At 61.8% G+C, this 132295-nt stretch overlaps 39 protein-coding genes and 1 pseudogene across 39 annotated transcripts, besides 1 other annotated feature; all 40 read right to left on the bottom strand.

Moving 5' to 3' along the window:
- Positions 1–687: 687 nt before the first annotated feature.
- Positions 688–3465, bottom strand: LMJF_23_1570 (neutral sphingomyelinase activation associated factor-like protein; the record flags this gene model as incomplete). Its single annotated transcript, XM_001683465.1, has 1 exon — positions 688–3465. One exon carries the CDS (start codon positions 3463–3465, stop codon positions 688–690), a length of 2778 nt encoding a protein of 925 aa, XP_001683517.1.
- A 1108-nt stretch (positions 3466–4573) lies between these two features.
- On the bottom strand, positions 4574–5593 carry LMJF_23_1560 (conserved hypothetical protein; the record flags this gene model as incomplete). The annotated part of the gene is made up of 1 exon (XM_001683464.1): positions 4574–5593. The coding sequence occupies one exon, from the start codon at positions 5591–5593 to the stop codon at positions 4574–4576; it is 1020 nt and encodes a 339-aa protein (XP_001683516.1).
- A 3816-nt stretch (positions 5594–9409) lies between these two features.
- LMJF_23_1550 (conserved hypothetical protein) lies at positions 9410–11794 on the bottom strand (the record flags this gene model as incomplete). Its single annotated transcript, XM_001683463.1, has 1 exon — positions 9410–11794. One exon carries the CDS (start codon positions 11792–11794, stop codon positions 9410–9412), a length of 2385 nt encoding a protein of 794 aa, XP_001683515.1.
- A 947-nt stretch (positions 11795–12741) lies between these two features.
- LMJF_23_1540 (conserved hypothetical protein) lies at positions 12742–15639 on the bottom strand (the record flags this gene model as incomplete). The annotated part of the gene is made up of 1 exon (XM_001683462.1): positions 12742–15639. One exon carries the CDS (start codon positions 15637–15639, stop codon positions 12742–12744), a length of 2898 nt encoding a protein of 965 aa, XP_001683514.1.
- Positions 15640–16651: 1012 nt separating this feature from the next.
- On the bottom strand, positions 16652–18607 carry LMJF_23_1530 (conserved hypothetical protein; the record flags this gene model as incomplete). The annotated part of the gene is made up of 1 exon (XM_001683461.1): positions 16652–18607. The coding sequence occupies one exon, from the start codon at positions 18605–18607 to the stop codon at positions 16652–16654; it is 1956 nt and encodes a 651-aa protein (XP_001683513.1).
- Positions 18608–21846: 3239 nt separating this feature from the next.
- LMJF_23_1520 (putative protoheme IX farnesyltransferase) lies at positions 21847–23148 on the bottom strand (the record flags this gene model as incomplete). Its single annotated transcript, XM_001683460.1, has 1 exon — positions 21847–23148. The coding sequence occupies one exon, from the start codon at positions 23146–23148 to the stop codon at positions 21847–21849; it is 1302 nt and encodes a 433-aa protein (XP_001683512.1).
- A 1373-nt stretch (positions 23149–24521) lies between these two features.
- Positions 24522–26849, bottom strand: LMJF_23_1510 (putative vacuolar proton translocating ATPase subunit A; the record flags this gene model as incomplete). Its single annotated transcript, XM_001683459.1, has 1 exon — positions 24522–26849. The coding sequence occupies one exon, from the start codon at positions 26847–26849 to the stop codon at positions 24522–24524; it is 2328 nt and encodes a 775-aa protein (XP_001683511.1).
- Positions 26850–27808: 959 nt separating this feature from the next.
- On the bottom strand, positions 27809–29215 carry LMJF_23_1500 (conserved hypothetical protein; the record flags this gene model as incomplete). Its single annotated transcript, XM_001683458.1, has 1 exon — positions 27809–29215. One exon carries the CDS (start codon positions 29213–29215, stop codon positions 27809–27811), a length of 1407 nt encoding a protein of 468 aa, XP_001683510.1.
- Positions 29216–31955: 2740 nt separating this feature from the next.
- On the bottom strand, positions 31956–32873 carry LMJF_23_1490 (hypothetical protein; the record flags this gene model as incomplete). Its single annotated transcript, XM_001683457.1, has 1 exon — positions 31956–32873. The coding sequence occupies one exon, from the start codon at positions 32871–32873 to the stop codon at positions 31956–31958; it is 918 nt and encodes a 305-aa protein (XP_001683509.1).
- A 1475-nt stretch (positions 32874–34348) lies between these two features.
- On the bottom strand, positions 34349–35086 carry LMJF_23_1480 (putative alanine racemase; the record flags this gene model as incomplete). The annotated part of the gene is made up of 1 exon (XM_001683456.1): positions 34349–35086. One exon carries the CDS (start codon positions 35084–35086, stop codon positions 34349–34351), a length of 738 nt encoding a protein of 245 aa, XP_001683508.1.
- A 724-nt stretch (positions 35087–35810) lies between these two features.
- LMJF_23_1470 (conserved hypothetical protein) lies at positions 35811–36473 on the bottom strand (the record flags this gene model as incomplete). The annotated part of the gene is made up of 1 exon (XM_001683455.1): positions 35811–36473. One exon carries the CDS (start codon positions 36471–36473, stop codon positions 35811–35813), a length of 663 nt encoding a protein of 220 aa, XP_001683507.1.
- Positions 36474–37521: 1048 nt separating this feature from the next.
- LMJF_23_1460 (conserved hypothetical protein) lies at positions 37522–39093 on the bottom strand (the record flags this gene model as incomplete). Its single annotated transcript, XM_001683454.1, has 1 exon — positions 37522–39093. One exon carries the CDS (start codon positions 39091–39093, stop codon positions 37522–37524), a length of 1572 nt encoding a protein of 523 aa, XP_001683506.1.
- A 4215-nt stretch (positions 39094–43308) lies between these two features.
- On the bottom strand, positions 43309–44781 carry LMJF_23_1450 (conserved hypothetical protein; the record flags this gene model as incomplete). Its single annotated transcript, XM_001683453.1, has 1 exon — positions 43309–44781. One exon carries the CDS (start codon positions 44779–44781, stop codon positions 43309–43311), a length of 1473 nt encoding a protein of 490 aa, XP_001683505.1.
- Positions 44782–45451: 670 nt separating this feature from the next.
- Positions 45452–45961, bottom strand: LMJF_23_1445 (conserved hypothetical protein; the record flags this gene model as incomplete). Its single annotated transcript, XM_001683452.1, has 1 exon — positions 45452–45961. The coding sequence occupies one exon, from the start codon at positions 45959–45961 to the stop codon at positions 45452–45454; it is 510 nt and encodes a 169-aa protein (XP_001683504.1).
- Positions 45962–50019: 4058 nt separating this feature from the next.
- LMJF_23_1440 (hypothetical protein) lies at positions 50020–50631 on the bottom strand (the record flags this gene model as incomplete). The annotated part of the gene is made up of 1 exon (XM_001683451.1): positions 50020–50631. The coding sequence occupies one exon, from the start codon at positions 50629–50631 to the stop codon at positions 50020–50022; it is 612 nt and encodes a 203-aa protein (XP_001683503.1).
- Positions 50632–53113: 2482 nt separating this feature from the next.
- On the bottom strand, positions 53114–53971 carry LMJF_23_1770 (putative Csl4p homologue; the record flags this gene model as incomplete). The annotated part of the gene is made up of 1 exon (XM_001683450.1): positions 53114–53971. The coding sequence occupies one exon, from the start codon at positions 53969–53971 to the stop codon at positions 53114–53116; it is 858 nt and encodes a 285-aa protein (XP_001683502.1).
- A 1533-nt stretch (positions 53972–55504) lies between these two features.
- Positions 55505–58060, bottom strand: LMJF_23_1760 (conserved hypothetical protein; the record flags this gene model as incomplete). Its single annotated transcript, XM_001683449.1, has 1 exon — positions 55505–58060. The coding sequence occupies one exon, from the start codon at positions 58058–58060 to the stop codon at positions 55505–55507; it is 2556 nt and encodes an 851-aa protein (XP_001683501.1).
- Positions 58061–59429: 1369 nt separating this feature from the next.
- Positions 59430–60446, bottom strand: LMJF_23_1750 (putative Qb-SNARE protein; the record flags this gene model as incomplete). The annotated part of the gene is made up of 1 exon (XM_001683448.1): positions 59430–60446. One exon carries the CDS (start codon positions 60444–60446, stop codon positions 59430–59432), a length of 1017 nt encoding a protein of 338 aa, XP_001683500.1.
- A 1062-nt stretch (positions 60447–61508) lies between these two features.
- Positions 61509–62261, bottom strand: LMJF_23_1740 (putative Qb-SNARE protein; the record flags this gene model as incomplete). Its single annotated transcript, XM_001683447.1, has 1 exon — positions 61509–62261. One exon carries the CDS (start codon positions 62259–62261, stop codon positions 61509–61511), a length of 753 nt encoding a protein of 250 aa, XP_001683499.1.
- Positions 62262–63047: 786 nt separating this feature from the next.
- On the bottom strand, positions 63048–64271 carry LMJF_23_1730 (conserved hypothetical protein; the record flags this gene model as incomplete). Its single annotated transcript, XM_001683446.1, has 1 exon — positions 63048–64271. One exon carries the CDS (start codon positions 64269–64271, stop codon positions 63048–63050), a length of 1224 nt encoding a protein of 407 aa, XP_001683498.1.
- A 1409-nt stretch (positions 64272–65680) lies between these two features.
- Positions 65681–66097, bottom strand: LMJF_23_1720 (conserved hypothetical protein; the record flags this gene model as incomplete). Its single annotated transcript, XM_001683445.1, has 1 exon — positions 65681–66097. One exon carries the CDS (start codon positions 66095–66097, stop codon positions 65681–65683), a length of 417 nt encoding a protein of 138 aa, XP_001683497.1.
- Positions 66098–66807: 710 nt separating this feature from the next.
- LMJF_23_1715 (conserved hypothetical protein) lies at positions 66808–67200 on the bottom strand (the record flags this gene model as incomplete). Its single annotated transcript, XM_001683444.1, has 1 exon — positions 66808–67200. One exon carries the CDS (start codon positions 67198–67200, stop codon positions 66808–66810), a length of 393 nt encoding a protein of 130 aa, XP_001683496.1.
- An 827-nt stretch (positions 67201–68027) lies between these two features.
- Positions 68028–70067, bottom strand: LMJF_23_1710 (conserved hypothetical protein; the record flags this gene model as incomplete). Its single annotated transcript, XM_001683443.1, has 1 exon — positions 68028–70067. One exon carries the CDS (start codon positions 70065–70067, stop codon positions 68028–68030), a length of 2040 nt encoding a protein of 679 aa, XP_001683495.1.
- A 787-nt stretch (positions 70068–70854) lies between these two features.
- Positions 70855–71730, bottom strand: LMJF_23_1700 (conserved hypothetical protein; the record flags this gene model as incomplete). Its single annotated transcript, XM_001683442.1, has 1 exon — positions 70855–71730. One exon carries the CDS (start codon positions 71728–71730, stop codon positions 70855–70857), a length of 876 nt encoding a protein of 291 aa, XP_001683494.1.
- Positions 71731–72697: 967 nt separating this feature from the next.
- LMJF_23_1690 (hypothetical protein) lies at positions 72698–73555 on the bottom strand (the record flags this gene model as incomplete). The annotated part of the gene is made up of 1 exon (XM_001683441.1): positions 72698–73555. One exon carries the CDS (start codon positions 73553–73555, stop codon positions 72698–72700), a length of 858 nt encoding a protein of 285 aa, XP_001683493.1.
- Positions 73556–75148: 1593 nt separating this feature from the next.
- Positions 75149–79846, bottom strand: LMJF_23_1680 (conserved hypothetical protein; the record flags this gene model as incomplete). Its single annotated transcript, XM_001683440.1, has 1 exon — positions 75149–79846. One exon carries the CDS (start codon positions 79844–79846, stop codon positions 75149–75151), a length of 4698 nt encoding a protein of 1565 aa, XP_001683492.1.
- Positions 79847–81963: 2117 nt separating this feature from the next.
- LMJF_23_1670 (hypothetical protein) lies at positions 81964–83874 on the bottom strand (the record flags this gene model as incomplete). The annotated part of the gene is made up of 1 exon (XM_001683439.1): positions 81964–83874. The coding sequence occupies one exon, from the start codon at positions 83872–83874 to the stop codon at positions 81964–81966; it is 1911 nt and encodes a 636-aa protein (XP_001683491.1).
- Positions 83875–86025: 2151 nt separating this feature from the next.
- Positions 86026–87378, bottom strand: LMJF_23_1430 (DHHC zinc finger domain-like protein; the record flags this gene model as incomplete). The annotated part of the gene is made up of 1 exon (XM_001683438.1): positions 86026–87378. One exon carries the CDS (start codon positions 87376–87378, stop codon positions 86026–86028), a length of 1353 nt encoding a protein of 450 aa, XP_001683490.1.
- Positions 87379–88467: 1089 nt separating this feature from the next.
- On the bottom strand, positions 88468–89433 carry LMJF_23_1420 (conserved hypothetical protein; the record flags this gene model as incomplete). The annotated part of the gene is made up of 1 exon (XM_001683437.1): positions 88468–89433. One exon carries the CDS (start codon positions 89431–89433, stop codon positions 88468–88470), a length of 966 nt encoding a protein of 321 aa, XP_001683489.1.
- Positions 89434–91879: 2446 nt separating this feature from the next.
- On the bottom strand, positions 91880–92623 carry LMJF_23_1410 (conserved hypothetical protein; the record flags this gene model as incomplete). The annotated part of the gene is made up of 1 exon (XM_001683436.1): positions 91880–92623. The coding sequence occupies one exon, from the start codon at positions 92621–92623 to the stop codon at positions 91880–91882; it is 744 nt and encodes a 247-aa protein (XP_001683488.1).
- A 1771-nt stretch (positions 92624–94394) lies between these two features.
- LMJF_23_1405 lies at positions 94395–95389 on the bottom strand (annotated as a pseudogene).
- Positions 94395–95389: a sequence feature.
- Positions 95390–96260: 871 nt separating this feature from the next.
- Positions 96261–96902, bottom strand: LMJF_23_1400 (putative Ran-binding protein; the record flags this gene model as incomplete). Its single annotated transcript, XM_001683434.1, has 1 exon — positions 96261–96902. The coding sequence occupies one exon, from the start codon at positions 96900–96902 to the stop codon at positions 96261–96263; it is 642 nt and encodes a 213-aa protein (XP_001683486.1).
- A 676-nt stretch (positions 96903–97578) lies between these two features.
- Positions 97579–98076, bottom strand: LMJF_23_1390 (conserved hypothetical protein; the record flags this gene model as incomplete). The annotated part of the gene is made up of 1 exon (XM_001683433.1): positions 97579–98076. One exon carries the CDS (start codon positions 98074–98076, stop codon positions 97579–97581), a length of 498 nt encoding a protein of 165 aa, XP_001683485.1.
- Positions 98077–98882: 806 nt separating this feature from the next.
- On the bottom strand, positions 98883–104528 carry LMJF_23_1380 (putative DNA polymerase theta; the record flags this gene model as incomplete). Its single annotated transcript, XM_001683432.1, has 1 exon — positions 98883–104528. The coding sequence occupies one exon, from the start codon at positions 104526–104528 to the stop codon at positions 98883–98885; it is 5646 nt and encodes a 1881-aa protein (XP_001683484.1).
- Positions 104529–108854: 4326 nt separating this feature from the next.
- Positions 108855–110054, bottom strand: LMJF_23_1370 (mitochondrial carrier protein-like protein; the record flags this gene model as incomplete). The annotated part of the gene is made up of 1 exon (XM_001683431.1): positions 108855–110054. The coding sequence occupies one exon, from the start codon at positions 110052–110054 to the stop codon at positions 108855–108857; it is 1200 nt and encodes a 399-aa protein (XP_001683483.1).
- A 2640-nt stretch (positions 110055–112694) lies between these two features.
- LMJF_23_1360 (conserved hypothetical protein) lies at positions 112695–113942 on the bottom strand (the record flags this gene model as incomplete). The annotated part of the gene is made up of 1 exon (XM_001683430.1): positions 112695–113942. The coding sequence occupies one exon, from the start codon at positions 113940–113942 to the stop codon at positions 112695–112697; it is 1248 nt and encodes a 415-aa protein (XP_001683482.1).
- A 1120-nt stretch (positions 113943–115062) lies between these two features.
- LMJF_23_1350 (acetyltransferase-like protein) lies at positions 115063–117177 on the bottom strand (the record flags this gene model as incomplete). The annotated part of the gene is made up of 1 exon (XM_001683429.1): positions 115063–117177. One exon carries the CDS (start codon positions 117175–117177, stop codon positions 115063–115065), a length of 2115 nt encoding a protein of 704 aa, XP_001683481.1.
- An 881-nt stretch (positions 117178–118058) lies between these two features.
- Positions 118059–120140, bottom strand: LMJF_23_1340 (conserved hypothetical protein; the record flags this gene model as incomplete). Its single annotated transcript, XM_001683428.1, has 1 exon — positions 118059–120140. One exon carries the CDS (start codon positions 120138–120140, stop codon positions 118059–118061), a length of 2082 nt encoding a protein of 693 aa, XP_001683480.1.
- An 870-nt stretch (positions 120141–121010) lies between these two features.
- LMJF_23_1330 (putative DNA polymerase zeta catalytic subunit) lies at positions 121011–130301 on the bottom strand (the record flags this gene model as incomplete). The annotated part of the gene is made up of 1 exon (XM_001683427.1): positions 121011–130301. The coding sequence occupies one exon, from the start codon at positions 130299–130301 to the stop codon at positions 121011–121013; it is 9291 nt and encodes a 3096-aa protein (XP_001683479.1).
- A 1207-nt stretch (positions 130302–131508) lies between these two features.
- Positions 131509–132078, bottom strand: LMJF_23_1320 (conserved hypothetical protein; the record flags this gene model as incomplete). The annotated part of the gene is made up of 1 exon (XM_001683426.1): positions 131509–132078. The coding sequence occupies one exon, from the start codon at positions 132076–132078 to the stop codon at positions 131509–131511; it is 570 nt and encodes a 189-aa protein (XP_001683478.1).
- Between the last annotated feature and the right edge of the window lie 217 nt (positions 132079–132295).

Here is a 132295-nt window from a genome sequence, read left to right as displayed (position 1 = left end):
CCTCGGAGTAACACTCAGGCTTTTCTGCCACAGTAGGCAGTGTGAGGGGCTGATGTGAGGCTCGTTCCAGTCACGCTGGCACTCTGTCCATCGCGTGGATAGCACCAGGGTGTTCACTGTCGCTGACCGCTCCGACTCAGCGCCGTCCAGAACCTGGACGCAGACATAAGCAGCGATACAGAGCTAAGACCCCCTCACGTCTCAGGCATATTACCCTGTCATCAGGAAAAGTGCTGCGGCATTGGCAGGGATAGACGGGCTTCTTGACTCGAAGAGAGTGCAGGGGTTCAGCGAACGCGGAAACCACGCTGAGGTGTCCCACACCATCAGAGGATCAGTCACAGAAGAGGATTGCAATAAAATGGTCACCTTTGTTTCGGCGGCTCACTGCATAGAGGGTGAGAGACGCGTGCGAAACAGCGCAAGATTCTGTGTGCTGCATCTGTCATGAGAGACCGACTCACACAAAGCACGCCCAGAGAAGCCAGGCAGCTGCATTGTTTGGTTTTTTTTGCTGTTGTTGTGGAAGAAACGCTCTTGTTCGATGGGCCTCTAATGCAGGCTGCGGAAGAGAGAAGTGCCCCACTGCAGGAACAAAGAGCCCAAGGCGCAATCGCAAAAACGCGACGAGCGGCGGACAAGGTCGAAAGGCTGGAGACGCCGTCGTGTCTCACTACAGGAGGTGCCTCACCCTGTCAGCTGAGCCGTCAGTGCGGCCATCGTAAGGACGAGTGACGGCTCACAATCGACAAGGGCGGTGCCCACGAAAGCGATGAGGTTGCCGGCGGACGAGAGGCGCAGAGACCGCAGCCGGCTGCACGGCAGCGGCACGGCGCGTTCCCCACTGTGCAGCAGCTGGAACACCTCAAGGGCTCCATTGTCTATGTGTATGCAGAGCGGGTAGAGCTGGTAGGCCAGCTGAGGGCAGGTGATGATAGATGCAGCAGTGGTGGAAATACGCCTCAGCGGGAGGCCTCCAAGATCATAGAGAGTGGCCTCCTCGAGAAAGAACACCCAGAAGCGTGTGAGCCGATCTGCGGGCATGATGTGCAGCACCGCTGATGGAGCAGGCACCTGTTGAAGCATGCACTCGCAACACGTGCCTCCGCGACAAACAAAGACCTCCAACTGCTCGGTGGCGGCGACAACGGTGTCGCCATCCGCCGAGGTGCCGATGCACGCGACCCGCGAGGAGGCCTCGCACGCAAATGAGAGCGGCGACTCAAACAGTAACGGCGATGTGCCGCGCTGCAGTGCCCAACCCGAGAGTTGTGCGTTGGAGTCTGCAAGAACGACCAGCTGTGATGCGAAACAAGCGTGGAGGACAGGTGCAGGCGTCACCTCAGCGGTAAAGTGCGCCACAGCGTGCGAGGTGAGCGACAGAACGTAACAACTTGTAGTCTCTGTGAAAACGAACATGTGGCCGTCGTGAAAAGCAGTGGCAGTGATGAGGCCATCAAAGTCGGGGAAGGAGCGAATGCGCTTGCCCGTCGCAACGTCGAATAGCGTCGCCGTGCGCTGATCACTGCCAACGACAAGCAGCACTGCCGTCGGTGAGGCAGGTGGATCGACATGACTGTGGCCAAGTGTGACGAAACGAGCTGACCGACAAGATAGCGAAGTGGTAGAAATGACGGTGAGAACTGCTGCGTGTGTGGGCAGACCATGCGCGTCTTCGTCGTCTGCGTCCGCCGAGTCGGCCACGGTGTCCGTCGCATCCTCAATGAACTGCAGCGCCTCCATCATGCTCAAGAGGCGCTGCTGATTGGCAGACTTGGTCACGCACCCGCACGCTTCTAAGGCTTCTGCCGTGCACGCAAGGGTGTGCACGATCCTCGCGCGTGGCGGATGCATGTCGGCGAAGAGTTGAATCGGCACATTCCCGAACTCTCTGGCGTATTCGCAGGATGAGAGGTGGAGTCCAGGCACGCTCAACTGCCTGTCACACTGCGGGTACGAGAAGGGGTGAAATAAGTTATCAGCCACACACGCATGCTCGCCAGTCTGCGCAGTGCCAAAGACGAGGTCAATCCATAAGTGGAGAGACGCGGAGACGATATCGCTCTCGAGGGCTGCGCGATGTTGACGTACAAAGTCCTCACTGCTAGCCGCCCAGGGAGGCAGCTTAACATACGCGGCCACGGGAGACCCGTCGGTATGCAAACCGAGAGGAAGGAGAGGGGGCCCGCACAGCGCCACGAAGCCTTCGTCGAAGAACTGCGGAATGAGCTCGCGGAAGTTGCTCGAGTTTGTCGTGACGCTGTTCCAAAGCTGTGGAATAGACTCCATGATGCGCTCCGGCACATCGAGCGTACCGCCCTGAAGACTTAGCTGAAACTCAGGGTGAGGGCGCACTAGGTAGTAGGCGACGATAGCAGCGGAGGAGTAGTGCGTCGAGTACAAGTATGCCGTCTCCTCTGCTTCTCGCAAGAACTCAGCCCGCTCCCGGAGGAGGGCCAGCCGCGACGGGGACAGGGCACCTATCGGCTTCGACAGGTCGCGGAAGGTCGACGGCTGAGAAAGGTCCAGCGCAGATGAGGTGTAGTCGGCGAGTACCCAAGGAAAGACGGGGTACTGAAAGACGTCGTTTGTGCACCGCGACGCCCACTTGTTCAGGTGCAGAAGGTACTCGTAGCTGGACATGAAGTGGTTCCTCCACGCTTCCGAAACGGCCTGGATGGACACATGGTAGGGTAGAATGCCGAGGCGCTCGGCAAGCAGGTGCGCAGCCTCATCCCTTTCGGGAGGGTTGTGGAAGATAAGCGACAGCGCAGGAGTCGCTGCAGGTGAGTCGGACGTGTACAGGTCGAGCCCCACAGCCTGAAAGATGATCCACCGAGCAAAGGTGTGCCGGCACTGGCGACGGTCCAGCCTTACTTCCCCGTGCACCGACAAAGGGAAGAGCGGCTCAAAGACAAGGTCGGCATCGCCGATGTAGAGAACGCCTCTCTGCTCCCGCATCGGCACCTGACGCCGCGCACAGAAGCTGACAACAGAGGAGGCACTCTGCAAAGCAACCTCGCGGCGTGACAGGATGTCCTCGATGCGATGCCGAGTAAAGAGGCTGCGGAGGGACTCCGCGACCCACTCAGACGTGCGTGGAAAGTGAAACACCCACGTCTCCTTGTTCGGGTATGGCCTGCAGATGCCGGGAACCGAGTGCTTGCTGGTTGGCGGCGTGACCACCTCGCGGTGCTGTGCGTTCCTGCACGTGAACGTTACAGAAATGTGCTCATTGCAGAGGTGCACAGCGGCATCCGCCACTCTTGACAGTGGGAAAATAACGACGTTCGGGCCGCCGTCATCAAAAAACAAATGGTCCGACGCCAAGGACAGTACGCCTTCCGTGACAGTGCCCAGAAGCGACCTCCACCTAGAGGCGGGCCGCACACACTCGTCCTCGCCGAGAAACCACTCCTTGTCCGTGAGCCAGTAGAGCGTCAAACGAGAGCGCCGGCGACGCATCGCGCACGGGGCTTCTGTTCAGGTGTAGGGTGTATGTAGAGGTGTATGTAGGTCTGTTACCTCGGACGAGGTGATCAAGTCATCGTGCGGAGGACAGCGGCAGCAAAGAGGACCTCTCTGCTCGGTCCCACCCCCGTGCCACCGTCGACGTGCGAAGTAGCGGTTGCGAAGAATGGAGCAGCCCAACGGCCCCCCTCTTATGCCAGCCTCAGCAAGAAAAGGCGCGCAGCTGGCACTTGCTGAGCGGCTCTGCTGAAGCGCGTGGCGGTAGCGACGTGGTCGATCAGATGTAAAGGAGGTAGGGTTGTGCCGCGTTTTTGTAGTTGTTTGCAAGGAAATGGAGAAGCGCAAGGGAAGTAGGCGAGCGTGAGAGAAGGCAGGGTGCACGGAAACAACAAGAAGGCGGGTGGGCAAGGCGGACGCAGAGAGCAGCTGAGGGGCCGTGAGTGGCGGAGTGCAGCGGAGAAGAGGACGAGGCAGTGGGCATCCACAAGCAGCGAAACGAAGTCAGCCAAGTGACGTGCAGCTGCGCTTGGTGGCCAACCCCGAGCAGCACGCTCCGTGAACGGGCACAGCCTCACTAGTGTTGCTGTGCCCTCGGCGCCCCCTTGGAGGCACTGTCTCCAATCTGCGGGCTTGCGTGCTGTGGGGGTGCTCCAGTGCACGTCTTTGGGGGATGCGCAGTCGCCACCCAAAGTGCGAGGACGTCGTCGCGCTCGGCAGTTGAGCACCTTGAGAGATGGAGAGAGCAGGTGATGAGAGTAGCAGAGGACATACACAAAAGGCAAGATAGTAAGGAGTCCGTCGTGGACAACAATGGCAGAGTGCCAGCAAGCAAGTTGTGGAAAAGAGAGAAAGAAGCGTGCTAAACGTAGGTGCGGGGAGCACTGGCGATAAGGCATGCAAGTACTGGTCAGTGTGCCGACAGCGCAGCAAGCGGCCAGAGGTGCTATCCGTCGACAGAGCACAAAAAAAAAAATCAAACAAGGCAAACGATACGCTAGAAGATGCTCCGTGTACAAGAGGTGATAGGCACTGAGAAGAAGATCACCTCCGCTATCTCACCGAAGTGTCTGAACCCCCCTCCTCTTTTTGGTCCCTTGCGCTTCTATGAACGACTGGGCACAGCGCACGTGTCCACTTCCAGCTGTTGCGAGTTGTAGAATTGTGTGCGTGAGTGACGTGCACACTCCATCACAGGGCCGCGGAACTCCATGTCTAGATCCACCGCAATCCAAAGCAGCGGCTGCAAGGCTTGTGCTTGTGGGGTGTCGCAGCAGGGAATGTTGCTGTGGAGGAGCGGGCGCATTAGCTCCATTGATTTATGATGGCGCCAGCGTGTGTGGTAGAAGATATACGATATTGTCATGCTTTTGATGAGGGTCATGCGTGGGATCTCGGCGACCAGCTCCTGTTGGCGTGTGTAGGGAAGCTGCGAGATGTGCACCACTCTCAGCATGTCGACGCAGTTGACGAGGTGAGGCGCTGCGCTGGAGCGCACGCGCAGACCTACTGCGGCCGCCGCCGTCGCCTCGACCCACTCAAACGATGTGTAGCGGAACTGTGCGGCGATAGTGGTCAGCGAGCTGCCGATGGAGTGCTCGTACGCCTCCTTGGTGAGGAGGTTGCGGTGCACAAGGTCAGCGTCAACGAGAAACGGATTGTTCGTCTCTTGAGCGTTGAACACCGTCACTTCCTCCGCCACCGTCACGCTGCCAGCGCAGTCGGTGGCGCACAGCAAGTGCTGATGAGACGATGGGGAGTCACTGCGCACAAATGCCGCATCAAAGCACTCCGATAGGGAGGCCGGGCGCCATCGCATGGCAGCTCCGCTGCACTCCAGTAAGGAGCACGAGCCCGGCGGTGTGCAGGGCGGCGGGTACAAGCCGAAGACCTCGCGCTTTCTCGAGAGCGGCAGCGAGCTGAAGGGAACGGCGCTGAGCGGAAGCCGAATGACGCTGCTGGTCGGCAGCACCAGCTGTGCCGGATAGAGCGGTCGGACAGCGAAGCAGGCCAGGTGTCGCGGCAGAAGCCACTGGTTGCTCTGCAGCGCATTGTGCGCCTTGTAACGCTCCATCAGCTGCAGCGCCTCCGTGTTCTGAATTGGCCGGCATGTCAGTGCCCACATCGCCGCTCAACCCGGATGAAGCGGGACGGGGGGCGGCAGTGGCGCCCCGCAAATCAACAAGCTCGCACGAAAAAAGAGATGCGAGCGTCGCCGTCCTGCTGAGGGTGGAGGCACTCGGCGTCAGAGCGATGCTCATGCGGCGATGATGGACAGAGGGTGCAATGACGGCTGATAGAAGCGCAACAGGGAGATAGAGAGAGAGAGCGAGGGAGGGGGACAACGGTGAAGAGGCAACGCGATCCCATTCTGGAAAGTAAAAGACGGAAGCGCTTTGCGCAGCGCCGCCTTTGTGCTGGCGGCCGCACCTCTTCAGGTATGCTCGTACCGCCCACAGATCCCCGCCTTGCCTGCCTGTCATCTTAGCTGGCGTAGTGCCCACGGTGGGTGGGAGGTGGAAAGTGGCAGTGTACACCGTGGCAGTGGATCAGGGGTGTATCGTGACCGACTGCAGCAGCAGCGCTCCTGCGCCGACGCAATCATCAAAAGAGCAAGGAGCGGACGCAGTTTCTTCACGGCGGGCCTGCGGTGAGAGAGCGCCCGACCTCCTTCGCACCTAGGCGAGACATGGTGCAGACGAAGAGGCACACGGCGATGAGGGGGAGAGGAGCTGCCGTGGCTGACAGTCCCTCGCGTCTGAAGTTGACGGCGCGAGTGGCCACACGCGCACTTCGTCGAAGTCAGCACTCACGCATCCGCAGCGAGTGTCGCCTCACACCTGCTGTAGAGCTCCAGCACAGTGCATGCGCGCGCCGTGGCGAGACAGACCGACATCCACCTCAGTATGGATGAAAAACACCCCTTGTATGGACACGCGAAGAGCCCCCTCCTCACGCCGTGCTCGCACTTTCTAGCTCTATCACCCCGGAAACGGTGGTCTGCTTAGCGCCAACGTGTGTAGGCGCATCGAGCGGAACGAAGCCCATGACAGCGGAGTCGAACGTCAGTTGCTCTGCATAGTATGTAGTTCCTGAATGAGCGCCACGTCAGCGCCCCTAGACGCCGCTGTAGCCGTGGTAGTAGAGCCGTCTCCAGAAACTCGCCCTCCCGAGACCCGCAGACGACGCAGATGAGTCGGCTAGTCTCCTGCAGCGCTGGAGTGTCGCGCGCCGGCCGATCATCAAGTTGGTCGAGATTGGGTGCCTCTCGCTCATACAAGCCGTCAAGATGACGAGCGCTGCGTACCCCGCCCACAAGCCTGCCGCGCCGCCCCGCAGCTGCTTCTGCAGAGCCTCCGTCGGGGGCCTGGCGCATGGTCAAACTCGAACATCGTTTCGCGGTACATCTCTGCGAGAAGACATGAGGGAAAGCGCTGTGCCTCGTTGGACATAAACGAATGCAGCAATGTAGTTGGTCGCAGCAGCCTCAGCGCAAAGAGCTGCGTCAGCTGGCGCTGTTGCGGTAGCTGCTATTGGGCTCTTTTCTGTGCGCGCACGCCAAGAACAGCATGAGGGTGTGAGGTGCTGTGCGGCATGGTACAGCTAATGGCGCTTACGGGAAAGGGAAGACTGCATCGTAGACGCGCAACCTGTTCTGCTCTGCGCCTGCGTGCTGAGCTGTCCGGTCACATGCGTGCCCACAGCAGCGTCGGTGCGGCGGTGAGAGACAAGCGCGCCAGCCCGAGAGTGCCCCACCGCTCAATAAACTTTCACCGTAGTTTCCTCCAGTAGAGGAGACAGGAGTACCTTCTCCTTGCTGATGGCCCTCGATCACTGCACGTACAAACCTTGGGCAACGAGCGCGCTCTCATGATGATAACGTTGTCATTACTACCCGAAGTCCGCACCGGCACTGCTGCGAAGAGGCGGTCGTGCCGATCTCCGTATTGACAGTGCGGTGGAGCATTACATCACTGAAGAAGATGTCCAACTTGCACAATGCACGCAGAGCCTGGTGTACACCGTGGAGGGTTCTCCTGGAACCAGTGATCAACACGCGAGCTGGCTCAGGCCGGGAGCAAAGCTCGAATATCCGCAGATGAAGTGTGGATGAGGAAGACATGTGTTTCGTGCACCCTCTAATTTCCACTAAAGGCAAACAGGCAGCCTACTACATGGCGAAGGGGAGCCAGCAAATGAAGAAGAAGTCGCGCTCTTCGATTCGTCCCTTTTCCTCTTCCTTGCCGCGTGAGGAGTGCCTCTTGCGGAGAGGCAGAACGGTAGTGCAGAAAGGCTGTTGGGGGCAGTGGCCAAAAGGCGCCTGCGCCTGCGCAAAAGTGCACGAGTGTGGCGGCGTGCAGAGAGAGAAGGGAGAGGCCTGTAAAGGGGTATGAAAGGTGCGAGTCAGCCGAAAGGGGGCAATGGGGCAGCACACGGCAGTGCGCGCCGATTCGTCATGGGCGCACGGCCGCCGGAAACGCAGGCGAGGCAAGTGGCAATGGCACCTGCGGAAATGGAGGAGATGGAACGCGGAGAGCGGCGTGCACCCGTGCACGCTCGCACGTTGACATGCACCACCATCCCCATCCCCGCGCTTGCCACGGCATGAAAAGGTGGAATTTGCGCTTACTCACTCGCTAGGCGGCCTGCGCTAAGTGTTTTGTCTCAACGCATTACCTCACCATCAACGCAGCACGCCGACACAATGCACAACCACAGCTCTCTCACCACTGCTGCACTGCGGCTCAGTCCAGGTCGTCTAGGACGAGCCGTTCTGCCGTCGAGCCGGTCCGTGGCGCTGACGAGCTCTTCCTGTCCCTCCTCCTCCCTTCTTCGCATGCGTGCTGCGCGATCAGCGCCACACGGACCTGGGCGCACTGCACGCTTTAACCCACGCGGGCCGCGTCCAGGGACCTGGCCGAGGGGCGGAAGTGGCGGCGTCCGTCGTGCGGGCAGCAGGGGCTGGTGGCCCGGACGCATGCCGCGTGAACCCAGGGAGGAGGTTGGCCAGCCGCAGGCCAGGGCCCACTGAGATCCTGCACTCGGCCCGTACGCCGTGCGACTTCCGCTGAGCTGCTTCAAGCCGCGGCATCCCACAGCGTGGTGCGGTGACTCGCCACATGGGCGTTTCACTGACTCGATGGCGTCATTCGGGGTGCTCTCGTCACGCTTCCGGCATGTGTGCCTCATCAGCCCACCCGGCCGGGATGTAGAGGATGCCGCATACTTCGCGCACATGTACTGTGGAGTTGACTCGTACGGACCTCTTCGCGCCTCTTCCGTGCGTCCCTCGTGCTCTGCTCACGCGTAGAGGCTTGCGTCAGATGGGACGCGCCATGCCAGCGATGGGTGACAGCGTCTGCGCACACACAGCTCATCGCGTGCTTATTTTTGCTGAATCCTCGACACGGTCTGTACTGAGCGGGCCCAAGAGCAGTCAAGGACGGTAAGCCTCTCCGGCGCCGCGCAGGCCCGGGTCTGTCCGCCAACACCGAGCGTCCGCAGCCAATACCCGAGGGCGGGCTGCAGGCTGCGTGGCTTCCCCCTCCCATCCTGCATCCCCCACAGAGTGGGCACTAGGCGCGCATACCGCCGGTCAGGTGGACTCCGGCATCATGAGGGCCCGCTGCATGTACGCAGTAACGAAAAATGCCTGTGGCCGCTTTACAAGAGCGCGGCGAGCAATCCTTTATCGTAAGCACACTTTCCACACGGTTGGCACAGCCAGCGCGGAGTCCAGCAACAGGTAGGAGGGAAGGGCACGAATACAGTCACCCATTCACACAGTCACGCGTGTGAAAAAGGGTCGGCTCAGTCGTTCGGTGCCTCTTTTCATATGAAACTCTTCTTCGTTGCCCAGGGAGGGCGTAGGGGAAGTCGAACAGCACGAACATCCGCGTTGTGGAAGCGCCACGTCACACAGGCGCGCGTGCCAGCAACTCTACTCCGCCCCCTTCGCACTCTGGCGCTTGTTGAAGCGAATCGACGCCTGCTGGCGTCGCCGAGCCACCTTCTCAAACTCCTCCACATTTGTGCATAGAGACTCCCACAGCCGCCAGTACACCTCGCCATGCTCCGTGGACGGGTCCTGGCTGTCCCCGCACGCGTCGAGGATAAGATGCGCCTGTGCCGTGTTGCCAGAGCGCTTCTCGATCGCGGCCCAGTGAAGCGCAACACGCTGCAGCAGAAGTGCGTGCTGGAGGCGCTGAACAAGAGCCCCGCAGTACGCGCGCACCGAATTGTAGCCCCTGCGCTGCTCCGTGAAGGTGATAGAGTGCTCAAGAATGGCCTGCAGGACACGGAGGTGCTCATCACGCCCCCGCAGCGCTGCAGTAGCGACTAAGGAAATCTCCTGCATCATGCGAACAGCTGTGCCATATAGGCCGATCGCTGCCTCCATGTAAGCGCAGCTGACGTACAGGTCGATGACGGCAGACGGTGCAGTGCGTATGGCGACCGGGGTCACTTGCTGCACAAGGCTGAACACTTCGCGGAACTGATGCAGCGGCACCTGTCGGCCGTCGCGGACGCACAGGAAGGAGAGGTACTGCTCCAGCACAAAAAGCTGTGCGGTAGGCTGCTGCCGCGTGGCAGCGACGGCTCTCTCCAGCATCATGACCGCAATGGACTCTTGCCTACAGACGTAGGCCTTGTGAGCCACGTAGCAGGCGGCTTCCGCGGAGAAGGCGGGCGAGCTGGCGAGTGCCTCGACAAGGCGGTGCCAAGCGGCCGCGTTGGCCGAGTCGTAGGCAGCGCAAACGTCACACCACATGATCCACGCGTGTGGGTGGTGCGCCACGCGGGGCAGCGCTGCACTCGACTGCAGAAGCCCGTTTCGGCTGCGCTTTGAAGCGCCACTGCGAGCACCGCTGGTCAGTCTCTCCGCGAGAGCATCCCGCACTGACAAGGGCGAGGCGAACGACATCAACTGAACCTCAACAAGAAGACCAAGGAGCTGCACGTTTAGAGCGGCACTGGTGAATGGCACGCACCACGTGCCCTCACTGAGCACCGCTATGGCGCTGTCCAGCTTGCCGCCACGAATGAGGGTCTGGGCACAAGAAGAGAACAACTGCGCCGCCGCGCCGTCTACACGCGACATACCTGCAGTACACTGCTGAATAGCCTGGCGGTAAAGAGCGACGAGATCGTCAAAGGTGGAGCGGCCGGCGTAGACGTCCTCCTGGAGCAGCTCCACACGCTTGAGCCACAGTGCTGCATTGTGCGGGCTGTTCCGCAGTTGCGCCTGGTTAAGGAGCAGCGGGAACTCGCGCGCAAGTCGCTCGAGGTGCCTGAGTGGGTCGCCGTCACCGAAGAGATGCTGCACCACACCGTTGTACGCGGCGTCGTCGAGGCCTCGGAGATCGGGATCCACGGCAAAAGACTCCACGAGTTGGTCTTCCATCTCCACGGCAAGGTGGTAGAGCGAGATCAGCGTCTGGGCCTCCGGTGCCTCGTCCAGCAGCTGGCGCAGCTCCTGTCGGCCCTCTCGCATGTGCCCCTGACCGTAAAGAAAAACGGCAAAGGCCATGGAGAGCTCGACCGGAGAGGCGCAGCGCAGCTTTCCAAGAGCGACCAGCTCACGCAGCCGGCCGATATCGCCTGTGAAGCGCCAGCCCTTTCCTTGCAGTGCCGTCTGCACCGTCTCCCAAAAGCTCACGTCGCTCAAGAGCAGGTCACGCTCCTCGACGGCGCCCTTATTCGACTTGTCGGGCAGCCCCAGGCGCACGCACTCTTGCAGAAACCCATTGAAGTCGCCCTTCTGCACGAGCACCTGAAAGTACTCCCGCTTCGCATGCAGTGAGCGCTGGAAGGAGAGATAAAGCCACCAGACAGCCCGCACTGTGGCACTGGGCACGATGGGCATGGCGCACCAGCGCTTTGCAATTTTCCAGAGATGATGGTGCTGAGTCGCTGGCAGCGCGGCCAGGGCGCGCGCGAGTATGTGCCGCGTCATTGTCACACGCGGCACTTCAGAGGCGACGACAAACTCCATGTAGCTGACCCAGAGCATCGGCATCTTCGGAAGCTCCGTCAACGCCCGCTCGTACACCTCGCGCACCGCTTGGAACCACTCGTTCGGCCCGCACATCCTACTGGTCTCCCGCTGGCGATAGCTAATGTAAGCCATCCACAGCTTGTAGGAAGAGGCAAACGCACGCAAGGCGCGCTCGTACACTAGCGTCACCGCGTTCGCCCTTTCCACGGGATCAGCCGCAGTGGCCGCAGCGGTGGTGCGGGCCAGCTCCGCCCACGTCTTGGGCGACGTCGAGGCCTCTTTGGCCACCTCCCATTGTAGGGCGCTCACGCGCGGGTCGCCGTCCATTTGGTTAACGCCCCTCTCCCAGCTTTCGGTCTTCTTTTACTGAGTTCATGCAGACTCGCCGGCAGAAAGGCACACTGCGAGAGTCTGTGACGACCCCGCTGCGTCTGATGGGCGGCACCTGTGAAGAGCGTGTCGATCGCTCGATGGTATCGGTGGTGAGAACGCAGTGACCTTCCCAAAGCTGTCTGCTCAACGAAGACTCCGCGGTGAACAGCAGACTCTATGGGGGATATGACGGTGACAACGAGAGTAGACGAAGGAGGCACAGAGAGGGACAGAAGTAGAGGAAAGTCAAGATCGTCGTTGGGACTGAAAAGGCAGACGTTGACTGAGCACCCTCCCCGCCCACCCTCACGCAACGTTGCGTGCGCTAAGAAATGCGGAGGTGGGGGAGAGAGAAAGAGGGAATGACGTGCACATAAGCGCACGTGCAGGTGCGCCGGTCCCCTCCCTCCATCCATCCATGCGCCCTGTGCGACAGCACCAACATGGCCGAGAAGGGATAGAGAAATCAGGCAGTCGCTGCAGTGACAAGATTCGTGCAGCGGACGCGCTCAACGCGCAGGCACACATGTGGCGACTGCTGCATAGTACAGGGTGGCTGTAGAGAGGGGAGGGAGGGAGGGAGGGAGGGGCAGCAATTCTGGGCCTGCAGGTTTGCGTGGCACGGCATTGGACATACAAGCAAGCAACAACAGCAGTAATCTCTTCTTTGTAAAGCGGCTGCCAGCCAGCTGCTCCACTTCCCACTCAGCCACTCGCGCGCGGCTCTCTCTGATTCGGGCCCCGTCGACGCTGCACCTCACCAAACACGCACGTACACACAGGCTCGCTCTCTCCTCACGTGCACGTGTGCGACGGTGACGAAGTTAAGTCCATAACGACATGGCGTCGCACATCTATAGCATTCAACTATCCGGGCACGCATTTTTCAGCGCGGCAAGCACCTAAGCAGTCCTCGGGCAGTCGGCATCCCCTCGAAGAACGCTAAGGCGGAGACAGTCCAAGAGCAGTGCCTCCGAGTATGAGCGCAGTCTCTGCGCGTACTGCTCCACCTCGGCGGGGGTACAGGCAAGAAGCTCCACAAGGCGAGAGGTCGATGGGGCGAGGGCGACCACCAGCCGCTGCTCCTCTGTGCCGCACCCGCCCAACAACTGTGCACCAACCCGTGACATCAAGGCAGCCCATGACGTCTCGTTCTCAAGCTCCTTGCGCAGGTCCGAGATGCTCTGCAGGTGCTCGTCTGCCTTTGTGATCACGCGGAACACATGCTGCCCAGAGTAAGCCAGGCGCTCTTGAATGTGAACGCTCATTGAAGTGTACTCGGTTCTCGTCAAGTCTGACGCCTCCGCAGCCAGGAAGACGCAACACCGCACACCTGTCTGCGCAGCTAAGTAAACAGCTGATAGGTCACTCGACGCGACGCGGCACTGGACGGTGCGGAAGCACGTCCCACGGCGCCCATGGCGCCGGGCCTCCTTATGGTGCAACAGTGACGAGATGCATGAGGAGAGCGTCGAGACGCCGCAGCCTGCACACCCCACACTGCAGCAGAATGTCGTTCGCGCCACCTCACGCCTCAGCTCGAAGCAGTGGCACAGTGCCCAGAGCAGCATCGACTCGCGGAGATACGACAGCGGTGAGCCGGAAGCCGAGCTGGCCTCACTCTTGAAGATGTGGGCAACCGCGCCGTAAAAGCTGCTAAGAGAGAGCTCAGTGTACAGCAACTGGTCCATGTACACCGGTGAACATTGCGCGGCGTTGATGTGGTACTTTGTGTGGGCGTACAAGTACGCCTCGATGCACGCAAACGGGACATCCTCGTCCACCTCAGCGTCGCCGTCGAGCACGCGGAGCATTCGCACAAGCGTGTTGCGGTACGAGATTTCACTGAGAAGCGACAGCACGCCGAAGATGCGCTGCCTCCACGACGCGCATCGCGACCTCCACACCTCGACCCCTGTGAAACCAGTGCCCTTCCACTCCTTCAGCGCGTTCTTCAGGTAGGCCGCCTCGATGCCGGGCACACGCAGTGCTGGTACCGCGTCGGTGGGCGCGTCCGCCGCCCTGGCAGACAGTCGAGCCCCCACACTGCTAATGAAGTCCAGCAGGCCGCTGCCAGGTTTGGCCGTCGCACCGGCGTATCCAGGCGAGAGGGTGACCTCAGCCGCAGAGGCAAGAGCGCACAGGGACTCGAGAAGCGGATTGTACAGCGCGTTGCCTGCGGCACTTGGAAAGGCGACGTCGTCGGTGCCGGCTAAGACATAAAGCGGCTGCAGTTGCAAGGCGCACTCAACAAGCCCCGGTGCAGCTTCGGCACTCCATGGTGCAGAGCCCTGCTGCGCCGCGCAAAACAGCTCGAACAAGTCCTCCGGGAGCGCCACCGTCGCCGGCGCCGGGGCAAAGGCTGTACCCAGGGACGTCTGCACGAGGAGAAACGCTGATATGTTCAATGGAACCGCGTCCCGCAAGCCGCGACCAGCAGCGCGCTGCTGCACCCAAGGCAGGAGGCAGGCAGTGCACTCGAGATGAAGCGGAGTGATAACGACAACACGCGGGAAGAGCGGAGTGGCGCGAGGATACGACGGTGTCAGCGTCACCCGAGGGCAGTAATGCAAGTTAGCCCCCTCAACACTCACGTGCAGCAGCGGTCCTTCGGTACGACAGCTGACGGACGTAACAGACGGCGACAGCCATTGCAGCGAAGATGGAAAGAAGAGCTCTGATAATGCGCGCAGCTGCCCTACCACGTCAAACACCTCTGCCTCCTCCGCCTCGGTAGACAGCTCGTCTGGCGATGAAAGGCGGAAGTGCAGTCCAGTCCAGTCTGTCACCCGGCACTGTGCCCCTAAGAGCATGTTGCGGTAAAAACCGTTTGCGTAGCCTAGCGGTGGTGTGTCGACGGCGACGCCCGAGCCCCGCTGCGATAGGGCCACCGTGTCGCTCACGAAAGGCGTGTGCTCGATCAGTGGCAGCTGCGTGAAGTGCAGGAGCTGCCCGCTTAGAGGGAGGGTGTGTGCCAGTAGACGCGGTCCCTCCTTTAACAGCAGACGGGGCGTTCCGTAGGTGATGCACAGGACCGATGCGCACAGAGCAGGGCACGCCGTCGTGAGGAAGGACAAGAAGGTCAGGGCGGCGCACAGGGCGAGACGGCCACCATCGCCAATCCCGCAGAACACGATCGACGCTCCCTCGCGCTGCATAATGCTGAGCAACTCCATCGCGCGGGTGCGCTTGCCTGTATGCAGCCGCGTCGTAGCCACCATGTAGTATACCGTTCTTGCCGGCCCGACCGGCAGTGCGGCGGTGCCGCTGTAGAGCATGCGATACGTGCGCACAGCAATATCGCCTTCAAGGGTGTAGCAGACACTCTTCCCGTCGAGCACTGCCGCGTTGTCGATGGTTGAGCTGCGCGCGGCACTCAGCGCCGCAATGTCCTCGGCCTCCACGTTCGCGCTAAGGTACAGCGCATCGAAAACGCACACCGGCGGTCGGGCAGAGCAGCGCCAGGGCATAGCCACGTTGCAGGACGCCGTGAATGCGGCCTTGGCAGAGACGAGACCAGAAGTGGACCCTGCAAAGCTGGCCTTGGCCACGACTCGCACGTAGTAAGTCTCACCTTCATGCGGAGTGGCCAGGAGAACAAAGGTGTTACTGCCCGTGGCGCAGTACGGCTGCTGTCTAACTCTGCACGAACAGTTGTACTCGATCTGATACTCCCACGCCATGTGCTCCGCAAAGGACGTGGTGTGTGGAGTGCGCGGCTGCTCCCAACACAACACCGCATGCGTCGCGAAGACTGCCACCACGGACGGTGGCTCAAACGTTAGGGAGGCGGGTGGCATGACCCCCCCCTGGTCCCACTCAAAGGCGCAAGGAAGCACAGAGGGGGGCAGCTGACACCCACAAACACATGCGGGGACGTGCGTAACGGGCGTGCTGTGTATTACGCGGAGACAACGATGTGCGGGTATTTGTGTGCCCCTCTGCGTGTACGTGTGTGTGTGGGTGGGTGGGTGGGTGGGTGGGTGGGTGGGTGTGTGGGTGTGTCTTGCACAGTCTCCTTGGAGTGCTGGGAAACACTCTGCAGGGACTGCGCGTCTTGCTACACTGCGTCGCGGCACTGCAAAGAAGGGGGAGGTCAGAAGGACGCAAAGACGGAGGAAAGAGAGGAGGGCTAGGGCAAAGAAAGTTGCCCGCCGCGAGCGGGAACAGAGGAAGAGTGTCTGCCTGCGCGCCTATCCCCTCCGCTGGTGAGCTGCAGCACCGCACGTCTTTTCTGCCCTTCTCCAAAGTCACGTTGACCTTTTTCCCCGAAGCACTGGCACAGAGGACACAAACACAAGAGGTGTCCCCTTGACCAAGCGACGACAGCGGGCCTTCACGGCGTCGAGAGCGTTCGTTTGGGAGCGCTCCGCATGAACGGCACACGAAACAAGCGCAGGATAGTAGCAGATGGCACGACACGCAGAGCGCAGAGATATGTGCGAGAGAACACCAAGGAAGTGAGATGCAGGGATGGAAACGTACATGAAGACTGAGCAGAAGACGCTATGCCGCATGTGGGTGGAGGGCCCGACGTGCTCGGCGCGGCCCGCCGCTGCCACGTCTGCGTCTGGGCAGCAGTGCATCGCACGTGCCCATCGAGAGAGCGTCCAGCTGAGAACGAAGTGACACACGCAGCGTAGGGCGGCGCAAAGAAGAAGGAGTGGAGGCGGGACATCGCGCAATGGTCTCCCCCTCCTCCAACCTCTGTTTCAGGGTGTAAAAACGTTGGTGCAACTGCATTGTGACGGAAACGCTTACGAACGAGGTACGGCCGACACGTATACACACGCAAAGACCACCCTGCGGTGTCTAGTCGGTCACCAGAAGAGGATGAAGAACACCCAAGCGGGCAGCTACCTCCAGAACAAGGCAGCGCCACGCAAACGTGTCGTCGGTGCCAGGGCCCAACAGCAGCGGCACCTCTTGGTAGATGCAGAGACTCAGATAGTGTGGCAGCCCGATCATATTCTCCGCTGATCCCTCCAGTGAGCTCCAGCCGAGGAGGTGCGCCTCGAGAAAGAGGGAAAGGCAGCGGTTTACTGTGCGGTGGAAGAGCGTCGCACTGCGAGCCTCCCCGCTGAGCTGCAGAAGAACGTGAAAGAAAAAGGCGGCAGCCACTACGTCATGCATCAGCAACTCCACTGGCAGCGCGTCCATCTTCGCCCACGCCGACTCTGCAGCAGTCTCGCCATCCAATGAGCACATTACGTGGAGCGCGTACGCGCATACCCACTCGACAGGTGGAGAACGTGAGAAACAAGGTGTCTGGAAGGCATCCCGAAGGTGCGCTGGGTCACCGAGTTCGTCGAGGGAGAGTTGGTTCGCCGAGCAGAACGCCGACACGGCATTCTGCGCGTCCGATGAGAGGGACACCCCCCACATGCGGAGGCGTCCTCGCAGTAACAGCGTCAGCGTACAGGAAGCCCCTTCGTTGCGCACGAGAGCGTCGGCGACGAGGGCTGCAGCATGCACTGACTGTTGCTCAGCAACCGCATCCACGTACTCGCTGTACAGAACGCCCTGCGATAGCGGCGACTCCGGCACCGTCTTTTCCACCACGCGCTCGATGTACGCCAGTCTGTAGGAGAAGGTTCGCAGGACGCTAATCTGCAGCGCTGCGTCACAGCAACTCACCAGCTGCGCATCGAAGCGGTCGCGCTTGTACGACACGATTAGCTTCAACGCTGCATAGAGTGCGTCGCGGCCGCTCTCTGTCGGGTTAGCGCCATCCGGCGATGCGAGCTCGAGGGCTATGTCGGAGATGGCGGCGAGAGGGAGGAAGTTGGTGTAGCGCAGGTGTCCGGTGCGGCGCAGTGCCACCATCAGCAGCGTCAAATTCTGACGCGCTAACGGCAAGAGAAGGGCAGCCACGCCTGCCTCCGCGTCGGTGCTCAAAAGAGGCGCCAGAAACGCCAAAGCTGCGGCCGTGTCCATCTGCGCCACGTGCACGAACACGCGGGCAAGCAAGTACGCAGTATGGCGTGCCACCCTCGTAGCGTACTGCCCACAGTCCAGACCCGCCACGACAGAGGCTGCCGCCTGAGCAGAAAGCGTGCGGCAGGATGCCAGACAAGTCTCGAGCACCTCAGCGACACTGCCGCCGCTTCTCAGCACTGCGAGCACGTACTGCAGATGCAACTCTGGCGAACTGGGAAACAAGACCACGCCCTGGCGTCCAAGCCAGCGCCGCTGCGCGACGTCCTCCACGGCGGCCAGCATGCACCGCCACGACAAGGAGCTCGGATGCAACTGGAACTGCGCAGCAGCTGCAGTCGCGAGCGATAAAGAGTCGGTGCTGGAAGAGTGCTGCTGTTGCTGCTGCTCGACAGCGCTCCAGCGCTCCACCTCTTCGGCGCTGCGCAGAAGTGCAGCGCGGGCAGGTGCAGCACGTTGTGCGTCCGTCGCCTTCACAGTGGGTGCGCTCATCATCGCACGTGTCGACTGCTTGTCCGTGAGAAGCCTCATATACAGCCCAGTCGCTATCAATGTCTGCAGCACCTCACAGAGCAGGGCACATACTAACGAGATGGAGTCCGCGTGATGCACGTGACGCGCCAGGCGGGCGGTAGCGTGGGTGACGGCGCAGAGATGCTCGTCGAGCACCGACTGGCAACGCACGGAGTCTAGAAAGACCATGACCGCCATCTTGACGTGGGTAAGCTGATTGCGGTGCCAGTACGGGCATGCCGCGTTGCGGCACACTGCTGCATCGCGGCCGCCACTCTCCTCGGGCGCACTCAGCATCCCATCAGTGCCGCGCTCCATGAGGCAGGGCTCATCGAAGAAGAACGGCGGCTTCACCGCTTGCTCCTCCTCACTCCACTGAAAAAGCGGTGCGCAGCGCTGCAGGAAGGCATCTACATCTGCGGCCTGCGGTCGAGCAGCGTTGGCAACGCAGCGGGGAAAGAGAGAGAGGCCATGCACCGACAGCGGGCAGGCCGTGGAGGTGCGCGGATCTTCGGTGCCTGCGCCGTTCGCAGCCGATAAGCTAGCAACTTCACCGCTGTAGAAAGAGGAGGTTCGGCTGATGATCTTCTGGTAGTGCAGCTGGTTTCGCATCCCCTCGGCAATGCGGTAACCCTCCTCGAGGAGCGTTAGTTCCGGCGCCAGCTCCGCCGTCAGGCTCTGCAGCTCCTTGGTCAACTGCTCTATACGAGAGCGTTGGCGGCTGGTGCGTTGCTCTACGGCGCCAAGCTGCGATTCTACATACCGCCGATGATCCCCCAGCTCCTTGAGCTGCATCATGACGGTGACTCTCTCATGTCGCAGTCGTAGCTTCTGTAAGTCGGTGTGCACCCAAGAGGCTGGAATGGGAGGTTGCCGCGCAGAACCTTCGGACATGTGACCGAAACAGCGCAGCAGCCAGCCCGCACTCAATCTACACTGCACGAAGTAAGACTCGTGTTTATTTATGGCACTGTACGTAGATGGAGGTGGGTTGGTGGTAGTGGGGGGGGGAGGGGGGTAGGCAAAGGTCTATGCAGAAGCGCGGTTCTTCCAGAGTGCTGCTACCTTTCCATGGAGGGGAACGCACTGTGAATGACGTCTACGACTGATTTGAAGCGAGGTTGGTGAGAGTGAGCAGAGAAGGGGGGCAGCAGAGGGAGTGTGAAGCAACACGCGTGTGCCAGTGGTGTGCGCATAACAGCTCACCCCTTACTCGGCTACCTCTCCAGTGATGAGGTAGACTGGCATTGAGAGTGCCGAAGTATTGGGAGAGAAGGACGGTCGAAACACTGTCTGTTTCGGGCAGAACGCCCTCCCACCCTTCCTGGCTGAGCGGCACCATGTATTTTGTTTCGTTGAGGATGCGGCAAGTATCCCGCTACCCGTGTCGACTGGTGAAGGAACAGCATTCACGACGCGTGCCGCATCAAGCGGCACAGTACTCCGTCTTCATAGATTTTGCTATACTTCGCCAAACACGAATGACGACGATGGAATATGTCTCAAACAGGAGCACCGACACGCCCCCCACACTCGCACATCCGCACGCACCGCGAGATGGTGGCGAGAGAGGGACAGAGGGGCGGAACTGCACACAGGCAGATGAGAAACGTGAATAGAGAACACAACAACATGGTCAACGAACAGAGAGGAGCGGCGCACAAGCGCGTCACCCATCTATCAACAGAAAGCGAGATGAATAGCGGGATCAAGGCGGCTCCGCCCAACTACTACCATTCTCAGCATCATCGGGAGCCGAGGCAAAACGGAAAACAAAAACGGCGGGAGACGGGGGAGTAGAGAAGAACGGCACCGGTGCCTCCCCTCCGCTCCGCTTACACAGTCACGCACATGCGCGTGCTTAAATCACAGAGATGATGACCGGTAAAGGTGAACGAACAGGAGAGATAACGGAGAAACAACGAGGCACGTGGGTGGGTTTGCAACGAACGGGCAGACTCGGTGAGTGGGAAGCAGGAAGGAGAGGCAGACGTGCACACAGCAGTGCTCAGCAGTCCACCCCTCCCCCTTCCACTCCCCTCCGCTTCCCCAGCGTGCCGTCAGTGCCTTCCCGCCTAGTGCCGCCTTTCATAAAGGGAGAAAAATTATTTGTGAGAAACGCTCGACTCTCATGCAGCGAGTTCGCACAGCTCCGCACTCTTCCGTGTCACCTTTCGCTGCAGAGAAGGCGAGAAAAGAGTGGAGAAGCAACGCACACGTCCACGCTCCCTCCACAACTCGCTCCCACCGCCCTCTGACGGCACCGTACCAGAGGCGCCCCTTCCACACATGCGTGCACAGAGTGAATAAGCGAGAGGGACGCAGCTTGGAAACGGTGGGCAGGGTGTGCAGTCCTGGGGAGCTTCCGCATCACGACCCTTGCCGGTACTCTCGCTCGTTTTGTTCTCCGGTTCTGCCTGCCTTTCTACAAGGTCAGCGAGTGCGTAGCGTGCGAAGGTGTGAGTATGTGTATCCGCAGCAAGCGGCAACGGCAAACCAATACAAACAGTGGCTTAGATATTTTCCATAATACGTAATCATACTCATCCGACGACGCAACGAGCGCGACGCGCACGCGCACGAGTCCTACGCCGTAAACGAGAGCACACCTGTGCCCTTATCCATTTGTGCCGTGTCTACATCAAAGGCTGCAGGGAAAGTCGAGAAATGAGACAAAGCAAACCCCCCGCAGCATGACCGCTGCGCACGTGTAAGCGGATGCACGTGTCCGTCACACGCCGAGTGGAGCAGCGAGGAAGCGAGCAAAGGACTGAGAAAGGCAAACGAAATTGCGGTGGCGTCCGCAATGCCCTCATCCTCGAGAACGTGAGAGCCACCTAGCGGGCGTGGGGAAGGGAGCGGGATGTGTAGTCCATCCGAGCCCATCCGCACAAACGAGAGAGGGGGAGAGAACAGAGCGCGACACACAGACGGAAAGAAGAGCAAATCACCTTAAGAGGAGTAAGTTAGATAATGTTGCTATGTGATGCTACGACGGTGCTGTAACGAACGGAAAAGGGACAAGCAACATCTCTCGCTGCCTGTCTGCTACTGTGATCAATGGCACACCGGGGGGGGGGGGGGGGGCAAAGCCGAGCAGATGCCACGCCGCAAGGCTTCTATTCCACCATCACCGCCATCCCTTCGCTGTAGTTCGTGTAAAGACGCGGTAGGAGCAACGCTGCCATTTCCTAGCTCAGTCGACTGCAGTGATCGCCAACGCGTCCTCAAGGATTGGGTAGGGTGCATATGGAAGGAGAGCGACGGCGTTGGCGTGCGTGACGGCATAGTGGCGAACCAAAGTCGTCATTCTTTCTGACGTGTGTGTGGGGGCGTTGTTTGCGTGCTACGGATGATTTCCTAGAAACATGCGCAGGCCGGACCAGAGCGGTATCGAAGCCGGTGCTCGCCCCTGCCCGCACGGTTGCCGATATGCGCATGGGTGGCAATGCGAGGGGCAGAAGGGGTGCGTGCGTGCGCCCGTGTTCACTTGCAAGAGATCCTTTCGAGGGTGCGCGAGGCGCAACGAAGCCTGCGCATTCGTTTGCGAAGACGAGCTACGTCTCGGCGGTGGACACTACCGCCGACGACGGTGTGGACGCCTTCGTTGCCTCCGCAGCCACATAATCTATGGCGCGCTGCGCGAGATGCATCGGCTGAATGTGGTTTAGCATGATCGCCGCGAGGACCACGCTGAGGTACACATAAGAGAAAACGAAGCAGCCGCGGCAGTGGCGCACCGGCTCGTTGTGAAAGAGGAGAGACTTGTAGATCATGAGCGCGTTGGCAGCGGCCGTCACCGAGTAATACCACATCCCCTCCACCTCCATGCCGGCGAGCGTCGGGCAGACGAGAGTGAGGAAGGCCATCAAAACAGAGAGGGCAACAGCGTAGAAGGACGCGCGCCAGGGATTGTAGAAGGCTAGCATCTTGTAGCCGGCCGCCTCGTAGTCGCGCCGACAGTGGAAGGCGAGCCCATTGAAGTGCGGAATTTGCCACACAAACAGGAACGTCGCCAGCAGCCACACCGGTGGCGTGATGATACCGGCGACGGCGACGCCTCCCATAAGCGGGGGCACGCCTCCTACGATAGAGCCGAACCACGTGTTGAGGGCGGAGACGCGCTTCAGCGGCGTGTAAATGCAGACGTACAAGAACCAGTTGAAGACACCCAAGGCCGCCGCCGGTGGGCTGACGCAGTACAGCAGCCCAGTGCCGAGGGTCAGCTCCATGCTGGAGATCGCTGTAGCTGCCTGGGGTGAGAGGAACTTCATCGGGAGAGGTCGACGGCAGGTGCGCTTCATTAGCTTATCATACGGTGCCTCGATGATCTGGTTCGCCGTGTTGGCAGAGCAGGACTGCAGCATCGTGCCAGCGGTGACGGCAGCCGCGACTAAGGGAACGGTGCCACCGGCAATCACGTATCCCGCCAACGCCGTGGCAGCCACGTAAGCGGAGAGCTGCGACTTGCCCATCTGCGACACCATTATCGACATGGTCGGCGGCCGGCGATCGCACAGCCTCGCCTCCACGGGGCAGCCCATGTGCGGCGTTGTGCCCACCACAGGGCAGTGCTCCATGGCCCCTTGCGCCATGACCGTGGGAGATCCCTCCTTGGTCCGATGGTACGGGCACGCCTTGAAGGTGCCCGACTGCAACCTGCGCTGCGTCAGCCTGAAGAGCTGCGCGTGCCGAGCTGCCGTGATGTGCAGCATTGTCTTTCCCACTTGTTTGATGGTGCGGCAGGATTCTGGCTCACGGAAGCGACACACACGAGCGGCGGAAAGTGAGGAAAGAGCACGCCGCAAGACGGTGGTGGATTCGTATGAGATGCTCCACCAGAAGAAATCTGTGAGCATGCAACGGCGATGAAGCGGCCACGTGCATGCACTCAAACACACGCACAAACACTTGCACAGACGCAGGGACACTGACGGAAGGAGGAGAAAACGATGGTGGCACGACACGAAAGGGAAAGAGTGGGAGTGTGAACAGGGAACACGCGTCCAGACACCTGTGCGAGTGCGCAAGCATGTGTGCGGATAAGAGGACCAACGTGTCAACCGCACCCGGCAGCCGCGGCGTTTGGGACACGAAGGAGAAGCGACTACAATAGACGGGGAGGTAGAGCAGCAGGTAACGTGGCGTGCGGCGAATATACGTGCCGTCCACACACACACACACGAACCTCCCTCCATGCGCAGCCCCAAAGACGCCGTTCCGTGGAAGCCGCTGGTACCACGACCAAAGCGAGCACCTCTGCTTCATGGCACCCTCCTTCACCTGAGTGGATGTAGTATACCGGAGAAGTGCTTCACACTCTTCTGCTGCTTCCTGAGTGTGCGCCTCGACACAACAGCGAGCGTCGCAGAGCTTTGGGTGGCGAAGGGGTGGAGGAAGGGGCACGCGCAGGCCTCAAAAGCATCCAGCGGTGCTTTGTGCCCTTCCCCCGACCAGTCTTCGTCGCGACTGTCCATGCCGTCGTACCTGTGGCGGGCTCACGGTAGTGCGCCATCCGGCCCGTTTGCCTGCTTCCTCTGCTTTCGCTTTCGCAGCTCTTGCGCCTTAGAGAGAACACAGCGAGTCAACGCGAAAGCAAACTCACGCCACACATCCACTCGCCCACGACAAGACACACACACACGTACAGACACAGAAACACACAGAGAGAGAGCGCAACCCAAAGCAGCACGTCACAGCGAAGGCACGGATGCAAACACACGCACGCAGCGATAGACGTCAGAAAGAGACCCCGAAAGAGAAAACAGAAAAGACGCCAAGTTCCGAGACGTTTACGGCGCGCCCCGCCCACAAGAGGAAGAGATAACGGCACATGAGCGCCGCCGCCCGCTAGTTGTGCACAAGGCCAACCACACAGAGCCACAGAAGCACACGGGCTGGCCGCAGCAAGGGATACGAGAGCCAAACGGTTCACCAGCACGTGGTGCACCGCGATGCCGCAAGAGCGGGCTGGGGTGGCCAGGGTGGATACAGAGAGAGAGAGAGAGAGAGAAATGGCGAAGGGACCCGCCGCTTGTGCCGTCGTGAGCACACGGATGCGAGTGAACGAAAAAATTCAGCACCGCGATGGTCCGGCAAGCCTCGTCACTCGCTCCATTTATGTGCCGCACACTGAAGTCGCTGAAGAGGTGGGTACAAGCGAGCCAGCTTTGCGCTCCACCCCATCCGCACTTTCTGCACGGCCGCCGGGTCCTGGTGTCGGTGATGGTGCTTAGCGCAGCTTGCTCAGCGTCTCCGCGAGGTCGAAGGGCTCGAACGCGTAGCCATCAGCGGCGTAGAACTTGTTGTTGAATTCCACCCAGTGAAGACGCAGCGCGTGCAGGAAGGCGGACAGGGACTCCATGCCGAGCAGCACACCGATCGTCGCTGTCATCCACATGGCGAAGCCAAAGAAGATGCAGATGCCGGTGCCGCTATCGTAGTCGACCGTGAGGAGGAAAGCGAAACTCCAGAACACCTCCGACAGCTGCGAATGGGCGAGAGACAGGGCCCAAAGACGTAGGTACGAGGCGGTGTTCGACACGCAGCCGAGCACGTACTCGATCGTGTGAATGATCTGGTGGATGATGATCTCGCTCAACTGGAAGTCGTCCTCCCCCTCCTCCTCGCCGTCTGCAGGCGGGTGGGCAGCCCGTTCTTGCATTTTTTGGTCATGCTCTTTCTTCTCCACATACGGGATGACGCACAGCATGCATGGAACGCAGGCCAAGGACACCAGCAGAAGCATCACCTGCAGGGCAGCCTGGCCAGAGAAGAGCGGAAGGGTGATGGTTCCTGGTGCCAGGAAGAAGTTCGTCATCGTCTCCAGCAGCGACGGGGCATCGTGCGTGTTCTCCCAGGTGGTCAGCCACTTCACAATGATGAGGACACACATGTATCCAAAGGTGCACGACAGAAACACCACCTCTGGGACGAAGCGGAACCACACCTTGACGCTGTCGTTGAAGTAGATGTAGTTCGTCAGAGAAATGAGCACGCCAGCCATCATCTGCGCCACACCAATAATGACGGAGCACTTCATCTTGATGGAGTTGTAGAATTCCAGCTTGTTCTCCGTCTCCGACCAAGCGGAGTCGATGCCGAAAATGACCGACGATTCCGGCTTGACGCTGGGGCGGCCTGTGGGGAAGGACGGGTACACGATCCCGTCTGGGCCCTCCGGTGGCAGCTGCGGCCAGCGGTAGCCCGAGGCGAAGATTTCAATCGAGAAGCCGAACATATCGTTGTACAGGAGCCCCATGTACACAGCGAAGAAGCCCATCAGCAACAGCAGGTAGCGGCCGCCGAAGATCATGGCGAAGATCTCGTTCAAAGGCTGCCCCTCAAAGCTCTTCTCCTTGAAGACTAGGAAGGCGGCAAAGAGGGTGAGGATGATTCCGTGGCCGACGTCGCCGTACATGACACCGAAGAGATAAGGGAAGGTGATGATCGTGAATACGCCGGGGTTCGCCTCCTTGTAGCGGGCCATACCGTAGCTGTCCACGATGCTTTGAAAGGAACCCGTAATCTTGTTTGTCTTGAAGTACGACGGCGGCGTCTCCTTCGTGTTCAGCTCCTCAATGATCGTCGCCACCTGCGCCCCGCTCAGGTACTCAGCCTCGGCGATCGCCGTGCGGATGTCCTCGCACGAGCGCACCGGCGCCCACCCCCGCGCGATCGCGGTCGACCCCGAAAACTTCAGCATGTTCATGGTCGAGAAGACCGCCTTTTCCGTCACCACAGCGCGGCGCCACTCGTAGCAGACAGCCGCAATGCCGAGCAGCACCTGCCGCTGGCGGTAGGCTGACTGATTGAGGGTCTGGGTGATCGTGTCTACCTGCTGCTGCAGCGAGGCGTGCATACGGGTCAGCTGCTGCTCCGAGTCGGCGTAGTTGTATACGGTCGCCGCGTTCGCCTCGGCGATCTTGATAAGCCTCTCGTGCAGCCGCGGGGCCGAAAAGTACACGGCAAACACGCTCTTGTACACGGGCTCGTTCGCGTTTATGTTGTAGAAGGGCTTATCGATATTGTCTGTGCGCATGATAGAGTTGCCGCGTGTGGCGCGGTACACCAGGCGCTCGAAGAGTGGAATGCGCTCCTTCGGGATGACGCCGGTCACCATCAGCACCCCATCGCCAGTCGCCCCGCCAAAGTCACGCGAGAGAATCTCGAGGTGCTCCTTGGACCGGTTGCGCTCCTCGATGAGGGCCTGGTACTGCTCATTGAGCTCGACCACCTCAGAGTACACCTCGTCGATTTTGTGCTCGAGCGACGACATCGTCTCCCCCTCCGCGTCGCCGTCCACGATGGTGGCCACGCCGGCCTTTTCGCTTTCCTCTTGCAGAAACCGCAGCTTGCGCTCCATGTCGTCGCAGCGGCGCACCTCCTGCACGAAGTCGCGCTGGAAGGCGCTCACGTCCTTGTTTAGGTCTTCAAACTGGAACTGGCCGATCTCGCCGAGCTTGAGAACGGCGTCGTGGGCCACCTCGCGCTGCATGTGCAGGGAGAGGACCACCATGTCCTCCGACCTCCACAGCCCACTGCATGCCTCCCGCGGCATGATGGCGAAAGTCGGGAATGAGCACCACACAGTACTACAGAAAAGAAGAAAGCCGCAAAGGAAAGTCACGCGCGCCGTGCAGTGATGTCGCGGTGAGGCGCACAGGTAGTCACTATGAAACTAAAGAGAGATGGGCGAGGAGAACCGTTAGAGGAAAGTGTGCGGCCTGCGGAGGCGGTGGCGGGACGAGAGTAGGAAGAGAAGGGGGGGGGGGCGGGAGGCAGACTGAGGCGAGGTAGAAATATCCTTCTACGATACTAGGATATGCGGGAGCGCTTTGTGAGTAGGCGTGCGCGTATGCCGTGATGATGTGGAGAGAGAGAGAGGTGGAGATATCCACGGAGCATGGAAAATGTGGCCAAGAGAAAGACGACGGGGGTAGCACTCGCAAGGAGAGCAAGAGCGCAAGCAAAAACGGGCCGCGTTGCAGCACAAGCGGCTGAATACGGCGGCTCGGCGACGACGCTTGCTCTCCTTGCGAGTGTTTTGCTGCTATGGGGTGGCCGCTTGCGTCATTGCAAAGCCACCGCGTGCAGAAGCTGCGGCAGCGCATGATATCGCCTGAGAGAGGCGGGGGCATAGCAGTGCTATGTCCGCGACGTCAAGAGGGTCGGTTGCAGCGCCCTTGGTCTTCTCCTACCCCTTTCGGGGAGAGGGGGCCGCTGTTGATGGTGGATTCTGTAGTGCAACTTAGCGAGTAGCAGAGCTGCGTGCGCCTGATAGGCAGCAAACGGTGCATAGCAGAGATGGAGGACGACCGAAGGACGAAAAAAATCGGCCGACGAGCAACTGGAAAAGATGTCGGGCAGCAGGAGCGTGGTCCAGGCGCGAAGAGACGATCACGCAGGACGGAGAGGGGGCGTGACACACAGGCATGCTCAGCGACGCGCACAGGAGCAACAAAACGCGCAACCGTTTACACGCTCCTCCCCACCCACCGCCCTGTGCAATAGGGCGCTCTACGGTGTACTCGCCGCACCGTGCCCTCCACTTGAGAGAAGCGCATCAAGTGAGAAGGAGGCGCAGGCGCAGTGGGACACCAGCTGCTCCCGAAGGCGCTGCATTTCTGTCGTATACGCCTTCTGCTCCCGTAGCCCTTCGCGCGTTGGGAACGCAGGGAGCGGCACGAAGCGCAGCTCAGGGGGCACAATTTCGCGCACCCGCATCGTCCTGTCCGGCATGAAGTATGCCACGAAGTGGTGATGGCGCTGCATTGCATGGCGGTGTGCTTCGATACCGGTCTCCTCACCAGTGAACACGAGCGCGTCTCCCAGGAAGGCGTTGCAGAAGGCGTGCCAGAGCGCCACTGTCGATGCGGTGCATGGCCACGAAGGCGCAGAAGAGGAGGTCAAGGTGGAGGTGGACGCAGCCGATGTGTCCAGGGCCAGCGTCCATGTGTCTCCCATCAGGAACGATTCGTCTATGTTGTCAGCTTCGAGCACTGCGCGTAGATGCAGCGTAGACCAGGGGTCCCGGTCATCCCTCTCTACCACGGATGCCGCATTGGCACGATTATGACGGTGATTCGTCTCTGCAAGACGTTGGTGCATGACACCGCCGGCCATAGGCGCAGCAGCAGACGACGCACGATCTGTCGCCACTACGCTGCCGATGGTGTCGCGCCCGTCGAGGAAAGCCCCGTAATGCGAGATCGTCGCAATGACTGGCACCGCCTGCAAGCCGAGTTGCAGCCCAAGGCGACGTGAAGAGCGCACATCAGGCAGCAGAAACAAGGAAAGAATCTCCTGCATTGCCGCCTGCAGCTGACGCGCGCTACGAGAGCAGCGATATACGCGTACGTTGCTCGCCAGCTCGCCGACAGTCACGCACACCGCCTCCCAGTCCACCAGGATACATCGCAGGCGCTGATGCGGCGAGGCGTCAAGGCAAAGCCCTGACAGACTTTGCGTTGCCTCCGTGTGACTGACGTACGAGGAGCAGAAGAGGATAAGCTGATGACGCTGCTGCGAGCCGCCCAGTGCTCGCTGAACGTGCGGCAGCACAGACTCCATGCGATTGCCGAAAATGGCGGCGCCGCATGCGTTGACGCTATGATCCGGTTGGGCGGCTGCAAGTGCGCGAAGGCCACTTATCACGCCAGCAGCGCCAGAATCGATTGGATGGTCAGTGCTCGTGGCGCAGAACGGTGTCGCGAAAGACTCCACACGAGTATGCGTCACGAGATGGACGGTCGCAGAGAGCGTGGTACCACTCCGTTGGTAGTGCAGGTAGGAGAGAGTCAGCAGTTGGCTGCACTGCGCGTACACAGTCTGCCGCAGCTCCTCATAGCCTTTGCCGTCGCCTGCGACACGACAGTCAAAGAAGATGCAGACGCGCCTATCCGATACTGTCGAGGAAGCTGACATGGATCCAGTGTGTGCGGGTACACAAGCGGTGTACCGGACAAGGTGACCACCGCGCACACGGAGACCGTGGGGGAGGGGGGGGGGGGGGCAGATGCGTGTGCACGCCTGTGGGCAAACATCCGCAGCCGGCTGCTGCGGATGAATGTATGTGCGTCGCCTGCGCAGCACAGCACCGGAAGCAGCAGCGTGGAGGGTCGCCACAGCGACGCTCATCAAGGAGAAGCGAGTGCAGCCAGCACGACAGCCAAACAACAGGGAAGTGGCGGTGGAGTGAAGACGAGAAGGGAGAGGAGTATCAGCAAGCAGTGCATCACATGTGCGACCGCACACGAAAAAAGCGCACGTGTGAGTCGCACCTCCCCCTGCTCACCCCGTCGCACTCCCAAATCGAAGAATAAATACCGCACGGATTGGGGGAGGGGTGCAGCAAAGGAGGGCGGGAACTGTTCCCCACCTGCCCCTGCCCTGCCGCCATCATCATCGCTCCCCTCCCCCCAATACCCATGAGGGGGGGGGGGGGGGCAGCGCATCCCCTCGGGCCCTTTTGCGTTCTTTCTCTCGGTGGGACTTGCCTGAGAGCTTCGGTAGCTCGGGCACGCGCTCTCTTGGCTGCATCGCTCCGTCATCTGTCCTTTCACGCCCCGCCCCTCCTCCTTCTCCCCTGCCTCTCGGGTTTCTTCGAGAGAGACCCCCTACACGAGTCCACCAGCACACGAAGAGGTGCATCCATATATAAGCATAGGTGCAAACGAAAGGAAAGGGCATCCCGCCCGCTGCGCACGCATTGGCTGGCGCGGTGCTGCATCTTCCACAGCTCAGGTTGCAAAATCGGAGGCGAGTTGAGCCTCTAGGGGTGACGGGTGGGAGACACGTGGGCAGGGAGAGGGCGTGCGCTGAAGAAGGAACGCCGGCAAGAGATAAAGAGACACAAGAAAAGCACAGGAGGGCCGAGTACCCACCGGCGGGTGGCGAGGCGGGTGGCGAGGCGGGTGACGGAGCGTGCACACGTGCTCATGTGTGCGCGTGTGGGAAAGGGTTGGGCCACGAAAGCTGAACAGCGACCTCGGCAGACGACAGACGCACACACGCACCCGCATGAGAAAAGAAGGCGGGGCACCCGGGGCGCAGAGAGCGAGAGAGCACAGGGGCACGGAGAAATATACAGAGCGGTCGTTACTGGCAGAAAAGGGTGTCGCTGAGCCTGCTCCCGCGCAGCTCACATGCGAACGCAAGCGTAGATACAGAGAGAAAGACGCACAGCTGGCAGTCGCACAGAGAAGCCGAAAAATTGTGTCGGGGATGTCCCCGTGGAAGTGGCGAGAAAGCGATGAGGAGACGGAGACCGACAAGCAGAGCGGACGACGGGCTACGGGGGGGCAGGCAGATGCTCAGGCCGGTACATCCCTCCACCGCCCCCGACAGGAGGGCGAGAGAAAGAGAGAGAGAGAGACAACGATGCGGGGGTCCCCCTTCAACCGGCCACTCAGCGTGGAGAGGGGGGAGGACGGACAGCTGTGCACACACGTCCGCTCGAATGCCCCCCCGCGGGTGGGCGTGCTCACTCCCCCCTCCTCCTCGGACGTTTGGCGGTTAGCTGCGGCTCTGGGTTCGGTGGCTCTACTCACGAAACGGTAGTGCGCGGCCCCGCCTCCGACGCGCCCCTTCGCAGGCGCCACCCCTTCGCCCTGCCCGCGTGCGCCGGTAGCCGCCCACGAGGCACCGCGACGGCCGCGTTGTCGGCTGACCGCACGCATCCTGCCGTAGCCTGGGGGTGGTGGCTGCGCAGAAGACGCAGCCCGGCTCTGCTATCGCTACATGTGCCCGGTGCGCCAGCGTGGCCTGCATCCGCGCTGTCGTCCTTGGCGCCTGCGCCAAGCCCCCCAGGGTGCCCACGGGTGCGATCTGCACGGAGACGCGGGTGCGCTCGTCGAGGGAGGCCCCCTCGCCATCGGGTCCGCAGACCGTGAGCGTGCGACCGCCCATCCAGACCCGAGCGCGGCGCGTGGCATCGGGGGGTATGCAGCGAAGCAGCGCCGCTACAGCGACCACTCGTCAGGTGTGTACTGCCCCATTCGCTCTTGATGGGGTGCGAGAGGTGTGGACAGTGTGCCCTACATATATATATATATATATATATATGTGTGTGTATGTGCGAGTACTCGCGGCCAGGGTACTTCGGCGTGTGAAGTGTGGGTGGGCTCCACAAGCGATTAGAGGTGGCAGGTTAGGTGTGCCTCGCGGCTGTCAAGGGGACAGAAGTAGAGAGGGAGTTGAGGGAGATCACAAGGCACTACGGATTCCATCGATGCGGCTCTTGAAAGTCACTGCAGCTCATTCTTGGTCTCCATGACTTCTCGTCGTCTCGACGGTCGGGAAGTTCACCGCTCCGGCTCACACGGAAAGGAATAGAGAAGAGAGGAGAGAGAGGAAAGAATAAGGCGCAGCTGCACACGCAAGGTGAGCCACCCAGGACAAACAATGGAGGACAACAAAGAGCGGACGAGAGATGGAGAGCGACAGCTCAGGCGCCGATCTACTCGAGAGACGCGTGACACTGCGACACAAACAAAAAGGTACACACCGCATCAGCTCGGCAATAACATCATCGCCATGATGGGCAGCGAACGACATGAAATATTGTGCCAGCCACTCCAATGCAGCAACGGCAAAGTCCACACCAGCAGGCCAGTCGCGAACAGCCCAGACGATGGTCTGCAGAGCATGCTGGAAACGGCATGCATCAAATGAGGTCCGCTTGGCCACCGGCATGAAGCTTCTTGTCGACACGGTCCTTCTGGCGCACCTGCCACTTGCGGTAGATGTCGGACCGCACGAGTGAGTCACGGATCTCCTCCTCGTTGCAGTTACCCTGGAGAGAAAGGGAGGTGAGGCCCGGGCAGTGCGCGAAAATGGCCGCGCTGACGCGGCGGAGCGGCTCCTTTCCCTTTTGCTCATCTAAGCTGATCCGTCTTAGCGACGCCATCGTTGGCGCCTCCTCGTCCGCTGCGAAGCCCAAGCTCACGGTGCCGCCCAGGTGGTTCTGATCAAGGAGGAGCTCTCGCAGCGCCGGGAACGGTTTATCCACGGTGCTGTCAGCGATAACGAAGGTCTTCAGCCGGTTACGCTGGAGTGCGACCACCTCGAGGCTCTTACTCGGGCCAACGCACCGCGCCAGTGAAAGCGGAATGTCGAGCGTCGTCTTGTTGTCGGTGCAGACGAGGCGGCGCAGGCGCGGAAAGCGAGCAGCGAGGAGCGGAGGCAGCATGTGAAGATCGTTGCCGGAAATGTTGAGTGACTCGAGGGGCAGCCGTGTGGTGCCGTGGGCAGCGTTGCTCACGGGAGCCGTCGCGATGCGTGCTCGTGCCTCCTTAGCGTGCGTCTTGGACAACGGTGCCTCACTCCCGAGAGCGCACGCGCAAGTGAGTCCGTTGTGAGAGAGGTCGAGGCTAACCAGCGTGCCCCAGAGAGAAAGGGCGGTGAAGGCATACGGGACGGGGTCGCGGAGAGGGTTGCGGGTGATCGTGATGATGCGGAGAGCGGACAGCTTCTTGAGGGCTTTCGTAACGCTTGACCACGATTTGACCTTCTGCGTGTTGAGCGTCAGAATGCCGGTTGCGGCGGCGCGGTCATAGCGATCTTTCGAAGTAGCGCCACCCATCGTCGTCTAGACGTCTTCGTGTTCTTGCGCGCGTGGGCAAGCCGGGTGTGCAGGTATAGGTGTTCTCAGTCTTACCGCCCAATCAAAGACGACAAAAGTCTGTAGCAACGCACCACTTCAGTCTTGCGCGCGGCACATTCGATGGTGCGGTGGAAAACAAAATCTGTCTCTCTGCGTTGGCGCTTGCGTCGCACACACTGAGAGAGAGAGAAAGAGAAAGGTGCGGCGGATAGAGGCTAAAGAGAATCTGTGCGTGGGGTAGGGGACGAGAGTGGGAAGATGCAACTTTCCTCTGTGGTTGTTGCCTTCCCTCATCGCCACATCAACGGCAGCGCATCCGTCACTTCAAGAGGATCTTCGCCACGCTGCAAAGAAAAACTGTCGTCAGCTGCATCAGCGGAGGCCGTTTTCCGTGCAGACCAGAGACGCGAGAGGCGTGCTCCGTCACACGCGCATCACTCCATTCACCCGGCTCCCATCCAAAACTGATGGCCGCCCTAGAGAGAGAGAGCGGCTCGGCAGACAGCCCTGCCTTCACGTAAAAGGTTTCCCTGCACTGGTGACATTTTCGCTTTCGCATTACGAACACGGTAAGCCCCGACAACGGGGGGACACACCGCAGCGCGTGGCATCACAGGGCCCAGCAGCCCCCCTCCACAACCTATCCCATGCCGAATGCCAGAGCAAACCTCTGGTGGTGACGGGGCCCAGCACCCACGACGCAGGGGAGTCAGAGCGGTGTGTCGCTACGGATGTCGGCGGTCGGGTACTGGATGGTGCGGCGTCGGGACCACCCGCGACAGCGAGCACGTCGGTGCCACCCACATGGCGGGCAGAGTGTCCGCACGACTCGAGCGTGTATCCCCACACACCCGGCCCTCGCACTGCCCACGAGTGGTGGGGGAGGGGGGGAGAGCCTGAGCGCCACTCCGAGGGACGCCACCAGGTGGCGACCGGCATGATGGGTGAGCGGCTGCGAGGGCGACCGCCTCAGCGGGGGGTAGAGGTAGACTCTGAGGCCGCGTGCAGATGGCGGAGCCGGCGCATTGTTGCAACGCGCGTTACTGGCGCTGCCCCGCACCACGCGATGGGGTCTGCGACAGGGTCAGGGTCGCGGTGGAGCAGAGGCGAGCGCATGTTGCGCGGCCGAGGGTGGGCGCGCTGAAAGGGAGAGAAAGAGTGAAACTATATACGCCGTGAAACAGATTGTGGAGGTTGCCGTGGGCAACGCAATAGAGAATGCACAGAAACAGCCGCGCGCACACTCGCCTAAACGCACGCGTATCGGCATCGTCACCGGATCGCCTTACCGACTCTTTCAATGGGTGCCCGCCTGTTGGGCAAAGACCCGACCACACACCTCCCTCCGCTTTCCACGCATCCGCGTGAGGAGGAGAGCGGCGCTTGCGCGCGAGGGCCGCTGCTACTTGTCTGGGGGCGTGTTGACGAATGCATGGATCCTCGCCCTACACCCGTCACTGCTTGTGTGGGTAGTAGCGTTGGCCGAAAATCGAGGTTCCGACGCGCACGGCGGTGGAGCCCATTCGAATGGCGTTCACGTAGTCGCCACTCATGCCCATCGACAGCTCCAGGTCCTCCGGCGCCATCTGCACCGCCTGCGCCACGTCCTCTCGGCACTTCGTGAGGCACTCAAAGTTTTCGGGTCGACTTGTGTAGTCGGGCATGCCGATCGTCATGAGTCCCTTCAGTTGCAGCAGCGGACACTCATCAGCGATGTACTTGGCAAGTGTCACAGTAGCCTCGCCAGGCTCCGTTCCGCTCTTCGTCTCTTCGCCACTGGTGTTTACCTGAATGTACACCTCGAGTGGCCGGCCGCCGCGGTACTTCCTGCACCCCTCGTTCACCTTGCTTGCCAGATTCTCAGAGTCGATGGTCTGAACCACGCGCAGGTTGGGCACCCCCTCCAGCAGCTCCTTCACCTTGTTGCTCTGCAGGTGACCAATGAAGTGCCACACCGTGTCCTCGGGCAGCTCCTTGGCCTTCTCTCCCAGCTCCTGCACGTAATTCTCGCCGAACACGCGCTGGCCCAGGTTGTAAAGGTTTAGAAGACATGCAGGCGACTTGGTCTTGCTCACCGCAATGAGCGTGACGCGACGGTTTCCGCTTTCCTGCGCCACCGTGTCGCACACCGCCTTGTAGTTGAGCGCGAGGGTCTCGGCGGTAGGCTCGCTAGCGATATCGTAGCGGGACATGGCACGGCGCAGGAGCGGGGAGCGGAGGCGACACCGAAACGTGCTTGCGTTTGCGTCTCCCTCTTGGCCGCTGTCGGCAATGGCCGAGTGACGACACGACGAGCGAGACGAGCGGAGGGAAGGAGGGAGGAGACAGAGGGGCCGAAAGCAACGGCGAGAGCAGCAATCCACGTGGCAGAGACAGCATCCAGCTGAGCAGCACCGGGTGAATAAGCGGAATGGACCGAAAGGGGGTGGAGCGTGCACGTGTATGTGTAGGGCAACGTGCGCAGGAACACAGCCGAGTGAGAGCGGCGGAAAAGAGGAGCGGGCGAGAAGGCAGAGAGAGAGAGAGAGAGACAGATGTGGCGAAGGTGACGGTGCGGGAAAGGAAGAGATGGCACCGCACAGAGACAGGCATATCAACGCAGTATCCGAAAATATGTCCTCCATCGCAGTCGCGTCGGAGACCTCTGTGATGATGTCTGCACCATGGCTGATTCGACATCCTCGACGAGGTGCACCATTACGGCCTGAGAAGCAATACCGTGAAAGGCTCTCCTGAGCACACGCGAGCGCTGGCGCGCTGGTTCATTCCTTCTCAGGCTGTCACAGTGGAGACTTTGTGTCACGTACACACAGACAGACACACGTGCCGACTCCTCGAGAAACGGCGAAGATGGCGGACAGGCACACGCGTCACGCTCCAAAAGACTTACTTTGACGAGGTGGTTCTCGGCTCGCGTCAGCCGTCCTTTTCGCCCTCCGCGCGCGTCCTCTTCGCCACCGGCTCCGTGTCACTCTCCGACTCCTCTTCGGTCTCACGGCCGGTGCTTCCGGACGATCCCGTCTGCCCCACCTCTTCATCACTCTCTTCATCGCTGCTATCCTCGCACTCCTCGTCGCTGTCCGTCTCGTCCGAGTCTTCGACCACAACCTCGGTTCCGTCGCGCATACGCGAGTTGAGGGCGACCAGCTTCGGAAATGTCCCGAAAACGGAGGCGAAGTGCGCAGGGGTGTCAACGTCGTTGTCTGCCACGTCCAGCACTTCCAGGCTCGGAAAGCTCTGCGCCAACCGGCGCACCTCCTCCAAGGAGGACACTTGATTGTTGGGCATGAGCAGACGAACTAGCGACGGCACAGCCGGCGGTGGTGAAGTAACAGCAACGGCGTTGTCGCTAACATCCAGAAGGCGGAGTGCTTGAAGCTTGTTGAGGCCAAGGATGTCGAGGCTCACGAGCTTCGGCTTCATGCAGATCAGCAGAAGGTGAGTGAGGTGAGTGTAGGGAGACCACAGCTCTGGAAGCGCCGGCACGCCGCTCAGAGAGAGCTGCGTGACCTCCTCAGCAGGTCGCCCCTCCACCTGTTTCTGAACCCGGAAGGCAGCCGTCTTCTTTAATATCTCCATACTTGCCTGCGTGAGCGTGCGAAGCGCGACGGCGAAGCAGCTGTGCCCGTATGTCTATTGACGTGTATGGGAGAATCTATATAAACAGAAGCCGGAGACAATATGCAACGGTGGCTATACGACCTTGTGAATCTGTCGCGACGTCCGTCGGGAGGAATAAGTGCAGCCACGCGCATGTGCACGTATCCGCACACACACACACACAGCAGTCGGAAAGCGAGAAAAGGGATGGCGGACAGGGCGATGGAGAGAAAGACAGGAGACCATCCAGCAGGCAGGAGGGAGAGGCCGGTGGGGTCTTTTTCCGATGCCTCACAGAAAACGGTGCGAGTAGCACATGCGGCGTCGCTGCCGGTCAACTCAAAGACACTCACACGTGGTGGCAGGCGGAGTGGGTCACTGGCGCAGATGGAGACGAAGTGGAGAAGCCAAGGTGAGCCTTCGAAACGCGCCTGCCTTTGCCATTAAAGGCCACGGCTACGCTTCCTCGGTGGGTTAAGTGCACTGTGTGCCTCTGTCTGCGGCTGCGTGCGAGAGGAGTAGGGGAGAGCCCATCACCCTTGAGCACCCGATAGGGAGGGCAAGAGACGGCGCAGCAGAGGGACGGCGCGTCTGTATGCGTGCGCCTGTGAAGCACATGTAGAGGTGCCCGCACGGAGAGAGAGAGAGAGAGACAAGTCCGGAAGGTGCACGTGGCCATCACTGCACAAGCAGAGAGACACAGGAAACGCGAGAGGCGGGCGCCGCGCATCAGGGGATGCCACCCCAACACAGCACCAAACGCTGCAACGCGGGCCTCACGGAATAGACGGGGATGTGTGGGGAGGCGATGCCGCGCGCACGAGCAGAACGCCGTGAGCGGATGGTAGCAAGTTCGACGCACACACAGGGGGGAGCAAAACACGGAAAGGAAAAAAAAGTGGCGGGAAGTACCAAAAAGGGGGGCAGAGAAGCGGCAGCTGCACCAGCCACGCCAGCTCGGTGTGCACAAGTGTGGCACGCAGGCCGCAGTACGCAACAAGGGGAAGCTCACCCGCAGCACACGTTGCTATGCTGTCGCCACCTTCTCCAGCATCCACTCACGCGAAAGAAGGACCGTGGCTTTGGCGGAGATGGCGTCGGGGGACATGGACTTCCAGTCAACGCCTTCCACCGGCTCCGCAATGCGCACATGACGCAGTTGCTCCAGAAAGACGATGTGCGGCACACCAGACGGCGTGCGAGTCTTCCCAAACTCGTGAAAGACCCGCACCTCACGCATCCAAATTTCATGGTTGTCGACGCGCACAAAGTGGCGGAAGAGAACAAAGAAAGCGGAGCTCATGACGCGGTACTTGACGCTACTCGTCACCATGCCGTGATCGCGCAGGTCGTCCTCCATCATATCGAAATCACCGTAGAAGAGAATCAGAAGGCTTGTGTCTTTCAAGATGTCCCAGTTGATTCCAGGTGCGTCCGCGGCGTCTCTCGGGCGCTCCACGAGGCGCCCTCGATCAGGGACGAGCCCGCAGAAGTTGTTGCGCCACGCCCAGTCCACCTTTGGGTCGTACTTCTCGAAATGGAATGACTCCCAGCCCGCCGAAACTGGGATGCGGAGCTGCGGGTTTACTAGTGTCTTGAACTCCTCCGTCTGGTAGTACTCGGCAGCGCTGCACATGAGCGCCTCGACACTGAAGTGCAGCCAGGGGTGCTCCCGATCAGACTCTGGGCTCACCGAGAGCGTCTTGCCCTGAAAGGCGATCTCCGGCAGCGCCGAGATGCCGAGCGAGTCCTGCAGCTGCTTTGTCTCGTCCTGCGTCATGATGCGGTCGAGGTTTGTGCGAGTGAACTGCCACCCACCCACACATTTAGTGGTGACGTCCGGCTGTTTCACCTCCACCTTAAAGAAAGGAATGCGCGTCACAGCCGTGACGGTTGCCGGTGTCGTTGTGGTGGTGGTCACGGGTGTCGCCTGCGGGACCGCCTCGGCGTCGCCGTGCGGCTGCAACGCCTTCTCGCCACCGGCCAGTGCGGAGTAGCCAGGTAGCCCGAGCGCCGGGTTCACTGCCAGAGCCCTTGCCATGGGGAAATCGAGGTGCTGCGCGAGCACTGCAGCCATGCGCTCAAGGCCCTCCCTGTCCTCCTCCGAAAAATGGCCCAGCTCCGTGCTGTCCACGTCGATCACGGCGACGACGCTTCCGTTCTCAATCAGCACAGGCACGGCAATCTCCGACTTCGACGCCGAGTCGCACGCGATGTGGCCGGGAAACTCGTGCACGCTCTGCACCACCATCGACTCGCCGCTCTCCGCGACAGTGCCGCAGACGCCTTTTCCAACGCGAATCTCCGTGCAGGCGGGACGGCCTTGGAAGGGCCCGAGAGCGAGCAGCCCAGGCGCTTGGAAGAGGTAGAAGCCGAACCAGTTGACCCTGAGCTTCTCCAGCGCCGCTTCGGGGTTGCAGAACCGGTTCAGCTCGTAAAAGCAGAGCGCCGCGGTGTTGCTGAGGCCGATGACCAGGTTAGCCTGCGGAGTGAACCGCTTGCTCATATCATGCACCAATGCCTCCACCTGCTTCACCAGCCAGTCGTACAGCTCCTTCTTGGAGCTGAAGGTCGGCGCAGGGGTCGTTTCAAGCGTCATGATCGGCGTCAAGGAGAGAAGTTAAGGTCGGCGATGTGCCGCCCCGATATGCGTCGGTTTCGAGTGCCGAAGATGAATAGTACTCACGCGATCTGATCGATAAGCACGACAGAGCTGTCTGCTGCTGGACGTATGTCTGGGTCTGGGATGCGCGCGCTAGCTATCCGTCTACGCAGACGGGGTTTGTGGGCGCGCATGCACGAGAGAAGGAGGGCCACGGTGATGCACAGCGGGGACGAGGGAAGAACGACGATAAGAGGCGATTCAGCAAGAGTGGAGTTAAAGGATACGGAGGTGCACGTGAAGAAAAATGAAGAGAGACAGGCACGCAAGACGATGGCATCCTTGGGCTCTTTCGGCCCCCAGCGCGACTCGATAAACGAGTGTCCGTCGCCGTCCCTCCATCGGAACTGACGACGTGGCAGCACGTAGACGCGCCTCTCCCGGTACAGCCACCAGGTGCTCGCCAGCGCCACAAACGACAAGAAAACAGCGGTGGGCGGGTGGCTGGAGAGGGAGCAGGTGTGAAGCGGCACCATTGCGGTCGAGCAGGTTATGCTCGATGAGACCACCGAAATGGTGGCGGCAAGGGCAAACAACGGTAAGAAACGACCTCCAGGATGCCATCGGTAGCGCTGGATGAAGTCTGTGTGGTGGGGCCTGTGCAGAAGCGAACGCGTGCCGGCCAGTCGGCAGCGACGGAGGGTTCTTCCACGGCCAGGTGGGGTGGGCGGATGAGGCGGAGTTCTCCGACGCTGGAGAGCCAGCTGGGGGCACACACGGGGACGCAAAGACGCGCGAAGTCGTAAAAAGGAATGCAAAACAGGAAGACAAGCGCTGCGGCCGCCGCGTCCTACAGAGCGGTGACAGTCGATGGTGAGATCAGGGTGACACGAGAGATTTGCAGCATCAATGAGAAAAGGAGTAGGAAGGTGAATGGGCGTGTGCGGACCGCAGAACGACGAGGGAGAGAGAGAGAGATGGGAGGGGAGGAAAGGGGAGGAGAGGGGGGGGGAAGAAATGCGGGAGCACTGAGTGGGACGCACCGGAAAAAAGGGAGCGACAATGAGGAAGACAACGGGACAACAACAAAACAGAAACCAGAAAACAAACAAAATGAGAGAGGGGGGCGTCGGGTGGGTGGGTGGGTGAAGCAAAGACAGAGGAGAAGGATGACGGCGGTGCTGACGCCGATGACACCCTCTCCCTGGCTGCTGTCGCCACCACCGCTTGCCTCTTACCCTCCATGCCCATAGGCACAACATCCTCTGCCGCTGCAGGTGGACTTCTTTCGCTCGGTCCTTTGCTCTCGGCTCTGCACCGTACCGTGAAGAAGAGACGTCTGCCGCCGGTAGCGTCGGGCACACGAACGCTGAGATGAAGACAGATCCACAAGCAGACACACGTCAGTGACAGCGGAAGCGCTGGTTTGCGGGAAGAGCCCCGGCCCCATCCCACATACGTGTCTCACAACCGGCAGCAGCATCTGCTACAGCCAGCAGCGCCGGATGTGTCTCTCGTAGAGGAGGACCACGGGATGGCAAACAGAAAGCCTGCGCGTGGGCGGGGGAGGGCAGGAAGAGAGCGTAATGCACTCCTCGTTGCTACGCAAGCTCACTGCATCACCCCCCCCCCACACACACACCTGCGCTATAGGCTTCTTCCACGGCTCAAGTGGCGAGGAGAGGGTCGAAAGCGGGAAAGAGGGAAGACAGCGCTGCACAGTGAGGCGCGTCTGCTCTCCCTCTCACGGATTCTCCACGTCAGCAAATCCTCCCACCACCGCCACCATCACAGCCGCTGCGCGTGCAGTCGCTTAGTACCCTCGCTTCGCAGCAATCAGTTCAGCGATGGGGGAGTAGAAACGCGAGTTCCGACACTCCTCCGATATCTTGTCCGCCGGAATCGTGCGCAGGCAGCGGCGCACTGAGGTGGCGTAGTCGGCAGCGGGATAGACGCAGCTTCCTCGCTTTTCGGCGTCTTTGGTGCACGCGTAAAAGCCGATGACGTACTCCCGGCACAGCTCGTTGCTGATCTGGTCTGCGTTCTGCATCATGCATCCCCATAAGTTCCTCGTGGAGGTGGAGCCGGCGCACACGAGAGAGAAGTCATCGCTGCACTGCAACACTGGGCTCATGCGAGGCCCCTCTACGTGGGCGGCTGTGTTGAGCACCACGCCACATAGGAAGCAGAGGAGCAGCACGGCGGGAGCCACTCCTGCCAGAAAGGTGTTCCGCCGCATCGTTGGTACGACCGCGCGAGCCATGATGCAGACCCGTGTGACAACCACGAGAGCCTGCCGAGCGGTGTGTGCGCGTCTGCACGTGTGTACGTGCGCTTGCTCGCGCCTGCGTTGACGTGGGACACGTGCGGGTAGTCGGTTGTCAGAAGGCGGATGCGACTCCTTTCGATTTGCTCGTCGACATGAAAGACCACGCCAGCGGTGGAAGAGAGGCGATGTGTGCACGCGCGTGTTGCCTTCTCGGATGCGTGGGCGTTCTTGCTGTGCAGGCGCGTAAGGGAAGAGGATGTGTGTGTGTGCGTAAGTGTTTAGAGGAGGGCCTCTGCCACTTGCAGTTCCTCTGGAGGGTCCCTCTCCACGTGCATGTGTGCAGTTAGGGGGAGAAAAGAGCGTGCACGTGAAGCAGGACGGGAGTAGGCGATTGGTTGATACACATGTACGCACGCAGCGGGAAAATGAACGCACACAAGAGGAGCAGGCGATGAAAACGCCCAGCAGTGATGTGAGGTGCAAGTCGTGGAGGGACGAAGACCGTTGCGGAGGGTGCCGGATGTCCATACAGGCTGAGAGGCGCGCACCATCACCAGCCCTCCTTCACAATGGCAGATACCTTCCGGGGAAAGAAAACGCAAAAACGGAAGCACGACGCACCATTTCGTGCTGCCTTTTCCGTTGTGTGCCGGAGCTCGTGGAAACACCGTCACTGCTGGGCTGCACCTTCCCGTGGGTGAGGGAGTTGCCTCAGAGGGGGGGGGGGCTCAGCCTGATCGATTTGGAGCACCTTCTGCACACAACGTCCACGTCAGTTCAGCAGCCCGCATCTTGCAACAGCGCACACTCGTGCGCGTACTGCACAGATGCAGAGGGCAAGAGATTGAGCAAAGGCAAGGAAAGAAGTAGTCTACATACTCAGCAACATTGTTGTTGCTGTCAAGCGCGACAAGCCACCGACGCCGCAGGGTGCGCATCACCGTCCGAACCATCACGGACGCTGCTGCTGCGCACCCGCCCCCCACACACACACACACAGACACACGCACAGTCAATCACAGCACAACCACAATACGTAAAACGATGAAAACAAGTCAATAAGACGCGTGCGGGAGTCGAGCCGACCACGTCGTCCTCTTCCACCTCCTCGCTGTCGCCCCGCCGAGTAGCTCAGTGCTATACATCATCGTCTGGCAGCTGCGAGCACGCACGCTCAGCTGTCAAGACGACCGGCACCCATGAAACAAAACAAAAACAGAAAAGAGACCGCCTAAAGTGCAGGCGGCGCGCGACGCAGAGTTCAAACAGAGACGCGTGTGTGTGCACGTGATCAGTGTCCCGGTTGCCTTGCATGGCTACTCTCCACCGTATCACGAAGACAGCGTCCCCTCGTACCACCACCACCGCCACCACTCATCCAGTCCATCACAGATACAAAGACAACAGTATAGCCGGCTGCGGCCTCATATGCGCCGTTGTATCTGGAGTCACTGCCGCGCGCGAGCAAGAGAATCGCGCATCGAGGAGAAACAAAATACAAGCACGACGACACGCAAGAGGAGAAACTAAAATGGGTGGGAAGGAGTGCACGCGTGGTCGAGGATGCTGAGCAAGAAGAGAGGGACGAGCCAAAGTGCGGTGAACGCGAAGGGAACGGGCAGGGTAGGCGCTGAGCAGACTGCTGGGCAGACTCGGCGGAAGAGACGACAGGAGGAATGATGCGACTGCCAAGAAAGCGAGGAAGCCATGCGGGGGGAGGGGAGGGGGGGGGGACAGAAAGCTAGACCTCCCTCACCTCGCAGCAGATCTAATCTCCGCCTTTCGCGCCCCGCACCTTCCCCTCTCACCAGCCTATTGCAGTCGCATTCCTTCACTCACACACTCACTCCTCTGCGTATCCGTCCTCTCGCTGGCACACCAGCACAAGCAAGCACATGGAACACACTCTGCGTGCGCTGCATTGTCGTCGCGCTAACGCGCCTCTAAAAGAGTTGATTTCGATGTTTTTTCTGCAGCAGCGGCACGTCGCGGTAACGCGCCGGCTTTGCAGCTTCTAAGTTCGCCATCTCCCGCGCAATCCGATCCTCGTACTGCTTCTCCAAAGCCTGCTCATCCGTCAGCTCAGTGCGCTTGGCCAGCCGTGCCGCCTCCTTCTCCGCTATGCGCTGCTGAATCTGCCACTCGAGGTACTGCTGCGTTTCCTTCAAGAGAGCCATGCGCCGCTCTCGCTCCGCAGCGTCGATGTCGCGCTCCTTCGACAAGGACTCGAGAAACTTTTCGTCCTCCAACTTGCGCAGCATCGCGTCTTCCTTGGCCTTCTGACGCTTGTCCAGAATCTGCTGTCGGCGTGCGATGAGAATGTTGCGCAGCAGTGTGTCGCGCTTGGCCTGGTCGGCTTCCCACTGCACCTCACGCTTTCGCCACTGCTTCTCGTTCTCTTCCTCCCACAGCTTGTCTAACGCGTGCTTGTCGTCCTTGCACTGAGCCATCTTCTGGAGGTCTAACATGTGCTGCCGCTCCGCCGCCATGCGTCGCTGCTTTTCATCCCGCTGCTTCTGTTGCTCCGCCGCGAGGGAAGCAAGGATAGCTTCCAGCGCCTCCTTGTCTTCCTTCTTTAGCTGCTCGTACTCCTGCTGACGAGCGCGCTTCAGCTCTTCGTTCATTTCCATCATCTCCTGTGCCAATTGGCGGTTCTTCTCTCGCCGCTGCAGGCGTTTACGGGCCTCCTCTGCCTGCTCCTCGTGCAGCAGCCGGTAGAACTCTTCGGTATCGCGACGCGCGATCTCCTTTTCCACCTCCTTTCGCTGCCGGTTGCCCTCCACCTGCGCCGCGAGGTCGTCGATCATGCGCCTTTGGCGGATGTACTGCATCTCCAGGTCGCGCTGATCTCGCTCCGTCGCCACTCGCTGCGCCTCTATGGCCTGCTGAGCGTATATGACATCCTCAGCAGCTTCCTGACGACGACGCTCCGCGGCGGCGTCCATCTGCTCATACCGAGCATCCGCCACCTGCATCACCTTGAGTCGGCTCTCCGCCTGACGCAGGCAGTCAATCTTTGCGCAGAACAGGCGATCGTGGCGGGCGCAGTTGTCCAGCCGCTTCGCCTCCTCACGCCTGGCACGGAGCTCCTGGGCCTTTCGGATGAGCCGCTCGCGGCGCTGTGCGTCGGTCTCTGGGAGGCTTGTCATCATGGAAGTGTGCAGCTCGTTCTCACGCGTGAGCAGCTCTGCTAAGCGACGGCGACGCGCGACGAGGACGTCGTTGTGTTGTGCCTGTATCACGTCCATGTACCGCAGCACGTCCTTCTGCTCGTGTCGCTCGTTGCCGCGCAGCTCCCACTCGACCGTCCGCTTTTGGCGCTCCTGCACCGTCTGCTCCGCGTTGAACTTCTCCATGAAGCTCTCGCGCCGCTGGCGCGCCTCGATGGAGGACATACCAACATGACCGCGAGGCATCGAAGCGGCGGCGAAGAGAATGTCGGGGGAGGGGAAGATGGGTGGGTGCGCAAGAGAAGGACGCTGATTGATAGACAGACACGGGAGCGAGAGCAGACGTAGAGGAAGCGTATCCGATGGGCTGTGCGCGCGATGGGATGGGCACGAATGACCAGCGACAGCAGCAAAGTACAGGAGTTACAGATGAGATCACCCTCAGCGCTTAAGCAATGCGGGCGGAACGTCTGGCGGGGAGAAAGACGGGTGTGGGCAAGTGTGCTCGTGCGGGCAGTGGCGTCTCGTTTCTCGCCGCGTGGTTGGTTCCTCCGTGTGGTGGCCGGGAAGGTGGCGAATGCAGAAGTGAGGGAGCTTCGCAGAGAGGGAGCTCACGCACGCACGCGAGCGGTGTGTAGAAAGATCTGGGGAACCATATTGGAGGCCGGCAGAGAGCGTGGCGTGTGCGAAGAGGCAGAAGCATGAGGAAGGGCGGAAGGTCAGAGCAAGGGTGCCGGGAGAACTGGCGTCACAACATAGGAAGGAGCATGCGCAGTGCAGTCGTGTGGCAAAAGACCATGGAGAGCGAACGATAATGCCGAAACATGTACGCATGCGACACGTGCCGCGGTGGTGCTGGTGCGGAGACGACAACTGCGAAGCAGGTGTGCCATGAGCACCGACGGTGTGCGCACACTTAACAGCTGCTGCGTGATATCACGTAAGAGAGCTTGACGGTGTAGAGAGTAGAGAAACACACACAGGGGGAGGGGGAGGGGGAGGGCAACGCGCGAGCGATAAACGCGGCACCGCCACGGATGGGCAAAAGGCCCAAAGCGCGACGACTAGTGAAGCGAGGGAGGGTGGGAGGGAGCGTCAGATGGACGGAGATGCGCAGCAGTGCACGCGCAGACACGTACCCGCACGCGGGACTCTGCACAGCACAGCGCGTGCGTATGTAGGACGGAACAAGCGCACAACAGCTCGTTCCGTCCGTTGCGTGGAGGGCAGTGGTGGTGCGGAAGCCGATGCGTGCGCGAGTCTCAACAGTGGGGCAATGATCAGCAGCACGGTACGCACTGTCCGTTCCAGAACGGGAGAGAGGTGTAGGCAGCGCAGCACGTGGTGCGACCCCCTCCGTCCACCCACCGGAGGGAAAAGGGAAGACAATACAACATTCACGCCAGCAGCGTGCGCTGCGTTTCATCGAGCGCTGCACCACTGCGTCGGGCGGAGCGGAGAGGAGTATGGGGGCGATGAGGTCGAAAGGCGTGCGCCTGCCTTTCTCTCTTTCGCAGCGTTGCACAGGGCACCTGCGAGAAATGATCCCCACGACACGGAAGGCGTCAAAGCAAGCGGTGCAAGCACGCGTGAGGGGCCACGACACGCACAGGCACGCGTGAGGGGCCACGACACGCACAGGCACGCGTCGGCATCTCCGCTCCGCACGTGGCCGGAGGAGACCGCGCAGGGAAAAGCGTGCACGCAAACGCCTGGCAGCATGATGGGTGAGACGGGGAGAGTCACTGCACACCACGCACAGCACAAGGCACCACGACAGCGATGCTGGAGAGAAAAGGATGTCATCACCGCATCCGCAGCCGCCGCATACAGCGCACCTGCGATGACTGCCTTAGTCACCAGGTCCAAATCGCTATGAGAGCGCTTGTCCAGGTTCTCCATCATGTAGCACGCAATCACCTCCATCGCCGTGGCCAGCGCACCGACCAGCACCACCGACAGCCATGTGAGAACGCTGACAGTCCGCGAGCGCCGACAGCATGCGCCTTGGGGAATAGCACAACGGCTTCATCATTCTCATGACCCTTCCACGCAGCGTCGGCCGTCGCCGTCACGAGGGCGGAGATGAGCGGCGAGAGTCGGGAAAGACGGCAAGTCTAAACACGTCTGGGCGCGTTGTCGTGCACCGGCGATGCCGGAGGATGCTAAATCGGAGAGTTGGGACTTCAGAGAGAGGGCAGAAGGGGCGGCGGCTGAGTGTCTGCAGTAGCAGCGAATACTTGAGTGGCTCTCCCTCCCTCCCCCTCCTTGGTCTTCGAAGCGAAAGAATGGGACAGGGGGTGGGACAGCGAAGGGCGAGCGGAGTGCCAACAGGGCAGACAGGTGCAGGGGAGACACTCGAGTTCTCAGCGAACAGCTGCAAGTGCGCGCATCACAAGAAACGCCCATCACAGGAGAGAGCGAGAGAAGAATGAGTGCGCCATCAAGCAAGATAGACGCACAGATTCACGCATGCATAGCTAAATGTGTGCGATTGGGCGCGTGCGCATGGCAGGCGCCACTCGCCCAGGAGTCTGCGCGCGCAAGACGGCGAGCCGTGGGCCTGGTCGAGCCGTCCCGTCACCACAGCAGACACGTCAAGCGCAGAGAGGGAAAGAGGGCGGCGATGGCGGAGAGCATGGCGACAAGAGCAAGAAGAATGAGCCGTGACTTCCCTCAGAGCAGCGCATTGCGCAGCACAAGGATCGGACCCGAAAAGTAGGGCAGGCGCTCGCTCATGTACATGCACACATAAGCCATCACGCACGTCCCGTTTTTCGTGCCCATCTCCGGCTCTCTTCACCGTGATTGGTGCGACAGAGAGAGAGAGAGAGAGAGACGGTGCTAGGGCAGTGGTGACCGGGGTGTAAGGCGGCTGTGATCGAGATGGTGACGCGAGGTGCCACGCTCCCTCTCTGCTCCCCACCACCGCGAGAAAAGAGAAGAGCCACGGCGCTGCGCCGCGGCCAAGGTTTTCTTTTCGTTGACGTCAAAAGAAAAAGGAAGACGGCAACACCTAAGCGAGCACGCCGACCGGAGGAGACGACGGGAGACAACGCGTCCGGCACTCTCACTCGCACGCACGCACGCACGCACACGCAGACAGACACTTATGTGAACGCCGCCGCTCCTTTGCCGCCGTAGGTGCGAGGAGGGCGAAATAGAGAAAGGCAGTGAAAGCTGCGCGGAGGCCGTGAGCGAGTCGGCGTGCTCGTCGCCATTGATCTGACCTCTTCGATGTGTGCGACCGTGCCGCGTACACGGAGGGCCATTTTGAAAGAAATAGAGCGCATGTTTCTCGTCAAAGGACATGAATACACCGTATATGAATAGTTTTCGTGCACTGACGAGAGTACGAAACCACCGGCTCCTCCCGCCTTCCTCACTGGGTGGAGACACGAAGAGGGTTCAATGGGGAGACGGGCCCTACGCCGAGGACACGGAAAATGGAAACAAGGAGAGAAAAGGGGCCACGAGGTCACTGCGGCCCCTTCTGAAAGAGAACGGGAAACAAGATATGAAACACAGAGAAAGAGCAAAGGCATCGGTCCAGTGGAGAAGCAAACAACTCGAACGCCGCAACTTTCCTCTGTGGTTGTTGCCTTCCCTCATCGCCACATCAACGGCAGCGCATCCGTCACTTCAAGAGGATCTTCGCCACGCTGCAAAGAAAAACTGTCGTCAGCTGCATCAGCGGAGGCCGTTTTCCGTGCAGACCAGAGACGCGAGAGGCGTGCTCCGTCACACGCGCATCACTCCATTCACCCGGCTCCCATCCAAAACTGATGGCCGCCCTAGAGAGAGAGAGCGGCTCGGCAGACAGCCCTGCCTTCACGTAAAAGGTTTCCCTGCACTGGTGACATTTTCGCTTTCGCATTACGAACACGGTAAGCCCCGACAACGGGGGGACACACCGCAGCGCGTGGCATCGCAGGGCCCAGCAGCCCCCCTCCACAACCTATCCCATGCCGAATGCCAGAGCAAACCTCTGGTGGTGACGGGGCCCAGCACCCACGACGCAGGGGAGTCAGAGCGGTGTGTCGCTACGGATGTCGGCGGTCGGGTACTGGATGGTGCGGCGTCGGGACCACCCGCGACAGCGAGCACGTCGGTGCCACCCACATGGCGGGCAGAGTGTCCGCACGACTCGAGCGTGTATCCCCACACACCCGGCCCTCGCACTGCCCACGAGTGGTGGGGGAGGGGGGGAGAGCCTGAGCGCCACTCCGAGGGACGCCACCAGGTGGCGACCGGCATGATGGGTGAGCGACTGTGAGGGCGACCGCCTCAGCGGGGGGTAGAGGTAGACTCTGAGGCCGCGTGCAGATGGCGGAGCCGGCGCATTGTTGCAACGCGCGTTACTGGCGCTGCCCCGCACCACGCGATGGGGTCTGCGACAGGGTCAGGGTCGCGGTGGAGCAGAGGCGAGCGCATGTTGCGCGGCCGAGGGTGGGCGCGCTGAAAGGGAAGAAAACATGCTATCAGAGTGCTGGCCCGCCTCTCCGTCCAGCCTTCATGTTTCACCGCGTTGAGATGTGCACGGGGCCGGACAGGCGTGGCGGACTCTGGCATGAACAAGCAAAAAAAAAACGTATAAGATGCAGTGCAGCGAAGACTGGAGCGGGACTTCAAATAGCAGCACGAAGAGGGATGTAAACAGCGGCTCAGCTAAGGGCACTACGGCGTGCATCGAAAGATTCAACCCTCGCGCTTGCACCTGGTGCACCGGTGCTGCTCGTTAGTCCGAGTCGTCTGGAGAATGCCGCGCACACACAGACCCACAGAGCTTAGGAGGCAAACCCGTTGAAGAAACCGAAAAGAAAAACATCGTTTCGGCACCCACAAAGGCCCACAGACCGGCTGCGGAAGAGGAAAAGGGAAAGAGGGGTGAGACAGCGGAGGTCGTAGAGCCAGGGGGCGGCCGGCGGGCACCCACTTTCCCTCTTCAAGGCAAACCCTCGCCGCACTGTGCACACAAGCACACACGTGGACATGCGAGGGAGAGTGCCATCCACGCCGCGGCTCACGGTATCCAATCACACGAAGAGAAAGGGAAGCGAGGGCGAACAGGTGAGTGAGGGTACACGCGAGGGCGTAGCGGATGGGGTCCACAGGCAGGATCAGCGTGCTGCAGCGAAGAACGCACGCGACTGAAAGAGACCAAAAGGTGAAGGTATGCGGCGTAGAGCTGCACGAGGGGAGAGGAAGGGCCGGCAGGATGCGCGCGTGTTGAAAAGACGAATCGGAAGGCTGACACGCATCAGCGACGATTGTGTAGCGCAGCGGTCGTGTGTGCGGCAGCGCCGACGAAGCGACTTCTTCGTCTCTGGCCTCCAATGACGCACCCGCGGTACCGCCTGTCCGCCATCGCCATATCTGCGCGCCAACAGGTATGGATCTCCACAAGACAATGCTGCCCAGTCGTCGTCACCGCAGCGCTGCACGGAGAACCGATGCGGGGGGGGGGGGGGAACACTCACAGCTCTACCTACGCAGCACGCCGTGCATCACGAGCAGCACGACAAATGCGCCGAAAGACAGTGTGCAGAAGGTCGTGAGCACACACATCGCAGTCAACATTTTCCTGTTCTGGTCTGACCGCGGGTCAGCGAGGAGGAAGCCGGTGAGACACGACAGTGCGCAGGAGAACAACAAAATCAGAGCGCATATGACGGCCTCGCAGCAGGATAGGCGTGTCGCATTCGACGACCTGCACCTGTAGCATAGCGAACACCGCAGAATCACTGCCACAAACAACGTCGTCAGCAGGTAGGCCACCGCCCCAAAGACGGAGATGACGAAGGCGGCGACAACGAAGGCACCGAGGGAGGTGTCGTGTGCACCCGTCAGTAGCAGCCCGAATACAAAGGCAAAGATGACACATAAGACGAACAACGCGGCGCTAAGCAGCATCGAAATACACGCAAAGACATACATCATCCACACGGTCCGCTGCGGCACGGGGGCGTGTATGGCGTTGCCCTCCTCGCAGCGCAGCCCATAAGCTGAGTGCGTCTCCAGCTCCATGTGGTCGATGTTCCGCATCGCCTGGTTCGTCGGCGAGAGCGCCTTGGCGCCGTCACCTCCGCAATACATCACTTCTGTCGCTGTGGGCCGCACTGGCGAGCAGAAAGTAGGGGAAAAGCAAAGTGGGAAGGAAGATCAGAGAGAGGGGCCGTGTCTGTGCAGGCTGTGTTCGGTGTCGCAGCAGCGGGTGGAGGGGTAGGGGAGCCCGGGTAGGACCTGCTACTAATAAGGAGAGATGCGAGGTCGTATGTGCGTCTGAGGAGCAAGAGGAAGAGTCAGGCGGGAAGGGGGAGGAGTCAAGGGCGACGAGGAGCCGCAGCGTGAGAAGAGAGCCAAGACGTGGGCGCATCACCACCACAGCGCTTCAGCAGAGTCGCTGGCATGCACTCCATGATGGAGGACGGCGGAGAGACGCGAGCGGGCTACACAAGTGCATCAGCAGTCGGGCAAGGGAAAGACATCGTGCGAGCAGATAGGAAGTATGAGCTGTGGTGACATGGTTGAAGAGAGTGGCGAGCATTGCGGCACGCTAACAGGCACACCGCAGCAGAAGAGAGAGAAGGCTAGGCGGCAGGAGCGGTGGGGATGCGCTATCGAAACGAGGGGAAAGGAACAGAAGAAATACGAGGGCGCAACACGAGTACGACTTCAGCAGCAACGCATGCACACACACACACACACACCGTGCGGTACGATTGTGATCGGAGAGACGGCTGAGAGCCAGTGAGGGACGGTTGGAAGCAGCATTGAGGAAGGGGGTAGTAGAGTTATGCAGAGAAATGGAGGCAGGAACCTCGGTGGGGAGGGGAGGGGGGGGGGGGCGAAAGGTCGTCTCACGCGAGAAGTGAGTGCGTGGAGCTGCGGAACGGGGACCGATGATGCGCTGAGGTAGTGGCGAGGTGAGCGTAGGCCACGACACGCCTTGCGCGTGCTGCTTGCCTACCACAGCCCACCGCACGCTGAACCTACCAGCGCAGACGCTGGACGCGACCAAGGCAGTCTATAACGCAGTCCACGAAAGTTCGCCGGCGCTGTATGTGAAGGCATCCCCCAACCCCCACGCGGGGCTCCCCCTGAAGGCCCGCAGGAGAGGAGGAGGTGCAGCAGCGACATACCAATCAGCATTTCCCACCGCAAACAGCCCAAGAGGGCAGCTAGACGCGGAGCTGACGGGCCGTGGTGCTGTCGGCGCCACACCAACACCGCAAGGAAGACGGTCATCAGCACACAGTCCAGAGCAGGGTGAGAATCATGTAGGCCTTACCGGCGAGGTAGCGCCAGCCATCATCGGGGCGCAGTGTGTGTGTGTGTGCAGTCGCTCAGTCGGTCGCAGAGCACGGTCCTGATAGTCGGCAGCGCAGTGTTCAAAGTGAGAGAGAGAGAGCGAAGCACGCACACGCACCAGAGCCGTCCCCTTGCCGGTCCGCTCCCCTCGAAGTGTGCCGTCATCGCTGTGCTTTATCCAAGGCAGAAGCACGTCCCTTCTCAACAGGCGATGTGGTGCACCGCGCCGGCACCTCCGGCGTTGCAGGGGCAGAGTCGGCGGCCCGCTTCCCCCCCCCCTCCGGGTGTGAAGAGCTAACGTTTTGCCAGCGAGGGGAGCAGCTGCTGCTCGACTTACCAACGTGTCACTTCGAGAAGTAGAGCACGAGGAGAAAAGCAGCCGTGTGCGTGAGAGAAGGAAACAAGGGTGTGGAGATACGTGCGCGGTGGAGAGAAAGAGCGAAGAGGAGTGGAGCTTAGGGCGAGCGAGGAGGAGGAGATTCCGCTGTGTACGTCTACGAGTGAGAGAGCGAGTTGTCGTGCGTGCGCAGTGTGAGGACGGGCACACAGACACACAAACGGAGCAGGAGGGGAAAGGCAGCGATAGAATGCATTGCCGAGCCGGAGGTGGTGGTGAGTGGCGCATGATCTCGCAAGCATGTCTTGGATTGCGAGGCTTCGCATGCACATACGCCGTAGCGGTGCTCAACGCTTCACCCATCGCCACCACCGCCCTACTCATGCCTGAAACTGCTACCGTGGTTGTCCCATGAGAGGCTCCCTCGCCTCCACATCCGCCATTCCTGACGTGCTCCCACCCACCCCACCCCGCTCAGATAGCAAAGCAGTGGCGGTGAGGACGAAGGGGCGATGACACGGTCATGGATGAAGAGGGAGAAGCCGTCGTGGTGGTGGACTAAGGGGAGGGGTGGGGGGAGTGCACACCAACGACATCGTGTGGTAGCTTACACGAAAGCCGTCCTGGGAATGTGAGGATGTGCCTATGGCACCGTGTACGCCTCGCGATCAGTGTTGGATTACCTTACAGACTATTATGTGAGTGGGCCGGGCTAGGGGGAGTTGAGGGCCGTCAGCGGCGCCTTGCAGTGCAGCATGTGCGGTGGAGAACGGTTGTGCGTCAGCGTGCATGTGTGCGTGCGTTTGCGAGGAGAGGGGGAGGGGGAGGGGGGGGGGGCCTGTGTAGAGGAAGGCGTCGCGGCAGCATGCTCCTCGGCACACAGAAACGCCAGCCAGCACCACGGCGCGATGATGGCGTGTATCGCAGCGCTCACGGCAGCAGCGGGCACCACCGCGGCACCACCTCTCCCGTGCTCCGAATCATCATAGCATCGCGACGGCCGGGTATATGCTCCAGCTTCACCTTCGCTTGGCCCCCGTATTGCCCCTCGACGGTGGTTATGAAGCTCTCCACAACGCCGCAGCCCTCGCCAGTGGTGCTGAGCTGGCACTGGTGCACGTCAGACTGTGAGATGACCTCGGCGAGCACGACATCCCCCACCCCGAAAGCCAGCGACAGTGGAGGGGGCAGCAGCTGGTCTTTCGTGGGTTTGAACGGTCGGATGTCCTCCTGTCGCAGGATGCCCTTGAAGACGCCGCTGTTGCTGCCGCCGCCGGCCGCCGCAGAGAAGAGGCTGCGATGGCTACACCAACTCCAGTTCACGGCAATGATTTCGCCAAAGGCAAAGAGGCGGTTCAGCCGAGTGATGCGGAGATGCACCGTGTCGCCCGGCCGCGGCCCGAGCACGGCGTGTCGCGGAGACGCGACTGCAGAGCCGTCCGAGGCGCCTGCGCCGCACGCTGCCGCGTACTCTGCCCCGCCGGCCGAGGCAAGAGCGCAGGAGGCGAGGGCAAAGACAGACACAAGGCGCCCATCCCACTGCGCGACGCCCTGACGGGTGGCTATAATCGAGCGCACCACCACTGCCGACGGCGCCGACGAGGTCGGCGCACTAGGAGCGATGTATTGCTCTACGTACTGCACCACGCATCCCTCACCCGGCACAACCTCCGCCTCCTCGGCAGCAGCACCTTCGAGGGCATCGTGGGAGGCCGTCACAGCAGCAGGGGATGTGAAGATGGCGTCACCAGGTGCGACGCGAGCACCGGTGTGCAGGATGACAGGCATTCTTGCCTGCCGAAGTTAAGAGATCCTCCTGTGCGCTACGCGTAGGCGCGTGTGTATCATCCGCGAGAGTGTCTAGGGTGGAGCAAGTGCCGGAGAAAGGCAGCGGAAGGGGGGGGGGGGGCGAGGGGGAACGCGACCCTGGCGAGACGCGGTTATGGGGACTGTGGATGTACGGGTGAGTATGAAGGGCGCGTACGAGCAGCACTGAACAAGCAGAAATCAAAGAAGAGGGAAACAGGGGGGAAGGGGGGTGGTGGCGAAGTGGGAGGGGCAACGGCATGAAAAGTCCGTAGAGAAGGGGCGCAGCCCAACGCAGCGCTGCGACACGTCATCTGCGTGATGCGTCCTGTCTCCTCATCGTACTCATCTCGCTCACTACGGAGAGAAGCATGCAAGCACCGATGTAGGTGGACGCGCACCCGTCTTCAAGTCCATGGTTGTTCATGTGCCTGTCTACGTGCGTGCCACGTCTGCTTGTATGCGCATGCCCCGTGCCCTCTCTGGCGTAAAACCAAAAGGAGATGAAGCAAGAGAAGACGGCAGCGATGGGGCTGCGGGGCTCCGTCGCCCCTTTCCCGACCTGTTCTGGGCGATGCCATCAGCTCGTTGGGTGTGGCCATGTAGGCATGGAGCGCGCTTCTGCGGTCCACTCTGAGAGCATTGCTGCTTATCTTTTCAATGTCTTCTGCGAACGTGCAGGGCCCACCTTTCCCTTATTCATCGTGCGCCTCTCACCCCGGTCGCGTGCACGGTGAGGGGCGGGTCACAGGGCGGGACAGACTGGTGCTCACAGACAAGGTAGCCAAAGCCAGTTCACATCCTTCCTGGCATAAGAAGCAGGAGAAGAGAGCTGTGACGCCCCACACGCACATACATATGCGCCCGTGCGCCGCGGCCGGAAGCCGCCCGAAAGAAACAGCTGCGACCCCATCCCCTCCCCCCTCTGCCTTGCATGCGGACAACACACGCACACGCACACAGTGACGCAATCAAAAGGAGAAGAAGCAGAGATGGGAGAAACGAAGCAGCATCGCATGTCCTGACGGGAATGCGGGAGGCACAAACCACCCTCCCCTCCTGCGGTATAGAAGGAGGTGCATGTGCGCATGACCCTCCATCCACCCCCCCCCTCCCTCCACAAAGCTGAAATAACGCATCGACTCTGTGAGCGCCCTCACCCCGCCAAGACGAACCTTCTTCGTTTTCGAGTGCAGTGGGGTGAAGCTCATCTCACTTGGTGCGAGAGAGCGAGGGAGAAGAGGAGAACAGGAGCGGCACTCGTCATCAATCACCACTCATGGGTACGCCTACACCGCAGTGAGTGCACCTCCGTGCATCTCCGCACACTGGGGCTCTCTCGGCCCTCAAGTGGCGACAGTCTCTCTCTCTGGTCGCGCCATGCGAGGAACGTGCGCGCCTCTGTCGAGAACGCGTCGAAGAGCCGCCACACCAGCCGCTATCGCCCCTCTCCCTCTCCCCTCCAAGCGCAACGCAAGGGCGTCGCTCCTCCAAGGTTGTGGCAGGAGTACCTGCTCAGACAGGCTCGACTCGGCAGGCGGGGGTGAGGGCGTCCACCTCGCTCAGCTGGCCCTCCGCGTCGAAGACGCGCTCTGGATGCGCGCATAGGCAAAAGTAAAGCAGCTCCAGCGTGAAGACGCGGGGCTGGTACTCGGGCTGACGCACGCAGGCCGGCATCCAGTCCGGCATTTGAAAAAAGCCATGAGCGGTGACGGCGCTGCACTCGACAAGGATGTGCGTCGCCGACTGCAGCGTGCGTGCAGCGATGCTGCTAGACGGGGACACCCCCTCGACAAGGCCTTCGGCGGTTGCACAGGTCTCGTCGTAGACGCACGAGCGCGCGCCGGGGTCCATCGGTGGTTCTGCCGTAATGTCCACCACAAACGCGGTGGCCTGTGTGCAGCCACCAGCCAGCAACGCCGCCAGCACGCCCCGTGCAGCGGCGGCACGGCAAGTGATGAGAACAACTCGCCAGTTGCTGAAGATTGGAACGGCGCGCGGCGCGTGCGCGATGATGCGCTGAGGGCTCATGTCGTACTCTTGAATGCGGTTCGCTAGCCAGTAGCCACGACGTTGCGAGTCAAAGACAAAGCGCGGCGGCAGAATGTACGCGGCAGCAGCGCAGGCGCCAAGGTACTTCTCCGTCCTCTCTGTGATGCCCTCCGCCACCACAAGGTAGCGGCACGCGCGGCTGTAGCCGGAGCTCTGGTCCACCACCCCGCCAAGCTGCACAATGGCTTCCATCAACTGAGCTTTCAGGTACTTGACCGAGTTGCTAATCTGAAAGACAAGCTGCTGAGGCGCACTTACGTTAGCAGCGGAGGCCGAAGCGGCCGCATCATCGGCTCTCGCAACGCCCTCGTGCGGACGCAACACCGGGGTGGCGCGCGGGGAGTCGGATGGGGTAGTCGAGCGGCGCGACAATGAAAAGTTCTGCGTGATGCCCACGTGCTGTGACTCGACGGCCAGCTGCGAGGGAACGATGACGTCTGCATCTGCCGCCGCATCGTACACCTCTGCAGGGTTCATCACGTCGGCAACGGCGCCCGTTCGCAGCCACGAGGCGCCAGTGATGCGAGCGCGCGAAGACGGACTAAAGAGATCCGCTGCCGTATTCGACAGAGCGTCAGACTCACACGTTGGCATGGCAACACCCTCAGGCGTTGATGCGCATGTCGAGTGCGCAGATGAGAGCGCAGCGCCGCCGGAGCGATGGCGCTTCCGTTGACGCGATGTTTGGCGCCCGTCTCGGTGCAGCGCTGACCGCTCAACGACGAGCGCCTGACTACCCGGCGCGTCGCGTTCCGCCGGAGTGGTGGTGAACGGCGATGGCCACACCGGCTCGGCAGCGGTCATCAGGGGAAGATCCGCCTCGAGCGACACGAAGAGCTCCTCGAGAGCAGCCGTGCATTTGCCGCCGCCGTCGGCCATGAGCGCCAGATCCTCATCGCACTCCGCCGCGTCGCCCGCCAACGGTGACGCGTCTGCGGTGGAAGACATGCCGTCGCTGCGGCTCTCCATGTGGGCGAGCACCACTCGATCACTGGTGACGGCTAAGCCAGGGTGCACCGGGAAGCTGCCTAGGTCATGATGCGGCACTACAAGGCACAAGCAGCCGAGACGCACAGCCACGTCCACCTCCGCCTCCGGGCTTGGCGTGCAGCCGAGTACAACAGCGTGAACGTGAAAGCGACGCTGCACTGCGTACAGCACGGCGGCAAGGCCCTTCTGACCGGCGACGCCGTGCTTCTGGAACGCCGAAGACAGCGCGAAGAGTCGCAGTCGGGGCATATTCTGGCGTGCGGTCCCTTGCATCTTCGAGGCAGCCACACCTGCCTGTGCGCGAGGCGCTCTGGGGGCGTGCCGCACAGCCCGCGGTGCTGCCGAGGAGGAGCCAGAGTTGCCGTTCTCCTGCGGCGGAGAGGAGAACGATGTCGTCTGCGTTTGAGGTAGCAGCCCGCGGGCGGCGCCGTCCGTGTGCGTGGAAAGACAGCCACTTGCGTGAGCCTTGGCAGGACGCGCAAGCTGGTAGCGGAGCTGTGTGATTTGCCGGCGCAGCTCTCGTAGCTCCTCGCCCAGGTGCGAGCCGTCAGCCCCGCCACAGCTGCTGCTACTGCTGTCAATGCCATCTGGCATCGCTGAGAGAGGCCTCGCCAAGGACGATGGGGCTAACGCGTTGCCAGCGACAAGCCGTTCCACGTCGTCCACGAGACGCAGCACGCTCTCGCGCTGATGCACGTACAGATTTGTGAAGAGAAACTGATGAAGCACCTCGACACGTCGCAGCAGCTGCGTGAATTCTTGCGCGGCGGACGGCGGCGACAACGACAACGGCGACGTCGCCTCAGACGGCGTCTCCTTCGAAGCTGCGCCGCCGATTACACCGTGCGCAGACGGCGCCGCCAAGGAAGCGGCCAAGGAGCAGCAGGCCTGATCCAAAGAGGCGAAGGCTTGATGAGCTGCCTTCTGGTGCTGCAGCAAGTGTTGGTGCAGCGTGAGCAACATTGTGGCCTGCTCCCTCAAGGTATCCCTGCGCCGCCCTGCCTCGTCACCACAGGTTGGCGAAGTCATTGTCTGAAATGCCTGGCGAAGGCGCGCGACGTCGAGAGCAGAGTCTGCGCCAGTTTGCCTGTTGCACACAAGCAAGCGGAGAGGTAGGGGGTGGAACGCCGGCGGAGGGTGCGTAAATCGAAAGCACTGCACCGTTGCACACACGCTGACCGCCTGTTCGGCTTACACGTCGTATCTTCCTCGCACTTTCGCTGGCTGGCGCGAAGCTTCACAAGGCAGCAGTGCTTTTCTGTTTATCGGCTGTGCGACTCTATGTGCACCTCTTGAGACGGTCTACGGTGGGGTGGACCCGTGCGGGGTATGTGCCCACCGCGTTGATGCGAGGGGCGGAGGGCAAAAATCAAGCGGGGTGATCTGAAGTGCGTGCACATGCACAGAGGGACGGAAAGTGGTGGTGGTGGTGGTGGTGGTGGTGGGCCTACTCGGCAACGCGAACCAAGGGCAGGCGGCATGAGTATAACAGAGCAGCTAGCACGGCTACTTCCTGCGCGCGCTGCGTGAGAGGCGGGACGGGAGTGTCGTGTATGTGTGTGTGTGTGGGGGGGGGGGGGGGACAGAGGAACGAAGAACTAGAAATGTGAGGTAACCCGCAGTACCCCATGTGCATGAAGAAAGGGATGGAGGTTGGGGCACTGGCGGAGTCCACCCGCCCCACCACCCCCGCTGACAACAGCAGCAACACCACCGACCCTGTCGATGCGTGCGAGGATGAGCGCTGAAGCAGCACTGCCTCACGCGGTGGCTGTGCTCGAGAACCGAGTTGGCGGAGGGGGGCCTCTCTCTCCTGTGCGTCGGCATGGCTCCCGAGCCTGGAAAGAGAGGGAGACGAGTCGTCCACGCACGCACCGAAGCGCTCACCATCACTTGGTTCTTGGTACAGCCACAAGGGCAAAGAACAGCAAGACGTCCCACACACGCCCAAACGGAGAGAGACACGTACGAAGCCACGAAAGAAAGAAGCGGCAGGGAGGGGAGGCACCACATCCACGACAGCAGTCGCCATTTCGCGAGAGAAAGCACGCGGCTTCAGGACGAGACTGCAGCACCCGTGCATGAGTGGTTGCATCTGCGACAGCGTCGTCAGCGCCAACACGCGCCCATATGTATGCGTAAGCACCTGCGCACACGTGCGCCCTTCATGAAGCGCACGAACGCGCGGACACAATAAGGAGCACAGATGTGAGAGAGAGTGCAAGGAGGGGGACGGCGGGAGACGCGGTGAGCAGTGGCGTGCGACAGCGCCACAGATTCACGTCGTGCGCAGACGCGCTTGCACAAGGTGTGCCGCCTTTGTTCCACGTGCGTTGGTTCCTCCCTCCCCACCCTCTTCGAGTTCTCGCCTTGACAGCGGGGCCTCAGCTTCATCTATCTACTGTTTTAGCTTGCTGGACAACCACGACAACGACGGCGCCACCGATGTGATGGGTTCGCCAGTGGCTTCCGACGATGTGGACGACGAGTTGCGATGATTCTTCGTGACGCTGACGTAGATAGCCACGAGAATCAGGAAGAGAAGAACGATGATGATGGCTGTGAGAATGAGCTTGTGCTTGATCATCACCTTCTGCATGCCGCTAATAATCCTGCGTGCATCCGACACCTCCTCGTCAACCACGATCGTTGTTTCCTGAATGTGCTGCATCGTCTCTGTCTGGTAGCGCAGGCTCGTGAGGGCCTCGTTGCCCACCGTCTCCGTGTCGTTCAAGAGACGCTCGGCCTGCAGTAGCTTGCCAGCAGCGTCCTTGAACTTCGCCGTGTTGTCCAGCATCACCATGCGGTGCGCTTTCGTCACGTCATCAAGGGCCCCTGGAGCCGTCGCTTCGTCGGCGCCGCTTGCACTTGTCGTCTTCCTTTCGATGTCACCCAGCAGGTCGAGTCGATCCGCAGCGCTAGCGTCCGCCTTGAGGCGTGCGATGCCCTCCTCCAACGTGCGCAGGTTCGTGCGGTACTCGGCAATGCGCTCCTTAGCCGTCTGCCGGTGCGCCGCGGGGAGGTCATTGGCCTCGTACTCCATGCTGTTCACCAACTCCCGCACCTGCGCCAAAACAGTCGTCAAGTGAGCACCACGCTGCACACGGCTTCCGGGGCCGGTGACAGGGGGTGCCTTGTACCGGGCGGCCTTGCGGTCGCACGAGTGGCGCAGCGCCTCCGACTCATCGCGAATGGTTCGCACACCGTCGCGGTACTCCTCTTCGTATGCTTGGAACAAGGTTGTCATGGCTGCGTCGTGCGTGTGCAGGTGTTGCAGGAGTGAAAGCAAGGGGACAAGAGACAGAAGCGAGGGGCGGAGAAGGGAAGGTTGGGGGAGTGACGGGCGAGAGAGATCCCTCTTGGGTGCGCGCTGCACAAGCCTCAGAGCACGGCAGGAGCGTCTGGGCGGACGCATAAATCCGTGCGTGGAGGGGGGCGCACGCAGAGCGGGAGGGAGAGCGGCTCGGACGGCCAGAGAGGCGGCGGCAAATGGCGGAAAGGGAGGCGGAGCACGACGGCAGTGCTCAGCGCACGACGGAGGACAATGTAAAATAGAAGCACACACATTCACGCACACAGAGCGAGAGAAAGCGAGATAGGAGGAAGGGGTGTGGGAAACGCAGCCAGCAGCTCGGAGGGGGAGAGGCGAGATCCTCTGTGATCGCTGCAGCGCTCCTCTCGTGGGAGAAGACGTGCAGGCGTTTTAAGGGGACGCAGGCGGTGTGGAGGTAAAGCATGACGGCGGTAGAGGGAGAGGCGCAGACTGCACGGACGAGCAAGCAGGAGGGCGAGGAAGCCGTCTCCCACATCGCTTGCCCTCACCAGTTATTCACTTCTTCGTACTCGACGCGCTGTGGCCTCGGTGTTTCTGAGAAGTTGACGCGCTCTCGTCGTCCAGCGCGTTGCGGTGGGCTAAGGCAGCAGGGAGATATGGAAAGGGCCGCTGTGTGTGTGTGTGTGTGTGGGGGGGGGGGGGGGGTCGGGTCATCGGCTGCCTTAGACGGCCGCTATGCTGCACCCGTGCTCGATGGAAAAACACACGTGAGTGGGGAGTGCAGAAGTACACAGCGCCTCACCAGAAACGAGGCCGCGCCTGCGCGGCCTCATGATACCCACGTGCGCATCTGTGAATATCGCCAACGCTCGGCTGCAGCTCTCGCTCATCGCAGCTCCTTTTCGCTGCCGCCGCCATCAACGGTGCAGAATAACTTTGACGAGCGCGCCATCGTCTGGCGGCTGCCGCCCGGCCCGGCGCGTCAGCCTGACCAGAGACAAGCTCTGCGGGGAGGAGGGGTACACAGAGAGGGTACGGTAATTCGGCAGAGAACGTGTGCAGCTGTCCCGGCAATACAAAATACGCAGCACGGCAAGGAAGAGCAGCAGCAACGAAAGAGGCGATGAAGTGCGCGCACGCGCAGAGATACTCGCGTCGGCCCACAGCGAGCACGCCCAGTCACGCAACCTCTCCTTCGCTCCATCAGTGAAGGTAGGCGAGGAGGAAGATGAAGCCGAGTAATAGAAGGATGATACCAATGAGCCACATCTTGTGCTTTATGGCGGTGCGCTGCATCTGGTCGATAAGCACCCGCGCTCGCGATATCTCGGCGTCGACGTCGTTGGTGGTTTCTTGCACGTGCGCAATCTGCTCTGTCTGCGTGCGGAGCGTGTTGAGAGACTCGCGGCCGAGACTGTTGGTCTGCGCGAGGTACGCCTCTGCCTTGCGCAGCGTGCTGGTGCCGCCTTGTAGCTTCTCGGTCGTTTCAAGGGCCAAGAGGCGATGCGCCTGTGTGTCGGCATCCGCCTCGGCCATAAAGGCATCGCCTGTGCCGCCGGCAGCAGCGGGGCCGCCAAACCGAAGCAAGTCCGTCCTGTCGGCCGCATTACACGACTGCCGCAACTGCGCCACCTCTCGATCTAGGCCGTTGCATATCTTGCGGAACGCCTCTACCTTCTCCTTCGCCGCCGCTCCCTCTGAGGGCGCAAGGTCTGTCATCTCGTACATCATACTGGTGAGCAGGTCCTTTGCGTGAGAGAGGCTCTGCTGCACCACCTGCAGCTGCTGCGCCCGGCTGAGGGGGCCGGTCGCAGGCGGTGGGTGGTAGATGCGTGTTGGGTCCTTCTCATGCGCGGATTGCGCGTCAATGTCTGCCTGCAGTTTGGAGCACCCCTCGCGGAGGCCGCGCACAGTGTCGTTAAAGTCCTCCTCATAGGAGTTGAAGAGGCCGGACATTGTTCACCCGCTCGTGTAGGTCCCTTGCTTGTCAGTGCGTGAGTCGCGCTCGCAACACCGGAGCTCTTTAAGCACGACGGGCACACACACGCACACGTACACACAAGAAAAGAGAGAGATGGGTGGGACAAATGGCAGAGAGAGAGAGGAGGTGGAGCGTGCGACGGCGTCTCTCTCCGTGTGCATGTGTGCACTTGTGCGAGGCTGCTCTTGAGCGCCACATACACAGAGAGGCGGACCCTCATCACGCAAGAGACGTCACGGTCGGCCGCTCCACTGTCGCGCTGTCACCGCACCGCAGAGGCACCAGGAGATCATCTGCACCTCGAGCGGCACACAGAGAGGAGAAAGCAGTTCCTTACTAAGAACAATGCCCGGTGGAGACAGAGGGCGACGCGCTGGCGGTGAGAGGAGAACAGTTCGGACAAACTTCTCTAATAACGGTCAACAAAGGCAGCACAGCAGTGAAATGCAACACAAACATGCGCAAGCACGCATACAGGCGCGCCACACATCTTTTCAGCCCCACAGACGGACACACCACGGTGTCGGCATAGCGTAGCACACATATTGAGCCTGCATACACAAGTGCACGCGCTGCCGCTCTTTCTCCTTTCCGTTCTGACTTACATGCTCAGACGTGGCAGCGGGCGCAGGAAGACGAGGAGAGCGCTATAAAATCCAAAGAGAGAGGTCAACGCGCCCCGCCCGCTGCTCCACTCATCCCCTCATCTCTGTGTAGGTCACCGCCCCACCTCAACCCCCTACCACCAGCAAACACCCTGCTCACTGCGAGGGAGCCGAGGACGACGACGGCGCTGGCTTCGGCAACACCTCCACTTTGCAGATGGGGCAAGTTTTGTTCTGGGTTAGCCACTGGTTGATGCATGGCTTGTGGAATGCATGAGGGCAGTTGAGCAGCTTGACACACGCCTTGTCCGTGCCGCTGGGCGAGGTAGCGGTGGATGCGGCGCCGGTCGCGGTCGTGGCCGTGGCCGTGGCCGTGGCGGAGATGCCTCTGAGCTCCTCTTGGCAGATGGCGCACGTGCCAGCGTCGGCCGATGTGCTTCGCAGGGGTACCATGCAGCTGTCGAGCAACGCTGGTGGTACGCCTTTGCTGACGTTTCCGATTCGTTCCTCTAGCTCCAGTAGCTCCTCGTACGTCATCTCGTCGATGTCGTGGTCCAGGCCCATGGACTGCATCATATTCGCTTGCTGCAGCACACCGATGAGGTTGTGGAAGTTCATCATGCCCTCCTCAAAGGCGGTGCGCTGGCCCGAGCCGCGGCCCTGGTGATGGAGGCCATCGCCGCCGCGACTGCGAGCCTGCGGTGTGCCGTGCCCGGCAATCAGTCGGAGAATATCGAGAACGGTCGGCTGCGCTCCCGCCTGCTGCGGCGACTGGCCTCCAAGGTGCTGTACATGCGGCATCCCGGTACTGTCGATGGAGCCCATTGGCATGCCACGCAGTAAAAATGGTGGCCTCTCGACTGCGAACCCCGTCTCTGCCTCCTCGTCCTCCTCGACCGCCGCATGTCTATCGGAGCCGTGCAGTTCGTCCTCCTCCTCGTCCTCCTCAGCATCGCCCATCATGTCAGCGTAGTCGTCAGCGTCAGTGTTCCCCTGAGAGCCACCCATCATGTGCGCCTGATGCATGCCAGGCGGTATACCCGCGCCAAACGTGAAGAGCGGCCCCGCGCTGCCAAAGTCGCCTACATGGAAGCCTCGCATCAAGCCCTCTTCGATCTCCGTGTGTTGCTGATGGCGGATGATGTCATTCAGGACGTCTCTGCGCGTATTCGGCGTCATGGCTCGGATGGATTCACGGAAGTCCTCGTCCACCTCCAGTGCGTCCAGTTGCTGCTCTAGCAGAGGATCCCGCTGAGACTCCATCATCTCCTCCACGCTGATCGGCTGCGTGGCTGGGCTGTCCGCGTCGCTTACCTCCACAAAGCCGTGCTCAGCGGCGTATGACGCGTCGGTTGAGTTTGCTCTGCCCCGCTTCGGCATCTCCAGCCCCCTCGCCTGGGTGCGCGTGCGTACGCTCACGTGGTCCGCGCAGTAAGGCAGACTCCGTGAGTGCTAGTGCGGCTCGCGAGCGGCCGAAGTCTCAACGCCACGAGATGTGCACGTGTACAAAAGTATGCGGTGGAATCTTGGTCTCTGTGTTGTCGACGTGGTGGCGGCGGAAAGAGTAAGAGGTGGGAAGTGGGGGCAGCGGCAGCGGCACGGATGGCGCAGGGTCTGAGGTTCACGTGCCTGCACCTCACGCCGATAGAGGCAAGCACCACGGCAAACCGCAAGTGTCTAGCACGGCGTACGTGGAATACAGAGATGTGCCAACGAAGGTAGCAGCCACAGCGGCAGCGACGGCTAACGGGGGAGAAGAGAGGAGGGGAGGGGAGAGTCTAAGGGGAAGAGATGGCAGCGTAAAGGAGAAGGATGGCGGCGGCAGGGCGGGGGTGCACCGACAAGCCGTCGATGAGGCGTGCGTCCGAGAGAGGATTCTGTGAACACGTACCTGTGCGCCTTGGTAGACGTGCTTGGCTCTCCACGCACCGCGGTCTCTTAGGAAAGAAAGGCGAACAAGGAGCACACCTGCACAGAGAGGGAGGAGGGAGGGTGTAGCTGTCGGCGCGTGTGTGTGTGTGTGTGTGAAGGTGGGTACACCTTGGCCGAGAGAGGTGGGGTATAGGTGGGCGCACGGAGCAGCTTCGAGTGCCGGCAGCAGCAGCGGAGGAGACAACACAAGAATAAGAGAAACGAACGGAGAGTGCGCAGCAGCAGTCGCGAAGACGACAGGGTAGGACGATGGGGTGCGACGGAAAATATTCCACTGCGCACATGAGAGACGCAGACAGAGAGACAGACGGGCATGAGAGGTGGTGGGAGGGCGAGCGAGAGTTGGAGTGCTGTGCAGAGCGCCCTTCCGTCCTTTCCAAGGATGAAGCTGTGCAAGAGCCCAGGGAGCCTGGAGGTGCGAAGCAAGGAAGCCTCTGCGTTAATCGGGGGTGGGGGAGCGAAGGCAGTGCACAAGCAGGCTGGCGCGCTTATGCTACAATGCAGAGACACGCATCGGCAGGCGGGTCAGGATAAGGGGAAGGGGCGAGGTAGCGCAGGGGAGCTCATCTCTGTATGTATTTGTGATGAGTAATGGCAGCCACAGACGTAGAAGGAGAAACGGGAACGACAAGACAGGAAAGGAGGGGGGAGGGGGCAACAGGCGAAGAGAGGCAGCGCGGCACAAAATCTCCCAACTACGACAGCGGCGAGAACAGCACTGAAAACCGAACAAGCTCATCAGGCCAATGCCAACGGCAGCAGCGAGAAACCTCTCTCACTAGCAGATGAACAAGCTCGTGCACACGCACACACATACACCGAGCTATCTACCTGCCAGCTCCACTGTGAGCAGCACTTTAGACTATTCTGTTCTGCAGCGCCTCCCGCTTCTTCTGTAGCGCGGCCTCGCGACGCTCCTGGAAGTTCTCCATGATGCTGAAGTAGTCGGTGTCTTGCTCTGGCAGCTGATCCTCGCGGAACTGGCGGTGCTGCAGGCCGCCAAACTGCTGCTCCCAGCTGTCCGGCAACTCCTTCTCCTTATTCTTCCAGTAAAGAAGCATGAAGACGGGGAAGATGATGCAGGCCATGACCTTGCTCAGCTCGAATGTGCCCACGATGTTGAAGCCATGGCGGGTGGTCGGGCGTAGGTAGTCCGCGCAACGCTGCATGCGAGACTTCAAAAGCGGCTTCTCGCGCACCACAACGCGCCGCGTTGCGCCCTTGCGGGTGTAGGCGCGCGCATCGTAGTGGTTGATGCTGGCGGGATCACTCATAGCTAACCCATGCACGCGTTGCAAGGTGAAGTGGAAACCAGTGCCGCAGTGTTGAGGACTCGAAAGGGCGTGGATGGAAAGCTATGGATGCAACGGAACGCTGCTGCTGCCCACGGTTTATCGCTGCCAAGCACCCAATGCGTGTGTCTTGGGGTGCGTCTACGCGTACTAGTGAATACACAGCGAAGGGTGTTGGTGATAGTCAACAGGTACAGCCGCTAAAGGACGAGTGCTTGCGTACGTGTGCGCTCTCGAAGAGAGAAGAGGAAGAACGTGCAAGATGCAAAGAAGATGATGGCTGGGCACGCACCGATGCACGTGGATTCTGTCATTGCACAACGACTGAGTGTCGACTCCTTCACCGCTGTCCCTAAGAGCTTCCCTCCACCCTCGAAAAGGGGCAGACAGCCGCTCCGGATGCCGCAGCAGCTGGAATGCTTCTCAGGCAGCGCACGCTGGTACGCCAGCACAATGCGCGTCGCTACTATTCCGTGCTCACTCTCGCTTCAGGTGTTTTTCGTGTGACTTTGTGGTCCCTCTTGTTCATCGCACTGAGTGATGCACCTGTCATCTATCAAGGCCTCAAAAGCCTCTACGCATGTGTTTGCCTGCCTGATTGAGCGACGCTATGGGGAGAGAGGTACGAGACAGCGTGTCTTGCGATCGCCGCGATGCCGCCGCACACATGCGGTGATTATCTATGTGAGGCATCACATGCCCATGGTGCGGTAATCCTCCTGAATCTTCTTTACGCGCACATCGCCGGCAGCCTTGGCATGTCGGGCAGCCCGTTGGCGCAGCATCACGCTGCGCTGCTCCGCTGCAGCATGGGCCTCAGCGGAGACGCGGCTGGCACGCGCGTCAATGCGCTGGCTGCGCGCGGCAGTCCACGCCTGATACTCCATCCGCAGCTCTAGCGCACGTATATCATTTTCAGAGAAGAACTGCAGCTGGGGGCGTACCAGCGCTGGCACGTAGGGGAGCTGCCTGTCGCTCGCACGCCTGCCAGAGAGGGGCGCCTCGCCGTTCGCGCGCTTGTAGGAGGCGTTCACAAGTGGCGCCGTGTACGTGTCCACTGGCACGGCAGATGAGATGGGCTGCATCGCGCCGTGTCAACGAGAGGGAAAGGAAGAGTTGACGAACGTATAGAGACGGAAAAGAGTGGAGGCCGCAGCTGCCTTGATGCACGGCCCTCTCTCGCTCTCTCGCTGCTTGCAGAAGAGGGGTGGGGGGCGAGTGATCTGTGGCACAGCACGACTCGCATATATATATATATATATATATATGCGCGTATGACGGCAGCACCGCGGCGACCACAGAGATGTCCGTGCCGCCAACAGTCACGAGGAGGAGGAGAACAGAAAATGAAGTGGAAAAGAGCGAAAGAAAAGTGCGGCAGAGAAGATGCGTCACATGCGGTTCAAGGAACCAGAAACACACCAGCACTACGCATGGCACGACTTCGATCCCATCTCCTCGATGGCTTGGCGAGCGTCGCTGCGTTACAAAGGGGAAAAAGAGGAGCAGGACGGGGCGTACATGGGAAGAGCTCCATCTGCCCAGCTTGCATGTCTCCTCTCCTCACGCCCTCCCCCCCCCCCACACACACACAAACACATGTGGCAACGCGAGGGGGTGAGTCGCTCATATACGCACACGCATGACGTGACCCCCCTCCCTCCCTTTTCGCCTCCCCCTCCTCTCGCGCCTCTTCGGTCTGCCAGTGGTGTTCAGCGATACTCCGTTATTTGTGCGCGGCTATGTCGCCGTATCCAGTACAACGCTGCAGCTGTAAGGTGGTCGATGAGTACGGATAAACACACGCACACACGCGCGCGCGGAGGGACTTGTTCTACATGGCAGGCAGCAGCGGCAGGTATCCGAGCCCTGCTATGCGTCACCACACGGCCAGAACGCATTGCTGCATCTCTCAGTCGCTGTCCCAGTGTTTGTGATGAATTACGTTCACCGTGATGTGCAGCGTGCCAACGCTGTCGGCGTAGAGGCCCTCCTTCACATTGAGCCCCGTGCGGTGTGCCAGGGCAGGGCCCGCCTGCCGTGCATCTACCAGCCCAGGTGCGCCACCAACCAGTGTGGAGCGAAGAAACTCGACACCGGTCTTGTGTGGTGCCCACATGGGCGCTGTGACTGTGTGGTGGCCGGGACTGGCGATGGGGAGCGACACGCAGGCGTACGCGACGGGTGCCTGTAACCCCTCCGCTGCGGCACCCTCCGTAAAGGCAGTCGCGATGAGTCGCAGCGGGCTGCTGGGCAGTGCGGGACCAACAAAGGAGTGGTCGAACGGCAAGTTGAAGATGTGGTCCACGTCTAGCAGGAACTCGCCCTCCACGAACGTGCTAGCGTGGGCGAGCTGAGAGGTGAACGCGCACACGGCAGATGAAGACGACGACGACGACGTGGGGAGCGGGTCGTACATCGAGGGGGTAACAGCCTCATCCTCGACAAGTTGACAGCGCACAAACAGCGTCCACTCCGAGATGCCGACGCAACGGTCAACTGTGCCGAATATATGATACTGGCAGGATCCACGCGGCAGCATGGAGGCGCTGCGCTTGTAACCGGCTGGCGAGAGGAGTGCAGCTCTAAAGCTGGCCGCACGCTGCGACCTAGACGACGATGTCAAGGTGCCCATGATGCCCCTGACTCCAGTGCGATCAGCGGCGGCGGAAAACGACATGCCGGGCCCAAGTGCTCCCTGTCCGCGACGCCGTCGAGCAACCTCTGATGATGATGACACCGATGCCGCTGCGGCTGCTGCTGCCGCGGCGCCACCGTCGGTACCGACACGTTCCAGTGGCGCCATCATCGCCACCTGCCGCAGCAGCCGGCGCGCCACCGCAACTTTGCCGACCTCGAGAGACTCGTACTGCTCTGCCACGGACTGAGCTAGGTCGCGTACATTGGCCAGCAGCACCTCCAGAGGGGCGATCGAGGAAGGCAAGAGACAACCGTCGATCGGGACGCCCTGCCGCGTCCCACCCCCGGCCCATGGTTCTCGCTGCCCGACTAGTGCTCCCGCGCGCGCCACCGTCACGCGAAACGTGTAGATGTATGCAGCGTCGACAAACAGTGTGTGCAGCTTGTTGAGACTCGGCTTTGCTGTAAAGAAGTACTCATCTTGTTCGGCAGTGAGGGTGCACAGCACGCGCTCGTTGCCGCTCCACGTGACGTCATCAATGTCGATCGATGACTCCGCCTCCGCAACGGCACCCACAGCGGAAGGCGGCGCGAACGCCACACCGGTGGTGGGGTGCGCTGTGAGCGAAGCTGCCGCGTGCGATCCTCCGTCGGCGCTGTCACCGCCGGCGACACCATCGGCCCCTCCGACGGGTCCAGGTGACGCGGCGCCGAGAGTTCGGCCGCGCACCAGCAGCTCGCCGGCGGCCCACATAAGAAACATGCAACGGTTGGGCTGGTGATCACGTCGGTGCTGGCGCAATACGATGGGTGCCAAGAGGCTGGGACCCGGCGACGGGTCCACCGGAACGTCCTCCTCAGCCTGATTGATGAAGTCTTCCAGCGAGGGGCGAGTGAAGAAGGAAAATGGCAGCCTGCTGATCCGCGCGATGGCGTCCGACAGCGCCGGGAGAGACGGAATGTTGGGCAGAAGGGGGCCAGGGGCAGGCGCTGGCACTATGGCTGGAGAAGACACCGGCGGCGCGCCCTCCAGCCCCACTGCAGACGCACCCCTCTGACCACCTGACTTGTCGCTGTGTGGGGCCGTTCCCGCCGCCTCCCTCCGCGATAGATGTGTCACATCCTTGTAGATACTCAGCGTCTCCGCGGGAGAGAGCACCTTGCCGTCCCACCCCACCGTTGCCTCCACGAGCAGCTCCGCTTTATCCTCCTCCACAACGATGGCCCGGTAGACGGCCACCGTGAACGTCAGCTGCCTCAGCGGTAGCCGCGATCGGTAGCGCTGGCTACTTGCAAAGTGGAAAACGTTCATCTCCTCGGGCTGGCGGCCGTCGAGTTGCGCACACGAAGAGGGACAGCGAGAGAGAGAGAGAGAGAGAAGCGATGGGTGTATGTATGTATGTGGGTGCGTCGGTGTGTTTGTGGGTGTGTGGGTGGGTGCGGGATGGGGGGAGGGGCTATCTGATGCTAGGGCCAGCGAAGGCAGTGGTTTTGTGCCCGTGTATGCCGGCGTGTCAGCGTACACACGTCCGGGTGTGGCCCGTCTATCGCGAGAAGGAATGGAGGTGGAGGGTGGGGGAAGTACGTGAGGGTGGCGGCACACACACTCTGCCGTTTGCCTTTTCGTGCTCTGCTTCGCTGCAAACGGGCAGCGCGCGTGAAGGAGACGCCGACGGGAGAAGTGGAGGGGCAGTGCGCGCGGCGTAGGGGCAGAGGTACGCACTGCGCACGAGTCCAGATGCTCACGCGACGAACACAGACGGTGCCGAGGCCCCTTTGGAGAGAAGGAAAGACTTGCCGTGGTTAGGAGACTGCGAAGGCTCGAGAAGCAGCGGGGCCGAGACGGGACTTCGCCCTCATCGTACGCCGGTGTGCATTCGCAGGCCTGGCCTCCCGCGCACAGCATTGCTCACGGTCACTGTCACTGCTGCCCATCCAGAGTGATGGAAAGAAAACCGTAGAGAGAAGTGCGCGAGGGATTGCGAGGTGTGACGGCCAGCGCGAAGGCGCAGTTGAGTAGGCAATGCGTCACGGAGACGACATGAGACAGACGTGAACGGAGAAGCACGCGCACAGATGGCCGCATCGATCTTTAAGAGCTACAGTGCCGCGTGAAGGTAAATGTGCACGTTCCCGGCACGGTCGCGTAGGAAGGCTTCGAGCCCCGGGATGGGCCAGCGGTTCGACGCCACCACCCAGCCACGCTCCATGATGTCTACTAGCTTCTCCCGCAGCAGAGCGAGTGCGTCGGGCAGGAGGTACATGTACAGTACGTATGGAGGCCGGGTCGGGGCGCAGAAAGAAGCGGCGCCGCCCTGCACGCAGCGGGGGAAGCATACATTCAAGTCCGCAGCGCGGATATCCTGAGACAGAAGATGCGTCTCGATCGACACCAGCGACGACAACGGCGAGGCGGCTGCGGCAGTGAAGGCGGACATGTTCGCTGCTGCGGTGTCCAGGAGCGCATCGTCCAGGTCAATGCCTGTGAGAAGGATACGCAAACACGATGCGCCGTCCGGCGACGGAGCATCGGCAGTGGCGCCTTGCAGGGTGCACCAGCCCTTGCGGAGGTGCTGCACCAAGGTAAGCGCGGCCGCGGCGTCACCACAGCCGAGGTCTGTAAGTCGCATTTCATGTGGTTGAGAGACGGCGCAGAGCTGGTGTGCGCAGCCGCGAGAAGAAGCGGTGATGTGCTGCACGATCGGGCTGAGGTAGCGCTCGGTGAGCCATGCCGCGAACGCCTCCGTGTCCGCCTCGCTGGAGGCCACAAAGGGGGAGATGCAGTTGCCATCGTCCCACTGAAACGGCAGATCAGCCATGTCCTTCGTGCCGGAGTGTGCACGAAATTCTGATGGTGCACCGTGACCGAGGGAGGCGTATCTGATGAGAGATTCGTTGCTGGTGAGCGGTGCAGGAGCAGGGCAGAATCGCCACAGCCGGACACACGCACCCGAATCGATGACCAACCGACTCATGGGAGAACAAGAGCAAGAAAAAGGACGGTGAGACGAGTAGAAGGGCACACCACAGGCGTGCGGTAGAGTACGCAGCCCCAAACCGCTTGGCGCCACGATTATTACCGCTACCAACCACGCGGGGCCATGCAGCGCCGCTGTGACGGACATGTGCGCCTGCACGCACACGCACAAACGACAACCTCTTCAAACCTCAAAGCATGTCACTGCGAGAAGCACGCGATACCGCCAACGCGGCGCCGGCGAGCAACAGGGCCGAGAGGCGAAAGGAATGAGGGAGCAGAAGCAGCAGGCGTGTATGTCTGACTCTCCCTGCTGCCGCAACGGCCGCCGGTTGTGGCAGACGGCAGCCAAGAGAGAAAGATACACCGCAGCCTGTTAGCGCGAGGCATCACACAACTCGTGCTTCTCGCACCCGCTTCCACTGCCTCTGCCGCGATGACAGCGCTGCGTTTAGTTCATATATTTTACCACGGGTTCTTTCTCACAGTGAGGCGCTGCATCACAGATCACATCTACAACCCTGGTAAGGTGGCACCGCTGGTACTTGTCGGCCACATCGACACGCGCGCATGTCTGTGCCTGCGTGCGTGCGTGGGCGTGTGTCCTTCTACTCGCAGGTGCATATAAGCGAGTGTAGCCGCGCGGGTCGTATTGTTTTCCAGCGACCCCGTACGCCTGAGAAAGACACCACCGCAGACGCCCTGCCGAGTGAGTGTGTGTGTGTGTGTGTGTGTGTGTGTGTGTGTGTGTGGAGACACGAAGGAAATGAGATGCGTGGCCATGAAGGATCACAGCGTGGACCAGCGCGGAGGTCTGTCTGTGCGGAGCAGGAGGGACCAGAGGTTGTGCACTATACATCAAATGGTGGGGCGCTTATTGCAGTTTGGCGAAGACAGCCAGCACCGGCAGGGTGAGCGTTCCGCGGGCAGGTGTGCCTGAGAGGGGGGGGGGGCACGGCTGCTTTCTACTCCTCCTCCAGAGCGGCGAGCACCTGCCGTGTGACGGCAGCGATGCTCTGAGCGCCGTCTACGACCTGCAGCTTGTGCTGCGCGCTCCAGTACGCCTCGAAAGTGCCGAGGGAGGCAAGGCGAGCAGGAGGAGCAGGCGAGCGGCGACGCGCCTGCAGGCAGTCGGCAGGGCAGCGTAGGGTCACAGCTACCGAAATCTCTTGCCCCGTCGCCGCCTCGAGAGCCAGCGCTTCAGCGATGGTGGAGGGGTAGCCGTCCAGCACGAAAAACACCGTCGACGTGGGACGCTGCACTTCTGGCGTTGACACGGTGTCCGCCGCAGCTTGGCGCTGACCCGTCTCGTACTGAATGCGATTTACGACGAGCCGCGCTGCGAGGTCGGGCGGCAGTGAGGACAGAAAAGACGACGCCGTCGCTGCCGCCAGCGTCTGCCGCGCGAACGCCTCCTTGGCCGCCCTCAGCTCGGCTTGGAGAGACTCAGGGACGTACACAACCTTCGAGCCAGGCAGCCGGCCACCGCTAAACGCATCTCGCACCAGCGACGGCAAGGCGCAGTGAACGCCACCCAGGAAGGCGGCAACGTGGGAGGCCTGGACCGACTTACCGCAGCCAGGCGGGCCAGTGAGAATGATGAGGCGCGGAGTGACGAGAGGCGGTGCAATGTTGGCGGCCGCAGATGCCGATCCGATTCCCTCTTCCTCTATACGGTCTAGCGTTTGAAGCATAGCACGCAGGGGGCTGCGAGGGCGGGACTGGGCCACGGCCGCAACCAACTTTTCCATGATGGCCTGCATCTCGCTCTTGGCAAGATGCAGCTGCGCCTGCTGCTTCTTGTAGTAGGCTGCTGACGCCATTATGAGTGTGACGAGGAAGAGCGCCGATGATCACACAAGCAGCAGCAGCAGCAGCAGACAGCCACGCGTTCAAGGGTGCGTGTGGGTGAGTGAGGACTAACAATGTGTCTGCCGCTTTGACGTCAACGTCAGCGTTATTTTTTTTTTTTGCGAGATAGTGCGCGTGTGTCCGTGAGAAGTGTCGAGGTGTGGAATCGGGAGAGGAGGAAGGAGAGCGATCATGGTGAAGAGAGTGGGAGAGGGGTGTGGAGAGTGGCCATTCGGGAGCAGAGAAAGGGAAGCCGGTCACAACACCCCGCAGCCTTCCGTTGCAGCAGTCTCCACGACGCGCGAGTTCTCTGTGCATCGCATGAAGTGAGAAAGAGATGCAACCGACGTCATCAACGTGCGCTGGTCCGTGACAGAGAATGGCGACGAGAAGATAAGCTCTAGCCCCCGAGGTAGACAGCGGGATAGAGGGGGGTGGAGCAGGGACAAGAGGCAGCCTCACCGTGGGCAAATGGTGGATAGGCATCTGCATGTGTAGACATCTGGACCGTACTTGAATGGTCTAAAGAAGCGCAAGCAGAGGTGCACACTCCCGCGTCAATCAGCTCTTCTCGCTCACTCTCCCCCAGACCCCCTCCCCAACCCAGCACACGCGCCACTACCAACCGTCCCCCGCACTCTTTGCGCCTGAAGGGCCCACCACCACCACCGTGGCATCGCTGACTAGCACGGATGCGACGCTTGACAGGGCAACGCGGAGAGTCGCATACACGCAGAGGTGCCGACGCGAGGAGAGAGGGGGAGGGGGGCGTCCGCGAATGCCAGGAGGAAAGGCAACCCCGCAAAGCAGCCGGCCTACTCAGTGATGCCGGAGGTCGACGTGAGAGAGACGAGAGACCGAACTGTGGGGCCTGGAGGGTGTAATGATGGAGGTCAGGAGGAGCATGCAGATACGCAATGCCCCAACCCACCGCCCCTACCTTAGCCGATCGCCCCTCTCTCCCCTTGCTCTCCCGTACGGATCGATTTCATGAGCCACACCTCACGCATCGCCTTCTACGGCGTGCCGTCGGCCTTAACGGCTTTCCACCGCCTCGATCGCGCCACGACACAGCAGCGGCTTCGTCATACAGATATTTCAAGCACGTTGCGAAATGTAGGGGATAGCGAGCGCGAGGCATCGGCAGAGAGATACACCACGGTGCTTAAGAGAAAGAGAGCGAGCGAGTGAAAGGCCGAGGCAGCGGCACGCACACACGCGGCGTCTACCGGGAAAAAGAAATGAAGATACGCGCATGCAGAGGCAACAGCACACACACATACATACAGCGAGAGAGCGAGAGAGAGAGAGAGAGAGGGTGTACAGCGGGTGCGAAGTCGTATAGGGGGAGGGGTTGAAGACTGCCAACGCTCTCCGTTGCGCAGTCGCTGGCTTACATCGGAAAAACAAAACAGATGAATGAAAAATGTATAAAGACTCAGGTGAATCACCGCCTCTAATGAGCACACGTAGCGAGCGCGTTCACCAGCACAGCAGCAGCTGTCACTACAGTGAACACCGCCCGTGCAACTGAGACACGCAGCACGGTACAGGCACCCTCGGTGTTACTTGAGAACGCACGAATCGAACAGCGTGAAAATCTCCGGGTGGGTCGCCATCCAGTCCTTGAAGGAGTGCCGCATACACTTCGATATGCGGTCATACTCTTCCTGCAGGTACACGGCAAAGACGATGAGGTTGAAGTAGCGCTTCAGGTAATGCACACCAGCGTGGTGCGCGCGAGCACGACCCGACTCGATTGTGTCTGGCGACGACACCGCGATAGCAAAGGCTTCGATGGCTGTGCGCAAGTTCTGCATCTTCGAGCACGCCTCAAGCACGAGATCGACCTGGTACTTGGCGGTGCGGCCCTGCGCCAGTACGCGCTTCAGCTGCACAATGACGGAGTACTCTCCACGGCCGAGATGCGACTCTGTGTCTGCGTAGAGGGAGTCGCGGTAAGCGCTGTGCAGCTCGTCGTAGTACTCCGGTATTACGAGGCCGATGAGGAGACAGCAGATCACCATGCCCGTCGTGGTGCGGCCACGGCCCATCTGGCAGTTAAAAACGAACGACAGCGTCTCGCGGCGGTCAAGGTGCTTCGCAATACGCGGGAGGAGGGCATTGACGAGAAGGTCGAAGTCGCGAATCTCCGGGCTTTGCTCGTCCGTCACCGGGAGTCGCAGCATTTGGCAGCGGAACTGCTTCACCACCAGCTCATCGTAGACCTCGCGCAGAGTCTTCACAGTATCCTCGTTCGCCGACTCCCACACGCCGACGAGCTCGCCCGGGTTTCCTTCATCGTGGACGAGGAACTTGCCATCGTACTGTGCCGCCTCCGTGAGCACGTCACGCTTCAGCTCGTACTCCACCAGCTCGACCTTTTCGGTCTGGATGCCGGTCAGCACCACATTCACGTACGGGGCCGCCAAGTCGCGGAAGACGAAGGGCCGGTCGCCCACGTACAGGATGGGCTCCTCCCGCAAGTTCACCCACACCACAGAGCCGCGCAGTGGGTGCTGCAGCTCCTCGGGCTTGAAGGCTGGCTCGAAGAGCCGCTGCGCCGCAAAGCCGATGTACGGCTCGGAGTCGTTGCTCTGCCCTGGGTATACTTGCAGAGGCTCGCTGGAGGCGCCCAGCAGCGAGAGCACGTTGTGGATGCCCTTGAGAGTCGGGATGGCGACACCGTAGACGTTCAGAAAATCCACCTTTCGGAAGTTTGGTGCGCCGCACAGCGCCGGCCGCAGCCCCTTCTTCTGGCAGCCGGGAAAGTGGTCGGCCTTTAGACAGAAGTTGGCCGTTAGCACGTTACCAGAGCGCCGCGAAAGGTCGGCCTTCATGAGGTTGTCAGCCGCCACGTACTCGAGCGCCGCCTCGCCGCGGTCCTCGAGGTGTTCGACAATGTTCGATACCTCTGCGTGGGCGGTGACCCAGTCGCTGAAGAGCAGCTCCCCGATCGTGAAGCCCTCCCCCTTCTGCGCATCCAGGTACAGGCATGAGAGCAGCACAAGCAGGTAACAACGCAGGCCATGCAGGGCATCCACGATGCACTGGGACTTGTTGTTGCCGAGCACGCCAATGCGCTTCTTGAGAAAGTCCAGCGCGTGCAAGATATTCCAGCACCGGCCGCGGCCACCGAGAGCGATGACGGCGTCCACCGTGCGAAGGAGCCTACCGGCTGTCAGCATTTGGCAGATGGTCGAGGCGAGGAGCAGCTCCACGTGGTGCTCGGGGATCTCTTCCGAAGGCACTTCCGCCCTGGCGGCTACCTGAGCGTTGCCGACGAGCCGATCTGTGGCCCCGACGCGCAGCAGCGTCGCCACCTCCTCGGTCGTCTGCAGCGAGCGAAGATTTTCAAGTCGACTGGCGCGGAACAGCGTCAGGATGTTCAGTGCCACAGTAGTGCGCGTTGTGCCGGCCGAATCGTTGATGACGATGGCATCGTGCTGGTTGATGTCCGCCTTGGCCAGGTAGTGAAGGAGGGGGTCGATGTCACTCGCCAGCAGCTCCCCGGAGAAAGGCATCGGAATGCGGGAGTAGCACACGCCCGTTGCCTCCACAAACTCCTCCATCGTGCTGCGTGGGGTGCGCGCCGAGACGACCTTGACGCGCAGCACCTCCCGCTCGCCCGCCGTCGTCAAACGGTGCAGGATGATGAAGCCGCCGTTGTCCTGCGCCTCCAGCAGCACGTCACGCCGCAGACGATCCTCGATCTGCTCCATCGCCTGCACAGACACGTGCATCGTCGCACCATGCTCGGCCGAGCCGTGTGCGGCATCGTAGTCGGAGAGCGTGTAGGGCACCTCGTTGATCAGCACCATCGGCTCGGCGCGCAGGCTGATCCAATGGATGGAGCGCACGTGCGGGAACGTGTCACGGATGTCGCACACAAGCTGGTCGCGCGCCACCTCACCGACACGGCCGCATGTCAGCACCGGCACCCCTGGCGCGAGCTGGCGCAGCGCCATAATCTCGTGGCGTGAATGGTTGCTCATTGGGAGGCTGAGCAGGATGCGGCCGGTGCTCAGCACGTTACCGCGGCGGTGGCGGATGGCACGCAGCGCGTCGGCCTCGGGGCCGCCCGAGGACAGGGAGAACACCCGCTCCAGCTTGAGCTGGTCATCAAGCTTCTCGCGCACGCTGCCGATGAGAAGCTTCATCTCGGAGTTCTCGTTCAGCCACTGCGTAAACGACAAGCGCGTCGAGTAGTTCCACAGTCGCTGCTCACAGTAGTAGGAGAAGACCAGAAAGAGCGCGTACACCTGCAGCCGCATCTTCGCCACCTCCGGGGCGTCGTTCATGCCAGAGAAAGCCTCGTTGATGTGGTCCGCCATGGAGTACACCTTGTCGGCAAGCTCCATCAGGATCATGAGGCGACGCTCGTGCAGTTTGCCGTCGGGAAAGAGCGACACCAGCTTCTGAATGGTGCGGTACGACGGCCCGTTCACCTTCTCGCGCAGCACACGCATATCGGCCGTCACATCCTTCACGCAAAGTTGATAAAAGCGGACGATGTTGGCTATCTGCATCATCGAGCTCGTGCGGCCGCGACCGGACTGGCAACTGAAGACGAACACTGCCTTCGGCTCCTCGAGGCACGCATCCAGCACAAAGTCGAAATCTTCGGGCTGAGGCCCAATATTCTGCGTGATGGGTCGGCGGAAGTACATGACTTGGTGGTCCGTCTCCTTCTCCACGCGATGGAAAACCTCAGCCAGCGTCAGCACCTCGCTGCGGCTGGCGCACACCCATTGGTCTTCCATGTTGCCGCCACAGCACTCAAGGTGCACGCTGACGTTGCCACCATTCTCGTACGCCTCCTGCAGCACCTCCTGCTTGAGTTTGCGCTCGATGCACTCGATGCTTAGTCCCGTCACGTTGGGGATGATAATGGGCGTCAGCGGATCGGCGCGCTCGCGGACGATGTAGGAGGTGTCGTTGATGTACACAAGCGGCTCCTCTCGCAGGTTCACCCAGACGATGGGGCCCTCAACGTGCGCGCGGCGCAGCTCATTCACAATCGTGCGCACCGCGCTGGCGTTTGCCTGGGCGACACCTGCGATGTTCAGCTTTGGCACGATGCGGAAGAACGGCGCTCCAGCGATCATGCCGGTCGACCCCTGCCGCGATCGCAGCGCCTCCTCCAAGTCGCGCTTGAGGATGTGCTTTGCGGACAGCACGTCACCGCGACGCACAACCGCCGTCTCAGCCGGGGACGGAAGCACGACATCGGGCCGATTCGCGAGCATCTCCATAATCGCCAGCGCGCTGTCCGTCACCTTGTTCACGCTGCATGAGCGCAGGGACATGCGGCCCAGCGCCAGACTCGCCATGGACATCTCGCTCGCCTCGTGGGGCTCCTCGGCCTCGCAGGAGCCCCGCGTGAGAAGCCGGCCGCTGCTGCTGGCGTGCGACATGGTATGGCCCTCGACCGCCTCCGCGTCGTTGACGTCCACACCGTCCCTGCATTGCGTGTTCAAGAAGGTCGTGTCGGAGAAGACGGTGTTGTTGTCGGAGACCGTCCCAAGGCGCATCAGGGGAGAGCGCGAAGTGCCATGCCGCTCCCTCTGCCGCTGTCGTCGATCACGCTCCTCGCCGTGCCGGCGACGCTGCAATAGGGTCTTTGCAAACTCTTCGGCCGCCATCGCACGCTCGTGAATCTCTGTTTCAGAGGTGGCCTGCGTGACCGGGGGCGGCGGGGGATAGATGTGGCCAGCCGGGTCCCGCGACGGCTCCGCCAACTTCTTGCGAATATCCCTGCTGCGGCGCTCCAGCCGGGCTTCGCGCACTGCCGTCTCCTTCTCCAGTGCGGTGAGCAGCGCTTCCTCGCTGTCGTCGAGCCGCGGCTGTGCCGCAGAGTCGGCTTTGATGTGAAACTGCCTGAACCAGTCGTCGTTGAAGCAGCTGTCGTTGGGCCTGCGTGCGTAGAGGGCGCCGTTGCGCACTGTCAGCATCGAAGGGTCCGTACTCCGCGCGGAGGTGGACGCGGTATGCGTTACCGTGGCCGCCGTCGAGCGATCCGTCGGCTCACATTTTGTGCGACCTTCGTGAGGTGCCGCAATGTTGTTGGCATCGGTAGTAGTGCGAGCCTTGGGTTGGCTGCTTACTACCATCGCCGCAGCAGCAACCGTCTCTGCTGCGGGTCGCGTGGACGGGCCGGAGAGGAGGGGGGGCGGACTTTTCACCAGCGCATGCATCTGTTCGGGAGTCAGCATCGTTGAAGAGGTGTGCCGGCGCAGACGCGACGACTGAGCATTCAGCATTAGCCTCAAGTTACGCAGCTCCTCCTCTTCGGCTATCGCCGTCTCTTGGCCTCGGAGGCGGCGTGTTGACTGCGTAGGCCCGCCGCCGCGCTGTGCAACAGCGGAGAGAGGCGGCAACGCCGATGAGTTTCCAGGCGAGCGCAGCGTGGGGGTACAGAAGCCACAGCTGGGATTTGGGGCGGAAGCCAGTGTGGCAGAGCCTCTGGATGGCGAGCCTCTGCCGATAGCGGCTGGTGCGCTTCCTGACTTTCCGATGACGCCCTGGCCAGCTCCACAGCGAAGGGTTGCGAGAGGATCAGACCTGCTCGCGTTGCCGTCGCGAGCGGCCGGCGGCGACAGCGTCATCGGCTCTGAGCTGAGCCGTTCACTTTTACAGGGCTGAGACACGACAGGTGGAAGGCGGCCCGTCGCAGTGGTGGCGGTGTCGGTAACACGGGCGCCCTCCTGCGAGGTAGCAGCTGCAGCGACGATGTCCATAGTGCTGCGCCTGTGCGCCTCCTCGGGGAGCCCACTTAATCGATCTGGCACGCGCGCGAAGGCAATCCGTCAAAGACGAGCACTGCGAGAGAGGGAGAGAAGGTGGCTGAGCTGCAGCCGCAGGGGAGGGGATGGGTGAGAAGAGAATACGGAGGCGTGTGCACGGGCAGCGCAAGGAATAAGGAGTCTTCTGCAGAGGTGGGACTACACAAGACGGAGAAAGAAAACGTACAAGAGCGTCGTTGTCCTTGCACGGACAAGTCTCCCACGCCGCGTCCTTACTCGCTCACAAACGCCGCAACACCGTGGCACGCCTGCAGGAGGGTGTGCAAGTGAGGTGTTCCGTGGAAGGGCTGAGCGAGGGCGAAAATAAGGGAAGGGATCAAGACCGAAGGACGCACCAGAGGGGAGGGGCGGCACGCCTGTGTGTGCGTGTCTCGGTTTCGTGGTGGAGGTGCGTGCGTGTGTGTGGGAGGAACAGATGTGGTGGAGAGTTGGTGTATCCCCGCCTGCCGCAGCCACGTGTTGCTGTGCGAGGGAAGAGCGGAAGCAAGCGGTGTAGTAGCGCGTGGAGGAGGGGAGGGGAGGGCGTGGAAACCAGGCAGTGCGGCAGCATACAAGAGCCCGGCCCACGCAAACCGTGGAAGAACGCGGGACAGAGAGTGAGATCGGCGAAGTGGCGGGAGCAGGCAAGGACAGAATGAGGACGAGTGAAGCGGGGAGTGGCGGGAAGAGCGTGGGGAGGAGGGGCGCGAGACGATGCACCGCCCAGCGTTCGCGCAGCGCCTTCTTTTTCCTGTGCTTTGCCGGAGGGGCATTCGACGGCGAGATGGCGCAGGGGGAGCGGGGGCGAGAACGAGGAGCCAAGGGAGTGCCAGTCATGGTTGCACACCAACGTGGCAGGCTCGGGGAAGATGTGGTTTCCTGTCTTGCACTTCAGCTTGTCCGTTCTCTGCCATACAGCACGAGTGGCACGCCACGCTCGAGCCCTCGACCTGGCACACAGGGTCAATTCAGTGATTCGAACAAGCCGCAGACACGCGCGATACAGCACTGCACAATCACTCACCTGAGCACGGCCCCCGCTTCAACGTCTGCCCACCAGCCCTCGCAGCCGCTCACCCATCATGCCGGTCGCCACCTGGTGGCGTCCCTCGGGGTGGCGCTCAGGCTCTCCCCCCCCCTCCCCCACCACTCGTGGGCAGTGCGAGGGCCGGGTGTGTGGGGATACACGCTCGAGTCGCGCCGACACCTCGCCTAGCCATACGGGTGGCACCGACGTGCTCGCTGTCGCGGGTGGTCCCGACGCCGCACCATCCAGTACCCGACCGCCGACATCAGTAGCGATGAAGCGCTCTGACCCCACACCCCACCACGTCGTAGGCACTTCACCCTATCACTCCCAGAGATGGCTCTGGCATTCGGCATGGGATAGGTAGGGGCTGCTTGACTTAACCACGGTGCGGGCGCTCAGCCCTGTGATGCCACGCACTGCGGTGCGCCTCCCGTGATCCGGGTGCTCTGCGAGGAGAGACAAGCAATGGAAAGCAAAAGACGCCTTGCTCGACGCACCACTGCATGCAGGCAGAGAGACACGCGACTTGGTTCCGGAAGCCAGAGCCGCATCGAGCCCCGGTGCACTATACCTCTCCTTCGCGCGACCGCGCGCGCTGTTGCGAAGACTCGCCTGGGGGCGGGAGCGGCAGCAGATGATACAGGCAGCAGCGCGGGAGTCCGAACAACAACACAAAGCGCTGCGCCCGGCGCTCCGCTCGGGCTGAAGGGGCGGACGGCGCTCCCCCTTCGCCATCACCCCTGCCGCTGCTGGTGAGAAACGAGGCGGTGGTCTTGTATAGCCTGCGGGACTTGCTGTTGCACCCTAGTGGCGCAACGAGGCGTTCCCCGAGTGCTTCAATGCCGTGAACGCATTCACCGATGGCCATTCCGCAGTCGCTGCAGCAGCTTCCGGGCCTGACGACCTGACTGAGGCCCGGCTCGCTCACGCTCATGAGAAAGTGCTCCGAGGACAGTTCAGTCATGCGCTCCAGCGTGCTGACGCCTCGAATGAGTAGAAAAATGTGCTGCACCCACAGATACGCAATGCACACGCTGATGGCGCACATGCCAGCCGGCACCCACCACCAGCCGTGGCCCCAGTCGTGGCACACGACGCTACACCCATACACAGTAACGAACAGCATCGAGTTCACCGCGCCACCCAACGTGGAGTAGAAGATGCACAAGAAGAAGTACTTGTAGTTGTGCCTGCCGATGCAGTTATTGAGAAAGTGGCAGTGGTGGTCCATATCAAACACGCAGTGCTCACATACGCGACAGTGGTGGCTGCCGTCTGGCTTGTACTGGTGGCACACCCCACAGAACCGCAGCGACCCATCCGCCTCGTACTCGAGCACCAGGTTCGGGTTCACAGTGGGTTTGGCAGCCGCAATCGCTGTGCACGGCCGACGATGCGGAGACAGTGCCGGCGGAGCTGCATCGCAACTGGTCGAGGAACCGTGAGGTCCGCGAGCCCCGGTGGATCCTCGGCTCGATGTACTCGTCACTGGTGTTGCGGACCCAGAAGCTGACGAGGACGAGGCACTGCAGAAAGAGGAAGCTGTAGTGGCGGTGGTGGTTATGGCTGTGGCAGTCGTCTCTGTCGCTGAGGGAGATAACGTGGAGGAGGGTGCTGTACCGGATGCCGCGCACGCCCGCTGCGGCGCTGCGGGTCCTGAGCACAAGACTGCCGCCTTCGCGGAGTTCGCCGCGATGTTTGCCATACCCACTGAGAGCGACGCATCAACAGCGAGGGCTGGTGTGCACGAGATTACACAACTCCCCGCTGCTGCTAGCTGCGGGGAAAAGGGTTGCTGAGGCGTTGGTGCAGCCATCAAGAGGCTGTCGCTTCTCGAGGCATCGTTTGGAGCTGGGAACAGCCCTGGTGTCACTGCAGACGCGAATGGAGGCCCGAGAGCCGTTATGAGTCCAGAGGCGGGTGAGGGATACGCGTGCGGTGGCTGCTGCTGCTGCAACATGTGCAACTGGTAAGCCCACAGCGCCTGCTGCTCCTGCAGAGCTTGCAACGCTCGCTGCCGGGCAGCGACACCTTGTTCTTGGATGCACTTCCGTTGCGCGGACCACGTCACCTTCAAATGGTGCCGTCGCTCAGCATCGAAGCGAGGTGTGTATCGCCACGGCTCTGCTGGCACGTACCCGGGGCAGGTGAAGATGACGCGTGCAAGGGACCAGTACATGAGCGCGACCAGGGCGTTCCCAAGGGTGAGAGCGCACACCGCACATGTGCCCGTAGCGGTGTAGCCGAGCGTGTGTCGCTGCGCCTGCAGGAGGCTCATGGCCTCCAAGGGGAGCACACCAGTCGTCTCCGCCTCCCTCACTGCACGAAGAAGTCGACAGAAGAAGATGTTGTATCCCCAGATAAGAGCCGTCGCAGAGAGAAAGATAATCAGCGGCAGCCGGTACGCTGCGAGCAGGTTCCACAGCGCACGCCACGACCGCACTCGTGGCCCACGGTGGACAGTCGGGGTCGGCATCTCCCGCACGCCGGCAGACGCACGAGACAATTGAGCAGACGGGGGAGATCGGGCCCACCACTGCACACACAAAGAACGACAACGAAGTACCCTCTATGGGCGTGTTTGTATCTCTACGCCAGTCTCGGTTTCCAAGGATGTCGGAGGTCACGTGACCGGCGGTATGCGCGCCTAGTGCCCACTCTGTGGGGGATGCAGGATGGGAGGGGGAAGCCACGCAGCCTGCAGCCCGCCCTCGGGTATTGGCTGCGGACGCTCGGTGTTGACAAACAGACCCGGGCTTGCGCGGCGCCGGAGAGGCCTACCGTCCTTGACCGCTCTTGGGGCCTCTCACCACGAAGCGTGTCGACGACACCGCCAATGTTTGTTATCGGTGTCTTCGCGGTCGAATCACGCCTTTGGAAACAACGGAAATGTGGCCCTAAGTGTACAGGCGAGGTGCATGTAGGCACTTGTGCCTGCTCTGGACCAGCTCCCCAGCTGCCTCAGCACGTTGTGCTCGCCGAGGGCTACGTCGCGGTGCGGCACGAGAACGGGACGAGTGAATGCAAGGAGAAGGGCAGGAGTGAGAGTACAAGGGCTTCGATAGCACCCGTGTCATAGTGCAGCTCTGATCAAAGGCCTAGACAAGGGCTTCGCACGCCACAGACCTCCGTGTTTGTGCGTGTCAGAAAAAACAACGCGCAACGCGCCGCTGTGCTTCGCTACCCTTCCCTTTTCTCTCTGCTGATACCGCCCCGCAGGATGCCGGAGTCCACCTGACCGGCGGTATGCGCGCCTAGTGCCCACTCTGTGGGGGATGCAGGATGGGAGGGGGAAGCCACGCAGCCTGCAGCCCGCCCTCGGGTATTGGCTGCGGACGCTCGGTGTTGGCGGACAGACCCGGGCCTGCGCGGCGCCGGAGAGGCTTACCGTCCTTGACTGCTCTTGGGCCCGCTCAGTACAGACCGTGTCGAGGATTCAGCAAAAATAAGCACGCGATGAGCTGTGTGTGCGCAGACGCTGTCACCCATCGCTGGCATGGCGCGTCCCATCTGACGCAAGCCTCTACGCGTGAGCAGAGCACGAGGGACGCACGGAAGAGGCGCGAAGAGGTCCGTACGAGTCAACTCCACAGTACATGTGCGCGAAGTATGCGGCATCCTCTACATCCCGGCCGGGTGGGCTGATGAGGCACACATGCCGGAAGCGTGACGAGAGCACCCCGAATGACGCCATCGAGTCAGTGAAACGCCCATGTGGCGAGTCACCGCACCACGCTGTGGGATGCCGCGGCTTGAAGCAGCTCAGCGGAAGTCGCACGGCGTACGGGCCGAGTGCAGGATCTCAGTGGGCCCTGGCCTGCGGCTGGCCAACCTCCTCCCTGGGTTCACGCGGCATGCGTCCGGGCCACCAGCCCCTGCTGCCCGCACGACGGACGCCGCCACTTCCGCCCCTCGGCCAGGTCCCTGGACGCGGCCCGCGTGGGTTAAAGCGTGCAGTGCGCCCAGGTCCGTGTGGCGCTGATCGCGCAGCACGCATGCGAAGAAGGGAGGAGGAGGGACAGGAAGAGCTCGTCAGCGCCACGGACCGGCTCGACGGCAGAACGGCTCGTCCTAGACGACCTGGACTGAGCCGCAGTGCAGCAGTGGTGAGAGAGCTGTGGTTGTGCATTGTGTCGGCGTGCTGCGTTGATGGTGAGGTAATGCGTTGAGACAAAACACTTAGCGCAGGCCGCCTAGCGCCTTGTCATGGCAACATGCGCCACTGCAGTGCCATGAAGTCTACAGAGACACACGCGCCAGCAAGGAAGAGCAGCAGCAGCAGCAAGAAAAAGAAAACACGTTATCAAGGGCATAATACAAAGACAGCACGGCGGCGCGGGCTCCTTCAGGAGAGGAAGCACGCCCACACGCGCGCACGTGCATCAAGCAACGAACAGAGGCAGCAACTACGCAGCACAAGAAGACAGGATATTTTTCGAATCCGGAGAGCCTCCGGGGCTGCCGGAGCACGAAGAGCCACGGGCGATCTGCAGGCCGCCGCAGTATCGAGCTCAGTGGAGGGGGGAGGGAGGCGAGTGAATGCGCACATCCATGCCGGTGAATTGTGACACACATACAGCACAGGTATGCTCATGTCCATGCAGGGGGACTAGCCATCCCCACACCATCAGGCCGTCCCCGGCAGGGTATCATCTGCGGTGTCGTCTGTGCGCACCGGCAGCGGGGCATATCTCCGCCAGCATGGCGACTCCTTGCCCATCAGCGTGCGTTGATGCCGCTCGATCTTTTCCCTGCGCTGCCGCGCTTCCTCTTCCTTCTGCTCCGGGGTGAGCCGAGGTCGCTTGCAGGCGCAGCAACTCCCGGAACAGGGATCTTTTTCAGCTTCGATGAGACTCTCCAACGTGCTCTGCCCGTTGCGCAGAAGAAGGCAGTGCTGGCTGTAGAATATCAACAGTGCGGCACCGAAAATCAAATCCAACGCGGGCACCGCTACCCATACCAGCTTATCCGTGATTGCGTCGTTGTCGACGGCGAAGATCGTAACGAGCATGAGGCATCCCCCCAGAGTCGCGCCGACGCTGCCGTAGAGCAAGAAGACCATAAACAGCTTGTAGTTGTTGCGGCCAACGCAGTTGTTCACGAAGGGGCAGTGATGATCGAAGTTATACACACACCGGCCGCAGACACCGCAGTGGTGGGCGCCGTCTGGCTTGTAAAGCTGACATACGTAGCAGAAGCGCAGGCGCCCGCTACGGTCCAGCGTTGCAACCGTGTACGGGTTCAGACACGTGGGCGGGTTGCGGTGCTGCTGCTGCTCTGGTGATCGTGCGAGTGGGGCACAAAAGTAACCAGGCGGACTGGCGTGCTGAAAGCGTGTCGGCGACGCCTCATCAACGCGAACAATGATCGCATCGCTGCCGTCTCCACCGCGAGGAGCACCGGTATTGCCGGCAGTGAGCAACGCAGTGCATGCACCCTTGTCGACCTCGGCAGCAGAAGCGATGACTGACAGGGACTGTGGGTGACCGGCGCACAGTGGGCTGGCGCCGTCCGTGTTGTCGAAAGGAGCAGGTGCAAGCACGCTGTTGGCTACTTGTTGTCGGCCGACGCCCGGCAGGCTAGAAGGTCGCATCGCCAGTGAGTCGGGCGAGTCCGCCTGAGGCTGATGCAGCCCTGGCGGGTGCAGCTGCTGATGCGGGGGGTGGTGAGAAAACTGCAGAGCAAAGGCCTGTTCGACTCCGCCGTGTAGTCGGAGTGAAGGAGCGGCGTACAAGGGCGGATGCGCCCACGGATCACGTGGGACAAAGCCAGGAGAGCCGAAGATGACGGCGTAGTAAGACCATAGTATGAGAAGGCCCATGACGGTTGTCGAGATGAACACGACTAAGCACACGATGATGCGCCAGGTATCGTGCCGGTGCAGGGAAATCAAGCGGATGCTGTAGGCATCACTTGCAAGCGCGAGCGCCATGATCATAATCGCGACAACGACCGGAGTCAAGTAACCGCAGCACATCATACACTTCTCACTGAACCCCTTTGGTGGCTCTGGGTGGGCGTGCACGTTCAGGCAACGACAGTTCGCCTTGTCAGCATTGCCGCCGCCATTGTCGCGGCGCTCACGCCGATTATAATGTCCTCTCATCTAGCCCGCAGGTACGTCGCTGCCTCGCCTCTAGTGCTGAGTGGTGCCCCAGCTGGGGGAGGGGGAGGGAAGGGGGCGAGTCTTTCACGGCTATGCTACAGCTAAAGTGATAGGAAGCGCAAGAATGCACGTGTGAGGTTCGCGTGTGGCTGATGATGACAGTGCTAGAGGGGAGGGGAGAGAGAGCAGACACGCGGATGATAGGGTTGTCTAGAGAGGTGTCATGGGGCGATCTATAGTGATGGAGGTCGCATGGCTCCCGTATCACGCTGCAGCTGACGGCAGTGGTGGTATCCATCCAGCATCCACGCGCGTGCGTCATGAGCGTTGGCATGAACTCGGAAGACCGCATTGCCCGCCAGTTGGCTCACTCGCTACGGAGACAGCTTCATGCTGCTTCCCCACGGTATCAGAGTCTGAAGCTACTACGGCATCATCATACAGGTTCACGCAGAGCCCTTCCCCACCACCACCACCACCACCACCCCCCACACACACGCGTTACGTCTGTCCCTCAGAGCCAAGGAAGGGGGGTGCTCACAAGCAAAGAAAGGTGGCACAGCAGGATTGAGGGCGATGACGCGCACGGCCACACGCATTGCACGGGTGTCAGAGTCATCATCACCGCTTGCGTGCACGCGCGAAGCAACAAGAATAGCGAAGGGAGGGTTGTTGTTGACCTAGAGGCGAAGCGGTGCCGCGCGACAAGAGGCAATCGCCTCCTCCTCCAACAAGGTGCGAGAGGGTCGTCCATGGAAACACGAGAGATGGCGGCGAAGCGAAGCACAGCTCTCGCACAGCCACATGCGCCACAAACAAGCACACATGTGTGCCCGTGGTAGTGCGCCTCCACCACCCTCTACGCCAAAGTGCCACTAACGGCAGGGATGCACAGAGAGACGTGTCGCGCGCACGACCGCTGCACTGTGTCTGTGCCCGCCCGACCCCAATCACGTTTGCCGACTACACGGGGCTCATGAAGAACACATCTGCAGAGCCGCCGAATCGACGCGCGTAGCCGTGCGGCGCATGACGGAGGTCGTGGTCGGGCTTGAAGGGGAGTATCATCCGGTACCACTGCTGATCGCTACCGAAGAGGTCAAACATGTAGAAGGCTCGATCCTCGGCCTGGCGCTTGCGAGCTTGCTCTAGCTCGTCGGGATGCTTCTTCGAGAGGATCATACGCGACACGGAGGTCTGGCCACGGTACGCCATGCATGTGAAGTGCAGCGCGAACGCCAGGAAGCAGATGCCCATGACGGTGGAGAAGATAATCGATAAGATGATGACCATACTTTGCAAGATGTTGTCGTCCTGCAGCGTCGTATCGAAAAACTTCGGGAAGTGGAAGACGCAGCTGAAGAGCGATGTAAGCACAATGTGAAAGGCTCCCACAGGAATGTAGCCAACAAACAGCAGAAAGAACTTGCTGTTCCCACGGCCGATGCAGTTGTTGATCCATGGGCAGTGGTGATCCATGCGATAGACGCAGCAGTGGCATGTGTGGCAGTGATGAGCCTGGTCCGGTTTGAACTGCTTGCAGAAACTGCAGTAGCGAAGCCTACCGGCCCGGTCAAGTTCGAACACCTCGTACGGGTTGTCACTGACAGACCGGCCCTGGTACACCGGGGCCTCCGACCACGGTTCGTGCGGCACGAAGCCAGGGCAGGTGAAGATGGCCAGCAAGAAGTTGCCGTACACCATCACCTCGGCAAGAACCATCACCACAACACAGTAGTAGTAGTACACAAAGGACGCGTTGCCGATCTCGCACGCGGCGCGAAGCCTTCTGAGGAAGCAGAGGTGGTATGGAATAACGTTGGCCGCGATGAGAGCTATGGCAACCACGCACGGGATGTAACAGCATGCCAGCGCGCACCACCCGCTGCAGGTGCGAGGCCTCACTGTGTGTATATTACCCTCACACATTACAAAACCGCTTTTCGAAATCAACGAGTTTCCAACAGCAGTAGCAGCAGCAGCGCAAACAGATGCCCCTCAGAAAACACAGCGCAGAGCAAGTGACGAGTCCGCAGCGAGCAGTCGTGCACACACGTGACGAAGATACAAGAAGAGAGCAGAAGGTCGCTATACGGGCACGGCAAGGTGCAGGGAGGCGGGTGGGTTGTTCTGCAGATGGAGAAGCGGAAGACGAGGAACACAGAGGTGGACTTGTCCGCAAGTGTGTGTGTGTGTGTGTGTGTGTGTGTGTGTGTGTTTGCGTGTGCGTCCTTCGTCAAGAGCCACGACGTGGCGGTCAGAGCCACACCCCAGAGGAAGAAAAAGGCGCCTGCGCACGGAGGTGTGCCAGACCGAGAGAAGAGCGATGATGCGCAGGCCGACACGGCTAAGCAATGCCACAAAAGCACAACACAAAAAAACTCGAGAACAACAGCAACGGCAGTTCTCGGTCGCACACACCTGCCGAAAGACGCTTTCACGAGTGTGTGTGTGTGTGTGTGTGTGTGTGTGTGTGTGTGTGTGCGTGCGTGTGTGTGCGTGTGCGTGTGCGTGTGTGTGTGTGTGTGTGTGTGTGTGTGTGTGTGCGTGTGTGTGTGTGTGTGTGTGTGTGCGTGTGTGTGTGTGTGTGTATCATACTACGGTAGTGACGAGGGCCAGAACAGATGGAGTCCCCAAAACACACACACACGGGGATGCAGCGGAGAGTGTGAGCGGCGGCGATGTCCGCAATCTGCGTTAGACACAAAGCAAGCAAGATGGTGCGTGGAAAGGAGGGATGCTGTCAGGGTGAGCCCGAAGCTGGAAGCGCAAGCGTTGAGCGACGCACACAGTCCGCCACTGATGTAACGGCGCAGCAAGTCAGAAGAGGGGAGGCGATCGCACCTGAAGCTGGTGAAGCGCGTCCATGTCCGCTCTCTGTTACCACATTTGTGTGATTCGATGCGCGTCGCGTGTGCTCAGAGAGCGCGCGAGACGACCCTCTCGAAGAGGGAGGCGCACAATTGCGTGCATTAGCCCTGCAAAGACAACTGGCGGCGCTTGCGCAACGCTTGGGGAAGCATGGAGAGTGGAAAAGGGGGGGTTAAGGCTAGCGGTGTAGCAGCTTGTCACTCCCTCATCACTGCCGGCCCCCGTCACTACACACGCTTACAAGCGCTCCCTGATAGCGCAGATGCGCATGCAGCGGGTTCTCCCGTGCCCCAGCCGCCTGCCCTCCGTTTCGTTTTCTTCTTCCTTCGCGTCTTTATCAATAAGGTGCCACCGCACGTGCGCCTCCGTGTACTGCCTGTGTCTACGAGCGCACACGGACAAAGAAAAAAAAGCGAGGGAGACGCTGCCCTGTGCGATACTTCCGCTAACACTGCGTGGAGCTCTGCACGTCGGACCACTCCCCCTCCCGGCAGTCGCAGACACGAATGGCGGCAGGGGGAGCGATCCTTCACTACTGAGAGGCAGACGACACACGCAGAAACAGAAAAGAGCAACGCGCGTGCCCGTGGCGTGGTCGGGAGACGGACAGCTCCGCGCACATGAAAGGAGAACACAAAACACAGCGGGCACGCGCGAGGACCCCCTCCCCCGCCTCACACGCCGGCGCGCGCACGCTACCGCGCAAATGCGCCACCACAAAGCAAAGAGATGCCCAAAAAAACGGAGATGGCAAACAAGGCAAGGCCCCCACCCCCACCAACCGGCGTGTCACAGGCCCCATCCCGTGCTGCGAAGAAGCCGTAGACACGAGGTGCAGCAGTGCGCCGGTGACCGAGTCGGCGCACAGCCCCTGCCCCAAACCTCTACCCACTCACCCGCGTCGCAGGTCGCCTCACAGCCGCGCCCACCATGCCCGGTCGCCACCAGGGGTGGCGTCCCTCGGCGCGATACTCGGGGCTTCTCCCACCAGGTGGGCAGTGCGAGGACCTGGGGTGTAGGACACGCTCGAGTCGCCTTGATACACTTTCTAGCATGTGGATGGGACAAGCGTGTTCACGGTCGCAGGCCGCTCCGACGCACCGCCGTCCACGACCCGACCGCCGACATCCGTAGCGACACACCGCTCTGACTCCCCTGCGTCGTGGGTGCTGGGCCCCGTCACCACCAGAGGTTGGCTCTGGCATTCGGCATGGGATAGGTCGTGGAGGGGGGCTGCTGGGCCCTGTGATGCCACGCGCTGCGGTGTGCCTCCCGTCATCCGGGCGGAGGCAGTGATGAGGGCATGCATGAGAGAAACACACAGCTGATCCTTTCGCTCTCTCCGGCAGCTCTCGCAGTGTACGTGTGCGAAAGCACCGAGTCAGTCTGTGCCCAGGGAGGGGGAGAGGCGCAGTCGTTGTCGACGATCATCACCGTCGCCTATGTGGTGAGCCTCTCCTGTCCCTCATCTCCCTTTCTTAGTGCCCTTCGTCGGCGTCACGCTTCAGTTTGACTTGGCAGCGAAGTTCTTGAGAGCGCGCTCGATCATCTCCGTCACCTTCGTCGAATCGAGCACGACGCCCTGCTGCTCCACCTTCTCTAGCACGGAGAGCGCCTGCGTCGCATTGCCGGCATCCACGGCAGCGTCGGCAATGCGTAGCAGAGCTGCCACCGTTGTCTCCCTCTTCTGCACAGAGGCAAGCTCCTCCTGTGCCCTCTCCAGCGCCTGCCCCTCAGACGGGCTCACACCGCTCAGAACGCGAGCGACGTTGTTGTACCGCTCCATAATGCTGTCCACCTGACTTCGGTGCAGGCTGGCGTTGCGCACGAACGGGCGAATGTACGCGTACTGCTGAAAGAAGTGGCGCAGGTCCACGACAAAGTCCTTGATCACCGGGAAGTTTGGCAGCGGTGCGACCGTCGTGACTTGCTGAGCGAACGTGATGCAGGCCAGCGAGTTGATACCGTTGATGTTCATGGCGCAGCTACCGCACACACCCTCACAGCAGGAGCTTCGAAAAGCCAGGGTAGGGTCTTGATGGGCCTTGACGGCGATGAGCAGGTCCAGCACCATGTATTCGTGGTGCTTGTCGTACTCGTAGCTCTCCACGCGCGACGAGTTCGTCTCAGGGTCGAAGCGGACAAGCTGAAGGACGGCCTTCTTCGCGTGCGGCTCCGCAGCCGCGTCCGTGGCGGCCATGCGGCGCACCATGGTCTTGTACGGCCGGGGGGCAACCTTGCGCAGCATCTTGGAGCTGTGCGTCGCAGGGGGGGGGGCGAAGCCGGCGATGGAGGATCGTGTGGAAACTCGCTGAGAGCGGAAAGAGCGAGACGACGAAGACTCCGCCGTGATGTCGTCCACCAGAACAAGTCGGGCGCCACGGCGTTGCGCACGCAGAGACGGTGACGGCAGAGAGGGCAACGAAAAAAAAAAAATGCACAGCAACGCTTTCTTTCTGTGGAGGAAAGGGGAGGGAGGGAGGGAGGGAGGGAGGGAGGTGAATGAAAAAAGACGACAACGCGGAAGACAGGAGAGGAGAAGGCTAAAGCACTAAGGAGTTAAGTGTGTGTGTGTGTGTGTGTGTATGGAGGGGGGGGGGACAGTGAGTGCTACGCAGGCGCACGTGCACCAACTTGGAAGCGTCTGCACACGACTGATGACAGTGAGCGAAGGCTAGGATAGGATGTGTGCGTCCGTGGTGGTACACTCGTCAACAAAAAACAGAGCAGGGCAGGGAAAGAGTGGTGGATGCTCTGGCGCCGCCGTTGAAGGAGAAAAGAGGAGCACAGACATGCATCAGTGGTATCGTGGCATGTGGGTCACGTGGATATGATCATGAGCAGCATGACGCCCAGGCAAGCACACGCGACGGTGGCGAGAGGTTGCGAAGGTGCACAGCATAGGGAGAGGGATAGAGGGCGAGGAAAGGTAGGAAAGGGTGAGCGTAGAGTCGGCAAAGAGTAGCAAGACGCACGTCTTATTCGTGCAAGAGTCCACTGAAAGACAGACGCCAACGTCAGGGCGTACGTAGAGAAGAGGAAGAGGGGGTCGCCAGTAGGACGAAGCCACCGCCTCCGCGCTCCGTGTGCGCGCACAGCAAACAAGCACCCTTATGCACGACCGAACAGCCCCCTGACGGCGTCCGCGTGCAGACTGGAGTGCATGCGTACACTTGCTCTGCTGTGCCACACTCCATCCGGCATGATGGAGGGAGCAGAGCAAGATCGACACAGCACGCCAAGAGGGAGAGAAGTGCACCTCGACAGCGGCGCAGGTGCTGGTGGTGCGCAGAGAAGGCAGTAGGGCGTGTGCCGCCTCTCATGAACGTTACGGGTGCGTGCTGCTGCACCGCTGCTGCTGTTGCCGCGTCGTGTCGTCACCCCGCTTACCTGGTGTTTCTCGCTGGCACGCCTCTGAGTAGATGCAGTACAATGTAAGCGGCGGTGACTCCGTGCACGCACACGTGCAGGCAGGCGTGGGGTGGGCGGGTGCACACATCAAGGCATCCTCTGCAGTCAGCACTCCGCTGCCGCCTTTCGCTCCTTCGTCGCTCACACACACACACACACCTCCAGCAGAGCAGGTGCGGCTTACACGACACAGGCATGTTATGAGCCATGCGCCACCCACACAGCTCAGTCTCACCGAGGCCCAGAGATCGGCCTTTTCTCTTCTCGCCGCAGGACCAGCGCTTGGCCGCCGCCCTCTCCCTCAAACGCGGTTCGACGGCACGTGCAAGCGCCCGGTGATGTCACAGCAGTGCGTACGCGCGTCAGTGTGCAACAGACATCGTGTTGCTTTCGGCTGCCGCCGCCGCCGCTGCTGCTGCGGTCGGTGTAGAAGGAAAAGAGATGCAGCTCAGAGAGAAAGAGAGGGAGAAGAAGTCTGATGGAACTGGCACTCGGCAGGGAATGAGGGACACGCCGGGCCCGGCGATCGGCTGGAGGGTAAGGTGTCTCCCCCTCCCCTCGCCCCGTCACCGCACCCTACAGCCGTCAGTGCCTACACACACCTAAGCTCACGCCGGGCATCTCGTCAGGCCCGCTTTCGTCACAGGGAGTGAAGGGAAACACTGCGAGAGAGAGGAGACGCGATCGAGGACGAGGGGCACGCGTGCAGACACACGGAGAGGTGGAGGCAAGCGGGCACAGCAAAGAGGGAAAAGAAGGGCGGTGTTCGTTGGTGGGCAGCGGCAGACGGCGGCTTCAGCCAAGACACGAGTCCAGGAGATGGGAGCGGGAGACATGCACGTTGCCCGTGCAGTCACTGCGAGGTACACGTTGAAAGTGCCGGCACCGGCGTGCAGCGTCGCAAACATGATCCCCGGCACCTTAGGTGCAGCAATGCGCCGCAAAACGATTTGGTGCTGGTTCCTCGAGATGCTGCTCGCGATCATGACCAGGTCCTTGCACAGCCGCTGAGCGGAAGCATGGCCACTGGTGCTGTGCACCACGATGTCAACGCCGGTCACGGCACCGGAGTCAGTGCCAGTACCAGGGGAGGAGAAGAAGAGTGTCCGACGGGTAGCAGTGGCCTTCCGTGCAGGCCGAAGCTCCTTGACCTGCCGTCCATCGTACCCGCCTGTACCATCTGCTTCGCACCACTCGGGCACCCCCTCCTCCAAGTGCTGGAAAACGAAGCGCACCGTGTCCTTGACCCGCTCCTGCATCTCGCACAGCACCGCCACAGCATCCATCAAGCACGCCGTGCGCGTGTCATAGCCGCTGGCACGTACCGCACGCCGGGGCTCTGCGACTTGAACGGCACATGCGTCCGCTCTGTCAGCGGTAGCACGTCCCTCTCCGCGTTTAGCGTGAGCATAGAACGCTCACCAGCGCAGCCCTTCACGACCGCGATGATGTTCTTCAACGTCGCAAGCGCAGCAGGGATGGTCTCCAGGGCACCTTGCACGTGCGAGACCGTTGCCCCCCCCCTCCTCCCGGTTGCGCAGGCGTGGGTACGCGTGGATTTGGCGGTGTCATTGATCCTTGTCGGCTGCACGCTGTTCACCATGTGACCGGGCTGCACCGTGAGTAACGAGATGGCAGCAGCGGGAAGCGGAGGAGCAGAGAGAGCAGAAATGGGTGCGTGGGCTGCGCACTCTCTGGATGGCGACGGAGGCGACGCTGAAAGCAGCGGTGAAAGCGAGAGAGCACAGTGAGGCATGATGAGGAAGCCTGCGGTGGCATTCGTGGGTGCCGCCACGAGTCACGGTATGATGCGCTCACATAAATGCGGTTGTGTAGGTGAGCGCGGAAGCGGCTGCTGCGTAGAGCCGGCGTCGGAGAACGAATAGAGGGGACGAGGCGGGGACAGAGCAAGAAAAGGTGGCAAGGTGGAAGATAGGTGGGCGCGAGGATGAAGATCAACGAGAGAAAGAGCTGCACACACGTGGTCAGCTAACAGGCAGCTGGAGCGCGCCAGCATGGGCTTGACAGTCTGGTGGCATTGGCTTCCTGTGAGCGAGTCATTCATCGTTGTGCTGTACAGCGCAGTCGTTGGTGCGCGCATGTTTGTGCGTGCTCCGTACCTTCGTGGTGGTCCTTTCTGTAGAGAGTGAGCGGGAGAGCGTGGGCGACGGGGGGGGGGGGGGGGGGAAGAGGGACGCCCACCTCGCACCTTGGATGTTCTGTGATACCTATGTGATGACATGCGCACGTTTGGTTTGGTGGCGGAGTCAGAGGGATGGGGAAGTGCCAGAATATGCGAGTAACGGCTCAACCGGTGAGCCTACGGCGCGCGCGGGGGAGGGGGATAGCCCCTGTCAGTGCAGAAGCCCTTGGGCACGCCTGTGTGCCGCTCCGACTTTGTACAAGCACTCGCGCGCACACAAACGCCGCGCCCTTCCGCCCTCCGCTACAGAGCACCACCGCCTACTGCTGCGCTACTCCTCCTCAGGCACGAAGAGGCCCCACTCGACAACCTCCAGCGAGGCGACCGCCGTGTGCAGCAGCAGCAAGCGCTCCTGCTCGGTGAGTAGTCGCTTCACCACCCTTGCCTCAGAGCTCTCGGGGTGTAGCCAAGCCGGGCAAGACACCGAAACCAGTATTTCTGTTGATACAGGCGGCGTGAATCGCAGCACCGCCAGCCCAACGAAGACCTCATTGTCCTTCCCCTTCTCATTTGTGTACTTGGAGATGCGCTGCAGCCCTGTCGTGAGGCACGCGAAATCGCACGACTGCGGTGCCACCAACCCACACTCGGCGGGCGCGGCTGGTGCAGCCGATGTGGCCAGGAGCGGGTACGCCGACGGTGGGAGCGTGCAGGTTGCCTCCTGAGAGATGCTCCCCGGCGCGCATCCGTTGTCCTTCGCGAGGTCGTGATAAAAGAAGGCGCCAGCCTCGGAGTTGCAGACGTGTGTCTGCCTTCTGAGCAGTTCCACGATGACGGATGCACCAGTGTCCGCGTCCGTGTACACCTCCTGGTTATCTGGCACTTGGCGGAAGTCGGAGACGTCGATCATCGTCTGAGGGAGGCTGATGCGCATAGCACCGCCGTACAAGTCCACCGTGCGCGTCGCCGCCATGTCTCGTGACGGTGGTGGTGGCGAGTTAAAAACTACAATGGAGGATGAAGGAGAGAAAGAGGGAGAGGGAGAGCCAGAGGGCACCCCGCCTCATGCGCCAGCTCTGTGAGGTGGCAAGGGAAGGCAGTTCTGCAGTTCTGCGTGGGTGGCAGATGCCCCCCGCTCGTAGCCCTTGAGGTGCTCAAAGAGAAAACTGGAATAGAGTGGGGGTCGAACCACCGCACACGTGCGTGCTGTGTATGAACGCGTTCGCTTAGGAGTGATCACCACAGGAGTGCTGCGCCATCAAGAGAGAGGGAGAGGGATGGAGGGAGGGTGCGCAAGACGAGGAGGTCACTTTATCGTGTGGCCCCGGTACGAGCGCGTGTGTGGAGCCGTCGTCAAATTCGACGCCGACGCTTTCGGAGGCATCAAGGCGTGTGCCAGCGTGATACAACGCGGTTCTCCTGGCCTACCTGTGGTCCCTGCTCACGCAATTTGCTTTGACTGCCGAGTTGCACTCCTGTGCGCGGTCCCTGCATGTGCAGCCGAGAGAGAGAGAGAGAGAGGGAGGGAAGGGATGGGGAGGGGGGCGTTGGACCTGCACAACACATCGGCAGAAGCTCGGGAGATCGACCACCCCCCACCCCCCTTTCTTCCCCCTTTCATGCGCTTTACACAGATAAAGACAGCTTGCTCAACGCCGTTTCTGCAATTTCGTATTCGCCGCCTCCTCTTGTCGGCGGCGCTCGCGCATGTCGGGCAGCTGCAGCCGTCGCCGCGACGCCTTCAGCAGCCGCGTGATATCAATCAAGTGGTGCCACACCTTCGCCACGCTATAGGCAGTAAACAGCAAGCATGCCATCCACATCGCGTCTGTCAGCCCAACTTGCGCCACGAGCGGGCGGATCGCCACAATCACGTAGACGAGCGGCTGTGGTAGGCCTTGCACGTTCTCCTTGGCAAACGTCTGCAGGGTCTCGCCCAGTGCGTTGTAGGAGGCACACAAGACATGGCCGAGAAAAACTGATACCGGGATGAGGGCGATGGCGACGGCACCGTGCTGCATCGCGTTGACGCGTCCGCAGAGCTGCCGCACGGTCACACAGAGGAGAGCGGTGGAGAAGGCACAGACCAACGCAACGATGCCGCACGCGCTCCACAGCGCGAAAGCGCTGCTTGCAGAAGACAGCATGATGCAGAACCACTTGATCCGGTGGCGACGACAGAAAAGGAAGTGCCACTGCTTGTGTGCACTCGGCGAGAGGCGCACAAAGGTATGCTCTGTCGGCTGCACGGGTATGGGCAAGTGTCCGAGTGTAGAAGAGGAGAAGGAGCGACGTCCAGGAGAAAAGCCAGCGAAGAAGAGTGGCAGGACAGCGCAACGTGCGGCGTCGGCGGGGGAGAGGTGCGCCATCGGCCTTGTGTGTTGGAGTCGAGGAAACAAAGTAAGCCATCGAGCCGCCAGACACACTCGGGAGTGCCATGAGCGGAAGACAGGTGCGGAAGCATTGGTGAGGTGTCCGGTGCGGAGGTGCTCAAGCGCGTTCGGATCGTCACGTGCTAGTGTCCCCCCCCCCACAATTTGAGAACGTTACAGCCAAGGTGAGGGAGAGAGGTGCGGAGGCTGGTGTGCTGTTGCCTCATAGGCCACAGCAGTGTCACGCGCTGCGCTCTCCCACTTCCTCACGTCCCTGGCGGATGCGCGCACACACACACACACACAGTGGGAGAGGAAGAGTGACGCCCACGCCAGCGTTTCTGTTTTCGTTTTTGGAGAGACGCGCAACGATAAACAAAGGAAGAAGGCAACGCGCCTGACAGTCGGCATAACCGCACCGGCGGCAGTGATGCTGTTAACAAGGTACGTACACGAGGTGCGCACGGGTCCACACAGCCCCTACCCTCCCTCCCAAACACACCTCACTACCTCTGGTCGAAACCGAACGTGCACAAGACTACCCCTTTCCATCCCCGCCTTCTGCGTGCTCTCCTTCAGCTTCAGCGCGCACCGCGAACGCCGCCACCACCGCCGCAACAAACCGTCAGTTCCTGCAGCTCGCCCTTCTTCTCCTTGATCTGCGACTGTAGGGCGAGGTTTGCCTCCCGGATCGCCATCAACGCCGAGCGCTTCGTAAAAAACTTCGCTGCCTTGCTGTCCTTCGGGTTCATCGACTTCACCTTCGATACCATGTCATCCGCGTCGGCCGCCGCGATCGCTGCGAGCTTCTTGAAGCCGGCGCTCCACAGCGCCCTCGCCCGCGGCGGCTGCATGCCACGTATCTCCATCAGCGGCAGTAAGTCCGGCTTCACGCCGAAGCCGAGTCGCTTGACGAAGGACGAGAGTACCGCTTCTAGCGAGAACCACTCCATCGCGTGGCAGAAGCTCGTGATGGAGCTGCTGAACATCGAGGCGGAGCGCATCAGATTCTGCAGCTGCCCGCGGCTCACGTTATACCGCTGCTCCACCGTCGCCATCGGCACCTCAGCCAGCACATCCGCCAGCATAAGTGCCACGTAGAACCGCCTTGCCGTGAAGAGGCGCCGTCGGCCCTCCTCTGTGGCCTGCAGCGGACCGCCGAGCCCCATCGCCTGCTGATCGACAAAGTAGGCATCGACACCAAGCAGGCTCGCAATGCGCTGGCGACTGTCGCTCATGCGCGACATCATGAGCCGCAGCAGCTCCCAGTCGCACTTTCCCACCTCCCGCAGCGGCGTGAGGAAGTAGCATAGGTGCAGGTCGTCGGACAAGATGAGACCGGTGTGGCGCAACTCGTCCAGCTCGGCGCGCAGCAGCAGCGCCTCCTCCACACTAAAGCACGAGCGGACGGACGAACTGCCAAACGATGTCACAAGCACCTGCGCATGACAGGCGTCTTGCGTCTCTGCTGAAGCGTCTGCGTGGGCGTCGTCCGATATGCTGCTCGGCAACGTCTCCGGAGACGCGCTCGATGCGGTACCATTGTCCTTACCGACTGTAGTCCCAGCAGCAGCACAGTCACCGCCGCCAGTACCGGCGCCGGTGCCGGTGAACGTGCTGATAGTATCTGTGTTGTTCACGGTGATGGCGCCGTTGCTGCCGCCGCTGCCTACGCGTGTACAGGCAACGCGGATGAAGCCGCAGCGCGCTAGTGTAACGAGCGAGGCGCGCACCATCGCCTTCATGGCAGTCGGCGGCACGCACGTCAGAGGCGGCGACGCCGGCGAGGCGGGGTGGGAGGGCGGTGATGCCGAAGGGCCAGGCGCAGACCGGCTGCTCTCAGAGTCTTGTGCGGCAGTGGCGTCGCCGTCATAGCCGACTCCGGAGGCGAGGAAGAGGCCGGTGACACTTTCGCGCGTGCCATTCGCTGCCGCTCCGGGAGGCGCCACTCCAGTGCTCGCGGGCACAGCCGGGGCGGCAGCTGCAGCGATGTGCGGCTGCCACGACGCGTCCACAGGACCCACCGCCCACCTGCTCAGCAGTGAGCCGCTCCACTCACAGGCGCTTTGGAAGTCCGCCACGAGCCCGACCCCAACGCACTCCAGCAGCGAGCGGGTGAGCGCTTGATCGTCCTCGAGGAGTTTGCTGCTGCACGGCTCCACCGCGGCATGCATGAGGGCGTGACCGCGCGCCTGATCACGGCTGCTCAGCAGCAGGAACGACTCGCCGTACGGGTCCAACCCGGCTCTCCCGGCACGGCCGCACATCTGCAGATAGCGTGACTTCGTGAGAAACTCGCGGCCCACGTACGGCGTTTTGATGATTACCCGCCGCGCCGGCAGGTTCACGCCAGCGGCCAGTGTAGAGGTACAGCACAAGATGCGGATGTGCTTGCGGCGGAACGCCGTCTCGATGAGGTCTCGCTCCTCGGCAAGGAGGCCGCCGTGGTGAAATGCTACTCCAAAGGCAATTACTTCACTGAGCTGCGAGGCTTCGTGGTGCGCGAGGGCCTCGAGGTCCGCAAGGAGGCCTTTGATGGCAGCCGAGGCCTGCGGGGGCACCGCCGCCATCGCAGCCGCTGTGACCGGCCCTCTCGTTAAGCTTGGGAACGGTACGCCAAGCACGGAGACATGCTGTGCCTCCGCCGCTGCATCGCTACTACCCGACATCCACGGGGACGGCACTTTTTGGCCGGCAATGGCTTGAGCCTTGAGGTAGTTGACGATGCCCTTCGCTGTGTCGACGCACTGCTGGCGGCTGGCGCAGAAGATGAGCACGGACGCATCCGGCACCTCCGTCGCGAGCTCTACAAGATGCTGCGTGACAGAGTCGCTGCTGAGGTTGCGCTCGTTGTGCTGGCCATCGCGTAGCACGAGGCCGCCAACGACACTGTAAGCGTGCAATGGCACAGGCCGGAAGTCGTACTCAAAGTACGCAGCGCGCAGCCACTCGGCAAGGGTGCGGAGGTTGGGGACTGTGGCGCTCATGCCGATTATCTGCAGAGAGCCGGGGTCCGAAGCCGCCTTCGCGGTGTCCGTCATGACTGCCCTTTCATGGAGGTCCTCCTCTGCGTCCTCCAACTCCTCCGGCCATCCTGGCCGCAAACCGCTCGCACTGCAGCGACTCTGCGTCGCCGGTGCAACCACGGCGTCGCGCTTCCGCTGCCGCGCGGCGTTGATCACGAGTACCTTGGAAAGGAACAACTCCAGCGTCGCCCCTCGCCCGGACTCGCCGACCATGTGCAGCTCGTCCACCACCACTGCCCCAATCTCGTCGGTGCGACCCTCCTCGAGCATGTGATTCAGCAGCGAGTTCGCCTTTTCGATCGTGCAGACGTAGACTGCAGGCGCCCCGGAGAGCGGGAAGCGGCCGGAGCTGCCGTAGTGGCCGTCCACGTTGAAGTCGTACGCTGTCGTCAGCGGCTGTAGCGCCATCGTCTTCTCCTCCGCAAGCGACACAAAGGGCAGGACGAGGAAGCACGACTTGCGGCGGTTCAGCACACACCGCAGGAGGCTCAGCTCAGCGACCAGCGTCTTGCCACCGCTGGTGGGGAGACTGTAGACAAAGTTGCCGCCCTGCCGAACCTCGGGGCGAGTGAGCACGTCGTGCTGCCAGTCGTACAGCGACGTGACACCGCGCCGTGTTGCGTAGAAGTGGCCAACCTCACGCGGCAGACCGTAGAAGAGCTCCGCAGTGTCGTCCGTGCCAGCGGGTCGCAGGAGGGGAGGCGACGGCGGCGGCGGCGCAAGGGGTACATAGGAGACCATCTCCCGACTCTCTCGCAGGTACGGCTGCGTTGTCTCGTCATGGGCAGCCGGTGCCTGCGCGGACTGAGGGGCCGCCACAGTCGGCGCTTCAGCGCCCATGCAACCCACAAGTGGCGTTACAGCAGCAACTGTGAGCAAGGCCGGCGGTTGGCCATCGCTCAACGACGGCCACGGCTGCGGGAACGGCGCGCTTCGTCGATTCCACGCTGGCTCCTCACTTGTGAGAGTCGACGGTGTGCGGTGCATGACCACCGTCGAAGGTGTTGAGTCGACGGGCCGCAGCAACGCCGGCTGCGCGTTGGCAATGACCGGCTGAGCACACCCGGTCGTATGGCGGCTCTCCATACTGCTGGGCATTTTCCTTGTATCGCTTGGTGTCGCTGACGCGACACCATCCAAAGACACCATCAGTCCCTCTGTTCCCTGCGGTGACGCAGCACCATGTCCCGGCAGCTGCTGCAGCTCGGCTGTGCCGCCCCTGAAGAAACACTTCTCGGCTGAGAGATAGCTCGCCTCTGTCAATGCCGGTGGCACCGCGCCGGTCGACGCAGACGCCGCCGCTGTCGTCGGCTCCTCTGTTGATGTGGCGGCTGCAGAGGAAGAAAGTGTCCCTGTCGTTCGCGCAGCGGAGTGCAGCGTAAAGCACGTGCGGCCTGGGCGTGCGGGAACAGCAGGTGCGCCGCTGCCACCGGCAGCGGCCGTGGCAAGGTACGGCAGCGCGGTGACGTGCAAGTCGGAGAGCGGAGGCGCTGCGTTCGCAGCCGACAGCGCGGAGACGCCGGTCGCAGAGGAAAGCACGTCGCTCCCCAGCGACGTCGGCGTCGGTGCCACAACGCCCATTCGAAAAACACTCTGAGCAGCGCAACCCTCGGCCTTTCCACCTTGACTGGAAACCCGCATCAGCAGAGGATCACACGGAGGGCTCACGTGCTCGGTCGGCAACGACGGCAGCCACAGATCAGGTGGGTGCGTTGTAGCACAGGCTTCTGAGGGCGGCGAGCTGACGGGAGTAGCAGGCTCAGCCACAGAAGCAGCCACATTCCGAGCGCTTCCAGCACTTGCCTGACCTGTTGTCGTCGCCACTGATAGTTGGCACAGACGTGGCTGCGGCTCAGGGAAGGGATCGGGTAGCGCTGCGGCGCTTGCGGTGCCAACGCGCAGCGAGCTGAACGAAAACACGGTGCGATGACGTCCAGGGCCCATCCTCCCAACACTCGGGCCTCCACCTCCATCAGCAGCGACCGCAACGCCGAGCGGCAACAGCTCTGTACCAGGCACGAGCTCCGATGGAAGATGTGGCGGCGTAGCCTCACGGATCGGCCACGTCGACGGTGCAGACGGCAGGCCGGCAAAGGCGCTGGGCAGCACTGCCAACGAGCTCGTTGGAGGCGCGGCACTCGAATCGGCTGTAGCGGTGCCGCCGCTGATCAACGCGTGTTCGTTGAGCACAGCTGGAATCGCAATGGAAGGAGGCGGCGTTGATCCAGAGATGAGCACATCACCTGCGCCATCTTGGAAGCGGAAGAATGGTTGTGCGCTGCCCTCCTGACCGCTCATCGCTGGGCTAGAGCGCAACTCACTATTGTCACCAGCTCGCTCCACCGCCACGGCGCTGCCTCTCATGATGCAGGTCGCCCCCTCGCTGCCGCCTTCCTCCTCCGCTTGCCTCTCCTCTTGCATCATGGATGACTGCGAGAAGAGGGGCGGCGCGCAGCTGCCGGTGCCAGACGGCGTGAAAGCAATGTCCATCGACATGCGCAGATCCTCTGCCATCTCGTACTCGAGTGCCTCGTCACATTCCTCTCTTTCGGCCTCCTCTGCAGCAGTGAGTGCGCTAGAGGGGCGCGTCGACGCCTGCTGCTGCTGCTGCTGAACGCGCGCCAGCTCTCCCACCGAGCGGTCCGGAGATGCCAGAGATGACAACGTCTGGCGTTCGCCTCCCGCAGCTGCAGCAGTGACAAGAGCCCCCGCCTGCTCTCGCATCAAGTCGATGGCGAGCGCCGGAGAACTGTCCGCCAACAGCGGCGATAGTGGCGATTCGGCGCACTCAAGGCGCAGCGAAGAGAGCGGCACGGAGAGCCCACGGCGTGAGCTGCTTGGGAGCAGCGAGGCCTCGCGACTGAGCGAAGATAATGGCAGTGCTGCCAAGTCATGCACGCGGAGCTGCGGCACCGGGGGCAATGGAGATGTGGAGTCGCAGGGCAGCAGCGGCAGGGGTAGTGATGGAGGAGTAGATGGCGCGGCCTTTGGTGTGCTCGGCGCGGCAGGCGGCACCGGCAAGACCTGCTCCGATGCGCCGCTGTGGCACGGCGATCGGTACGGCGGCAGCAGCGACGGTGACTGTAGCGAGGGAGGAGCAGGGGAGATCGCTGTGGCGTAGTCGCGCTGCTCGTGCTCCAGTGCCGAAAGAAACCACTTTCCCGATTGCGTTGATGGTGACGTTATCGTCGGCGCAGTCATCGCCGCGGCCACGGGAGTCCTGTGATGCTCTGACACTGCGGTGCTGCAATGCGACTCTCTGCCCACACGCACTGCTGAGCTAGGCCCAGGAGCCCTCAGAGCGTCCGCATCCGGTGCCACTGGAGCTGCCCCGCTTGCGCTAGCCCACGCTGGCACGGCGGTCGCTGAGCACCAAGGGTGCGCGTGCACGGTATAGTCAGTGGCCACGCAGACGTCCGCAGGCGTTGGCGCACTTGACACACGCGGCACCGGTGCGGATTCAGGGGCGCCCGTGGCACCGGCACCATCAGCATCGGGTGTGCTCCGCAAGAGCGTCAGAGGCTGCTCCGCAGAGGGGGGGTAGAAGACGGAGCGGCGGATGTGTGACGTGGAAAGGTGCCACGCAGTAGGCAGTCGTGGAATGGATGGCTGCGCCAGTGCCGTGGTGTCATCGCTCTCGACCCCGTCGCTGTCCCTGCTGGCGGAAGGCGCGCAACCCCGTGTGCTCCCCGGCTCATCGCCATGATGTGCACCACCGGCGTAGGCGTCATCGGGAGAGAGTGAGCGAGGCCGCTTGCGCAGCAGAGGCGTGTCACCGCTGCTAAGCGCGACGACTCTGTCCTCTCCGCTAGTGCGCGCCGCCGTGTGCTGCGCAGCTGCTGGGGTAACTGTAGTGGTGTCTGCCGGTGCCCTCATTGCGGTTGCGGTGATGCTCGCACCATCACGCGGTGTGGCTTGGTCGGTCTGCCGTGGTGCGCGCCGCAGGTGATTAGCGCTGAAGTGACCACTCAGCAGTCCACGTGGACCCTGGAGGAAGGACAAGCCGCCGCTCTTCGGGTGGATCGTAGTGGTGTCGGCGCCAGCATCACCAGTAGCAGGGGCGGTGGTAGATACCTTCTTGCAGCAGCTAGCGCTCTTACGCCGGTGAGCGGAGGATGACGACGGCGATGGGGAAGGCACCGCCGATGTTGAGCCACGTGCAGACGGCGGTGGCGGTGGTGCAGCTGAGTTCGTCGACGAGACAGTCGTGTCTGCGGGTTGCTCGTGGCTACCTCTAGGCCGTGGGGCACGAAACCCCTTCGTGGTTGTCATGGTGCGCCGCATTCTGCTCAGTATAGCGATGACCAACGGGGATGAGAGAAAGAAGGCGGTCAACGCGTATCAGCGTAGCAAGGGGCCGGTAGGTATGCGTGTGGCTGGGCGGTGGGGGGCGGGGGGGGGGGGGGGGGGAGGAGGGGAGAGTCTGGAAGGATAGCTGACGCTACTTAGAAGAGCTCCTGCGTGAGTCCTGCTCTTGCATCAGCAGCAGCACGAGTGCTTGGAACGCTGCCGTGCTCACGTATCTGTTCCGTTGGTTTCCTCCCTCTTCTTCGACGGCGTGCTACGGCAGGTGCGCAAGATCTGCAAGAACGGTGGGTGGAAAGAGCAACGCGGCTACAAGTACAGCAGTGCTGGCAGAGTAACGTGGAAGGCGAGCACGCCGGCACGAGCTCGTGGCGTTCGGTATGCGAAGTAAGGAGGGAGGGAAAGGAAGGTGGCAGAGCAGAGCTTGAGAGATGGAGGAGGTAGATCACGAGTCGAGGAACAGACGCTGAAGCGGCGTAGGCTGTGACTCGTGGTGGCCGTCTCTCCCATCCTCATCGCGGATGTGATGGTCCTTGTGGGCGACAGACAGAGACAGAGAGCAGCGCCAGCAGGAAAGGGGTTGATGGTGTGCCGAGCATGGGCCGGTGCGTGGAGGTTACCGTGCGTGTGTATAGTTTAATCACTGCAGTCAACAGAGGCCGGAGAGAACGAGATGTGCCTGTATGCCGCTGTTGTACGTACGTGCGGTGGTGCTTGGAACGCGAACGAGGCATCTATGTGTTGTGGAGCAGTCGCCCACCGTCATCACATCATCCTCCCTCTCTCTCAATGGCCGTCGCGTTGGTGAAAGACCGCGCAGCAGCAGCTGATAGAAGCGAAGAGTAGTGATGGTGATGAGCACAGAGAAAGGAGTTGCTCACTGGGGTGGGCCGGCTGGACGAGGGTAGTTTTTGGCCAGCTCAGCAACCTCAGACAGGCTCTTGTCATATGTGAGAATAGAAAAATCGAAACTGGAGAAGCAAGCGCCTGCTTCGGCAGAGGCAGACACAGAAACGCTGCGCAGCGGACGCATTCGCGTGATGACACACACACACACATATATATATATATATGTATGTGCGTGCGCGTGTGCGAGTGTTCATGCGATTATGGAGATGTGAGAAGAGGGAGAGCGGAGCGATGTGGGGGTGAGTAAGCTTGAGAACGGCTGCACGCACGCACGTTGCATGTGACGCAGCGGCATCAGCCGCAGCTTCACATCAGTGAAGCGGGAGAGAGAGAGGGCGAGGACTTCACCGGGGCTGCCGGTGCACAGCCGTGGTCCATCATACGTGCCGCAAGAACCTTCACTTAGGAAAGATGCGTATAGGCGCGCAGCTAGACGGACGCGCTCCATCCGAGTGCGCACGCCCCTAAACCACAGGCCGAAAAGCTAAGAGAGAGAGAGAGAGAGAAAGAGTAAGGAGCAACGACTTGAGGGCAGCTACCGCCCAAGCGAGAGTCGGTAACGAGAGGTAGAAGGAAAGCCGGAGGGGCTCTGCTGCGACTTTGGCAAAGATGAACAGCCCAGGAGGAAGGGTATGAGGGGAGGGTCCCCCAATGCACCCACCCACTCACCCAACACCGAAGCACGCACGCACTAAAGGAAAGGGCAGCGACGAGAACTCGCGTCGCGCCAGACACACCAATGCTGTCCTTACTTCCCATTGGGGGCCCTGCTGATCTCCGCCTCCTCAGTGCGTCCTGCCGGGGTCTAGCACTCACTCTGCGGAGAAGCGAAGAGTGTGCAGCCCGCCCTCGGGTATGGGAGAGCAGGCTCTTGGTACCGGCGGACAGGCCTGTGCTGGTGGTGCGCTGTATTAGCCTCGCAGTCATCCTGGCGTTTTTGCCAGCTTACTACGGATCCTGCTCACGATTCAACAAGTACACCCGTCCACCTACAGCTCTGGGTGCGCAGCAGCGATGTCAAGCGTGATCCTGGACTGAGCCCGCGCTGCCTGCAGTGGACTTAACGACGCTGAGCCGTGTTGGTGAGCCCGGTGCCGTTGACACAGCCGCAGTGCAGCAGAGGAAGATATGCAGTGGTGGTGCATGTGTGTATACTTCTTGCGTGTGTTCGTGGCACACTGACACTTTTCTCTTGCAGCGTGCCCACCTTCTGCACCGTGCGACACGAGCTCCACTCCGCTCTTGAGAGCCCCACCCCCGCCAACCGGCGTGTCACAGGCCCCATCCCGTGCTGCGAAGAAGCCGTAGACACGAGGTGCAGCAGTGCGCCGGTGACCGAGTCGGCGCACAGCCCCTGCCCCAAACCTCTACCCGCTCACCCGCGTCGCAGGTCGCCTCACAGCCGCGCCCACCATGCCCGGTCGCCACCAGGGGTGGCGTCCCTCGGCGCGACACTCGGGGCTTCTCCCACCAGGTGGGCAGTGCGAGGACCTGGGGTGTGGGACACGCTCGAGTCGCCTTGATACACTTTCTAGCATGTGGATGGGACAAGCGTGTTCACGGTCGCAGGCCGCTCCGACGCACCGCCGTCCACGACCCGACCGCCGACATCCGTAGCGACACACCGCTCTGACTCCCCTGCGTCGTGGGTGCTGGGCCCCGTCACCGCCAGAGGTCGGCTCTGGCATTCGGCATGGGATAGGTCGTGGAGGGGGGCTGCTGGGCCCTGTGATGCCACGCGCTGCGGTGTGCCTCCCGTCATCCGGATGCTCTGGGAGGAGAGACAAGCGATGGGAACCCAGGAAAAACGGAATACATGAAAGACAACAGAAAAGTCTTGCAGCTGGATGACCCCCCTTCAAAGCCAGCCGGCCAGACCTGCGCCCACCTTCAGCTGCTCAGTGCAGACGTCCCGCGAAGGAGACGCTCACAGCGAGTGGAAGAGGCAAGCACGCATGCACACCCAATGCCGAGGAGGGAAGAGGAAGGGGAGGGAGGGGGGCAACGCTACTCATGTACGCTTTCATCTTCAAAAGAAATATCGAGAGTGCGCCCCTGCGCGCCACGAACGCCCTTCCAGGAGACGCTATACCCTGCTTCCGTGTGCCTCTGACATGCTGGCATCCGCCATTGCCGGGGTTGTTGGGTTTTTTGAGACTCCAGCCCCGAGAAGGAGAGACCAGAAAGACACAGAGGTCTGATGCACCGCGCACGCGCGTTGACGGCAGCAAGGGGTGTGGAGGGGGCAGTATGCGTGAGCTCATAGCTTGTAGTGCTCCTCTGCCGCTCGCGTGCGAGCATGCTTCTTGCGCATCACGAAGATGTGCCGGGGTCGTTGCTTCCGTTTCCGCGCCGCTGCAACAGCGAGCGCACACCTTCGAAGAGAGGGAAGTAGCACGCCATGTTTGCCGTGACCCACAGCACACGCATGCTGCCGCCACGCACGAAGCCACGCATGCCCTCGCGCTGATAGGCGTCTCGCACCACATCCGCAACAGTCAGATGGCAATCGCGTGCCGTGGCCACCACAACGCGCGTGCGGATATTGTCCAGCGGCACCGTCAGGACAGACGCCAAGAGGCCGCTGAAACCGCCAGAAAGGAAGGTACGCGCCAGCTCCGCTCCATAGAGAGACCAGAAGCTCGTCGGCGCCGCCGAGGTTGCCATCAGCTCCGCGCCACGTCCCCGCTGCACCGCGCGCTCCTTCCACTGCTGGGACCACGGCCGCAGGGTCTCGTACACGACCCACTGAATGATAGAGTAGGGTATGTCGTGCATGAGGGTCTGTGGCACGGCGAGGCGCACGCAGGAAGCGAAGCCCTGCCGCCACAGCTGCCGCAGCGCGTGCAGGGAGCCGGAGGCGGCAGCGGACTGAATACGCATCTTCATGGTTTCCATCGGCACCCGCAGCCCGGCGCTCACCACCTCAGCGAAGACCGCCGAGGCAACAGTGTGCCATATGTAGTTTTTGGAGCGACGGCCCGCCGCATCCTCGCCTTCCCTGCCAGCCGCCTCCAGCGTGCGCTGCGCAAAGTTGTAGCTCGATACGTACGTGGCCTGGTAGGGAACGTAGAGGAGGAGTTTCAACGGCAGCCCGCCGTAGATGTGTCCCAGCGTCCACTGGCCAGCGTATTGGTACCGAAGCTGTCGCAAACGACTGCGCAGCAGACCGAGTGACTGCTTGCTGGTGCAGCTCTGATAACGCTGGCACGGCGGCGGCTCAAGCATGTCGGTGCTCAGTAGCTGCAATCGACACTTGAGAGTGTCGAGTGGGTGCAGCAGCGACTTGGCCACCGTCGTCGCCACGGAGGAGGCCAAGGCTGTTATTTCAGGATTCGCATAGAGCGCGTCAGAGTTGTAGTCGCGACAGCCGCCGTCTGCGCCAGCTGTCTTGGCGGGCCTGAGCTTGGTATCATGCCGTGCAGCGGCCGCAGGTGGCGTTGCCGTGTCGGAACTGCTCCCATGCCCCTCCACATAGTCACCTGGAGACGACTGCGCTGTGTGCACCAGCATACTTGACAGCGCTGGCCCCTGTTACCCTCCGTCTTCTAGCTGCAGCACCTACCCAAGACCTGCAGTGGGCAAAACACAGAGAGAGGAAAGTATAGCGCGTATGTGGAGGAGGGGAGGGGGGGGGGGGGGCTTAACGAAGAGCACTCGCGGGAGAGGTGGAAGAGGGTGACAGCCACAATATTGGTGACAGCAAGCAACTTCGGTAGCACGGGTCGTGACTGCCGTCGCGCATGCACGGCCGACATGAGGTGAGGGAGAGCCGCAAGAGCACCACGCAAGAGAGAGTGTTGTGCTGTGTATGAGTTGAGAAGCTGATAGACCAAGAAGGATGGAGCAGACACAACAACACTTTGCGGTGCACCACTTTGGCTGAGCAGCAGCGATGACGGCGAAACAGGAGCGGCAAAGACGCGTGCGCGCACTCCGGTCCTCTCACTGCTTAGTGGAAGTCGCCGCCGCCGCCGCCGCAGCAGCAGCAGAGAGAGAGAGCACGACTAAATATAAACCGCCGTAAGAGGACAGGGGGAGGAGGGGATGAGTGGCACCACGCACGCACATAAGCGCGCCGCTCCTTGATAGCTAAAGGTTAGTATTGGATGGGTGTGAGTAAAGCACAGAAAAACACAAAGCAAAGACGGAGAGGATGTACGCGCGGCTGGCTAATGTGGTTGGCTTACAACGAAGGCGGTTGGTGGTCGTCGTGTCGTTTGCCCGCGCCGTGGGCACCCAATGACAGTCGCGGGGTGGACTTTGTGTCGGGGATGTCCCCGTGGAAGTGGCGAGAAAGCGATGAGGAGACGGAGACCGACAAGCAGAGCGGACGACGGGCTACGGGGGGGCAGGCAGATGCTCAGGCCGGTACATCCCTCCACCGCCCCCGACAGGAGGGCGAGAGAGAGAGAGAGAGAGAGACAACGATGCGGGGGTCCCCCTTCAACCGGCCACTCAGCGTGGAGAGGGGGGAGGACGGACAGCCGTGCACACACGTCCGCTCGAATGCCCCCCCCGCGGGTGGGCGTGCTCACTCCCCCCTCCTCCTCGGACGTTTGGCGGTTAGCTGCGGCTCTGGGTTCGGTGGCTCTACTCACGAAACGGTAGTGCGCGGCCCCGCCTCCGACGCGAAGCGAATTCGGGTGTGGTGGGCGGTGGGGGACTGAAGAAGGTTCGCTTAGGCAGTAAAGCGGGCCTGGCGGCTATCGAAGGGACACAGAGGCAGAGCGCTAAGAGAAAGTGCACAGCGTTACGGATTCCATCAACGAGACGCCTACCACGTCACTTCAGCTCCTGCTTGCCATCCAGCCTCTTCGATACGACCGTCACAAACTTTGCCGTACAGGCTCGACGCAAAAAAAAAAAAATTTAAGAACAGGCGCAAAAAAAAAGGGGGACAGCGATGAGGAGTATCACGCGTGTGGCGGCTGCGCAGCCTTCTCCCTCCGCACGGGAGGCAATCCGCCCACCGCCGACCTCACGTGCGCGCAACTTAAGCTACCCTGTCTCTCCCTCGCGCACAAACCTCGGGAAAAATTTTTTTACGGTGCGCGCGATGGACCCAGAAAACGCGCACTGCGCATCACTCGCTCTGCTCGAGGACGTTCGCAACACCACCATGAAGCCCCATCTACCCCGTGAGAGCGCAAAATCCGGCAACAGCTTTAGTGCGCCCGAAGCAGCCGGGGCTGCCGGGGTAGCCCCGTGCTGCCACTGCGCTTGTACGATCACCTCCTCTATGAGAAGGGCGTCAACCACGACGCACACACGTTATGATAAAAAGTCAGAGAGCGCTGACGTCTTCTCTCCACCCTTGCAGCGTGCCCACCTTCTGCACCGTGCGACACGAGCTCCACTCCGCTCTTGAGAGCCCCACCCCCGCCAACCGGCGTGTCACAGGCCCCATCCCGTGCTGCGAAGAAGCCGTAGACACGAGGTGCAGCAGTGCGCCGGTGACCGAGTCGGCGCACAGCCCCTGCCCCAAACCTCTACCCGCTCACCCGCGTCGCAGGTCGCCTCACAGCCGCGCCCATGCCCGGTCGCCACCAGGGGTGGCGTCCCTCGGCGCGACACTCGGGGCTTCTCCCACCAGGTGGGCAGTGCGAGGACCTGGGGTGTGGGACACGCTCGAGTCGCCTTGATACACTTTCTAGCATGTGGATGGGACAAGCGTGTTCACGGTCGCAGGCCGCTCCGACGCACCGCCGTCCACGACCCGACCGCCGACATCCGTAGCGACACACCGCTCTGACTCCCCTGCGTCGTGGGTGCTGGGCCCCGTCACCGCCAGAGGTCGGCTCTGGCATTCGGCATGGGATAGGTCGTGGAGGGGGGCTGCTGGGCCCTGTGATGCCACGCGCTGCGGTGTGCCTCCCGTCATCCGGAGAGACACCAGGGAAGCGTAGGCCCCGTATGTAAATTACGGGCATGTCAACGTCTGCGAGCACCAGCGCCACTCTTCACGCGCGCGCACGCTCTCGCTCCCAAACCGCGGTTAGAGCTGAAGGCAAACAAGCCAAGAGACAGATAAGGCGACGGCAAACGTGCTTGGAGCCGTCCGCGCCCAGCGCATCCATCACCACCGCCACCACCCTCGCCCTCGTCTCCTCTTCCCCAGCCCTCCCCTTGACAAACACCGACTCGACGCCGCTACGAGCTCGCCGACTTGATTCGCTCACGCGCGGCGTTCAAGCGCTCCGTGCGCGACGACGTCTCCTCCGTCAGCCGCTGACAGCGCGAGCCGCCGCCGAAGTTGCTGGCCAGCATGCTACTGAACTCCTGGAAGGTCAACTTCTCAAACGCGGTCTTGTCGCTGCTGTCACGCGATTGTGCAGGCTGCTCCGCCTCCTCGACCTTTTCAGGAAGGTAAACGGAGACGCGGCTCTCGCGAGCCTTGTCATCCTGGCGATCACGCACGCTACGCTCCCGCTCATCGTTGAACAGCTTCAACATCTCGACCTCTTCTTGCTCCTCGTATGCTGCTGAGCGTTCAGCCTGGCGAATCTCCTCCGTGCTCAGGAACTGCTTAGCGTACCGGCCGTTCTTCTTGTCCAGCTCCATGGAGGTGGGAGTATTGAAGTACCGGGTATTGTAGTCCGGCTTCGGCTCCGTGTTCTTCGGCTGCAGGAACGTCATAACGAAGTACTCAGCCGTCTTGGTGCCGATACTGGCCACGTCACTGCGCGTGACATACTTGCGGGAGTAGGCAACGAAGAAGACGACGGCGCAGGCGCAGGTGATTGCGATACCGAACCACCATATGAGCGACTCATTGCGCTCGCGCTGCTCCCTGGTCAGCTCGGCATCCACCTCGTGCCTGGCGTTCTCCAGGAACTTGCGGTAGTACTGCCGACTCTTCTTCACGTACACGGACGAGTCGAGGTACTCGAGGAGAACCTCCGTCGCGATCACTACCTCTTCCTGATGAGCGTTTGTGCGCCCCTTGTACTCCTTTCTGAACGCGTCCTCCAGCGTCGTCTTGGTCAACCTTGGTAGCTCCTCCTCCTTGATGCCGAGCACCTTCGCCGCGTTCTTGGCGTCCATCCACTTGCCAGCTTCGTCCACATTGAGGAAGTCCTCCGGCGAGTTGCTCTGCTTGCGCCGCAGCGGCCCCACAATCTTCTTCAAGAGGAAGCTGGCGAAGACAGGGTCATGGCCGATGCCGGCCCGCGGACCCGAGCTGATGTCCTTGGAGCTGTACATACCCGGCTTGTACGAGGACCCCATGCGCATGATTGTCATGTCTTGGATTGTGGCCGCGAAGGACTTGTGCCGCTGCGCCGTGTGAAGCGGGGCGGAGAAAGACGTCGGCAGAGAGGGCGCCCCCGCGGGTGCCGTCGTCGACAGCAGGGCACAAGTAGAGGAGAGCGGTGCGATCACGGAGGCGCGCCTCGTCATCACGCTCGTACCGCAGCCGCCGTGCCGTCGCAGGCCGCCTTTCGGTTCGTTTTCTTGTTAATGTTCTCGTTGTCGTTATCGTTGTCGTCCTTTGTGTGTGTGTGTGTGGGTGGGTGGGTGGGTGGGTGGGTGTGCGGGTGCGATGGCTGCTGCGAGGGCTTGTGAAAGGGAAGGGGCGGACGTCTGTGTTGCGCTGAGTGCCAGTTGTGGGACGGAAGGTAGGGCGAAAGCCCCTTGTGTGTTGGTGAAGCCACAAGCGATAGCGGCCGGACTGAGCGGCACAGCGTATGACGATGGGGGGAAGACCGAAGGGAAGAGAAGAGGCTCGTTGACACGCTGTCGGCGAACACGGCAACGTGGTAGTCGCCTGCGCGTGTGTGCGGTGAAGGCAAGGAAGTGGACGGCAAAGCCCCGCAAGCACGGATATACCACACCTGAACACTGGCAAGATCGGGTGCGGCTAGCCGTTCCATCCCCCACCACCACCACCACCAAACACAGCGCAGCGAGGCGGTTGTGGTCAAGGTCGGTGCACCAGACCTGCCGCCTGTGCCCGAAGCACTTTCGAGGGGAGGAGGAAGCAGCGGAGGCGGCAAGCAACACGGTCACGAGGCCGTGCCCAGCCCTCTCTCTCTCCCGATATCGCCCCCTCCTCGACTGGCAAGACGGCTGCAGCTGTCGTGATGCGCGAGCGAAGAGAATGGCGGAGCGAGTAAGCGAGCCTCGACCGTCAAACGTCGCAGAACACACCTTGTTGTGCACTTCTTCAGTGTGAGCGGCATGACAGCGCTTCCCGGACGATGGGCCGCCCATCTGGCACCGTCGGAAAAGACGGCAGGGGGCACAACGACAGAGACAAGAGGCGACGGCGCAAGCACGTCCGCTCGCAGACGTCCAGAGGGGAGGGTGGGCGAGTGAGCTACAGGGCAACCGCTAGAGAGGGAAGGGCGACACAGCAGCCGGAGCTGCAGAGACACTCGTGACAGTGCGCGCTGCATAAGCCTCCATATCAGCGGAGTCGGGAGAGGCAAGTAAGCAGGTAGAAGCGAGAGAGGGGAAGCCCGTCGTTGGCCGTGCCGCCGGCACGGCCCTCCCCTCTCGCTTACGCGGATTCGTCTCTTCAGGGTGTGTTCTTGTGGAACCCAAAGAAGGACTTTATGGTGCTCAGGAAGCTGCTGTAGGCTGAGTTCTCGTTGTCGTCGTCCTGCACCACCTGATCCTCCGTGATAGCGCTCGCCTGCTCATCCAGCTCCTTCACCATGTACGTGTCCTCGAGCCGATAGCCGAGTTTTGCGTAGTAGCGGCGCACACCAACGCCGGCAATTACGGCCATGCGGTGGTAGCCACGCTCCTTGGCGATGCGCTCGGCCTCCCGCATGAGTTGCGTCCCGACGCCGACGTGCTGCGTCTCGCGCCCGGTATTCTGCTGGCTGACGGCGATGAGCTTGCCGTACGTGTGCAGTTCGCGAACGAGAGCACAGCCCCGGAGCACCGGCAGGATGTTGCTTTCCTCTCTTGAAGCGTCGTCGCGGAGTCGCAGGCGGAGATGCCCGTACAGCTGCGTGCGATCTTTATTCTCCACGGAGAGGTAGAACTCCGTCCCCTCGCTGGCGCGGAACTCGTCCGTGAAGAGGTGGGTGTTGGCGCGGTCGACCGGGTTGCCCTTGCACTCGCGCTCGCGGATGTCCTTGCATCGGATGTGGCGTGCGCGCATCTCAGCCTCGATCACCTGGCGCAGGTTGCATCGCTTCTCCCCGCCCATGATGTACGTCGTCGGGATATCGCGGATAATGCGGTTGAGCCGGATGCGGTACGGACAGTGCTCCATGATGTAGACCAGCAGCTTCACCATGTAGGCACCGTTATCCAGCTCCGCATAGGGCTTGTATTGACCCTGCGCGTACCACTCGCTGATTTTGGTGAAGGGCACGGTGGCGGTGGGGTACACCTTCCATTGGTCCACCTGGAACGACTCGTTCTCAGCTGAGAAGAGCGTCTCGAAGAGCTCCATGTCCTTCTCAAAGCTGCTCCCTGGCAGGTCAGGCATCCAGTGCGCATCCACCTTGAATCCGGCGTCCAGCAGCCGCTGGATCGCGACGACGGTCTTCGCCGTGGGGCAGTCGCGGTTGATGAGGTTCAGGATGTCATCGTCGAGGTGTTGGATGCCGAGCTGCACGCGTGTTATGCCGAGGGAGCGAAAGCGGCGCAGCTCGCGCGCGCTGATATAGTCGGGCCGCGTCTCTGCTGTGATGCCGATTATGCGGCACCGCGCGCCCTCGTTCAGCGTCAGCTCCTCCGCCAAGCTGCGCATTGGCCGCAGCGGCGCCGAGTCGTAGTACGTGTTAGCGGCGTAAAAAGATGCCGTCATAAACTCCTCGGCGTAGCGCTGGGGGTAGAAAGAGAACGTACCGCCAAGGATGATGAGCTCGATCTTGTCCACGACATGCCCGTTGTTCTCCAGCGCGCTGGCGCGGTCGTAGAACTGGCTGATGGGGTCCCAGCCGTTGCGGAAGCCGCGCAGCACGCCCGGCTCCTTCAGCAAGTAGCTGCGGGCGATGCCGGGCTGGTTGGGGCAGTAGTGACAGTCCTTGGGGCAGCTGAACTCGCCAGGGCCCATGAACACCGTCACCACGAGCACTCCACTGTGCGACTTTCCTTTCTTGCGAATGAGCAGCGCCTCGACGACGGCGTTCTCGGCAATGGCACCTTCGCGGACGAGCTGCCTGTACGCCGCCGTCAGCTCTGACTTGCGCGCCGTGTCCTTGAAGCCGTGCAGGCGCGACCCCTTCACGCGCAGGTGCTCGAGCTGCTCCGCGGAGCTGGCCCCCGCCGCCTTTTTTACCAGCGTGCGCACGGACTGCAGGAGCGCCTCGCGGCGGGCCTCGGGGAGGTCGCTGAAGTCCTCGTGGCCACCCACGAGATCTTCCACATCCTTCGCCTCCTCCGGCACCTCGTACTCGCCGAGAAGCGAGTGGAAAGACGGCGGCATGCAGCGGCCCTCGAAGCGGGCCTCCTTGGCGCTCGTGTGTAACGTCGACGCAACGCTGTCCTCCTTGTGAGGGGGCGCCGAGGCCACCAGGATGTGGCCGGCCGCCTCTGCCGACTCGCCGTTGTGCGATGCGTCACAGGGAAGAAGCGGTGCTGCAGGAGGAGGAAGAGGAAGAGGAGAGACGAACGGAGCCTCCGCCCGCAAACGCTTGCGGGCTGCCTCGTCGATGTCGGCGTGGTCGGACATCCGAGATGCGAGATGCGAGATGCCGTCGAGCACGGAGTGGGAGGAGGAGAGCGGCGATATAGCGACACGGAGAGCGATGCGACCACCGCACTGGCGCACTTGACGATCTTGAGGAGGAGGGCGGCAAGTCGAAGCACAGAAGGGCAGAACAGAGGGGGGAGACAGTGGGCACCAGAGGCGGCAGGCGGGCTGAAAGGGGTGTCGCTGCTTCGGCGGCGGCTGTTGCTGTGTACGTGTACCTGCGCTCATGAGCAAGGGTGTAAGCGGTGGCAGACATGCGTGTGTATGTACGTGCGCAACGGATCATTATCATCGGTGGGCCGAGTGTTTGGGCGAGAGAAGAGGAGGACGGTGAGGGAAGAGCGGCAGCCGAGGAAGGAAGTGGGCGAGTGATAGCGGTGAATAGACAATGAACAACCGAGCCAGTTTGCGTCGCAAGAGACTCACGCACGTGCGCACGTAGGGTAAATTTGCTTGTGCGTGCAGAAACCGGCCCGCTCGACTGCCTCGCCGGGTGACCGAGCACTCGCTCGAATTGGCGTGCACAGTGTGTGCTTGTGTGCGAGAGGGAGAGGGAGGGGGCACAAGTGGCCCACGCGTGAAGCCGTATGACGTCCGCTTGCTCAGCCCATGCTTCCTTTTCGTTTTTTTCACTCCGCATTCCCTTCACGCGTGCTCCCTCCATCCCGACCCCTTCTCGAGGTGTGCGAGCACCACACCGTGGCACCCGTGTCTGTCTCGTGGCGGCGCGCATGAAGGGCAGGTGCCGTTACGCACTTAAAGCGCTTGCCTCCGCGGAGCCTTCTCGTGCTCTGTTATAAGGGAAAAGGGGTGGTTGGGTGCACCGAAGTGCGATGGCTCCGGCTTGAGGGGCGGCCCTACTACCGCAGCAGTCGAGCTGCATCCACTGCACCCTCCAGCGTGTTGCGGTCAATGCGCGTCCCCCGCTTCGTCCACAGCGGGGCGGCGAACTCATACTGATCCTCCAGCAGGCGTGGCTCCGGGTCGACAAGGTCACGCGTCTTACGCTTCACAACGAGTTTCGTCATGTAGTGCTGCATACGACCTGGCGGCTCGCTGGAGACGATGCGGCGAAAGAGTTCCCGGTCCCCGGCAATCAGTGCCGCCTTGGCACAGCCCATCCGCACCGGCGCGGACGCCGTCGGCAGCAGCGCCTGAATTGTCTCCAGCACCTGCGGATCGCCCAGGTGGCTCAGGTACTGGATGTGCATCCCCAGCCGCTCCTGGGCCGTGTATTCCGGGTTGGGGATCTCGCGGGTGCCGGGGTACAGCTTCGCCGGCTCGGGAAGGTGAGCCGCCGCCTCCAGCTCCGCCACACGCTGCCGCATGCCGTGCACACCCAGCAGGTCCTGCACCCGCTGCGCCCACTGCATCACGTAATAAACACTGAGAATAGCGTCCCCCGGCGTATCAGAGGCGAACTCGGTGCTGAAGAGCTTGTTGAAGCGGCGCGCCAGAAGGCCACCGCCGCAGAGGTTGCGGTTGTCCGGCCACGACACGCGCGCGAAGACGGGAATCTTCATCTTGGGCACCACCTGGGAGTCCTTCCACATAAAGTGGAACGCCTCTGGGTCCTGCGGTGGCAGCTTCACCTCCGCCGAAAGGTGCACAGAAATCTGGATCAGGGCCTTCGAGAAGATGCAGCGGAAGAGGGACGGCGCTACGCCGGCGCCCTCGATCGTCGGTGTCATGTGCTCGGCGTGCAGGTCTGTCACTGCCCGGAGATGAGAAATGGCGAAGACGAAAGGGCAGAGGTCGAAGTGCTCAAGCAGCCGCTCCGGGTCGTCGTACTCACCGAGAAAGAACTCCTGCTGGTTCGGGTATTCGCGCAGCGGGGCATCGAGGTACGGGGTGTTTCGTGCCTCGTACGCCATGAAGCGCAGCACATCGCCCTCCTGCGTGGTGGGCATCTGCTGCAGCTCCATGACCCGTTTCACCGTCTCGTACCGGTGGGCGAACACTGCGTGCTGCTCTTCGCGGTGCAAGAAAGCCTGGGCCGCGAAGCTGCTGAGAACACCGCGGATGGCAGTCACGGAGGGCTTCATGGGCAACCACATCGCAGGCGGAAAGTCTGGGGAGAGCTGTAGAAAAACCACCGGCGTGGGGCACGACGGGTCGACCAGCAGTCGCGCCGGCTGCGTGCCCATCGAGGTCGGCATCTGCCAGCGTTCAGGAAAGCAATACGTGTTGCAGAAGTGCACGTACTCCCTGTGCCGCTGCCCAAGGCACAGCTTCACCTGCTGCTCCGCCGTGTACGTCGCGGTGGGCGGAAACTCGTACGGCCCCACGTTGTAGTCCTTCACGTCAAGAAGGTCGAAGGGCAGCCAAACGTACGGATCCACCTCCACCGAGTCGTCGGCGCGCTGAGCCCGCGTGCAGGCAGACGAGCTGCCGGCAGGCAGTGGTGGCGGCGCCGCCACTCCGCGGCGGCTCCCCGCACTCCTCGCCGCCTCAGCTGCCTCCTGGTCGGCCAGCGGATCGCTTGCCTGCGCAACGACGTCAAAGTCGTCGGTGACTCGCTTGTCCGCCGCTCCGCTGTCGGTGCGGAAGTACAGGTCCCTGCAGAGCTGCACAAACCACGTAGGCGGCTCGGCGGCGCCCTCGCTCAGGCCCCTCTGCGCCACCGTCTCTTGGGCGCCCGCAAAGTGCGACCAGAGTCGCCCCTGAGCGTGCGCGGCACGTATCGGGTACGCAGGTGCCGTTGTGGCGCCATCGGCGGACTTGCCGTCCAGCTCAGCCTGCGCCGCACCGTCCCCCGTCGCGGGTCGCGGCGATGACGCGACATTCGGCACACTCGGATCGTACACGTCGCACCGCTCCACCACGTCCATGGCTGCGTAGGTGCGCGTCGTGTCCTCGAGCGAAACCGTCCTGCCAGGCTCCAAGAGCGTAGATAGGAATGACGCCGAGTCGAGGGGGGCAATGCTGCTGGTGGTCGTCATGGTGGTGACGGCGGCTTTGGTGTGGCAGCGTCGCACCGGCTCACGCAGCGTGGAAGTATGGGTCGCGTTGTGGCGACTAGCGCTGCTGCCACGTGGTCCAACGACGGATAGCAATGCTGAAGCCCGGCCTGGAAGACGCGTTGCCGAGGTGGACAGGGTCGACGACTCCAAGAGAGAGGTGCAGGCGATGGCCGCATTGAAGCATGCATGCCGGCGCGCAACACGCCACCTACCGGGTGTGCGCAACTGGAGCATGTCGTCGACCTTGCACGGTGTAGCGACGTAGATAGAATGATGCTGTGTGTGTGTAAGTGTGTGTAGCAATAAGCGAAGGGCAGGGCGGGAGAGTGATACGGGCGCAATAGCGTGGCGGCAATGCGGGGGCGTGGGTGAGGGATGCAGAGCCGAGGACAACGGGGAGGAAGGAAGGGAAGCGACGGAGAGGCAACGACGTGCGCAAAAAAGAAGGCGAAAAGGATAAACCCGACATGCGCGCAGGTGCATGAGCGGTGGTCCGGACGAGAGGGAGGTGGCGATGAAGCGGGTCGGGATCGCCCGCGTACACCAGGTCCAAGACACTCTCGCTCCTCCAGAGACGTCTGAAACACGGCAGCAGCATGCACCCATGAGCCGCATAGATACAACAGAGAGGCTCCGCAGGAGGGCCACTACAAGAAGTGCGCCAAGGCCGCTCCATCTGTGCAGTATCCGCCCCCTTCCTCTCTCTCTCTCGCTCTCTCTGCGCGTTCCACAGTTTTCTGTGCGTGTTGAGGATGCAAGGCGGAGACAACGGCGTCAGCCATCGTCCTACCCGCGCGCACACTGGCGCCAGCAGAAGCGGCTCACCGCTCGCAGCCACAACGCCCTCACTCACAAAACCTTGTTCAGGAACGCCTGCAAGGCCTGCCACTGCGTCCGCTGTGTCGTCACCCACTTCTTCTGAAATCCAACGGCGCAGTCGACCGACACGCACCCGCGCGGCACACCCTCGGCGGACAGCTCCACCGCGGCCAGCACGTGGCGTGGCACACTACCATCCACGCCATCGTAAGCATGCCCTGGACAGTTACGGTGCCGCGTCAAGGTAGACGACATGCAGAAGGCGTCCATGTCTTCCATGTCTGCTACGGCCAGCCTGTAATCGTCCGCCGCGGCATCGCCGGCATCGCCGCCGCCGCTGATGCAGCGCGCACAGAGCCCCTGCAACGCGTTCATCTGACGGTTCATAGAGCGGCACTGCTGCTGTACGCGGAGGTGCAGCGACAGCGGGTCGCTCCAGCATCGCGTGCAGATGGGCGGGAGGCGGTGGGGAAGAGGAAGCGGTGCCGCTGGTGCTGTAGAGGGGAGAGGGTAGGCGACTGTGGTGCAACGCCTGCTGCTTGCTGCTGCGCCGCATCCCACCACCCCGACACGCATCAGCACGGCCTGCTGTCGAGAGATGTCGTTCAGGCTGACAGCCTCTTCTTCGCAGACCACACAGAGTGTGCGCGGGTAGAAACTTTCCAGGGTCACGGTGCGCCACCGCTTCCGCCGCCCAGAGCGAGATGCAGCCAGGTCAGGCTTCAGAAAGCGGTCGCGCCGTGGCGGCGCTGCGTCCGTCAAGGATGACGACGGGCAATTGCTGCGTTGCGTCGCGAACTGGTCTACATCGATCACCTCTTGTGTGGAGGGGCGGGTGAGGTCCGCCACCTCTTTTGGCTGCGCCGCCTCGTCACTCGGATCCTCATCGTCGCTGATCTCTTCCGCTGTTGCCGCCGTTGTCGCCGCGGCGGAAGCAGCGCCGCCGCTAAGAGCAGACAGCACGCCTGAGCTGCTGTGGTGGTGGCGTAGCCCCTCCATCAATGATGCTAACTGCCCCAAGCGCATCTGCCGGCTTCGCGGACTTAGAGGGGCGCTCACGGTATCGAAGGAAAATAGAGGAGGGACAGCACCGCGCGCATCAGGTGGCACCACGCCCTGCAACTGCTGCTGCTGCCGCTGCTGTGCTGCCATGAAGGTCGGCAAGTTTAGCAGCGCCGCGTGCGCCGTGCGCCGCCGCGGCATTGCTTGATACCACCGCCCAAAGCTGATGCCCACGAGGTAGAACATGCGATCAAGCGTTCTGTTTACGTGGCGCACGATGTAGTAGGTCGCGTCCAAGCTGTGGGTGTCGTGTACCTGGAGGAGGCGCTCCGGGTGAAGCACCTTGTCCGTGAGCTTGTTGGTTGCAGTGGTGGATCGCACCACCACATACGGCAGTCGCTCTCCCCAGCACGGCGTCTGTGTGGCGTCCTTCTCCATCTGCTGAAAAGCCAGGCGGGCTGCCAGCGGCAGGTGTGTATCATCTGCGTCCTTGTACCGACCCAACTTCACCGCACGGCGGAAGATGCACTGGAGCGGGTTGGCAGCCCCAGACTGGAGCCGCTCCACCGCCGCATAGTACGACTGCCGCAGCACTGTCGCACTGGCGTCGTCCAAAAGCAGCCGCAGGAGTCGGTCTGTGAGCTGCGCCGTGGCAGGGCACTGGTCGCGTCGCACCACCTCAATCCCTTTCGCCAAGAACGTTGGAGCCTCCTGCGTCGGTGAGCTCCACATGTACCCGGCGTACCTCTTCTTCACGAGCAGTAAGCACGGCAGCAGCACCTTCTCAAACTGCAGTCGTATCGGCGCCGGGCTCGACCGTGTGACCGCGTCGGCCATCTCCTGGCCAATGCGAAAGGCGTCCGCCTTGGTGCGGCCAGCAAGCCGCACGAACAAGCTGTCCGTATCGCCGTAGACCACCTCGGCCCGCCACGCAGGAGTGTTGTGTATGAGTTCAATGGTGCGCTCAAGCGTCTGCCGACCCAGGGACACGATCGCCTCGGCCAGGTCGACGCACGGCATGCGGCCCGTGTACGACGCTGCCGTGTACCCGTACGTCACGTTCGCCAGCATCTTGAGAGCCAGCTGCTGCTCCTGCAGGCGCTGCTGCATCGTAATGTCCCCTGATGGCACGGCAATATGCTTCAGCGCCGCTTGCACCTCGAACCGCGTGTCCAGCACGGCCTGCACCATCTGCGGCAGCAAGCCGACTCGTGTGCTGGGAGGGACGAACATGGCACCGTTGGGGCTGAAGACGACGCCGTCGTGCTGGGTGCCGTCGTCGGGTAGCAACTCCGCCAGCGCGGCGTTACTTTGTCTGAACCGCGGCAGCACCCCAAGTCGTCCGTGCGAGTGTGGCTGGACTATGCCAAGGCACGTGGAGTAGCAGAGGTTGTAGGCGATGATGAGGCTCGGGTACAAGCTACGGAAGTCTAGCACCACCACAGGGTCATGGCGGTACAGGCCCGACTTGGGCTGCATCACCAGCGGGATGCACTCGATGCGGGGTTGTCGGTGCACCTGGCTCAGCGATGGTGACAGCATCGCGTACCTGAGAGGATGGGCAAAGTGGAGAAGGGTCGCCTCCACGCGGAACTGGCTGCCGCGGGTGATGACCTCCTTGGTTAGGATGCCGTACATCCGCGAGAACTCCAGCAGCCGCGTGAACCAGCGTAGCTTGCACGCGATTCGGTGTGGTGCGGCAACGCGTGAGGCGAGGTAGCGCAGAGCCGTGTGCCGCTCGCCTCCGCCGAGTGCATCGGCGCACTGCGGCGTCAGGAAGAGCTCGGAAAGATAGCTGTCGGTGAAGTACGGTAGTGGTTGCCCCAGCAGCTGAACGTGCACCATTGAGAGGGAGTAGCTGGGCATCTTTATCTCCTTACGCAGGTCTCTGCCGAGGCTCGTGCAGATGCGCCCTACCACGTGCATGTTGGTGCCAAACCGCTTCGCGTAATGGTCAGCCGCCGCCGCCGCTGGCGCGGGCAACGCCGACGCGGACGCCGCGGCGCGGAGGTCGACAGCTGCACGAGGCCGTGCCAGTAGCGGCGACTGCCCATTCCGCTGCAATCCCGTGTGCGCCCAGCGCATTGTGCCCCCCTCTCTGTACTCAACGGTCTGCCCAGCTAAGGCACCGCCTCTGCGGCCACACGCGCCACCCTTGGTGCCCACATCATCTGTGCCGCCGCCATCCACGCCATCGTCGCCTTCATCCAAGTCCCTCAGCGGGGCGGTCCAGGATGCAGAAGAAGCAGCGCTAGACAATACCGAAGAGCGCGCAGCCATGGCGGTGGCACTCTGGACGGATTCTTGAGAAGGCAGAGGCTCGCCGCCACCGCCGCTGCTGCCGTGACGAACGGTGAAGGGAGCGGCCGCATGAGAGGCGAGTGACCGCGAGCGATACCTTGCTGCGGCGAGCTCGCCAGCCTCTGCGCCCCCGCGTCCGCTCTTTGTCGGCCCTTCCTCTGCCACTGAAGGGAACGCGCGCTCAGCCGCACCGCTGTCGACGCCAGCATCCCCACCCGACGCTGACGCGGCGGCTGCAGAGTGCAACCCGCAATTTGCATTGGTCCGCTGATACCCGTGATGCTGCAGCACGCGTGACAAGTCAGAGGCCAGGTTTCGCTGAAGCACCGCCCGGTAACGTAGTGCCAAGTACCCAAGCCCGTACTTGATGCCATCCCACGAAATCAAGATGTCGGGGTCGTACGCGAGGATCTCGCCACGCACGCGCGCGAGGAGCGCCGCCTCATCCGGCATCGTCACCACCTGCACCGCCTCAGTCAGTCCCACGAGGGGCGGCGGACGCCCAGCAGCGGACGGGTGCGTCGCTGCGCGGGCAGCTGAGCAGCGTAGTGGAGCAGCCACGCAGAACACGCGAACGGCGATGGTGCTGTTGGTGGCTGTAGTGGCCTGTCCCAGTCCCACCGCCAGCACCTCACTCGCCGACGCAGGCGCTTCCCCCAGCAGATGGTGAAGCAGCACCTCAATGTAGAGCACGCGCAGGGTACACTGCAGGTGGTGCTGCGGCTGCTGTGTGGCGGAGAGAGAAAGACCGGGGGCGTGGCTAGTAGACTTTCGCCTGCTCACCACGGAGAGAGGGAGGCTCTGCTTGGCGCCACGGCGTGTGGGCGTCGCGCGTGCGGCAGCCGGCGCCACCCTCCCGCCCCGCGAGGCCCCGGCAATGCTAACCGAAGGGGCGGGGAACGACGCCACCGCCTCATACCGACACGGCAGCAGCGCTCCATCACTCGACGTTACCCCCGTCGCTGCGGTCCACGGCCACGCGACAGCAGAGACGCACACCCGCCAGTCGCCACTGCTACCACCACCGCTTCCTCGCGAGAGGAGCAGGCCCTCGCGTCCAGAGGCGGACACCGCACAGCAGCGTCGCATACCATCCACCATGCAGCCCAGCTGGCCTCGACGCTGCAGCAACACCATGCGCGCACCTCCCTCATCAAGGTGCCTCCCTGCCTGCAGAAGGTCGAGGAAGGCGCGCTGCGAAGCCGTCACCTCGCGCACAGGGTCCACCGATGACGAGGACGACCGTGGGGGCGTAAGAGAGGATACCATGAGCGATGCCATCGGTGCCGCAGAGCTGCTGTGCGCGCAGGATGAGGCTGCCGACAGCACCACGATCTCTGTCGCTCTTCTCTCCCCTGCCGCCGCTAGAGTATCTCCGCTGCGCGCCGCATTCACCCTCGAACCATCGCTCACCGTTGCACCGATCGCCGGCTCCCCGTTCCCGTCTCCGTCAGCGTCCGCCGTCTCCTTGGAAAACCGCAGCTGCGGAGCGGTATCCGCCTCCTCGATGGCACCGACCGCCGCAGCGTCTGCTGCGGCGCCGCGGTTACCATCAGCTGTGCAGCTGGCGCCACGCCGGCGCAGCCGCGCTTGCCCCTGCGACACGAATGCGTGTTTAGCGAAGTGGCGTACCGCCTGCACACCGCGCAGGACGCGCATACGGCCGACAGCGAAGTCTGGCGGCGGCGTTCGCATTAACGAGACCCGCCAGAGGCACTTACCGGCAGGCGGCGGCGCCGCGTCGGCGGCGTCTTGTGGTGGTTGCACCGCAGCTGAAGGTGAGGGAAGCCCAGCGGAAGCCTCGCAGGAGCTCTGCGGAAGTGTCGTGTCGGGCATCAGCGTGAGGCCCAGTGGGGCGGCGTGCGCAGCGCAAGCCGCCGCCACCTCGTCCCGCCGTTTAGACGCATCTCTGCCTCCGCCTCGACTGCTGCCAGTGGAAGCAGAGCTGCTGGGGAACAGCAACGCGTCCTCGCATCCGTCCTCACTCGCCTCTAGCCACGGCGCCTTGGCCAGCGTGGCGGGTGCCTCCACGGGCGGGGAAGAGGGCGCCGGTGGGGATGTGAGTGACGCCGCCGCTGCCCTCGAGTGCGCACGTGGGTCGCCCAAAGGCAGCAGAGGCTGAGGCTGAGTGAAGAGCACGCGAGATGATGAGGCGCCTGCGCGCCACAAGCGGTGCGCCGCGGCGGCATCAGCCCCTCTCTCGCCGCTCTCCAGTTGTTGGCCACCACGCGACGAGACGCGCTGTGAGGAAGGTAGAGAACGGCCATCAACGGCGAACTTACGCACGTCTGGCGTGAAGACAGCTGGGCAGACGCTAGTCAGCACCCGGGCATCGACATGATACGCGTAACGACAAAGAACTCGCAGCAGAGGAGGCGAGCTGCAGCTGGGGTGTCCGGCGTGGGGCCGATGCCGGCCATCAGGTGGTCCTGCGAAGCTGTGATACGCTGCCACATCAGTGAAACAGTGAACCCTCCAGACTTGCACCTCAGCAGCCGCGTCATCTGAAGGTCGATGGCGTCTCGGTTGCCACGACACGCTACCCTCTTCAGGATTTGTCTCACACACCCTTAAATCGATCTCCCCCATATCCAGAGTATGCGCCGCAGACACGGCAAGGTCTCCCGCAGGAAGCTGCTGCGTGGGTGCGGACGGTGCAGCCGCCTGTGTGTCGCCCTCCAGCACCGAGGTGAGAACGCTATCGTACACGTTGCTGAGCACCACTTCCCCCAGCTGCACATCGCATGCAGTTCCAGCAAAGTGGCTGTGGTAGTCTCTCATCGAGGGCGCCGTGCTAGCGGCAGCAGTAGCGGCGGCGGTCGGTAGTTGAGCGCGCAGCCATGAGCCACGGCGCACCAACGCTTGCTCCTCTGCAGCGAGGTGCGTCTCGCTCAAGCGCAGCAGCCACTGTAGCTCTGTCGTCTCCGTCGTCAACACCGCCACACGGGCCACGGCCAGGACCTCGCCGTGACGCAAAGAAGACGCGACGTCGCGGACGTGGACGAACGCGACGCAGTCCCCCTCCGCCAAACCATGACGCGTGAGGAGGCGGGTGGGCGGCGCAGTGGTCGGTGATGCGGCCGCAGCGATGCCAGCGCAACAACGTCCATCCTCTGGAGTGTGGTCCTTTTCCGCACCCACCAGCTCGTCCAATGTCGCCCTGCTGGTGTCTCTCCTCAGTCGCGGAAGTGAGCCATCGTTTTGCGAGGCACCGACCGATGGCCTGATCGCCTCATCACCGATCCTGTCCAGAGCGTCGAACGCGAAGTCATCACCTCGCCCTTCACTGATCCTCGGAGAACGCCCGACAGACGACTGCGTCAGTCGCTGCGTGGGCGTCTCACGCACGAGTGCTGCGGCGTCCAATGCAGCGAGACACGGCTCCCCCTGGGCTCTCTCACGTGGCTGTGCCGCTGAAGAGCAGAAAAAGGACGGGCCAACGCCTTCGCGGCCCTCCATACAGCTGTTGCCGTGATCTGGGGAAGTCCTGCCACTGGAGAAGGACGCCGTAGAGGACGACGACAACGCAGACGACCATGAAGACCACGACGACGAGGAGGAGACCGCACTCGACGGTGCCGCGGCGGTTATCGAGTCGAAAGCTGCGCACGCCGAGGTCACATCCGCGTTGCTCGCCAGCTCACGAGTTGTCTCCAGCATCGGTCGCATGTTTCTGGAGTCCGCCTCACTTGCTTTCTTGCTGCTCACTGAACTGCGTCGCGGTGTTGTAATGACCGCTGCTGCAACGGAGGTGGTGAGTCCAGCTCCCTGGGACGGCAGCGAGGGCGCGCTTGGCTGTGCCAGCGCCGTGAACAAGTCCTGCGTGGGCGCAGCCGCGACATCGGCGTAGGCCGTGGCCGAGAGCTCGTCAAAGAAGGGCTGGTATGCGGATGAAGAAGGGATCGGCTGCCCCGCAGCATTCTCCGGCGCTGCTGCTGGCTGCTGCGGCTGCGGCTGGGACTGACTCTGTGGCACAGAAAGCTGCAGACTCTCTGAGCTAAAGCCAACGTACAGCGCCTCCCCGCCAGCGATGGCGGATTCCTGGTCGGCGACGTGTGCGAGCGACAACGGCACGGCAACGTGGCCGTCTGAGTACGCGCGAGTGGTCATCGCGTCTGTGGCCCCGCACCGGTGGCCGTGCCGACTTGCCCTTGAAGTAGCGCCGCCAGGCTGGCGGTACGCGGCAAGGAGCTGCTGGCGAATGGCGCGCTGATCTTGCAACTTTGCAGCGCTTTCAACAAGATGAGTGGCGGACGGGAGCGGCAGCGCCGAAGCCGTGGCAGCGTCTGCGCTGGCGAGACACATGGCAGTAGACACTTCGCCGCCGTCTTCTGTCTTGCGAACCGCAGAAGGAGCGGCAAGCGCCGCAGCGACCGCTGCATTGGCCTCCGTCCGCTCCTTCAAGTACTCTAGCATGCGGTGTCGCAGCCACCGCACCGTCGGATCGCCGCGTTGGATCTGCATCACGTGGCCGTAGCGCCCCTGCTGCCCCTTCGACTCGGCCGCCGCAACATGCGCACACTCCTGCTGATGGCGCTCCATCGCGATGGTGTCCGCAACGCGCAAAGTATCGGACACCCCATGCTCGCTGAAGTAGTGTCGTATGATGCGGCGTGTGTAACTGAGGTTGTCGCCGGCCTTCACGGTTTTTCGTGGCCCCTGCGCCGCTGCTGCGGCACCCTTAGCCTCCTCCTCCTCCATTGCGGAGGAGTGGTCGAGCAGATCGGCACCAGCGACGTCCAGCTCCACCTCTGCCGTGGTGGCGCGACCCAGCTCATCAGGTCGCCACCGCTGGCGAAAGAGAAGCTGAGACTGCTGCGCAAAGCTGGCGGCTGCTTGCCTGTGCTCCTCCTCGTCCTTATCCTTCAGCTCTCGTTTCGCGGCGTCGCTTTCGCTACCGCGGCTGTGCTGGTGCGCCTGCAGCCTACCCACCCCTTCAAGCGACGCCGAGAGGACAGGCAAGTTCTCCGAGAGCTCGGGAGCGGTCGGCAGACGCACATGGCACCGTCCAGCTGGCAGGGGAAACGGCGCGATGCCACTCACGCGCCACCGCACCATGAACTGTGTATGATACCGATAGTGCGCATCGTACAGCTGCCACCGCCGCCCACCCACCTCCGTCGAGTTCTGCAGCACATCCACCACCCTTGGCAGCAAGTCGGGGTCGATAAGCTCCACCTCGTAAAAGGCGTGCGCGTGGGGCCGGTAGCCGTACACGTTGAAGCGGTGAACAATGTGGACGTTGTGCACCAGCTGTTGGGTCGGCACGAACGTGCCCTGTCGCGCAAGAACGCGCAGCGCCACGGCCTCGAGCTGCGCCGCCAGCTGATCAGCAGAGACGTTGCGGTCGTACTGGGGGAGCAGCAGCGATGGGTACACTCCATGCACATGAAGGCAGGCGCGGCGTTGCGTGTAGCCGCCACGCCAGGCGGCTGAGCTACCAAGACTCCCGCCTGTTAAGATTAGTGGGTCGCCGTCGCTGCCGATGGCACTCGTAGCCAGGCAGAGATTACTACAAGGAGGTGGAAAAGATGAGGATGGCGCATCGCAGTGCCGTGCTACCGCGCCGGCCGCCGCAGCGTTGTTGCGGTGCCCATCAGCATCTAAAGCGTACGTGACCCTCTTCGGCGAGGGCGAGGCATCCTCCTGCTGCACCGGCGCCGGGGTGCCGCTGAGTCGGCCGACGAGTGGAGTGGCTCGGCTGAGACGCAGAATACCACCCCCGCTGCTTCCGTGAGCGAAAGAATGTGGGGTCGCTGCAGCCATGATTTCCGCGTCACCGTCGAGTTCGTTCTCTGGAACGCTGCTGCTCGCGTTGCAGGGCTCCGTTGACGCGACGAGTGCTGAGGCGCCGGCCGTGGTGGGGGTGAGATCCAAAGGGATGTGTACGTAGCCGAAGAGGTGCAGCACTGGACAGCGCGCCGACACACGATGGAAAATCGGTGACAGCGCTGCGTCACCCAAAGCCGCATGCGGTCGCTCCAGCGAGTGCTCGATCGAGACTACCTGCATGTGCATGGTGTCTGCGTGCGAGAGCGAAAAGACGATGATAGGGCCGTCGCTTCGAGGGGCAGAATGCGCACGACGCGCGTGCGCAGCAGGAGCGGAGGCGAGAGAGGGAGGGAGCGCACAGCATCTAGATGAAGGGAGAGGGTGAGGCAAAGAATTGCACAGCTCGGTGGTGTTGGTGGATGATGATGGGTGGACGCGACAGTCACGCCGTGGCGGCCAATGAAAAATGTCGAGCAGCAGAAAGGGGAAGAGTTGGAGAGAGACGAGAAAGATGCGGGCTGCGCGCTCTTGCCCTCCTGCGAAGTCGAAATGCCGCAGGGACGCTCACAGTGTAAGTCGGTTATGTGGGTATCTATGGGTGAGTGTGTGCATGGGTGCCTGAGGAGGGGCCTTGCAGTGGCTCCGCAGTGCGCCTTCACGAAAGAAGAAGAGTGCGGAGCCGGGCCGCTGCCCCTGTTGTAACGCACGAACGCTGGAATTGATAGGGTGAGAGGAGAGGCGAAGGTTAGCGCGAACAAGTGCGCCAGTGCTCAGGAAGGAGCGGTGAGATGATGCGAGAAAGATGGATGCAGGTGGGAGGGGAGCTCAGAAGAGAGCGGGTAAGGGGAGAAGATCCGCGCGACCATGCACCGCGAGCGTATGTGCCGACGGCTTCATCGTCATCTTCGAGGATGAGCTCCAGAGAGAGAGATCTGCGCGTACCTCACACACACACACACACACACACACCTGTCACTCTTGTCAGCTGTTCTGCAGCTGCTGCACCTTCGCACGTGTTCCTGCGTAGAGCTGAGAGGGCGGCGGAGGAAGCGCAGAGATACTTCCGACCAGCCATGCACTTGCAATGTCGGCCATGCCGTCACCGGCCACAGCCGCCTCGACTTTTCCTCCTCCAGCGCGCCTTCGTTGTGGGATGCCTATGCACTCGCATAGCGCCTGTGACAATAAACCCAGCAAGATGGAGCGTGATCCATGTACAAGGAACAGGCCAATCAACACCCACCGCAAGGCACCCGTGCACACGGCAGACGGCAGGTGAGAAGAGGAAGAAGTTGCCGGGTCAGGGAGAGCGGAGCGAGAGAGACAGCAGACGTCAAGCCCCATACATCCTGCTGCCCCTCGCGACTCACCCAATCACGAGCCGGACACCTCAGTTCAGACAATCGTATCCGCTCCCCCCCCTCTCCTCCTGCAGCACCTCACCACCTCTCACTCACAGCTTCAGCACCTTGGCAGGAATGCGCGTCTCGACCTCGACCGTGTCCGCCTGCGTGAACAGCCCCAGCCACATCTTGAACGGCGGCACGTGGTACTGACTCAAGCGTACCGGGCAGCGCACCACTAGCTCAGCCCCCTCAACTACCTTGCTGCACTCCACCGTGTGGCTCGCACCGTGCAGGCTCAGTGTACCCTTCACAGCGTCACTCGTGTCGGCCTCGACGTCGTAGGTGATGAGAGGATACCGGGGAGCGTCGAGCACATAGCTCCGCGTTCGCTGCGTCACCCGCTCCACTTCGGAAAAGCTCAGCGGCACTCGCTCAAATCGAGACGGCATGTGCACCTCGCACTGAGGATACAGCGAGTCTGCGTTTACCTCCACTCGCTGCAGCGCGCGCTCGCGCCGGTTCACCAGAAACGAAAACTGCTGCACCTTGAACCGGAGCGGGCGACCAAGGAAGCGGCCCAGCAGCCCAGCCGGCTCCACGTACACGTACATGTCTACATCCTTCAGCTCACTGTTGCTGGACATGCGCTTCGCACCCCAGCCGAGCATCGGAGCCATTGAAGAGAGGACAGCGGAGAGGAGGGATGAGGGATAGACACGGTGCACGAGGCCCTTTTCTCTCGCCTGCTGTGTAGTGCGAGTGCGCCGGCTACCTGGTACCGGCTCTGCGTAGGCGGAGTCGTGCCCGGATAAGAATGCATGCGGCGGGTGACCAAGTTCGCGTGTACGAGTGCAAGTGCGAGTGTGCTGCACAGCGGTAATTATCTGTACGCGA

Source organism: Leishmania major, chromosome 23 (assembly GCF_000002725.2).
Source record: "Leishmania major strain Friedlin complete genome, chromosome 23".
Classification (NCBI taxonomy): domain Eukaryota; phylum Euglenozoa; class Kinetoplastea; order Trypanosomatida; family Trypanosomatidae; genus Leishmania; species Leishmania major.
Note: the sequence above shows the minus strand (reverse complement) of the source record. Positions and strands in the feature narration are given on the sequence as shown.